At 45.2% G+C, this 144,179-nt stretch overlaps 1 protein-coding gene and 1 pseudogene across 2 annotated transcripts; one reads left to right on the forward strand and one right to left on the reverse strand.

Moving 5' to 3' along the window:
* The first annotated feature begins 22,829 nt into the window (after positions 1-22,829).
* Positions 22,830-81,527, forward strand: SOCS2 (suppressor of cytokine signaling 2). 2 transcript variants are annotated; one of them, XM_069764354.1, is made up of 3 exons: positions 22,830-22,975; positions 26,358-26,589; positions 80,381-81,527. In XM_069764354.1, exons 2-3 carry the CDS (start codon positions 26,442-26,444, stop codon positions 80,836-80,838), a joined length of 606 nt encoding a protein of 201 aa, XP_069620455.1. In that variant the 5' UTR covers positions 22,830-22,975; positions 26,358-26,441; the 3' UTR covers positions 80,839-81,527. The 2 variants fall into 2 exon arrangements, with proteins under 2 accessions (XP_069620455.1, XP_069620453.1); XM_069764352.1 differs by having other exon boundaries at positions 22,860-22,986.
* A 26,071-nt stretch (positions 81,528-107,598) lies between these two features.
* Positions 107,599-108,639, reverse strand: LOC138674479 (uncharacterized; annotated as a pseudogene).
* Between the last annotated feature and the right edge of the window lie 35,540 nt (positions 108,640-144,179).

A 144,179-nucleotide genomic window follows, 5' to 3' on the forward strand; every position in this document is an offset into this window, starting at 1 on the left:
TGCCATGTAAACGAACCACATGCTGGAAAAACAATGGCACCAAATCAGAGGAGGAAGGCAATTTAGACAAGGGTACCAAATGGACCATCTTAGAGAAGCGATCAAAAACCACCCAAATGACCCACATCTTTTGAGAGACGGGGAGATCCGAAATAAAATCCATAGAGATATGTGTCCAGGGCCTCTTCGGGACCGGCAAGGGCAAAAGCAACCCACTGGCACGAGAACAGCAGGGCTTAGCCCGAGCACAAATCCCACAGAACTGCACAAACGAATGCACATCCCGCGACAGAGACGGCCACCAAAAGGATCTAGCCACCACATCTCTGGTACCAAACATTCCAGGATGACCAGCCAACACCGAACAATGAACCTCAGAGATAACTCTACTCGTCCATTTATCAGGGACAAACAGTTTCTCCGCTGGGCAACGGTCAGGTCTATTAGCCTGAAATTTTTGCAGCACCCGCCGCAAATCAGGGGAGATGGCAGACAAAATTACCCCCTCTTTGAGAATACCCGCCGGCTCAGGCAAACCCGGAGAGTCGGGCACAAAACTCCTAGACAGGGCATCCGCCTTCACATTTTTAGAGCCCGGAAGGTACGAAACCACAAAGTCAAAACGAGAGAAAAACAGCGACCAACGAGCCTGTCTAGGATTCAACCGTTTGGCAGACTCGAGATACGTCAAGTTCTTGTGATCAGTCAAGACCACCACGCGATGCTTAGCTCCTTCAAGCCAATGACACCACTCCTCCAATGCCCACTTCATGGCCAGCAACTCTCGATTGCCAACATCATAATTACGCTCAGCAGGCGAAAACTTCCTGGAAAAGAAGGCACATGGTTTTATCACCGAGCCATCAGAACTTCTTTGCGACAAAACAGCCCCTGCTCCAATCTCAGAAGCATCAACCTCAACCTGGAACGGGAGCGAAACATCTGGTTGGCACAACACAGGGGCAGAAGAAAAACGACGCTTCAACTCCTGAAAAGCTTCCACAGCAGCAGAAGACCAATTGACCACATCAGCACCCTTCTTGGTTAAATCAGTCAACGGTTTAGCAATACTAGAAAAATTATTGATGAAGCAACGATAAAAATTAGCAAAGCCCAGGAACTTTTGCAGACTATTCAGAGATGTCGGCTGAGTCCAATCATAAATGGCCTGAACTTTAACAGGGTCCATCTCGATAGTAGAAGGGGAAAAAATGAAACCCAAAAATGAAACCTTCTGAACACCAAAGAGACACTTTGACCCCTTCACAAACAAAGAATTTGCACGCAAGACCTGGAACACCATTCTAACCTGCTTCACGTGACTCTCCCAATCATCCGAGAAGACCAAAATATCATCCAAGTATACAATCAGGAATTTATCCAGGTACTCTCGGAAGATGTCATGCATAAAGGACTGAAATACTGATGGAGCATTAGAAAGCCCGAATGGCATAACCAGGCACTCAAAATGGCCCTCGGGCGTATTAAATGTCGTTTTCCATTCATCGCCCTGTTTAATACGCACAAGACTATACGCACCACGAAGATCTATCTTGGTGAACCAACAAGCCCCCTTTATCCGAGCAAACAAATCAGACAGCAGCGGCAAGGGGTACTGAAACTTGACTGTGATTTTATTTAGAAGGCGGTAATCAATACAAGGTCTCAGCGAACCATCCTTCTTGGCCACAAAAAAGAACCCTGCTCCCAATGGCGACGACGACGGGCGAATATGACCCTTCTCCAAGGATTCCTTTACGTAACTCCGCATAGTGGCGTGCTCAGGCACAGATAAATTAAACAGTCGACCTTTAGGAAACTTACTACCAGGAATCAAATCGATAGCACAATCGCAATCCCTATGCGGAGGTAGGGCACTGGACTTGGGCTCATCAAATACATCCCGGTAATCCGACAAGAACTCTGGGACCTCAGAAGGGGTGGATGATGAAATAGACAGAAATGGAACATCACCATGTACCCCCTGACAACCCCAGCTGGACACAGACATAGATTTCCAATCCAATACTGGGTTATGGACTTGTAGCCATGGCAACCCCAACACGACCACATCATGCAGATTATGCAACACCAAAAAGCGAATATCCTCCTGGTGCGCAGGAGCCATGCACATGGTCAGTTGGGTCCAGTACTGAGGCTTATTCTTGGCCAAAGGCGTAGCATCAATTCCTCTCAGTGGAATAGGATACTGCAAGGGCTCCAAGAAAAACCCACAGTGCCTAGCATACTCCAAGTCCATCAAATTCAGGGCAGCGCCTGAATCCACAAATGCCATGACAGAATAGGATGACAAAGAGCAGATCAAAGTAACGGACAAAAGAAATTTCGACTGTACCGTACCAATGGTGGCAGACCTAGCGAACCGCTTAGTGCGCTTAGGACAATCGGAGATAGCATGAGTGGAATCACCACAGTAAAAACACAGCCCATTCCGAAGTCTGTGTTCTTGCCGTTCAGGTCTGGTCAAATTCCTATCACATTGCATAGGCTCAGGTTTATGCTCAGATAATACCGCCAAATGGTGCACAGTTTTACGCTCACGCAAGCGTCGATCGATCTGAATGGCCAAAGACATAGACTCATTCAGACCAGCAGGCATAGGAAATTGTTATGGCTGGCAATCAGGCAACACAGCGTGCAGTAATCAGCGCACATACAGAGATCTGGCAATAACCAAAAACAATAGGACGAGCTCTGAGACGTGGAATCTCTGTAGACTGCAGTACCTGATCTATCCTCACACAACTATAAGCAGCAGTGGATTGCGCCTAACAACTACCTATGCAACTCGGCACTGCCTGAGGAGCTGACTAGCCTGAAGATAGAAATACAAGCCTGACTTACCTCAGAGAAATACCCCAAAGGAATAGGCAGCCCCCCACATATAATGACTGTTAGCAAGATGAAAAGACAAACGTAGGAATGAAATAGATTCAGCAAAGTGAGGCCCGATATTCTAGACAGAGCGAGGATAGCAAAGAGAACTATGCAGTCTACAAAAAACCCTAAAACGAAAACCACGCAAAGGGGCAAAAAGACCCACCGTGCCGAACTAACAGCACGGCGGTGCACCCCTCTGCTTCTCAGAGCTTCCAGCAAAAGACAATAGCAAGCTGGACAGAAAAAAACAGAAAACAAACTAGAAGCACTTATCTAGCAGAGCAGCAGGCCCAAGGAAAGATGCAGTAGCTCAGATCCAACACTGGAACATTGACAAGGAGCAAGGAAGACAGACTCAGGTGGAGCTAAATAGCAAGGCAGCCAACGAGCTCACCAAAACACCTGAGGGAGGAAGCCCAGAGACTGCAATACCACTTGTGACCACAGAAGTGAACTCAGCCACAGAATTCACAACAGTACCCCCCCCTTGAGGAGGGGTCACCGAACCCTCACCAGAACCCCCAGGCCGACCAGGATGAGCCACATGAAAGGCACGAACAAGATCTGGGGCATGGACATCAGAGGCAAAAACCCAGGAATTATCTTCCTGAGCATAACCCTTCCATTTGACCAGATACTGGAGTTTCCGTCTAGAGACACGAGAATCCAAAATCTTCTCCACAATATACTCCAATTCCCCCTCCACCAAAACAGGGGCAGGAGGCTCCACAGATGGAACCATAGGTGCCACGTATCTCCTCAACAACGACCTATGGAATACATTATGTATGGAAAAGGAGTCTGGGAGGGTCAGACGAAAAGACACCGGATTGAGAATCTCAGAAATCCTATACGGACCAATAAAACGAGGTTTAAATTTAGGAGAGGAAACCTTCATAGGAATATGACGAGAAGATAACCAAACCAAATCCCCAACACGAAGTCGGGGTCCCACACGGCGTCTGCGATTAGCGAAAAGCTGAGCCTTCTCCTGGGACAAGGTCAAATTGTCCACTACCTGAGTCCAGATCTGCTGCAACCTGTCCACCACAGAATCCACACCAGGACAGTCCGAAGACTCAACCTGTCCTGAAGAGAAACGAGGATGGAACCCAGAATTGCAGAAAAATGGAGAGACCAAGGTAGCCGAGCTGGCCCGATTATTAAGGGCGAACTCAGCCAACGGCAAAAATGACACCCAATCATCCTGGTCAGCGGAAACAAAACATCTCAGATATGTTTCCAAGGTCTGATTGGTTCGTTCGGTCTGGCCATTAGTCTGAGGATGGAAGGCCGAGGAGAAAGATAGGTCAATGCCCATCCTACCACAAAAGGCTCGCCAGAACCTCGAGACAAACTGGGAACCTCTGTCAGAAACAATATTCTCAGGAATGCCATGTAAACGAACCACATGCTGGAAGAACAAAGGCACCAAATCAGAGGAGGAAGGCAATTTAACCAAGGGCACCAGATGGACCATTTTAGAAAAGCGATCACAGACCACCCAAATGACCGACATTTTTTGAGAAACGGGAAGGTCAGAAATGAAATCCATCGAAATATGTGTCCAAGGCCTCTTCGGGACCGGCAAGGGCAAAAGCAACCCACTGGCACGTGAACAGCAGGGCTTAGCCCTAGCACAAATTCCACAGGACTGCACAAAAGCACGCACATCCCGTGACAGAGATGGCCACCAGAAGGATCTAGCAACCAACTCCCTGGTACCAAAGATTCCTGGATGACCGGCCAGCACCGAACAATGAAGTTCAGAGATAACTTTACTAGTCCACCTATCAGGGACGAACAGTTTCTCGGCCGGACAACGATCAGGTTTATTAGCCTGAAATTTCTGCAACACTCTCCGCAAATCAGGGGAGATGGCAGACACAATGACTCCTTCCTTGAGGATACTCGCCGGCTCAGATAACCCCGGAGAGTCGGGCACAAAACTCCTAGACAGAGCATCCGCCTTCACATTTTTAGAGCCCGGAAGGTATGAAATCACAAAATCAAAACGAGCAAAAAATAACGACCAACGGGCCTGTCTAGGATTCAAGCGCTTGGCAGACTCGAGATAAGTCAAGTTCTTATGATCAGTCAATACCACCACGCGATGCTTAGCACCCTCAAGCCAATGACGCCACTCCTCGAATGCCCACTTCATGGCCAGCAACTCTCGGTTGCCCACATCATAATTACGCTCAGCAGCAGAAAATTTCCTGGAAAAGAAAGCACATGGTTTGAACACTGAGCAACCAGAACCTCTCTGTGACAAAACCGCCCCTGCACCAATCTCAGAAGCATCAACCTCGACCTGGAACGGAAGAGAAACATCAGGTTGACACAACACAGGGGCACAGCAAAAACGACGCTTCAACTCCTGAAAAGCTTCCACGGCAGCAGAAGACCAATTAACCAAATCAGCACCCTTCTTGGTCAAATCGGTCAATGGTCTGGCAATGCTAGAAAAATTACAGATGAAGCGACGATAAAAATTAGCAAAGCCCAGGAATTTCTGCAGACTTTTTAGAGATGTCGGCTGAGTCCAATCCTGGATGGCCTGAACCTTAACCGGATCCATCTCGATAGTAGAAGGGGAAAAGATGAACCCCAAAAATGAAACTTTCTGCACACCGAAGAGACACTTTGATCCCTTCACGAACAAGGAATTAGCACGCAGTACCTGGAAAACCTTTCTGACTTGCTTCACATGAGACTCCCAATCATCTGAGAAGATCAAAATGTCATCCAAGTAAACAATCAAGAATTTATCCAGATACTCACGGAAAATGTCATGCATAAAAGACTGAAAAACAGATGGAGCATTGGCAAGTCCGAACGGCATCACCAGATACTCAAAATGACCCTCGGGCGTATTAAATGCCGTTTTCCATTCATCTCCCTGCCTGATTCTCACCAGATTATACGCACCACGAAGATCAATCTTAGTAAACCAACTAGCCCCTTTAATCCGAGCAAACAAGTCAGAAATCAATGGCAAGGGATACTGAAACTTAACAGTGATCTTATTAAGAAGGCGGTAATCAATACACGGTCTTAGCGAACCATCCTTCTTGGCTACAAAAAAGAACCCTGCTCCCAATGGTGACGACGATGGGCGAATATGTCCCTTCTCCAGGGACTCCTTCACATAACTGCGCATAGCGGTGTGTTCAGGTACGGACAAATTAAATAAACGACCCTTAGGGAATTTACTACCAGGAATCAAATCGATAGCACAATCACAATTCCTATGCGGAGGTAGGGCATCAGACTTGGACTCTTCAAATACATCCTGAAAGTCCGACAAGAACTCTGGGATGTCAGAAGGAATGGATGACGAAATAGACAAAAATGGAACATCACCATGTACTCCCTGACAACCCCAGCTGGTTACCGACATAGAGTTCCAATCCAATACTGGATTATGGGTTTGTAGCCATGGCAACCCCAACACGACCACATCATGCAAATTATGCAGTACCAGAAAGCGAATAACTTCCTGATGTGCAGGAGCCATGCACATGGTCAGCTGGGCCCAGTACTGAGGCTTATTCTTGGCCAAAGGTGTAGCATCAATTCCTCTCAACGGAATAGGACACCGCAAAGGCTCCAAGAAAAATCCACAACGTTTAGCATAATCCAAATCCATCAGATTCAGGGCAGCGCCTGAATCCACAAACGCCATGACAGAATACGATGACAAAGAGCACATTAAGGTAATGGACAAAAGGAATTTGGACTGTACAGTACCAATAACGGCAGAACTATCGAACCGCCTAGTGCGTTTAGGACAATTAGAAATAGCATGAGTAGAATCACCACAATAGAAACACAGTCTGTTCAGACGTCTGTGTTCTTGCCGTTCTACTTTAGTCATAGTCCTGTCGCACTGCATAGGCTCAGGTTTACTCTCAGGCAGTACCGCCAGATGGTGCACAGATTTACGCTCGCGCAAGCGACGACCGATCTGAATGGCCAAGGACATAGACTCATTCAAACCAGCAGGCATAGGAAATCCCACCATTACATCCTTAAGAGCTTCAGAGAGACCCTTTCTGAACAAAGCCGCTAGTGCAGATTCATTCCACAGAGTGAGTACTGACCATTTCCTAAATTTCTGACAATATACTTCTACATCATCCTGACCCTGGCATAAAGCCAGCAGATTTTTCTCAGCCTGATCCACTGAATTAGGCTCATCGTAAAGCAATCCGAGCGCCAGGAAAAATGCATCAACATTACTCAATGCAGAATCTCCTGGTGCAAGAGAAAACGCCCAGTCCTGTGGGTCGCCGCGCAAAAAAGAAATAATAATCAAAACCTGTTGAATAGGATTACCAGAAGAATGAGGTTTCAAGGCCAAAAATAGCTTACAATTATTTCTGAAGCTCAGGAACTTAGTTCTGTCACCAAAAAACAAATCAGGAATCGGAATTCTTGGTTCTAGCATCGATTTCTGATCAATAGTATCTTGAATCTTTTGTACATTTACAACGAGATTATCCATTGAGGAGCACAGAGCCTGAATATCCATGTCCACAGCTGTGTCCTGAAGCACTCTAATGTCTAGGGGAAAAAAAAGACTGAAGACAGAGCTAAGAAAAAAAAATGATGTCAAGATTTCTTTTTTCCCTCTATTGGGAATCATTGGTGGGGCTCCTTGTACTGTTATGGCTGGCAATCAGGCAACACAGCGTGCAGTAATCAGCGCACATACAGAGATCTGGCAATAACCAAAAACAATAGGACGAGCTCTGAGACGTGGAATCTCTGTAGACTGCAGTACCTGATCTATCCTCACACAACTATAAGCAGCAGTGGATTGCGCCTAACAACTACCTATGCAACTCGGCACTGCCTGAGGAGCTGACTAGCCTGAAGATAGAAATACAAGCCTGACTTACCTCAGAGAAATACCCCAAAGGAATAGGCAGCCCCCCACATATAATGACTGTTAGCAAGATGAAAAGACAAACGTAGGAATGAAATAGATTCAGCAAAGTGAGGCCCGATATTCTAGACAGAGCGAGGATAGCAAAGAGAACTATGCAGTCTACAAAAAACCCTAAAACGAAAACCACGCAAAGGGGCAAAAAGACCCACCGTGCCGAACTAACAGCACGGCGGTGCACCCCTCTGCTTCTCAGAGCTTCCAGCAAAAGACAATAGCAAGCTGGACAGAAAAAAACAGAAAACAAACTAGAAGCACTTATCTAGCAGAGCAGCAGGCCCAAGGAAAGATGCAGTAGCTCAGATCCAACACTGGAACATTGACAAGGAGCAAGGAAGACAGACTCAGGTGGAGCTAAATAGCAAGGCAGCCAACGAGCTCACCAAAACACCTGAGGGAGGAAGCCCAGAGACTGCAATACCACTTGTGACCACAGAAGTGAACTCAGCCACAGAATTCACAACAGGAAATCCCACCATGACATCCTTAAGGGCTTCAGAGAGACCCTTTCTGAAAATTGCTGCCAGCGCACATTCATTCCATTGCGTGAGTACAGACCACTTCCTAAACTTCTGACAATATATCTCTACCTCATCCTGACCCTGACACAGAGCCAGCAAATTTTTCTCTGCCTGATCCACTGAATTAGGTTCATCATAAAGCAAACCGAGCGCCAGAAAAAACGCATCAATATTACATAATGCAGGATCTCCTGGCGCAAGGGAAATTGCCCAGTCTTGAGGGTCGCCACGTAATAAAGAAATAATGATCTTAACTTGTTGAACTGGGTCACCAGAGGAGCGGGGTTTCAAAGCCAGAAACAGTTTACAATTATTTTTAAAACTCAGAAACTTAGCTCTATCTCCAGAAAACAAATCAGGAATAGGAATTCTTGGTTCTAACATAGAATTCTGAACCACAAAGTCTTGAATATTTTGTACTCTTGCAGTGAGATGATCCATACAAGAAGACAGACCTTTAATGTCCATCACTACACCTGTGTCCTGAACCACCCAAATGTCTAGGGGAAAAGAAAGACAAAACACAGTGCAGAGAAAAAAAAATGGTCTCAGAACTTCTCTTTTCCCTCTATTGAGAAGCATTAGTACTTTTGGCCTCCAGTACTGTTATGAACTGGTGATTCAGAACCACAACAGACCTGGTGGTTAAGCGCACACAAAGTGACCTGATAGTTACTAATAACATAGGACGAGCTCTGAGACGTGGGAACTCTGCTGACCGCAATCCCTAATCCTATCACACCACACTAGAGGTAGCCGTGGAGCGCTCCTGACCAGACCTAGGCGCCTCGGGCACAGCCTGAGAAACTAGCTAGCCCTGAAGATAGAAAAATAAGCCTACCTTGCCTCAGAGAAATTCCCCAAAGGAAAAGGCAGCCCCCCACATATAATGACTGTGAGTAAAGATGAAAATACAAACACAGAGATGAAATAGATTTTAGCAAAGTGAGGCCCGACTTACTGAATAGACCGAGGATAGGAAAGATAGCTTTGCGGTCAGCACAAAAACCTACAAACAACCACGCAGAGGGCGCAAAAAGACCCTCCGCACCGACTAACGGTACGGAGGTGCTCCCTCTGCATCCCAGAGCTTCCAGCAAGCAAGAAAAACCAATATAGCAAGCTGGACAGAAAAAATAGCAAACAAAAGTAACACAAGCAGAACTTAGCTTATGCAGAGAAGACAGGCCACAAGAACGATCCAGGAGAGAGCAAGACCAATACTGGAACATTGACTGGAGGCAAGGAACAAAGAACTAGGTGGAGTTAAATAGAGCAGCACCTAACGACTTAACCTCGTCACCTGAGGAAGGAAACTCAGAAGCTGCAGCCCCACTCACATCCACCAAAGGAAGCTCACAGACAGAACCAGCCGCAGTACCACTCATGACCACAGGAGGGAGCTTGACCACAGAATTCACAACAGACATCACTCTTGAAGCCAGAACTGTGCAAACACGTGGACGATTGGATAGCAGATAATGTTTCCAGTATGTTTCCTAGCACCACCCAGTCTCTCTAGCAAATAGTCTGGAATACATAATCCTCACCCTGATCCTCCTTCCTCCCACCATAGCAACTCCAAGAAGACAAGTGATCCCACACTTGGACACTACTAGGAGCTCTAAATATTTACATTTATTGATTCTGGCCCCTCGCCCTGCACATTTCAAGAGGGACATGAGGAACTCTTGTGTAGTGAATCCAAAATATTTGAGCAGCTACGGTCAGAAGAAGATTACAGTGGAAAACGGCAATTAGTATCTCAAGAGGTAGATGATGATGAGACACAGTTGCCAACAAGTGATGTTGTTAAGTCAACAAGTCAGGAGGCCCAGAGTGTGGAAGTGGAAGACGAGGTGGTGGACAATGAAGTCTGCGACCCAAAGTGGGAAGGTGCTATGCAGAGTGAGGACAGCAGCACAGAAGGGAAGGGAACTGCAGCGCTGCATCAGGCAGGAAGAGGCAGTTGGGTGGTCAGAGGGAGAAGGTGGGCGACTGTTCCCCAGATTATGCACACGAATTAAGATCCTAGTCCAATGGTTAGGTGTTCCCCAGTCTGAAATTTTTTTTCAGGTAGTGCAGAAAACACTGCACTACCTGACCAATACCAGCCTGACCACCACCAGCATGCTCAGCCACATGTCTTCCAAAACCCGACTAGGTGGGTTGAACGCCACAGCATTCAAATGTCCCTACCACAGGCCTTGGAACGCAAGTGGAAATACACAGCCACCCACCCACAGATCCAAACACTAAACAGCCACATTTCCAGACAGCTTGCCCTGGAAATGTTGCCATTTAAGCTTGTGGACCATGAGGCTTTCTGCAACTTCGTGGCAGTGGCCATCGCTCGGTACTTGGCTTCCAGCCGCCAGTATTTCTCATGTTGTGTCATCCTTGCCTTACACAAGCATGTGCCCCATAACATTACCCGTGCCCTGACAAATGCATTTACTGGGAAGGTCCATTTAACCACCGACACGTGGACAAGTGTTTGTGGCCATGGAGGCTACATTTCACAGCATACTGCATGAAAAATGTGGAGGCCGGTGACAAACAGCACACCACCGCAAAGTTGTTGAAAGGTCTAACCAACCAGACAGATCTATGGCACTGGCTGCTGAACCTACAACCAGGCATAGTTGTATGTGATAATGGCCGTAACCTGGTGGCAGCTCTGAAGCTTGGCAAGCTCACATATGAACCATGCCTGTCCCATGTGCTTAACATAGTGGTTCTGCGCTTTCTGAAAACCTACCCAGATTTGCCAGAGCTACAGTACAGTTGCTTGCTAAAGTATTTAGCCCACTTGCCATTTTTTGTATTTTGCTATCTCACAACCTGGAATTTCACTGTTTTTTTAGAGCTTGAATATGTTCATGTAAAGAACATGCTTACAATCACGAACATTTGATTTTCTTTTTATTGCGAAGCAAACAACAAATAGGACAAAATAACTGAAAACTTCAGTGTGCATAACTATTCAACCCCCTAAAGTTAGTACTTTGCAGAGCCTCTTTTTGCGGCAATGACAGCTGCAAGTCGTTTGAATAAGTCTCTATGAGCTTTCCACTGGGGATTTTTGCCCATTCTGGAAGGCAAAACTGCTCTAGCTCCTTCAAGTTAGATGGTTTCCTCTGGTGAACAGCCGTCCCAGTCTCAAATCAATGACAGACTGAAAAAGGTTTTGCTCAAGAATGTTCTGGTATTTCGCACCATATATCTCCACCTCAACTCGGACCATTTCCCTGTCCCTGCTGCCAAAAATCATCCCCACAGCATGATGATGTCACCACCATGTTTCATTGTGGGGATAGTCTTCTTGGGGTCATGAGCTGTGTTGGCTTGCTGCCAGACATAGTGCCTACCTCGGTGGCCAAAAAGTTCAATTTTGGTCTCCTCTGACCACTTCACCTTCCTCCATACATTTGGGGAGTCTCCCACATGTCTTTTGGTAATCTCAAAATGAGACTTGCAAATTTTGTGCGCAAGTAAAAGCATTTTTCTGCCCATTAATCCATAAAGGCCACCTCTATGGAGTGTAGAGCGTCTTATGGTTGTATGGAGAGATGCTCCAGGCTCTACAACTCCTTCAGGGTTACCATTGGTCTCTGTGCTGCCTCTCTGATTAATCCCTTTCTGACATCGGGCGTAATGATAAGCCGATGTCGGACACCCTCCCTTTGATGTGGGCTCTGGCAGTGAGCCCACATCTTTTCTGCCATATGTCATCTGTTTTGAACAGCTGACATGTGCCTCTAACAGCCGTGGGAGGAATTGCGATCCTCCCACGGCTGTTAACCAGTTAAAGTCCGTTAAATGCAAAAGTAAAAAAAAAGTTTTTAAACATATAAAAAAAATAAAATATAAAAAGTTCAAATCACCCCCCATTCAAAATATAACTATAAAAATAAAATAAAACACATATTTGGTATCGCCGAGTTCAGAATTGCCTGAAAAAAAGGATTAACCTGATCGCTAAACAGTGTAGCGAGAAAAAGTCAAAATGCCAGAATTACGTTTTTTGGTCACCGCGACATTGCATTAAAATGCAATAACGGGCGATGAAAAGATCGCATCTGCACCAAAATGGTATCATGAAAAACATCAGCTCAGCATGCAAAAAATAAGTCCTCACCCAACCCAATATCACAAAAAATGGAGACGCTAATGGTATCAGAAAATGGTGCCATTTTTATTAACAAAGTTTGTATTTATTTTCACCACTTAAATAAAAAGAACTTAGACATGTTTGGTGTCTATGAACTCATAATGACCTGGAGAATCATAATGGCAGATCAGTTTTAGCATTTAGTGAACCAAGCAAAAAAGCCATACAAAAAACAAGTGTGAGATTGCACTTTTTTTTGCAATTTCACCATACTTGGAATTTTTTTCTCCTTTTTCCAATACATGATGACCAATGGTGTCATTCAAAAGTACAACGCTTCCCACCAAAAACAAGCCCTCGCATGCCCATATTGACCAAAAAATCAAAAAAGATATGTCTCTGGGAATAATGGGAGCAAAAAATGAAAATGCAAAAACGAAAATACCTCAAGGGGTTAATGCCCTCATTGCTGGGGCAGAGAGTAGCTACTCTCTCTAGCACTTCAGTGCCATTCACTTCAGCGTACGGACATGTGATCTCTATTGCTCTCTTTCTTGACCTACTGTGCTGTCTGCAATCAATGAAGACAATAGTTCTGATAAAGGCCTAAGAATTGGATGAAAAGTCAACATTTTTGTCTACAGTGGACATTATTTCATTAATAAAATTTCAATCTTATTTTTTGGATCATACAACTTGGGAGAGCCAAATTTATCTTTGGTTTCACAACCTCAGTCACACTCCAAACTTCACTATGGTAAAAGACCAAAGAGCTGTCGAAGGACACCAGAAACAAAATTGCAGCCCTGCACCAGGCTGGGAAGACTCAATCTGCAATAGGCAAGCAGCTTGGTGTGATGAAATCAACTGTGGGAGCAATAATAAGAAAATGGAATACATACAAGACCACTGAATCTCCCTCGATCTGGGGATCCACACAAGATCTCATCCCGTGGGGTCAAAATGATCACAAGAACGGTAAGAAAAAATCCCAGAACCTCATGGGGGACCTAGTGAATGACCTGCATAGAGCTGGGACCACCGTAACAAAGGCTACCATCAGTAACACACTACGCCGCCAGGGACTCAGATCCAGTGCCAGACGTGTCTCCCTGCGTAACCCCTTTCTGACATTAGACGTACTATCCCGTCGAGGTGGGGTAGGCCCGTATGACCACCGACGGGATAGTACGTCATATGCGATCGGCATCGGCTCACGGGGGGAGCGCGGCCGATTGCGGCCGGGTGTCAGCTATCGCAGCTGACATCCGGCACTATGTGCCAGGAGCAGTCACGGACCGCCCCCGGCACATTAACATTAATCAAACATGATTGCAGTGTTCCGGCGGTATAGGGAAGCATTGCGCAGGGAGGGGGCTCCCTGCGTGCTTCCCTAAGACCCTCGGAGCAACGCGATGTGATCGCGTTGCTGCGAGGGTCTCTTACATCCTCCGTGCAGCAGGCCCGGATCCAAAATGGCCACGGGGCTGCATCCGGGTCCTGCAGGGAGGTGGCTTCACAGCACCTACTCAGAGCAGGTACCGGGAAGCCTCCAGGAGTACACGTCAGATCGCTGATCTGACACAGTGCACAGCAAAGTGTCAGATCAGCGATCTTACAGTATAACATGATGCCCCCCCACCTGGGGCAATGTTATAGTGTAAAAAAAAAAATATTTAAAAAAATTCCTAAAAAAAAACAAAAAAAAACATGGTTCCTATAAATACATGTCCCACTAGTTAACCCCTTCAGTGAACACCGTAAAAAAAAAAGAGGCAAAAAACAACGCTTCATTATCATATCGTCAAACAAAAAGTGAAATAACACGCGATCAAAAAGATGGATATAAATCAGCATGGTACCGCTGAAAACATCATCTTGTCCCGCAAAAAACGAGTCGCCATACAGCGTCATAAAGAAAAAAAAGTTATAGTCCTCAGAATAAAGCGATGCAAAAATAATTATTTTTTCTATAAAATAGTTTTTATCATATAAAAGCGCCAAAACATAAAAAAATTATATAACTGAGGTATCGCTGAAATCGTGCTGACCCGAAGAATAAAACTGCTTTATCCATTTTACCAAACGCGGAATGGTATAAACGCCTGCTCCAAAAGAATTTCATTAATAGCTGGTTTTTGGTCATTCTGCCTCACAAAAATCGGAATAAAAAGTGATCAAAAAATGTCATGTGCCCGAAAATGTTACCAATAAAAATGTCAACTCATCCCGCAAAAAACAAGACCTCACATGACTCTGTGGACCCAAACATGGAAAAATTATAGCTCTCAAAATGTCTTAACGCAAAAAATATTTTTTGCAATAAAAAGCGTCTTTTAGTGTGTGACAGCTGCCAATCATAAAAATCCGCTAAAAAACCCGCTATAATAGTAAATCAAACCCCCCTTCATCACCCCCCTAGTTAGGGAAAAATTAAAAAATGTATTTATTTCCATTTTCCCATTAGGGTTAGGGCTAGGGTTAAGGCTACACTTAGGGTTGGGGTTAAAGATAGGGTTAAGGTTGGGGCTAAAGTTAGGGTTAGGATTACATTTACTGTTAGGAATAGGGTTGGGATTAGGGCTAGGGGTGTGTCAGGGTTAGGGGTGTGGTTAGGGTTACCGTTGGGATTAGGGTTAGGGGTGTGTTTGGATTAGGGTTTCAGTTATAATTGGGGAGTTCCCACTGTTTAGGCACATCAGGGGCTCTCCAAACGCGACATGGCGTCCGATCTCATTTCCAGCCAATTCTGCATTGAAAAAGTAAAACAATGCTCCTTCCCTTCCGAGCTCTCCCGTGTGCCCAATCAGGGGTTTACCCCAACATATTGGGTATTAGCGTACTCAGAACACATTGGACAACAACTTTTGGTGGCCAATTTCTTCTGTTACCCTTGGGAAAATACAAAACTGGGGGCTAAAATATAATTTTTGTGGGAAAAAAAAGATTTTTTATTTTCACGGCTCTGCGTTATAAACTGTAGTGAAACACTTGGGGGTTCAAAGTTCTCACAACACATCTAGATAAGTTCCTTGGGGGTCTAGTTTCCAATATGGGGTCACTTGTGGGGGGTTTCTACTGTTTAGGTACATTAGGGGCTCTGCAAACGCAATGTAACGCCTGCAGACCAATCCATCTAAGTCTGCATTCCAAATGACGCTCCTTCCCTTCCGAGCTCTGCCATGCGCTCAAACGGGGGTTCCATCCCCCATATATGGGGTATCAGCATACTCAGGACAAATTGGACAACAACTTTTGGGGTCCAATTTCAACTGTTACCCTTGGAAAAATACAAAACTGGGGGCTAAAAAATAATTTTTGTGGGAAAAATTTTTTTTTTATTTTCACGGCTCTACGTTATAAACTGTAGTGAAACACTTGGGGGTTCAAAGCTCTCACAACACATCCAGATGAGCTCCTTAGGGGGTCTACTTTCCAAAATGGTGTCACTTGTGGGGGGGTTTCAATGTTTAGGCACATCAGTGGCTCTCCAAACGCAACATAGCGTCCCATCTCAATTCCAGTCAATTTTGCATTGAAAAGTCAAACAGCGCTCCTTCCCTTCCGAGCTCTGCCATGCGCCCAAGCAGTGATTTACCCCCACATATGGGGTACAAGCATACTCAGGACAAATTGTACAACAGCTTTTGTGGTCCAATTTCTTCTCTTAAGGTACCGTCACACTAAGCGACGCTGCAGCGATACCGACAACGATCCGGATCGCTGCAGCGTCGCTGTTTGGTCGCTGGAGAGCTGTCACACAGACAGCTCTCCAGCGACCAACGATGCTGGTAACCAGGGTAAACATCGGGTTACTAAGCGCAGGGCCGCGCTTAGTAACCCGATGTTTACCCTGGTTACCATCGTTAAAGTAAAAAAAACAACCACTACATACTTACCTACCGCTGTCTGTCCCCGGCGCTGTGCTTCTCTGTACTGGCTGTGAGCGCCGGGCAGCCGGAAAGCAGAGCGGTGACGTCACTGCCAAAAAATGGTGTCACTTGTGGGGGGTTCAATGTTTAGGCACATCAGTGGCTCTCCAAACGCAACATAGCGTCCCATCTCAATTCCAGTCAATTTTGCATTGAAAAGTCAAACGGCGCTCCTTCCCTTCCGAGCTCTCCCATGCGCCCATACAGTGGTTTACCCCCACATATGGGGTATTGGCGTACTCAGGACAAACAAATGTACAACAACTTTTGGGGTCCATTTTCTCCCGTTACCCTTGGTAAAATAAAACAAATTGGAGCTGAAGTAAATTTTATGTGAAAAAAAAGTTAAATGTTCATTTTTATTTAAACATTACAAAAATTCCTGTGAAACACCTGAAGGGTTAATAAACTTCTTGAATGTGGTTTTGAGCACCTTGAGGGGTACAGTTTTTAGAATGGTGTCACACTTTGTTATTTTCTATCATATAGACTCCTCAAAATGACTAAAAAATGAGGTCCCTAAAAAAAAATGGTGTTGTAAAAATGAGAAATTGCTGGTCAACTTTTAACTCTTATAACTCCCTAAAAAAAAATTTTTGGTTCCAAAACTGTGCTAAAGTAAAGTAGACATGTGGGAAATGTTACGTATTAAGTATTTTTAGTGACATATGTCTGTGATTTAATTGCATAAAAATTCAAAGTTGGAAAATTGCGAAATTTTGAAAATTTTCACCAAATTTCCATTTTTTTCACAAATAAACGCAGGTAATATCAAAGAAATTTACCACTATCATGAAGTACAATATGTCACGAGAAAACAGTGTCAGAATCACCGGGATCCGTTGAAGCGTTCCAGAGTTATAACCTCATAAAGGGACAGTGGTCAGAATTGTAAAAATTGGTCTGGTCATTAACGTGCAAACCACCCTTGGGGGTAAAGGGGTTAAGCCAGTACATGTCCGGACTCGTCTGAAGTTTGTTAGAGAGCATTTGGATTATCCGGGAGAGTATTGGGAGAATGTGATATGGTCTGATCAAACCAAAGTAGAACTGTTTGGTAGAAACAAAACTCGTCGTGTTTGGAGGAGACAGAATGCAGAATTGCATCCAAAGAACACCATACCTACTGTGAAGCATGAGGGTAGCAACATCATGCTTTGGGGCTTTTTCTCTGCAAACGAACCAGGATGACTGATCCGTGTACAGTACAGACCAAAACACCTCATTTAAAGATTTTTCTGTATTTTCATGACTATGAAAATTGTACATTGACACTGAAGGCATCAAAACTATGAATTAACATATGTGGAATTATATACTTAACAAAAAAGTGTGAAACATGCTTCACGGTGGGAACCAGGCATGTAGAGTCCATCTGTTCACCTTTTCTGCATCGCACAAAGACACGGTGGTTGGAACCAAAGATCTCAAATTTGGACTCTTCAGACCAAAGCACAGATTTCCACTGGTCTAATGTCCATTCCTTGTGTTCTTTAGCCCAAACAAGTCCCTTCTGCTTGTTGCCTGTCCTTAGCAGTAGTTTCCTAGCAGGTATTTTACCATGAAGGCCTGCTGCACAAAGTCTCCTCTTAACAGTTGTTGTAGAGATGTGTCTGCTGCTAGAACTCTGTGTGGCATTGACCGGTCTCTTATCTGAGCTGCTGTTAACCTGCTATTTCTGAGCCTGGTGACTCGGATAAACTTATCCTCAGAAGCAGAGGTGACTCTTGGTCTTCCTTTCCTGGGGCGGTCCTCATGTGAGACAGTTTCTTTGTAGTGGTTTTTGCCACTGCACTTGGGGACACTTTCAAAGTTTGCCCAATTTTAAGGACTGACTGACCTTCATTTCTTAAAGTAATGATGGCCACTCGTTTTTCTTTACTTAGCTGCTTTTTTCTTGCCATAATACAAATTCTAACAGCCTGTTCAGTAGGACTATCAGCTGTGTATCCACCAGACTTCTGCACAACACAATTGATGGTCCCAACCCCATTTATAAGGCAAGAAATCCCACTTATTAAACCTGAGAGGACACACCTGTGAAGTGAAAACCATTCCCAGTGACTAGCTCTTGAAGCTCATCAAGAGAATGCCAAGAGTGTGCAAAGCAGTCATCAAAGCAAAAGGTGGCTACTTTGAAGACCCTAGAATATAAGACATAATTTCAGTTGTTTCACACTTTTTTGTTAAGTACCGTATATACTCGAGTATAAGCCGACCCGAGTATAAGCCGACCCCCCTAATTTTGCCACAAAAAACTGGGAAAACTTATTGACTCGAGTATAAGCCTAGGGTGGAAATGCAGCATCTACCGGTGAATTTCAATAATAAAAATAGATCATTATTTCCCCATAGCTGTGCCATATAGTGCTCTGCGCCGTTCATTATTGCCCTATAGCTCTGCCCCATATAGTGCTCTGTGCCGTTCATTATTGCCCTATAGCTGTGCCCCATATAGTGCTCTGCACCGTTCATTATTGCCCTATAGCTGTGCCCCATATAGTGCTCTTGCACCGTTCATTATTGCCCTATAGCTCTGCCCCATATAGTGCTCTTGTACCGTTCATTATTGCCCTATAGCTCTGCCCCATATAGTGCTCTGCACCGTTCATTATTGCCCTATAGCTCTGCCCCATAGAGTGCTCTTGCACCGTTCATTATTGCCCTATGGCTCTGCCCCATATAGTGCTCTGCACCGTTCATTATTGCCCTATAGCTCTGCCCCATATAGTGCTCTGCACTGTTCATTATTGCCCTATAGCGCTGCCCCATATAGTGCTCTTGCACCGTTCATATTGCCCCATAGAAAGCTCTGCCCCATATAGTGCTCTTGCGCCTTTCATATTGCCCCATAGAAAGCTCTGCCCCATATAGTGCTCTTGCACCGTTCATATTGCCCCATAGAAAGCTCTGCCCCATATAGTGCTCTTGCACCGTTCATATTGCCCCATAGAAAGCTCTGCCCCATATAGTGCTCTTGCACCGTTCATATTGCCCCATAGAAAGCTCTGCCCCATATAGTGCTCTTGCGCCGTTCATATTGCCCCATAGAAAGCTCTGCCCCATATAGTGCTCTGCGCCATTCATATTGCCCCATAGAAAGCTCTGCCATTGTCGCTGCTGCTGCTGCAGTAAAAAAAACAAAAACACATACTCACCTCTCTTGCTTGCAGCTCCCGGCGTCTCGTTCCGGCGTCCGGTCCCGGCGTCTCTCTGCTCTGACTGATCAGGCAGAGGGCGCCGCGCACACTATATGCATTATCGCGCCCTCTGACCTGAACAGTCAGAGCGAAGACGCCGGGAAGATGGAGCGACGCCGGGATGATGGAGCGACACCCGGCGGCTGGAACGCGGACAGGTGAATATGACATACTTACCTGGTCCTGGCGTCCGGCTCCTTCCCCCGAACAGCTGTCTTCTGTGCCGCAGCTTCTTCCTCTATCAGCGGTCACCGTTACCGCTGATTAGAGAAATGAATAGGCGGCTCCACCCCTATGGGAGGTGGAGCCGCCTATTCATTTCTCTAATGAACGGTCCCACGTGACCGCTGATAGAGGAAGAACTGCAGCACCGAAGACCGTGGGACGGCAGGGGGAGCGTCAGGATCGCTGGAAGCAGGTAAGTATGCCTCAGCGCCCTCTCCCTCTCACCCGCCGACCCCACCGTCGACCGTGACTCGAGTATAAGCCGAGAGGGGCACTTTCAGCCCAAAAATTTGGGCTGAAAATCTCAGCTTATACTCGAGTATATACGGTATATAATTCCACATGTGTTAATTCGTAGTTTTGATGCCTTCGGTGTCAATGTACAATTTTCATAGTCATGAAATGAAAATAATGAAAAATCTTTACATGAGAAGGTGTGTCAAAACTTTTGGTCTGTACTGTAAAGGTAATGGTCATCGAAGCCCAAATGATCGAAGGGCTATGGATGGAAAACCAGGCAATTCCTAGAATAACTGAAAATTTGGGAGAGCAAATAAGATGGAAACTAACAACTTCATGATGATTCACTTCAATAGAGATTTCAAGTTCAATTGTCTTGTAAGTGACAGGTCCAGAAGACAGTTTTCATATCGATTGGCATGGATTTAGTCCTACTTGCAATGTTATTATCAAGTGTAAATTGTAAGTCCATAAAATTTCCTCCTGCTCCAGAATAGGTCTTTCAGCATGACAATGAGCCCAAGCACACAGCCAGGGCAATGAAAGAGTGGCTTCGTAAGAAGCATATGAAGGTCCTGGAGTGGCCTAGCCCTTCTCCAGATCTCAAACCCATAGAAAACCTTTGGAAGGAGTTGAAAGTCCGTGTCACTGCTCTAGAGGAGATCTGCATGGAGGAATGGGCCAACATACCACCAACAGTGTGTGGCAACCTTGTGAAGACTTACAGAAAACGTTTGACCTCTGTCATTGCCAACAAAGGATATATAACAAAATATTGAGATGAACTTTTGTTAATGACCAAATACTTATTTTCCACCATAATTTGCAAAATAAATCTTGCCAAATCAGACAAGGTGATTTTCTGGATGTGTTTTCTCATTTTGACTCTGATAGTTGTGGTCTACCAATGATGTCAATTACAGGCCTCTCTCATCTTTTTATATGGGAGAACTTGCACAATTGGTGGCTGACTAAATACTTTTTTCTCCAATTGTATTTCTCAACAACTTTGTCCCTGATTTTTTTGGCATTCTCCTTAGTCTTCATGGTGTTGCTTGATTAGTGGTGCCTCTTGCTTAACCCCTTAACGAACGCAGGTACCCATAAAAATGACGGCTGCTAATGGGCCTTATTCCCTCATCAACGGTTTAAAACGACGATCGGGAAAAAGCCTATAGTGCCCCCCCCAGAATCCGAAAAACTCCAGGGTCTCAGCTACCAGGATTGGAAAGGCAAAGAATCCCACCACTCACGTATTGAGTAGTAGCTGTTTTATTGCAAATCAAAGCAAACCGATTGATGGATTAGCTTTGATTGCAATAAAACAGCTAATACTCAATATGTGAGTGCCGGGATTCTTTGCCTTTCCATTTATACTTCTTCCACAAGCACCACACCGGAACATGGAGTGATGACCACTTTTTGCTTTTTCAGCTACTGGGATTGGCTGAGACAAATATGGCTAGTTTTTCTGGTCCCCGATCATAAGATCTCCATTATTCAAAGAACGGCGATCACGCAAAAAAAGTGTTAGCTATAAAAATAATTTCTCTCTCCTCTGGGATAATATATCAGAAGAGAGCAAAATGATGTTCCCAAGCATCCCTCGGCACATCCACCGTCCCCCAAATCAGGTACACATGGTCACATGAACACCCACTCACACAGAAAATATAAGGAAATAGTGACAGCATACACATCACGTGCGGTCAGTGTCATGGCTCTGTTGTCGGGTGTCCAGGGACCAGGAGCTCATTCCCAGTCCCTAACGCTAGGGGTGCCCTAGCTTGCCCTGTTCCCCAGATTTCTTCTGATGGTGAAGACGCCGGGGCCATGTATCTTGCCTCAGCTCCTGAGTTTGCCCTGAATCTGTACCCTTCCCCCGCCCAGGGAAGAGGGGAGTAGTAATGTAGGTAATAGACCAACCAGACTAACCAGGTAAATACAAACAGGGATAAAGGAAAACAGAGGCAGAGTAACCGGTGATTATTTTTGGGTCAGTTTTCATAAGATAAAGTGCTACATGCTGAACTGTTTTATAGGTTCTAAAAACTGATACAAAACGTGTCGCAGCTGGAGCCCCTAATAATCCATGGCCTCCTTCTGCTACTAACTGCATGCGTTCTGTCACGGATTTATGCACTGCACGTGAGCTTGTGTCTGTTCCTCTGAATTAAGATGTGAACGTGTCCTAAATAAGAGGTACAATGGGGACACATAAGGTGATGAGAGTCAGACATGAAGAATGAAATAAACCGCCTCATACTTACTGATTTGTTCCAAAAAAATCACTAAAAACAACCAAAATTCCTGTGTAGAAAGCCAGGATCACCCACAGTACGCGCTGCTGCCCACTGATCACAGTCATGCACACACCAGGCAATGCCCCATACCACTCCGGTGCCCACCGGCTGCTTTACAGAATTAGCAACAACAAAAAGGTCCTGATTGTCTAGGAAAACACAGGGGTCCTATGGAAGTAGGGGGATTGCGGTCTGTGGGCCCATCATAATCTCCTCGGTACACCCTGTGCCATACAGTGAACCCTCACCGTGTACGTCTCATCACAACGATGGTAATGGATGACGCTGCACCGGCCGCTCACACGACACGCAGGCTGCACTTCTAAGAAAGGCGCGCAGAGGGCAGCAGAGAGCAGCGCTCGTAGACGCTGATCACGTGAGCCGATTCCTGGAAAGTTCCTGGAAAGCAGCCTTTCCATTTCCCAGATATGGGGAGGGAGAGAAAGCGGAGGAGATCACGGACGGGAGGGAGGCGGCTCCGCACATCCACACACTGGGAATGGGGAGGTGAAAGCACTACGCGCACACAAACAAAGCCACGTTATTGCTGCAAGGAGCCATGGAGCCCGGGCACTGAGCGAGGAGGTGCGCTGTGTGTACGTATATCTGCCGGCTGTGGGGAGGGCTTGTGTGAGGACGGACGGCGGCGCCGGTACGCAGGCTGCATGCGGAGGAGTGACAGCCGGGGATGCTGCCAGGTGGCCGGGGAAGCCACGGACTGTGCGCTGGACGAGGACGTGTCTGTGAGCCCGCCGGCATCGGGCATATGGCAGATCGCATGGAACTGCGTGTACCGATGGGATCGGCGGCTCATCTGACACCTGCGATATTAGTCCTTGTTACATGGAGGCTGCAGGACCTGTGTACACGATGCGATATTAGCCCTTGTTACATGGAGGCTGCAGGACCTGTGTACACGATGCGATATTAGTCCTTGTTACATGGAGGCTGCAGGACCTGTGTACACGATGTGATATTAGTCCTCGTTGCATGGAGGCTGCAGGACCTGTGTACACGATGCCATATTAGCCCTTGTTACATGGGAGGCTGCAGGACCTGTGTACACGATGCGATATTAGCCCTTGTTACATGGAGGCTGCAGGACCTGTGTACACGATGCAATATTAGCCCTTGTTATATGGGAGGCTGCAGGACCTGTGTACACGATGCGATATTAGCCCTTGTTACATGGAGGCTGCAGGACCTGTGTACACGATGCCATATTAGCCCTTGTTACATGGAGGCTGCAGGACCTGTGTACACGATGTGATATTAGTCCTCGTTACATGGGAGGCTGCAGGACCTGTGTACACGATGCCATATTAGCCCTTGTTACATGGAGGCTGCAGGACCTGTGTACACGATGCGATATTAGCCCTTGTTACATGGAGGCTGCAGGACCTGTGTACACGATGCAATATTAGCCCTTGTTACATGGAGGCTGCAGGACCTGTGTACACGATGCCATATTAGCCCTTGTTACATGGAGGCTGCAGGACCTGTGTACACGATGCGATATTAGCCCTTGTTACATGGAGGCTGCAGGACCTGTGTACACGATGCCATATTAGCCCTTGTTACATGGAGGCTGCAGGACCTGTGTACACGATGCCATATTAGCCCTTGTTACATGGAGGCTGCAGGACCTGTGTACACGATGCCATATTAGCCCTTGTTACATGGAGGCTGCAGGACCTGTGTACACGATGCCATATTAGCCCTTGTTACATGGAGGCTGCAGGACCTGTGTACACGATGCGATATTAGTCCTTGTTACATGGAGGCTGCAGGACCTGTGTACACGATGCGATATTAGTCCTCGTTACATGGAGGCTGCAGGACCTGTGTACACGATGTGATATTAGCCCTTGTTACATGGAGGCTGCAGGACCTGTGTACACGATGCGATATTAGTCCTTGTTACATGGAGGCTGCAGGACCTGTGTACACGATGCGATATTAGTCCTCGTTACATGGAGGCTGCAGGACCTGTGTACACGATGCCATATTAGCCCTTGTTACATGGAGGCTGCAGGACCTGTGTACACGATGCCATATTAGCCCTTGTTACATGGAGGCTGCAGGACCTGTGTACACGATGCGATATTAGTCCTCGTTACATGGAGGCTGCAGGACCTGTGTACACGATGCGATATTAGTCCTCGTTACATGGGAGGCTGCAGGACCTGTGTACACGATGCGATATTAGTCCTTGTTACATGGGAGGCTGCAGGACCTGTGTACACGATGCCATATTAGTCCTCGTTACATGGGAGGCTGCAGGACCTGTGTACACGATGCGATATTAGCCCTTGTTACATGGAGGCTGCAGGACCTGTGTACACGATGTGATATTAGCCCTTGTTACATGGAGGCTGCAGGACCTGTGTACACGATGCGATATTAGTCCTCGTTACATGGGAGGCTGCAGGACCTGTGTACACGATGCGATATTAGTCCTCGTTACATGGAGGCTGCAGGACCTGTGTACACGATGCGATATTAGTCCTCGTTACATGGAGGCTGCAGGACCTGTGTACACGATGCGATATTAGTCCTCGTTACATGGGAGGCTGCAGGACCTGTGTACACGATGCGATATTAGTCCTCGTTACATGGAGGCTGCAGGACCTGTGTACACGATGCGATATTAGTCCTCGTTACATGGAGGCTGCAGGACCTGTATACACGATGTGATATTCGCCCTCGTTACATGGAGGCTGCAGGACCTGTGTACACGATGCCATATTAGCCCTCGTTACATGGGAGGCTGCAGGACCTGTGTACACGATGCCATATTAGTCCTCGTTACATGGGAGGCTGCAGGACCTGTGTACACGATGCGATTTTAGCCCTTGTTATATGGGAGGCTGCAGGACCTGTGTACACGATGCGATATTAGCCCTTGTTACATGGAGGCTGCAGGACCTGTGTACACGATGCCATATTAGCCCTCGTTACATGGAGCCTGCAGGACATGTGTACACGATGCCATATTAGCCCTCGTTACATGGAGGCTGCAGGACCTGTGTACACGATGCGATATTAGCCCTTGTTACATGGAGCCTGCAGGACATGTGTACACGATGCCATATTAGCCCTTGTTACATGGAGGCTGCAGGACCTGTGTACACGATGCCATGTTAGCCCTTGTTACATGGGAGGCTGCAGGACCTGTGTACACGATGCCATATTAGCCCTTGTTACATGGAGGCTGCAGGACCTGTGTACACGATGCCCTATTAGCCCTTGTTACATGGAGCCTGCAGGACATGTGTACACGATGCCATATTAGCCCTTGTTACATGGGAGGCTGCAGGACCTGTGTACACGATGCCATATTAGCCCTTGTTACATGGAGGCTGCAGGACCTGTGTACACGATGCCCTATTAGCCCTTGTTACATGGAGCCTGCAGGACATGTGTACACGATGCCATATTAGCCCTTGTTACATGGGAGGCTGCAGGACCTGTGTACACGATGCCATATTAGCCCTTGTTACATGGAGGCTGCAGGACCTGTGTACACGATGCCATGTTAGCCCTTGTTACATGGAGGCTGCAGGACCTGTGTACACGATGCGATAGCGGCCATTATTCCGTATGAGAGCAATGCTGGAGTTGTACTTGTGCGATGACCTATGAAGCCATAATGGAAGGAATAGCAGATGCCCAAGCGATCGGCTGTCACATGCGACACATAATGTTAATCTTCCATACGGGAAGTCGCATGCACGGATTGTGAGCTTCATGAAATATGTATGTGCTGCTGTTCACACCTGTCCGCCAGTGCCGTGTACAGTCGGGGCTGCCTGACCCTCCGACATGTCGGCGGCGATGTGGCTGTGCATACAGCAGATCTGCCGCTAGTGGGGGCGGAGTCTGGTACACGAGACGGCGACATAGCTGCATATATCACGACTAGAAACGTGTATAGGGGACTGATCGCTGCTCATCTGCTTCTCAGGGAGGAATCTGCCGCAGACCCCGACTTTCCAGCCGCCGCAGCACCGGGATGAGGATGCGGTGACGGGACCCCGGAATAGCGCCAATGACCCTGAGATCGCCCGACACTGCTGACAGCACCGGTACCATAGACAGCGGAGCCGGGCACCGTGGCACCCCGCCGGGGGACGCTCAGGGGAGCACCGACAAGGACGAGCGTATCGCGATGTCCCTAGGAGAGCTCCGCAGGTCAGGTAGGTCCCTGTATGTGTGGTGACTGAATAACGCTCGGTGTGACCGGGGATGTCGGCGCAGTCAGTCCTGGCGCTTTTGGCTTCAGAGTACAGATAGTTGTGCGCGGGAGAGCGGCCGCCACACTGGAGCGCGGGTCCTCCTCACTGTCCCGACATTACCTCACACTGTACCTGTCCTGCCGCGGCTGAGGCGCCGACATTACCTCACACTGTACCTACCTGTCCTGCCGCGGCTGAGGCGCCGACATTACCTCACACTGTACCTACCTGTCCTGCCGCGGCTGAGGCGCCGACATTACCTCACACTGTACCTGTCCTGCCGCGGCTGAGGCTCCGACATTACCTCACACTGTACCTACCTGTCCTGCCGCGGCTGAGGCGCCGACATTACCTCACACTGTACCTACCTGTCCTGCCGCGGCTGAGGCGCCGACATTACCTCACACTGTACCTGTCCTGCCGCGGCTGAGGCGCCGACATTACCTCACACTGTACCTACCTGTCCTGCTGCGGCTGAGGTGCCTACATTACCTCACACTGTACCTGTCCTGCCGCGGCTGAGGTGCCTACATTACCTCACACCGTGCCTGTCCTGCCGCGGCTGAGGTGCCTACATTACCTCACACCGTGCCTGTCCTGCTGCGGCTGAGGTGCCTACATTACCTCACACCGTGCCTGTCCTGCCGCAGCTGAGGTGCCTACATTACCTCACACCGTGCCTGTCCTGCCGCAGCTGAGGTGCCTACATTACCTCACACTGTACCTGTCCTGCCGCGGCTGAGGCTCCGACATTACCTCACACTGTACCTACCTGTCCTGCCGCGGCTGAGGCTCCGACATTACCTCACACTGTACCTACCTGTCCTGCCGCGGCTGAGGCGCCGACATTACCTCACACTGTACCTACCTGTCCTGCCGCGGCTGAGGCGCCGACATTACCTCACACTGTACCTGTCCTGCCGCGGCTGAGGCGCCGACATTACCTCACACTGTACCTACCTGTCCTGCTGCGGCTGAGGTGCCTACATTACCTCACACTGTACCTGTCCTGCCGCGGCTGAGGTGCCTACATTACCTCACACCGTGCCTGTCCTGCCGCGGCTGAGGTGCCTACATTACCTCACACCGTGCCTGTCCTGCTGCGGCTGAGGTGCCTACATTACCTCACACCGTGCCTGTCCTGCCGCAGCTGAGGTGCCTACATTACCTCACACCGTGCCTGTCCTGCCGCAGCTGAGGTGCCTACATTACCTCACACCGTGCCTGTCCTGCCGCAGCTGAGGTGCCTACATTACCTCACACTGTGCCTGTCCTGCCGCAGCTGAGGTGCCTACATTACCTCACACTGTACCTGTCCTGCCGAGGTTCCGACACTACCTCACACCGTGCCTGTCCTGCTGCGGCTGAGGTGCCTACATTACCTCACACCGTGCCTGTCCTGCCGCAGCTGAGGTGCCTACATTACCTCACACCGTGCCTGTCCTGCCGCAGCTGAGGTGCCTACATTACCTCACACCGTGCCTGTCCTGCTGCAGCTGAGGTGCCTACATTACCTCACACCGTGCCTGTCCTGCCGCAGCTGAGGTGCCTACATTACCTCACACCGTGCCTGTCCTGCCGCAGCTGAGGTGCCTACATTACCTCACACTGTACCTGTCCTGCCGAGGTTCCGACACTACCTCACACCGTGCCTGTCCTGCCAGGGCTCCGCTACACTCCGGACTGCCCACGGCCCGTGCTTTAGCCTCCAATGCTGCCGGCCGTCTGTGTGCGGCAGAGCTGCACGAACAAGGAAAGCTAAACCTCTCATCAGCCCTGTAGACGTATTAGTTCTCTCCTTTTTGTTGTATCAGTATTTTGACTTTATTTTTTTAGTTGTGGTATGAGGTTTTTTATTTAACTCTTTATGGTCACAGATAATTTTAAAGGTTTAAATGCAGTTTTCTTCCAGGAGCCATATTTTGAAGTACTGTAATACCAGCCTGTATGTAGGGAGCAGTTTTTGAAAGATGTCATTAATTTTACCGTATTGCATCTGGTGAAACAATTTATTGAGCTATATGTAATTTTTTTTCTGAATGTTGTGTAACAGTAAAACAGAACCAAGATGTGTCTATTTGTGTAATCACCATTTTCTGAAACATAACGTTTCCTTAATATATTTGTGCACTCAATAGAGTTGTGCGGGGGCTTGTATTGTGTGGTGGGCTAGTGGTTTTATGCCCTTTTTGGGGTACATAAGGTTTTGTTTTACTTGTCTGTTTTTGTTTTGTTTCTTGAGGAGCAATCCTTTGCATTAGGTTTGTGTGTGTCTGTAGACATTGCCATTTGACACCTTCACTTCATGTATCCTACAAACATGCTCCTATATACTAGCGTCCTTATAATGCAGACAGCAGGGTCTGTGCTGGAGGGGTTTTGTTTTTTTATATATACCAAAATTTGCGTGACACCCACCCCAAATTGACTCTTGTGTAAAGGGGAAAAAAAAGTTGTTATCCAGTTGAGAAAATAATGCTCCAGTATGAAAAACAAAATAATCTTGTAGTTATATCTCTTAATGGCTAACAAAAATGTAAATAAGTTGTTACAAAGCAAGCTTTCGGGATTTCTTAGGAATGGACATGCTGTGTAACATTTATCCTTGTTGGCCGTTAATCTTGTAGTTATGAGACTTTTTATCTTGTTTCTCACACTAAGGCTGTGTGCACACTTAGCAGATTTTTCACATTTTTTTCGCTATAAAACCGCGAAAAGAACGCTCACATTAAGCATCCTATTTAATAGAGTGCAATCCGCATTTTTTGTGCACATGCTGCATATTTCCTGAGCAGAATCGCATTCCAGAAAAAAACGCAGCATGTTCATTAAATTTGCAGAATCGTGGGGATTCCGCACACCTAGGAATGCATTGATCTGCTTACTTTCCCATTGGGGCTGTGCACACCATGTGGGAAGTAAGCAGATCATGTGCGGTTGGTACCCAGGGTGGAGGAGAGGAGACTCTCCTCCACGGTCTGGGCACCATATAATTGGTAAAAAAAAAAGAATTAAAATAAAAAATTGTGATATACTCACCTTCTGATGGCCCCAGAGTCCTCCCGCCTCTCAGCGGTGCACGCAGCCGCTTCCGTTCCTATAGATGGTGTGTGTGAAGGACCTGCGATGACGTCATTGAAGGTCCTGCACACACACCATCTATAAGAACGGAAGCCGGTGAGGAGATAGGGACGTCAGAAGGTGAGTATAACCATTTTTAAAATTATTTTTAACATTCTATCTTTTACTATTGATGTTACATAGGCTGCATCAATAGTAAAAAGTTGGTCACACTTGTCAAACACTATGTTTGACAAGGGTGACCTACCTGTCAATCAGTTTTCCAAGCGATGCTACAGATCGCTTGGAAAATGCTAGCATTCTGCAAGCTAATTATGCTTGTAAAACGCTAGTTTTCGGCGGGAATATGCATGCCAATTCCGCAAGCGATATACCCGCGGCAGGAGTTGCAGAATTGCCGCGGAAATTTCCGCAGCAAATCTGCAATGTGTGCACTTAGCCTTAGGCTATGTGCACATGTTGCGGATTAGCCTTAGGAATTTCTGGTGCAGATTCTGCCTCTCCTGGCAGAAAACGCACCTGCGGATTTGTCGCGTTTTTTTTTCTTTTCTTCTGCTGATTTGCTGCTTTTTTTTTTAACCCTGTGGTTTTCTATAATGGAATGGGTTCAAAAAAGTGACATGCTATTTCTTTTAAACCGCGGCGTTTCTGCACCGGATTTTCCACAAAGTGTGCACAGCATTTTCTTTTTTTTTCTCATTGATTTACATTGTACTGTAAATCAATTGCGGATCTGCAGCGTTTCTACACCGCAAAAAACGCTGCGGATCCGCAGAGAATCCGTAACGTGTGCACATAGCCTCAGAGCATTATTCTGCAGAAGTAAACGCAGATTTTACGCTTTTTTTTTTCCAGATTACATGTAATTTGTCCACAATACATTTTTAGTAAAGTTGGTTTTATTTGCCAAAAGCTCTACCAAAAAAAGCTGAATTTATATGCCACAGATTTGGATAACACTGTTGCCCTGCAGCAGCGGAGACCTGGGTTCAAATCCCACAAAGGACAACATCTGCAAGGAGTTTGTATGTTCTCCCTGTGTTTGCGTGGTGCGGATTAGGCTTAGGAATTTCTGGTGCGGATTCTGCCTCTCCAGGCAGAAAACGCAGCTGCGGATTTTGTGCGGATCTGCAGCGTTTTTTTGTGCGTTTTTGCTGCGGTTTTCTTGCGGATTTGCTGCGGTTTTTACCCCTGCGGTTTTCTATAATGGAATGGGTACAAAAACGCTGCAGATTCACAAAAAAGAAGTGACATGCTACTTCTCTTAAACCGCAGCATTTCCGCAGCGGATTTTCCGCAAAAAGTGCACAGCATTTTTTTTCTCATTGATTTACAGTGTACTGTAAATCAATTGCGGATCTGCAGCGTTTCTGCACCTCAAAAAACGCTGCGGATCCGCAGAGAATCCGCAACGTGTGCACATACCCTTAGGCTGCCGTCACACTAACAGTATTTGGTCAGTATTTTACATCAGTATTTGTAAGCCAAAACCAGGAGTGGGTGATAAATGCAGAAGTGGTGACATGTTTCTATTATACGTTTCCTCTAATTGTTCCACTCCTGGTTTTGGCTTACAAATACTGATGTAAAATACTGACCAAATACTGCTAGTGTGACAGCAGCCTAAGAGTTGCAGTTTTCACTGTGAGGAGGAGGGGGCAAGGGAGGCATGTGTTTGAGTTCTGAATTATTAGGCCGTGTTCACACATTATGGCTGTCTCCACATTCAGAATTTCCTGCGCTTTGGACACAGCAGATATCCCATTCTGCCCAAAGCGCTGCCCCCTGTTGTATGCACGGTGATTCCGCATGTGTTCATTGAACACATGCAGAATCACCATGTTGTATTCATAGACTGTGTTATTTATCTTGCGGAAACTGAGTGTCTCTGCAAGATAAATAGACATGCTGCAGTCTATAAAGACGCGCCCCATGTCCGGTTACGCAGTGCCGCCGGATGCAGCCCTGCACACATAGTGGAGACGGGATTTCATAAAATCACCTCCTTTAGGCTATATGCACACGTCAGGATTTCTGGCAGAAATTTTCCTGACAAAAACCTGACATTTCTGCCAGAAATCCTCATGCTTTTCTTGCGCGTTTTAAATGCATTTTTGATGCGTTTTTTTCTTGTGTTTTTTCCAAATGCATAGAATATCGGGAAAAACGTGAAAAAAACGCAAAATTAATGAACATGCTGCTTTTTTTTACCGCGATGTTTTGCGGAAAAAAACGCATCATGTGCACAAAAATTGCAGAATGCATTCTAAATGATAGGATGCATAGGTCTGCAGTTTCTAATGCGGTTTTATCGCGAAAAAAATGCGAAAAAACCTGAACGTGTGCACATACCCTAATGCTGTAACATCTGGACACTGTGGCTGTATGCAGCATCCAATCCGCAGCAAATCTCGAAGGTTTCCTGACCGTGGAGACATAGCCTTAGTGTTTTGAGTTCTTTTACCTCAGTATTTTTAAGCCAAAACCAGGAGTAGTGATAAACACAGAAGTGGTGGAGTGTTTTTATTCTAGTGTTTCCTCTGATTGTTCAGCTCCTGGTTTTTAGCTTACAAACTCTGAGGTAAAATACTGATCGTGGGTTTACAGATCTTGCTGGTACTGTGAAAGGCAAATGATTTGCATAAAGTGTGTGTGTGTGAACATGGACTACGGCTTGTATTTGCCCAAATCATGAGCAAAACGCTTACCGTATATATTCGAGTATAAGCCGAGATTTTCAGCCCACTTTTTTGGGCTGAAAGTCCCCCTCTCGGCTTATACTCGAGTCATATCCATGGGTTAGCAGGGGAGGGGGAGCTGGGGCTGTCTAATTATACTCACCTGCTCCTGGCGCAGTCCCTGCAGGTCCCTGGCTTCCCTGGCGCCGGCAGCTTCTTCCTGTACTGAGCGATCACATGGTACCGCTCATTACAGTAATGAATATGCGGCTCCACCTCCCATAGGGGTGGAGCCGCATATTCATTACTGTAATGAGCGGTAACTGTGACCGCTCAGTACAGGATGAAGCTGCGGGGGAGGGGAGTGCTGCGCGATATTCACCTGCTCCCCGTTACGGGCGCCACTCTGTCTTCAGCAGTGACGCTCAGGTCAGAGGGCGCGATGACGTGGTTAGAGTGCGCCCTCTGCCTGACTGTCGCTGCTGAAGATGGAGTGGCGCCGGAACAAGGAGCAGGTGACTATTGAAAGTGCCGGGGTCCTGAGCGACGGAGAGGTGAGTATGTGATTTATTTTTTTTTTTTTTTTTTATCGCAGCAACAGCAAATGGGGCAAGTGTCTGTATGGAGCATCTATGGGGCCATAACGTTTGTGCAGCACTATATGGGGCAAGTGTCTGTATGGAGCATCTTATGGGGCCATAATCAGCATTTGTGCAGCATTATATGGGGCAAATATCTTTATGGAGCATCTTATGGGGCCATAATCAGCATTTCTGCAGCATTATATTGGGCAAATGTGTCTATGGAGCATCTTATGGGGCCATTATTAACCTTTATGCAGGATTATATGGGGCATATTTTAATATGGAGCATCTTATGGGGCCATCATGAACTGTATGGAGCATTATATGGGGCTCCTGATTCAATATGGATATTCAAAAACACCGGTAGATGCTGCATTTTCCACCCTAGGCTTATACTCGAGTCATTAAGTTTTCCCAGTTTTTTGTGGCAAAATTAGGGGGGTCGGCTTATACTCGAGTATATATGGTATTCTTTGAGTGAAATGACATTTGGATTACATTCAGTGTTTCACTCCTGGTTTTGCTTATAAATAATCAGAGGAAAAGTCACTCGCGGTCCTCCGGGCTGTGATGTAGTGGAATGATACGTGGTGCCAGGCATACAATCAGAAATGGCATCACTGTCCCTGCCTTAGGACAAACTTAACATGAAGAGGAAGTCTGTGCTACAGCTGAACCTTGGCTTCATTTTCAGTCTGTCCAAAGGCAAAGTCAGTGACACCAGCACTGATTGGGCACCAGGTATCACGTGTCATTCCACCGCATCACAGCCCCAGTAGACTGAGTGCCAACACCACAGGAACAGTGCCGAAACGGGAGTAAGTATAGGCTTTGTTTTATCAGGGCTGAACATTTTAGGTTAAGAAGGGGTTGTCCTAGAAGCGGACAATCCCTTTAACACCTTTCCAGCACGTCAGACTCCCCCTGTTTGGTGCAGGCTCTGAGCCTGCATCTTTCTAGGCACATGTCAGCTAATCTATACAGCTGACAGGTGTCTGCAACAGCCGTGGGTGGAATCGCGATGCACCCGCTACTGTTAACTAGTTAAATGCAGCATTTAGTTTGTGCTTACTGGAAGCGCGTCTTAAATCCAAACGATCGCTGACCCCGTCACATGATTGCAAGTTGCCAATGGGTCGACATGACAACCAGAGGTCTGAAGCAGACCTCTATGGTTAGCATTGCCAGATTGCTATGAGTGCCGCCCAGTGGTCGGCACTCATAGTAAATGAGAATTTCTGCTACACACAGGCAATCTGATCATCGGTTGTGTGTAGCAGAGGCGATCAGACAACTGTAGCTTCTAGTCTATGGAGATTATTGAAGCAAGTGAAAAGTGAAAAAAAAAAAAAAAAGTGTTTATTTTCAAATCCCCTTTTTACACCATTCAAAATAAAACAGTTAAAAAAAACCTCAAATATACATATTTGGAGAAGTTAAAATGCTAGAATTACATGGGTGTTTTTTTTTGTTGTTGTTGTCACCACAACAGAGTTAAAATGCAATAACAGATGATCAAAAGATTGTATCTATACCAAAATGGTAACAATAAGGCAGCTAAAACCAATGGCCATATTGACCAAAAATAAGTTATGGCTCTGGGAAGAAAAGCAAAAACTGAAATACTCCTGATCGTTAAGTGGTTAACAAACCTGTTGCTGGCCACGGGCTGCCCTTTCACATTGGGCGAATGACCACACCACACGAAAAAAAACTTGATGGCGTGGCAATTGAGCATGCACATTACCACTCCATTCAGTCTGGAACTGCCAGTAACAGCTAGCTATATCTGGTCCTAGACCATGAATGGGGTGGTTGTACTTGTGCTTCATTATGGCTGGGCAGTGCGGAGCCCCATTCCACAAAACTTGAGCTGGCTAGCTGCAGGATAAAATATCAACCTTCATCCCAAATGTAACTTGCCAAAGGTATGAACTTGCCATGATTCCACAATACTGAACTTGTTGGGAGCAGTTTAACAGGCAGCATCTACCCCAATCTTCATCCCATAATATGGAGCTTAACTGCACTAGTGGGTCCCTACATGGCTGTCATAATACCTGGCTTGTTGATAGTGTGGGCGGATCCCTAACTTCATTTCTGTTTTTACGAATTGTCTTTGTATTTAAATGTAAAATTACATTACGTTATTCCTTGTATATGGGAGGGTTCTTGCCTATATATAAATTGGTCACTAGCCTCTATATATTTGTAGGTTCTTTCAAGGTTGGTTCCATTTCTCAGTTGGAACCCAGCAGGTGAGATTGACACGTGGCTGCAAATCTTTTAACCCCTTCAACCCCACCACCAGCCTGCTTTCACTTTCATGATCGGGCCAAATTTTACAATTCTGACCAGTGTCACTTTGAGGTAATAATTCTGGAATGCTTCAATGGATGCTACAGATTCAAAGACTCTGGTCTTGTTTTGTTTTTCTTGACGTGTTATACTTTGTTGGTGGTAAAATTTCTTTGCTATGACTTGTTTTTTTTTATGGGGGAAAAAGGGAAAATTTGGCAAATTTAGTAATTTGCAAACTTCTGATGTTCGATGCCTCTACTTTAGTGTAACATACCTGAATGAATTAGGCTAGTTTCACACTAGCGTTTGGGAGGGCTGCAGACTTCCTCCGTGAAGCCCTGCCCGCAGCCACGCCTCTTCTTTAACCTCCGCCTATGTCTGCACACGTCCTGCGTCCCCTATCTTTAACATTGGGTAAGCAGGCCGTGCCGATGTATGCGGATGCCTCCGCATGCGTCATTTTCACGCTGCGCCGACGTCCCGCAACAAATTGCAACATGTTGCATTTGGCGCAGGTCAGTGCCGTGTGAAAACGATGCATGCGGAGGCATCCGCATACATCTGCACAGCCTGCATGCCCAATGTTAAAGATGGGGTACGCAGGACATGAAACTAGCCTTACATTTCCTCACGTGTCTACTTTACATCGGCACAATTCTGGAAACCTCAAACCTCATTTCCCGCCCCCCCTCCCCTTCCCCGATAGGGAGACAAAACAAGATGGACCTCCAAAAATTGTTGTGCAATTTCTCCTGAGAACGATGCCCCATATGTGGTCACAAACTACTTTTGGAGGTAGAGTACAAAGGTCAGAATGGAAGAAGTGCCATATTGGAGTTCAGATTTTGCTGGACTGCTTTGAGGGTGACATGTCACATTGGCAGAGCCCTGAGGATCCAGAACAACAGAACCCATGCCATAAGTGACCCCATTTTAGACTGCACTTAATTCGTCTAGAGGTGCAGTTATCATATAGATGCCACAGGTGGGTCACAGTATTTTACTATTGAGCGGTGAAGAAAATTTTGGTGGTAAAAGTGTACCGTAATTTTATCACCAGATGTTACATTTTTACAAATGGAAAATGTCACAAAAATGTGACCCACAATTTCCTGCTGAATGTAGATATGCCCCACATGTGACTGTACAGTACTGCTTAGCCATACAGTAAGATTCAGGAGGATCTGAGCTCTATTTGCCTACTGGAGCACAGATTTTCCTGGAATAGTTTGCAGTCTCCAGATACAGAGCCCCTAAGTGCTAGAAGAGCAGAATTGCTACCCTCCTGCCCCCCCCCCCCCCCCCCACCACCACCTATGACCCAATTTTGGAAATCTAGCACCTTTAGGGAAATCTTTCTACAGGTTTCATGACTATTTTGACTCCATGGTTGTTTTTCAGAAACAAGAAGCAGTGAATGTTGGTGAGTGAAAATTCCAAACAGCCATTGTAGTGACCAGTACATTGTGCCCAGCTCATGCGTTTGGACACATGCACCCATAAATTAGGTGGACTTTAAGCGCTACACTAATACCAAGCATGTGGATGCTAAATGTGTTTTAGACACACTGGGGCTCAGAAGAGAGGGGTCACTTGAATTTGGGTGCTCAGAATTTGCTGAATTTCTTTCGGGGGCGAGGAGCCATTTTGCTTTTCCAGAGCCTTTACTACCAGTAATGTGGAGGCCCCCTATATTTCTGTTAACTGATGATGGATCCGAGTAGGGACTTGAGTGTTTTTTGTTTTTGTTTTGTTTTTTTTTGGATTGCTTATGAAGGTTTTTTTTAACATTTTGGATCACATTTATCCTGTGCTTTACGCTGAGCACTTACTTTAGACTTTCCATCTAAATCTGAGTGACGTGATTCAGATGGAATCCAGAGGTATAAATTTACTGTAATGAGGCAGCAGAGTTACTCTGGACTCCGTCTGGCCTCTGCTCAGTGTTGTCCTTTTAAGAAGCGTACAAAACTGTGGCGGACAATGCTCTTTGTTCTTTGTTTTTGTTTTGTTTTTTTCTCGCCTAAAATGAGAATTTGCATCCACAGTGCCTGAATCTTCCGCCAGGGGTTCTGGTCGAATCACGTGTTTGAGAATTACACGGAAACCCCAGTGTAAGCACTCGGCGTAAAGCCTTGCTGCGATCTCTGGGAGGTAGAATGAACAAATCAACAGCAGGTGAAAAACTGTTTTTTTATTTATTTATTTTTTTGCACCATTCCTCGTGCGGAATAAGTGATTAGACAACTTTATTCTTCGGGTCAATGTGATTACAGCGATACCAGATTTATTTTTTCTCTAGTCATCCTCCACTACAGCACCATAGGAGTATACTCACCTCCCAAATAGCCCCACCCCACAACCTCTCTCCAGTGTTTGATTTATTTATTTATTTTTTTTCTTCCTGGATGACACTTCTGCAGAGTTGGTAAAGATGGCAGCCAGAGCTTGTCTTGTCGAATTCAGCCAGAAGAGCAGTATGGCTGAAGTTAGGGAGCAGAGAAATCGCCTCAAAGGTCAAGCCTTGCTCTATTCCTTTCAAAGGAGAATATATGTTCGGGCAAGCCCTGGATGAATTTAAAAAAACAGACAAAAAAGTACTGCCAGAACCCAAAGTGGCTAAGAAGCGGTCCTTTCCTCTCCCTCAGGATCAACTTTCCTCATATAGGGGAAAGGGGAAGACTAGACGCTGGAGCTATCCCAAGGGAAGTAGAGGCAGAAACTGCTTACTCTCCCAGGGACATCATCAAGAAAAACAATGTCGAATCAGTAAGGAGTCAGAACTCTGGGTTCCTCCCCCAGTGGGAACTTCCTACCTCCAATCAATGGGTAGGAAAGATAAACCGGGGTAAAGAGAAGAGTTCTCCTCCAGATCTCCACTGATATTGAGTAACTTTCCTGCCATCTCAGGAGTTACAAAGCGCCTTAATGACTGTCCTCCAAAACTTTACTCTCCAGCAGGGTGCGTGTGTTCCTAATACAAAAAACAAATGGAACACACAGTATAAATTTAAAACCTCTACATATGCGCATAAAGTGCAAGAAATTCAAGATGGAATAGTTAAAAAGCACCATTCCATTGGTAGGCCAAGATTTTGAAATGGCGACTATAGACCTTTGGGATGCTTGCGATCTCATCCCCATTCACCCACACATCGAAGATATCTGAGGTTTGCAGTAGCTCAGGAATGGCAGGTACATCACTATCAATTCAATGTCCTCATGTTCTGCATTTCTTCAGCACCACGAGTCTCCACCAAAATAGTGGCAGAGATGATAGCGGCTATCCGGAACAGAAATATCTGTATCGTGCCTTAACTAAACAATCTGCCACTCATAGGTCAATCAGAAGTTCTCCTCAACTGCCAAATTCGGGAAATTCTGGATCTTCTAGCATCTTTTAGGATGGTTACCGTAATTATCAAAAATCCAAAGTCGTACCATCCACCAGGTGAATCTTCTTGGGAATAATGTTGGACTCGCAACACCAGATCTCTTGTCTGCCAAAAGAGAAACAAATACTGATTATGGTCCAAGATAATTGCCTTATGGGAGCAGAAAAAAGTATCTCTCAGGTCAGTGCTGGGGTCCATGGCCTCCTGCATTTTCAGTGGTAGCTTGGGCTCAGGCCCACACAAGAAGAATGTGGGACTGCAAGCAATCTTGCTGGGAAGGTGCCCTGGGGTCTCTGAACAAGACTATTCGCCTGCCAGGACGTGTAGGTCTCCCTCAGCTGGTGGCTCAAACTGAAGAATTTGGGCAGGGGAGTGGCTTGAGATCAAACTATCCTATCAACTGTCACAACAGACACGAGTGGAAAAGGATGGGGAGCCACGATCTCCCATGCCACATTACAGGGGATAAGGTACCAAGACGTCAGTCTTCATTCTTCCAACTTAAGGGAGTGCAAGGCAGTAGAACAAGCACTAAAAGCGGTAGTAGACTTGGTAAAAGGGACTCGTATAAAAATATATTCAGACAATATGACCACCGTGGCGCATTTGCGGCACCAAGGGAGCATGAGACACAAAAGCCTGAAGGCAATTTCAACCAGGATGTTTGCTTGGGCGGAAGAACATGTGTTCTCCCTGTCTGCATTCCATCTAAAGGGGTCTGCGAATGTGCAAGCATATTTCCTCAGCAGGAAAATGATACACCCAGGAGAATGGAGCCTAGGTGCCGGAATATTTCAGGATTTAGCAGAAAAATGGTCTCCCAGAGGTAGACCTGTTTGCTACCCGTCTGAATACGAAAGTAAGCAAATACTTTCCTTTAGACCCAAATGATGCATGCATAGTGGTGGATATTTTCGCCCACCGTTGAAACTTCAAGTTGGCATATGCCTTTTCTCAGATTCCTCTCCTATCAAGGATGTTGCAGAAAATCAGGAAGGACAAGACAAAGATCCTTCTAGTAGCACCTCATTGGCCAAAAAGAAGCTGGTTCAGCACTCTGAACAACTTAAAGGTAGATGGCCTGCTAGTTCTCCCACCAACCTCCGCTAGGGATTGATTTGTCGCCCAGATCCTCAAGCCTTACAACTTGCAGCCTGGCTTCTGAATCAATCATCCTAAAGGCTAGATGTCTCTTGGATTAAGTGATAAAAACACTGTCAGGAAGCAGAAAGCCAGTGACCAATTCTATTTACAACAATATATGGAAAACCTTCATATCCTAGTGCGGATCCAACCCACCGACTGTTACATCCAAATGAGCAGGTATAAGAAAGAAATGTGGCACTCACCATCTGTCTTCAGCTAAAAATGTCCTTTATTTAGCACTTAAGCCTTTGCAAACATGATGCGGCATCGGCAGGAGTATACGAGGGAGCGGAGGAGTGACAGGGGAGGACGACGGCCGTTTCGCACACAGGCGCTTCTACGGGTCGATGTAGACCCGTAGAAGCGCCTGTGCGCGAAACGGCCGTCGTCCTCCCCTGTCACTCCCTCGTATACTCCTGCCGATGCCGCATCATGTTTGCGAATTCTTAAGTGCTAAATAAAGGACATTTTTAGCTGAAGACAGACGGTGAGTGCCGCATTTCTTTCTTATACCTGCTCACTTTGATTCCTGGATTCTGTATGCAGAGCACCACCTCGATCTCATCAGAGGCCAGTAGCGTCCACTCCATGTAAGATCACATGTAAAATTGCTTTGATACACAGCTTTTCAGTGCCGGTCACATTTTCTCTCTATCAATTGTTACATCCAAATGTCGTGCAAATCTGTTAAAGAAATAAATAAATAAAAACAGGCTAGAGAAAGGTTTAAAGACCAGTATGTTAAGACCAAGTTGCAGCCCTCAGCTCGTAATTTGATCAGAAGCTAGTTGACCATCGCTGGGTGTGATTTGATTGCAGTCTCTTGTCTACAACCTAGAATTCCTAATTTGGTCCCAGCCTGGCATCTGAATGTGGTTCTCAAAGGCCTCATAATACCTCAAGTTGAACATATACAGTCATGGACAAAAAATTTGAGAATGAGACAAATATTAATTTTTCCAAAGTCTACTGCTTCATTTTTTTCTAATGGCAATTTGCATATACTCCTAAATGTTAGAGTGATCAGCTTAACAGCAATTATTGTACTTGCAAAGTCAATATTTGCCCAGAAAATGAACTTTAACCCCCAAAACACATTTCAACATCATTGCAGTCCTGCCTTAAAAGGAGCAGCTAACATCGTTTTAGTGATTGATCCATTAACACAGGTGTGGGTGTGATGAGGACAGGGCTGGCGATCAATCAGTCATGATTAAGTAAGAATGACATCACTGGGCACTTTAAAAGGAGGCTGGTGCTTGGTATCATTGTTTCTCTTCAGTTAACCATGGTTATCTCTAAAGACACACGTGCAGCCATCATTGCACTGCACAAAAATGGCCTAACAGGGAAGAGTATCGCAGCTACAAAGATTGCACCTCAGTCAACAATCTATCGCATCATCAAGATCTTCAAGGAGAGAGCTTCCATTGTTGTAAAAAATGCTCCAGGGTGCCCAAGAAAGACCAGCAAGCGCCAGGACCGTATCTTAAAACTGTTTTAGCTGCGGGATCGGACTACCAGCAGTGCCGGCTTGCTCAGGAATGGCAGCAGGCTGGTGTGAGTGCTTCTGCACGCACTGTGAGGCGGAGACTCTTTGAGCAAGGCCTGGTTTCAAGGAGGGCAGCAAAGAAGCCACTTCTCTCCAGAAAAAACATCAGGGACCGACTGATATTCTGCAAAAGGTACAGGGAGTGGACTGCTGAGGACTGGGGCAAAGTCATTTTCTCTGATGAATCCCCTTTTCGATTGTTTGGGACATCTGGAAAACAGCTTATTCGGAGAAGAAGAGGTGAGCGCTACCACCAGTCTTGTCTCATGCCAACTGTAAAGCATCCTGAAACCATTCGTGTGGGGTTGCTTCTCAGCCAAGGGAATCGGCTCACTCAGTCTTGCCTAAAAACACAGCCATGAATAAAGAATGGTACCAGAATGTCCTCCAAGAGCAACTTCTCCCAACCGTCCAAGAGCAGTTTGGCGCCCAACAATGCCTTTTCCAGCATGATGGAGCACCTTGCCATAAAGCAAAGGTGATAACTAAATGGCTCATGGAACAAAACAGAGATTTTGGGTCCATGGCCTGCAAAATCCCCAGATCTTAATCCCATTGAGAACTTGTGGTCAATCATCAATAGACGGGTGGACAAACAAAAACCAACAAATTCTGGCAAAATGCAAGCATTGATTATGCAAGAATGGACTGCTATCAGTGAGGATTTGGTCCAGAAGTTGATTGAGAGCATGCCAGGGAGAATTGCAGAGGTCTTGAAGAAGGGTCAACACTGCAAATATTGACTTGCTGCATTAACTCATTCTAACTGTCAATATAACCTATTGGTACTCATAATATGATTGCAATTATATTTCTGTATGTGATATAAACATCAGACAAACACTAATAAAAACCAGAGGGCAGCAGATTATGTGAAAATATAATTTTGGTGTCATTCTCAAAAATTTTGGCCATGACTGTAGATATTAGACTTCGATACATTGTCTGGTAAAGCAGCTTTCCTGGTGACTATCACAACAGCGAGAAGGGTAGGTGAACTACAGGCCCTTACAGAGAACCCTGCTTAAAAACATTAGAGAACAGAATATATCATTTTTTTTTTTTAGTTTTTTTTTTTTTTTTTTTATACAGCTAGGCCTCTTCTGAGTTCCATAGGTCCAAAGAAATCATACTGCCTTCTTTTTTATCAGAACCTGTCCACTGCTAAAGAAACTAAGCTCCATACTCTGGGTGTACGAAGAGCAATCCTTCACTATCGTCAAAGGTCAAACCCTGGAGGAAGGACCAGAATGTCTTCATACATCACTTTGGGGATAAATAAACGAGAGAAAGCTTCCAAAAGCACGATTGAAAATTTGATTAAAAAGGCAATTTGTCGAGCTTATGGAAACCTCCCAGAGAAGTTTACAGCCCACTCCACCAGAGCTTTGTCTATCTGTTTCATGGGCTGAGAGGGAAAGTGCCTCCATCGAGCAGAGCTACCACCTGGTCCTCGGTCCATAGGTTTTCAAAACATTATAGACTTGCTTTGTCTAATGCCGATTTTTGGCCTTTTGGCCCTCATCAATTCTGGCACTTTGCCCCACTCTTCCTGATTGCCCTGGTGCAGTGATAATCAGGCCAATGGTAGTTGGCATTGATGTCAGTTGTAATTTCTCAAAAATCACAGGTGCCTTCAAGCCCTCGGGTTAGTAATGAAGAGGTGTCTGTCGCGCTCATTACGAACCAGGTATTTAACCCCTTCCCGACATGCGCCGCACTAGTACTGCTCTGCGGGAGGTGCATTCCAGCAAACAGTGGCCTCACGCTGAGCGCTCTGGCGATCACGGGCATTTAACCCCTGTCAGTAGGGACAGCAACATAGAGGGTATCGCGCAGGGAGGGGCTCCCTGCACGCTTTCATCAGTACAACGCAATGCGATCGCGTTGTCCTGATGGTCTCCATGGAGTCCCTGGGTTCCAAAATGGCCACAGGGTCGTTACATGTCCTGTAGGGAAGGTGGCTTGTGAGCATCCTTCCCTGCCTGTCAGATCACTGATCGGATACTCTGCAGAGTAGAGTGTCAAATCGGCGATCTGATGTAATCCCGGGACAATGTGTTTAAAAAAAAAAAAAAAAAAAGTTAATTTTTTTTTTAAAATCCTTAACCCCTTCGCACCATGCGCCGTACTAGTACTGCGCTGCCGGCACTGCATTTGTGCCAGCAGCAGTACTAGTACGGCGCACCGATCACCGCGGTCTCGCGCTGAGCGCCGCGGTGATCGGGTGCGGGTGTCAGCTGTATATGACAGCTGACACCCCGCAGCAATGCCCACGATCGGCGCTATCGCCGATCGCGGGCATTTAACCCCTCTGATGCCGCTGTCAGTAGTGACAGCGGCATAGAGGGGGATCGCGCAGGGACGGGGGCTCCCTGCGCTCTCCCACCGGAGCAACGCAATGAGATTGCGTTGCTCCGGTGACCCGGAAGGAGTCCCCGGATCCAAGATGGCCGCCGGACTCCTTCCGGGTCATGAAGTGACCTGGCTAGCCGGCGCCTGCTGAGAGCAGGCACTGGAAAGCCAGCTAAACTGCATGTCAGATCGTTGATCTGACAGTGTGCTATGCACAGTGTCAGATCAACGATCTGATCTAATACAGTGATGTCCCACCCTGGGACAATGGTAGAAAGTAAAAAAAAAATAGAATGTGTAAAAAAAAAAAAAAAATCCCCAAATTAAAAAAAAAAAACATTTCCCAATAAATCCATTTATTTATGTAAAAAAAAAAAAAAAAACAATAATTGTACACATATTTGGTATCGCCGCGTCCGTAACGACCCGCTCTATAAAACTATCCCACTAGTTAACCCCTTCAGTGAACACCGCAAAAAAAAAAAAAAAAAAAAACAAGGCAAAAAACATTGCTTTATTATCATACAGGCGAACAAAGTGGAATAACACGCGATCAAAACGACGGATATAAATAACCATGGTACCGCTGAAAACGTCATCTTGTCCCGCAAAAAATAAGCCGCCATACAGCATCATCAGCAGAAAAATAAAAAAGTTATAGCTCTCAGAATAATGCGATGCAAAAACAATTATTTTTTATATAAAATAGTTTTTATTGTGTAAAAGCGCCAAAACATAAAAAAAATTACATAAATGAGGTATCGCTGTAATCGTACTGACCTGAAGAATAAAACTGCTTTATCCATTTTACCACACGTGGAACGGTATAAACGCCCCCCCCTAAAAGAAATTCAGGAATTGCTGGTTTTTGTTCATTCCGCCTCCCAAAAATCGGAATAAAAAGCGATCAAAAAATGTCATCTGCCCGAAAATGCTACCAATAAAAACGTCAACTCGTCCCGCAAAAAACAAGACCTCATATGACTCTGTGGGCCAAAATATGGATAAATTATAGCTCTCAAAATGTGGTGATGCAAAAACTATTTTTTGCAATAAAAAGCGTCTTTTAGTGTGTGACGGCTGCCGATCATAAAAATCCGACAAAAAAACGCTATAAAAGTAAATCAAACCCCCCTTCATCATCCCCTTAGTTAGGGAAAAACAATAAAATGTAAAAAAATGTATTTATTTCCATTTTCCCATTAGGGCTAGGGCTAGGGTTGGGATTAGGGTTAGGGCTAGGGTTAGGGTTAGGGCTAGGGTTAGGGTTGGGGTTAGGGTTTCAGTTATAATTGGGGGTTTCCACTGTTTAGGCACATCAGGGGCTCTCCAAACGCGACATGGCGTCCGATCTCAATTCCAGCCAATTCTGTTTTGAAAAAGTAAAACAGGGCTCCTTCCCTTCCGAGTTCTCCTGTGTGCCCAAACAGTGGTTCCCCCCAACATATGGGGTATCAGTGTTCTCAGGACAAGTTGGACAACAACTTTTGGGGTCCAATTTGTCCTGTTACCCTTGGGAAAATAAAAACAGGGGATAAAATATCATTTTCGTGGAAAAAAAAATATTTTTTATTTTCACGGCTCTGCGTTATAAACTGTAGTGAAACACTTGTTGGTTCAAAGCTCTCACAACACATCTAGATAAGTTCCTTGGGGGGTCTAGTTTCCAATATGGGGTCACTTGTGGGGGGTTTCTACTGTTTAGGTACATCAGGGGCTCTGCAAATGCAACATGACGCCTGCAGACCAATCCATCTAAGTCTGCATTTCAAATGGCGCTCCTTCCCTTCCGAGCTCTGCCGTGCACCCAAACAGTGGTTTATTTTTTTCTAGAAAATTGTTTAAATACGCCAAAACATTAAATATCGTACTGACCCGAAGAATAAAGCGGTCTTACCAATTTTAACACACGCAGAACGGTATAAAAAAAAATAATAATTCTGAAGTGCTGGTTTTTGTTCATTCTGTCTCCCAAAAATCAGAATAGAAAGCGATCAAAAAAATGTCATGTGCCCAAAAATAGTACCAATAAAAACGTCAGCTCGTCCCGCAAAAAACACGCCCTCACATGACTCGGCAGAAATATGAAAAAATTATAGCGCTCAAAATATGGTGATGCAAAAACTAGTTTTTGCAATAAAGTCTTTTATTGTGACAGCAGCCAAACACAAAAACCCGATATAAATCTGGCATCGCTGTACTCGCACCAACCTGAAGAATAGTCACCTAATTACTTATAACGGCGTAAAAAATAAAACCAATTCTTCACATGCTTTTTTTTTTCCCCTTTATTCTTCCTCCTGCAGATTGCAGTAAGGTTTGGTGCACATTTATCCTGCACTGAGCGCTTACACCGGGGTTTCTGTCTAAATCTCTGAAATAGAAATACGTGATTCAGACAGAACCCCCGGTGGAAAATTCCCTATAATGAGGCAGATGGAGGCACTGTAGACACCAGAGTACCTGTGATCTGGTGGGGTCCGTCTCTTTAGAACTGCATAAAAGTGCCGTCGGCCACGACTTTGTGCACTTCTGAAAAGGACACCGCTGAACAGAGGCCAGAATAACTCTGCTGCCTCATTATAGTGAATGGATCCCTAGGGGGTTTCATTTGTCACATCACTCGGAGATTTAGATGGAAACCCCAAAGTAAGTGGTCGGCATAGAGCGCCAGATACTTGTGATCCCAAACGTTATGTAAAATGTTCCCAATAAAAGCTTCAACTCAATCCACACAAAAAGACTCCACTCAGAACTGTCATCTGCTTACAGAAATATAGGGGACATCCATGTTACTGGTAGTACAAAGGCTCTGGAAAAGTGAAATGGCTCCTCACTCCCCAAAAGAAATTCTGCAAATTCTCTGCATCAAAGTGCCCCTCCTCCCTTCTGAGCCCTAGTGTGCCTAAACCACATTTAGCGCCCGCGTGTTTGGCATTTCTGTAGTGATGGAGTGCCTGCCTGAGTTACAGGTGCATGTCTCCAGAAGCATGAGCTGGGCATAGTGTACTGGTCACTACAACGGCAGTCTGTAATTTTCGCTCTGCAACATCCACTGCTGCCTGTTACTGGAAAATTCCGAAAGGGTTATAATTTTCAAAATGGTGTCCCTTATGGGGGGTTCTGCTGTTCTGGCACCTCAGGGGCCCTGCCAGTGTAACATGGCACCCTCAAACAAATGCAGCAAAATGTAATATGCACTGTAATATGGCGCTACTTCCCTTCTGAGCTTTGCACTGTGCCTCAAAACCCCACATGGGGTTTCAGTGAACTCAGAAGTTGCACAACAAATTTTGGGGTCCATTTTCTCATTTTGCCCTTGTGAAAGTACAAAATTTGCAGCTAAAAAATTTTGGGGGGGAAATGTTTTTTTTTTTTCACGACTTAACGTTCTAAACTTCTGTGAAGCACATGTGGGTTCAGGGTGCTCAATCTACATCTAGATAAGGTCCCAAAGGGGTCTAGTTTCCAAAATGGTGTCACTTATGGGGGGTTTCCACTGTTTAGGCACATCAGGGGCTCTGCAAACGCGACATGGCAACTGCTAATTATTCCAGCATATTTTACATTCATAAAGTCAAATGGCGCTCCTTCCAAGCCCTGTCGTGTCCAAACAGTGATTTCCCCCACATGTGTGGTATTTGCATAGTCCGGAGAAATTGTTCAAGAAAATGTTTACTCCATTTTCTCCTGTTACCCTTGCAAAAGTAAAAATAAAAAAGTCTAGGGGAATTTTTTTTGTGTGTGAAAAAGTAAATGTTTTTTATTCTTCCACATGACAAAGATTCCTGTGAAGCATCTGAAGGGTTAATAAACTTCTTGAATGTGGTTTTGAGTATCTTGAGGGGTGCAGTTTAGAATGGTTTCTTTTTTTTTTTGGTATGTTCTGTCATCTAGGCCCACAAAGGCACTTCAAATGTGATGTGGTCCCTTAATTTGTGTATGTACGGTGTGTGTGTGTGTGTGTGTGTATGTATGTATGTATGTATGTATGTATGTATGTATGTATGTATGTATGTATATATATATATATATATATATATATATATATATATATATATAAATAATAATAATAATAATAATAATAATAATAATAATAATAATAATAATAATAATAATAATAATAATAATAATAATAATAATAATTTTTATTTATATAGCGCCAACATATTCCGCAGCGCTTTACAAATTATAGAGGGGACTTGTACATACAATAGACATTACAGCATAACAGAAATACAGTTCAAAACAGATACCAAGAGGAGTGAGGGCCCTGCTCGTAAGCTTACAAACTATGAGGAAAAGGGGAGACACGAGAGGTGGATGGTAACAATTGCTATAGTTATTCGGACCAGCCATAGTGTAAGGCTTGGGTGTTCATGTAAAGCTGCATGAACCAGTTAATTAATTTTTTTTTTTTTTTTTTTTTTTTAATATAGGCCACACAGGGATCGTTAGGTTAATGCATTGAGGCGGTAGGCCAGTCTGAACAAATGAGTTTTTAGGGCACGCTTAAAACTGTGGGGATTGGGGATTAATCGTATTATCCTAGGTAGTGCATTCCAAAGAATCGGCGCAGCACGTGTAAAGTCTTGGAGACGGGAGTGGGAGGTTCTGATTATTGAGGATGCTAACCTGAGGTCATCAGCGGAGCGGAGGGCACGGGTAGGGTGGTAGACTGAGACCAGAGAGGAGATGTAGGGTGGTGCTGAGCCATGGAGTGCTTTGTGGATGAGGGTAGTAGTTTTGTACTGGATTCTTGAGTGGATGGGTAACCAGTGTAATGACTGGCACAAGGTAGAGGCATCGGTGTAACGGTTGGTGAGGAATATGATCCTGGCAGCAGCATTCAGGACAGATTGGAGCGGGGAGAGTTTGGTAAGAGGGAGGCCGATTAGTAGAGAGTTACAATAGTCCAGACGAGAATGAATAAGTGAAACAGTAAGAGTTTTTGCAGAGTCGAAAGTAAGAAAAGGGCGAATTCTAGAAATGTTTTTGAGATGCAGGTAAGAAGAGCGAGCCAGTGATCGGATGTGGGGGGTGAATGAAAGGTCAGAATCAAGGATGACCCCAAGGCAGCGGGCATGTTGCTTTGGAGTAATGGTGGAACCGCAAACGGAGATGGCAATGTCAGGCAAAGGTAGGTTAGTAGAGGGAGAAAACACGAGGAGTTCAGTTTTTGACAGGTTTAGTTTCAGATAGAGGGAGGACATGATGCTAGAGACAGCGGTAAGACAATCACTGGTGTTTTCTAATAAGGCAGGCGTGAGATCAGGAGAAGAAGTGTATAGTTGGGTGTCGTCAGCATAGAGATGGTACTGGAAGCCAAATCTACTGATTGTTTGTCCAATAGGGGCAGTATACAAAGAGAAGAGGAGGGGGCCTAGGACTGATCCTTGAGGAACCCCAACAGTAAGGGGAAGGTGAGAGGAGGAGGAACCAGCGAAACATACAGTGAAGGATCGGTCAGAGAGATAGGAGGAGAACCAGGAGAGAACGGTGTCCTTGAGGCCGATGGAGCGGAGCATAGTGAGGAGGAGCTGATGATCCACAGTATCAAATGCTGCAGAGAGATCCAAGAGAATTAGCATGGAGTAGTGACCATTAGATTTAGCTGTTAGTAGGTCATTAGAGACTTTAATATATATATTATTTATTTTTATTTTTTTTTTAAATGAGAAATCACTGGTCAACCTTTTAACCCTTATAACTTCCTAACAAAAAAAATTGTTTCCAAAATTGTGCTGACATGTGAGAAATGTTTATTAACTATTTTGGGCAATATGACTGATTTAAGGGCATAAAAATTAAGTTTGAAAGTTGCAAAATTTTCAAAACTTTTGCCAAATATCTGTTTTTCACAGATAAGCACAAGTCATATCAAAGAAATTGTTACCACTATCCTAAAGTACAATGTCACGAGAAGACAATCTCAGAATCGCCGGGATCCGTTGAAACGTTCTAAAGTTATGACCTCAAAGGGAAAGTGGCCAGAATTGTAAAAATTGTGTGACGCCCAGGAGACCGGGATACCCAGCACCGGACCAATGGAGTCTGTCTCTTGAGGGGGATGTCACGGGTGGCTTGACCCGGTGCTGTGGCCTCAGGCAATGCACAGTGTAAGGGGTATCATGAGGGGACAGGCACTTACTTGATCAGCAGCAGGTTCTCCCAGCGGTGACGATCCTGATCCTGGATAGATGGCTATTGTCCAAATGAAAGACTGAGGCACTGAAACGTTTAACCAGTTTACTTTAACATAAAAGGATTTACAACCAGTCCTGTCACTGGAGTCTGTATGGGAACTCTGAGTTACTTTGACCCTGCCGGGGTCTTCGCCTCTTATTGTGCGCAATTTCTGTGTGGCCCTGCTGCTGTATGTGAACTGGCTGCCGGCCCAATCTGTCCCCTCCGGGTCCTGGTTCGACGGGCAACCCGAGTCCTTTTATCGGTTTACCCCCTCTGGGAGTACCGCTGAACTCTGTGTCTGTTGCTGCATCCGACCCTAGTGAAGCTGATATCGCCTCACGTTTTTCCGGTTGCTGTATTATATATAATGAATACAGCCACGGATCCGGTATCCGTCTTTGCGCCTGTTCTGGGTAGTGATTAATGCTACCCGGTTCTCACAATGTCCTTTTTCTCTATCCCTCTTCTCCTCAGGCCGGTGATTTAGGCCTGGTAACAGTCACAGGGCTGTTAGAGATTCAACTGTATGACCTCTCACTATCAGCTCCTTGGCCCAACTGCCATTTCTTCTCTCAGACCAGAATGGATTAAGGGGAGTCTCTGGAGCTCCCCCTTCTGGCCGGAGGTGGTAGTGCAGTCTTGCTATTTTAATATTTGTGTTTAGTGTCAGTAACTATTTTTGTGGCAAATACCCCTAGGGGTGCCACATTCCCCCTTAGTTAAGAACAGTACTCCGGGACTGTGGGACGATAACATTTTGAAATAACAATTAATATGTACAGAGTCTTAAAAATGAAAAGTTACAAAAAACCACTCAAGGAAACAAAAATTGAGTTCTGTAAAAAGTCACTTCAAATAGCGTCCATTAATACAGTTCTACCCTTGAAGGTACTCAATAGAAAGTCTAAAGAAAGGTCAAAAAGAGCAAAAAGCAAAGTCCAAAAAGCAGTCTTTCCGGAGCTTTGATTTAGTGCCTCCGGGCTGATAAAAAGTTCAAGAATATGCAAGAAGTTCATACAGACAAGTCTCTGTAGGTACTGGGCTTAAACGTTGCAGACTGATAACAATGACTATACTACATTTTCTGTTTAACTATATACGGCATAACATATATACAATTCACATTATGAGCTTTATAGTTGGTAATCTGCATACCTGGCCGGTAATTGACCCTGGGTACTACGCTGTGATCTACGTAATAGCGGTGTCTCTTCATGTGGTGTACTACTGTCTACTGCGGATGTAGTATCTGCCCGCTCTGCTAAAGATAATTCCACGACTATGGAGTTGGCAAGTCCACCGTGAATGGGATTACTCTGACCAGGAATCTTTTCTTCCTGGCCTGGAACCTCCTGTAGTACGGGGTCAGCCTCTTCCTGTCTTGGGACTTCTGGTATTGGGTTCGGTGTTGGGTAAAAGGCCACCATGGGAACCACTACTGCACCATGGTATGTTAGTAGGGTTTTGGGAAAGTCTCCTATACAGGTGTGATACACTTCCTCTTCTTTTTCCTTTACTGGTTGAACCTGTATGGGTTGAATAACTTCTGGTTCTGGCTGGACAACGTCTGGCTCTTTCAATGCTTCCGGACATAATTTAAGATTGTCTCTTGACACTAGTACAGATGTTAAGCCTCCGTTTTTGCTAATGAGACACATTTTAGGATTATCCACTCTTGTTGGTAAAACTGTGTAGGGTACGGCTTCCCACTGATTGTCCAGTTTATTGGTTCGACGATTTCTCTTGAGCACTTGGTCACCCGGTCTTAATGGGGTCGCTAGAGCATTCTGGTTGAAAGTTCGCTCTTGTCTTTCTCTAGTTTGCTGAAGGCTTCTTTCCACACTCTCTTGCACTTGGCGATACTGCTTTTGCCGTATGATATCCCAATTGGAGTCTTGAACTTCTGCGTCTGGTTTCAGAATTCCCATTTCTAGATCGATTGGTAATTGGCCGGGTCTTGCACGCATAAGGTAAGCTGGGGTGCAGTTGGTGGAGCTCACCGGGACATGATTATACAGATCCACCAAGTCAGGCAATTTCTCTGGCCATTGATTCCTTTCTGTCTCAGGTAAAGTCTTTAGTAGGTCTATTACAATATGGTTCATCTTCTCGCATAAGCCGTTTGTTTGTGGATGATAGGCCGTCGTCCGGATCTTTTTGCAACCATACATATTACAGAATTCTCTGAAGATCTCTGATTCAAAGGCTGTACCTTGGTCGGTGAGAACCTGTTCCGGATATCCATGGGGTCTACAAAAGTACGTTTGGAACGCTTTGGCTGCTGTTTTTGCTGTCAGATCTTTTACGGGTACTACTACCAAGAAACGTGAATAATGGTCCACGATGGTCAAGGCATAGACATAGCCGGACCGGCTTGGTGTCAACTTCACGTGGTCCATGGCTACAAGTTCAAGTGGTTGTTTGGTGATTATGGGCTGCAGTGGTGCTCTTTGGTTCTTTTGATCGTTTCTTCTGAGGTTACACGGGCCACAATTTCTGCACCACTGTTCGATTGATTTTCTCATCCCGACCCAATAAAATCTTTCTCTTAGAAGTACTTCTAACTTTTTCCAACCGAAGTGACCAGCACCATTATGGTAAGCTTCGAGGACCATCTTCACATCTTGTTTAGGCACAATAATCTGCCAAACCAATTCATGTGTTTTCGGATTGGTGTATCTTCTACAGAGCTTCCCTTGATACAGGAACATTTTGCCTCTCTCTTTCCAGAGTTGATGCGTCTCTTCTGGGGCATCCTCATAGGGATATGCACTTTGCTCAGTCAACAGTTCCTTCACCAACTTCACAGCCGGATTGCTGTCTTGGGTGTCAGCCCATCTATGGTGTGCTAACGGATTAAAATTCACCTCTTGTTGTTTCTGATAGGTACTTGACTGATGATGTTTTGCCTTGGGACGATGGAAGGCTGGTAGTTCAATTTCTTCAAGCTCCCCCGTTTCCTCTTCTACATCTCTCAAGTGTGGCATCCGGGATAGGGCATCGGCATTTCCATTCTTGCGACCTGCTCGATACTTGATTATGAAGTTGTAATTAGATAACCGGGCTATCCATCGCTGTTCTAACGCACCTAATTTGGCTGTGTCCAGGTGGGTCAACGGATTGTTGTCAGTATAGACAATAAATTCTGCAGCGGCCAGATAGTGTTTGAAACGCTCCGTCACAGCCCAAACTACTGCCAGTAGTTCCAATTTGAAGGAGCTGTAATTTTCTGAATTTCTTTCAGTAGGCCGGAGCTTTCTACTTGCAAAGGCGATGACTTTCTCCCGACCTTCTTGCTTTTGTGACAGCACCGCTCCTAGTCCCACATTACTGGCATCGGTGTAGAGGATGAAAGGTTTATGGTAATCTGGGTATGCCAGAACCTCTTCTCCGGTTAGTGCCTTCTTTAGTTGTTCAAAGGAGTCTTCCCTTTCGTCGTTCCACTGAAAAGGAGGGTTTCGGTTTGAAGGTTTCTTCGTCTGCCCTACCAAGGTGTCTTGCAAGGGTGCTGCCAACTTGGTAAATCCTTTTATAAATCTGCGATAGTAACCCACCAATCCCAGGAATTGTCTCACTACTTTTGCGCTGGTAGGTCTTGGCCAATCCCTTATGGCGCTTATTTTCTCGGGATCTGGTGCTACTCCCTCCGAACTCACGATGTGTCCCAGGTACTGTACCTTTGGCTTGAGAAGGTGACATTTGGATGGCTTGACTTTCATGCCATACCTGGATAAGGCTTCGAACACTTCTGCCAGGTCTATTAAGTGTTGTTCGTAAGTCTTTGAGTAGACGATCACATCATCTAGGTACAGGAGGACGGTCTCGAAGTTCTTGTGTCCGAGGCAGCATTCCATCAGCCGCTGGAAGGTACCGGATGCGTTGCAGAGTCCGAACGGCATGCGATTAAATTCACATAGACCCATTGGTGTGGTGAATGCCGTCTTTTCCTTATCTCTCTCAGCCACAGGGACTTGCCAATACCCGCTTGTTAAGTCTAAGGTGGAAAAATAATTAGCAGATTTCAAAGCAGTTAAGGACTCTTCTATCCTAGGCAAGGGGTAGGCGTCTTTATGGGTGATGTTATTAATCTTCCGGTAGTCTACGCACACTCATGGTTCCGTCCTTTTTTTTGACAATCACTAGAGGGGCCGCCCAGGGGCTACAGCTGTCTCTTATTACCCCGGCCTGTTTCATTTCCCTCAGCATATCTTTTGCACATTGATAGTGAGCGGGCGGTATGGGTCTATATCTTTCTTTTATTGGGGGATGGTCACCTGTGGGGATTGTGTGTTCTACCCCTTCTATCCGTCCGAAGTCCAATGGGTGTTTACTGAAGACTTGTTCATATTCCGCCACTAGCCTATACACCCCTTGTTTTTGATGGGTAGGTGTTGAATTTATGCCCACGTGTAGCTGTTGGCACCAATCCTCCATTTCTCCATCTGAGCCATTGCCTTCCACCTGACAGGTTGGTTCTAAGGGCTCAATGGTTGTGATGGCATTGTTGTCAACAGTATATAGCTTTGCCATTGTAGCATACCTTGGCAAAGTGACCTCTTCCTCTCCACAGTTCAAAAGTCATACCGGCACTCGTCCCCGGTGTACCTCGACTATCCCTCGTGCTGTGAGTATAGTGGGCCTGCTGTCGGTGTACACTGGTTCTATTAAGGCTTGATAATCTCGTCCCTTAGTACCAATGGCTGCTCTACACCATACCAGCATTTCTGTTTTTGGTGGGATTACAATAGACGTTGGATCACTTACCCTCACACTGCCGATTTCTCCACCTGCAACTTCTACCTGTTGCCTTAACATCAATACTTTTATTTCCCTCCGGAGAACTCTCTGCTGGCAGGATTGGGCAGTTTCAGCAATTTGCTGTAAGACAGAAATGACTTCGGAAAAGCAGTTCTCTAACACATTCATTCCTATCAATACAGTTGGTTCACAGTTCCGCCGGTCAACATCAACAACAATTATACCCTGTTTCTTCAATTCTACTTTACCAATCTTTATAGTCATCTCCCTGAATCCTAGTTTCGGTACCAACTTACCATTACTGGCCCATATATCTAGTTCAACATCAGAGGGCCCTTTATCAATATCTGCATCAGCCCAGTACCTCTTATAAAGGATATACGGTATAGATGAAATCTGGGAACCTGTGTCCAGCAAAGCGTTGAGGGGAATTCCGTCCAGCACGATAGGGATAATGGGTCGTCCTCCGATGTACCTGTCGTGCCAGGGTGTTGGGCCTTGAAAGTTCATTCCTGCGAAGCGGCCCGCATTCCCAGGGGATTCCCGTTTAAATCACAATCTCGTGCAAAGTGGCCCGGCTGCTGGCAACGGCGGCAAATGGGCTGTCCATCCGGTTGGTAGCGGTCGCGGGGTCGTCCTCTCCATGTCGGGTATCTCCGGGGTCTCATCCATGGAACATCCTCTCTACAGTTTGCCGACTCCATCTTGTGTCCTCTCATCTCCTGCATGGTTTTAGCCATTGAAGCAACAACATCAGCTAAAGAGTCAAGCTTTTGTTGAAGAGCCTCATTAGTACTGGGCCCCAGGGGCTTAGCAATGGCCCCAGACATAGCTGATGTCACTGGCACTCCCTGTTGTTGAGGTGCCTCTGCCATGGGTTGCGCAGGATCCTGATCCCGAGGTGCCTCTGCCAGCTGGAGACGTATAGCGCTCTCCTTTAATTGGGCAAATGTCAATTCAGGGTTCTTAAAAACAAGCATGCTCACATGCCCCCGGTGAGAAGGGGTGTAGAGTCCCTCAATAAATTGATCTCTTAGCAGTTTATCCGCTCCGGTGTTAAAAATGGGTTCAGCCAGTGTAAGTGATTTAAGGGCTTCCTGCAGGTTTAAGGCAAAGTCTCTCACGCCCTCATTAGCTTTTTGTTTGCAACTAAAGAATCGTATTTTAGCTTTGCTGCTGGCCGTGGTTTCAAATGTAGCTTTTAATCCAGCAAATATGCGTTCAACAGTGCCTTTTAGATCAGCTGCCCATGCTGTGACTTCTCGCTTAGCATGGCCACTTAACTGCATCATCAGGAGACTAACACGCTGAACTTCACCCACAGGGAACATGTCAAAATGGGCCAGCATCTTTTCTCTGAAATCGTCAAGGGTATTAGGCTCACCTTCATACATTGGAAGCCATGGGCCACCCGGGGTATATGGCATCAGCACCGGCATGATGGGCGCCACTCCTTGCACCGCTGCGCTGCCGGACTCTCTATTGACACTCTGTCTTTCAGCTGCATTAGCGTTGCCGAGTGCTGCGGCGTCTCCGTGCTGCGACATACTGTGCCCCCTTAGTTAATCCGGACCCTTCCGGTCCTCCGCTTCCGTCGGGATAGTGTAGATTCGTTCCGCTGTGCAGCAGGATCGATTTTCCCCTTGCTCTGATGTCAGAGCGCTCAGCTTGGTGCCGCCCACAATGACACGCTCCCTGCTGCTCCCACCCACCGCGCTCTGTAATGGCGGATTCTGAAGTTTTTCAGTTAGACTGGGGCTCAGGTGATGGCGTAGCTCAATTAACAGTCTCGTGCCTAACGGTTATGAAGTGATTACCTTAGGGGATGGCGGCCATCTTTACTCCATTATAACCAATGGGGAAAAGTCACTTTCAATAGTTTTCAATGGGGAATGGATTTTTCTTTAATAAAGTCAATTTTCAAGATTTTTCATCCCAGTTTTCACAGTTTTGGGCTCCAATCACGGCACACAATACCCGGTATACGGGCTGGCTAGATCCTGTTCGTGACGCCAATTGTGACGCCCAGGAGACCGGGATACCCAGCACCGGACCAATGGAGTCTGTCTCTTGAGGGGGATGTCACGGGTGGCTTGACCCGGTGCTGTGGCCTCAGGCAATGCACAGTGTAATGGGTATCATGAGGGGACAGGCACTTACTTGATCAGCAGCAGGTTCTCCCAGCGGTGACGATCCTGATCCTGGATAGATGGCTATTGTCCAAATGAAAGACTGAGGCACTGAAACGTTTAACCAGTTTACTTTAACATAAAAGGATTTACAACCAGTCCTGTCACCGGAGTCTGTATGGGAACTCTGAGTTACTTTGACCCTGCCGGGGTCTTCGCCTCTTATTGTGCGCAATTTCTGTGTGGCCCTGCTGCTGTATGTGAACTGGCTGCCGGCCCAATCTGTCCCCTCCGGGTCCTGGTTCGACGGGCAACCCGAGTCCTTTTATCGGTTTACCCCCTCTGGGAGTACCGCTGAACTCTGTGTCTGTTGCTGCATCCGACCCTAGTGAAGCTGATATCACCTCACGTTTTTCCGGTTGCTGTATTATATATAATTAATACAGCCACGGATCCGGTATCCGTCTTTGCGCCTGTTCTGGGTAGTGATTAATGCTACCCGGTTCTCACAATGTCCTTTTTCTCTATCCCTCTTCTCCTCAGGCCGGTGATTTAGGCCTGGTAACAGTCACAGGGCTGTTAGAGATTCAGCTGTATGACCTCTCACTATCAGCTCCTTGGCCCAACTGCCATTTCTTCCCTCAGACCAGAATGGATTAAGGGGAGTCTCTGGAGCTCCCCCTTCTGGCCGGAGGTGGTAGTGCAGTCTTGCTATTTTAATATTTGTGTTTAGTGTCAGTAACTATTTTTGTGGCAAATACCCCTAGGGGTGCCACAATTGCAACGGTCAGGAAGGTGAAAACAGGCTTTTGTGTGAAGGGGTTAAAAAAAAAACCCTTATTTGAACACTCTCCCTCATTCACCAATTTATTGAAAAGGAAAAAAAAAATTGCAGGTCTGTAGTAATCCACCAACTCTGATGTAGTCCAGAAATGGATACCTGGAAAGCATGAGTCCCTCATTCACCAATTAATTAGTAAAAATGTCCTCCTGAAGCTCTGCTGTAGTCCTCGTTTCCCAATTTTGACACTAGACTAGATAGCCTTAGAGTGACCATCATTTACAGGTGACGGGTACTGATGTCAATACTCACGGTCGCTGGGTCTCCATTAAATTCATTAATTTCCTTCAGATCTGTGGGCAGTTGGGTTATCTGTATATTAACACTTTTTATTTTCCCTTCTTACGTGGTATTTGAAGCAGATTAAAAACCGCTTGAAATTCATTTTTAATTTTTTTTTTTCCTCTTTAATTTTTAATAGGACACTGCCTTTAGTGCGGTTTTGTTTTTCTGCACGAGCAGGCAATATTTTAATTAAGGTGTTTCTGCATGCAAAATTGCTCTAAATCTGAGTACTGCACAAACCAACGTACTTAACTTTTTTTTTTTAATTGGACAAAGTCGACAATAATATATATTTTTTTTGTTTGTTTGCCAGTGAAATCGATGGGTTGTTTACTCAGAATACACAAAGTTGTATTTTCTGTGGTTCTCGGAGCGAAATCCACTCAAATCTGCTTTAAAATTTCTTCCAGTAACTTGCAATGCTACCTGTTAAATTGACTGTATATAATATAATATATATTTTTCATGTGTATTTTATGATTGAAATTGGTAACAAATATTTACACTTTTGTATTAAATTGACGACTCATGCCGGACATCTGCCACTGAGTCTAAAATGTTGTAAAGAAGTCTTAAAGCAGAAGAAACCATGTTGTTCCAGGTGACATGTAGGACATCTCGCATTGCTCTGCTAACATCTGACAGTAACCAGCCGTCGCTCTAGCATTTCAAAATGAAAGTAAAATGTCTGCAAATTCCTAGAGCGTGTGAGTATGACAACTGGTGACGGGATGAGACGTGTGATTGCTAAATACTAGTTATTGCTCTCTGCATCACATCAGGCATACAAGCTGATTTCCCTTCAGGTTCAGAAAGTTGCTGGTTTCCCCCATGACCCTGCTGCCAAGGTTTCCATAAAACTGTTCACTCCCTACATGGCCCACTTTTATCATTTATGGTCTAATTGTTTAGGAAATGTATAATCCTTTGTGTTGGTCAGTAACCAGATTGTCTTCTGTCTGTCCCACTCTATGCTGCAAATATTCCATGTTTTTAGTTAGTTCATTACTGTAACCATTTGGTTAGTGGCAGCTGCAGATCTCCCAATCCAGCTGAAACAATTGTAGCCCCAGTATTTTTCCTGGGAGTGGTGCATAACATTACGTCGTAAAGTAATTACTGTCAGCTTTAATGCACTTTATGAGAGGTCACGTCTGCCCGGAGAAGAATTAAATGCGTGGAATTGGCTCAAAATGCTTAGTACTCAAAGAACCTTTTTCTTCTTCAGGTGATCTCTTCCCTGTAATGCTTTCTTAGTACAGAGCCTTAGAGCCACTTCTTGGAAGTCTAATGCATCTGTATTGAACGATTCTCGTCTTTTATGGGCAGCGTTGCATTTTGCTGAATAGCAGTGTGAAGTGCAGCAGTTACATCATCATGAAAGTACACATTACTGTAGGGGAAGCGGCTGTAAAGGTACCGTCACACATAACGATATTGTTAACGATATCGTTGCTTTTTTGACGTAGCAACGATATCGTTACCGAAATCGTTATGCGTGACACAAAGCCAGCTTACTTACTTACTTCTCCCACAACTCTCATTCTTTCACATTGATTGCACATCTATGCGTGCATACTTTTCAGTTAGCCATTAAAAGGTATCAACCACTGAGGACTCTCAATTCTAAATATTTTTCTACTTGGCACAGGTAATACTGGCACAATGTACGACTTGAGACTGATTGACAGTCATGGGACATGCAGATGTCTGGTCACATATTTGTGGTTACCTCTACACACACTTGTAGGTGGCACTGAAGGCATGTTCCAAGTTATACTTAAGCTGAATATTCCTTTTATGCTGGCTGGAGAGGGGGGAAATTAGGTGTCGGGGGTCCCCTTCCCACTTTTCTCCCCTCCTCAATTTGTCAAATTAAGGGCTTGTGCAGGAGACAGTATTTTCAGTCCAACAAAATATCTGATCGTACTCTGGCCAATGTTCTATGGATAATTCATCTGTCTGTTGCCTTCCCCCCCCCCCCCCCCCCAAGCACCACTCACCAGGCTGAGAACATGGGGGATGTTAAATGGCAGCATGCACGATTTGCATTCGAGAATCTGCGCACATGCAAGGCAATGGGCCCATCAATATTTATGTAGTTTTATTCCCACGTCTGCGGAATGAGAAAATATGGTAGTGTAACCCTAGCCAAATACTATAGAGGAAAATGGCAAGCGCACATAGGGTCATGCAATATAGGGTAGCAGTTAGGGGGTGCTCACTTGACCAAGTTGTGAATGTCCCAACCCCCATTGTATGCTCATAGAGTATACAGCTGCTGCAGTTATGTCCATGGATAGAAGGAAATTATACAACTGTATATGTAGGCTATACCATTCTGTACAAACTTGAACTATAAGGGTATGTGTCTACGGGCCGGATTACATCCGGATTAGCTGCGGATTGAACGCAGCGTCCAGATGTTACAGCATAGTGGAGGGGATTTTATCAAATCCCGTGTCCACTATGCGTGTGAACATGCATCCGGCGGATCTGCGTTTCTGGACATGCGGCGCTATGTATAGGGTGCGGCGATTCCGGATGTGTGCAATGAACACATCCAGAATCACCGCACGTACAGAAGGGGGCAGCAGAAATAAAAAGTCTGATATTACTCCTAGCCAAATACTCATGGTTTAGCCAACTGCTGCAGTCAATGTAATCTGAGCAATTGAAATAAAGGAATATCGACGTGTGGGCTCTGTCCCCTGCAAAATGTTCCTGTTTTCCTTAAATGGGGGGGAGGGGAGCTGACTACTCTGTAATACAAGAGCATTGCAATTACTGCAGAAGCCATGATAGAGGGGTCTGTGTGTGTGTGTGTGTGTGTGTGTGTGTGTGTGTGTGTGTGTGTGTGTGCGTGTGTGTGAGACAACCCCCTCCCCCGGTTGTCACACACACAATTATTTCATCAGGCTATCTAGTGTTTTTAAAGTGTTAAATCCAATTTAGGATTTTTTTTCTACATTTGCAAAAGGGCCTTGTAATACTACGGTATTTATTTTATTTTTCAAAGGGGTTGACATTGAATTTTATCACTGCTACTTGCAGTAGGTGGCACTAGGGTTCCTCTGCAGAGGTTGTTTGCGTATTTAAAGGAGCATTAAATGGTCTAAGCCTTCCTACACTAACTTGGCACTCTCACAAGGAGCAACATTATGCCGATAGACTATATGAACCAAGTTTCAGGGATGATTTTAGAATAATAAAATGAACTTGTCATCAGTTTTAACCACCATATATGCAGATTGGGTCTCCTACTAGTCTCTTCCAGCAGGGAAGTGATTGGGTGCAACGGTCAAGTGACTAAAACAGGATGTCATTCAAGGCATATGGCTCTCAGAACTTGGTGACACAAAGCAATTGTTACTTTTACATTTTTACAAAATGTAGCACATGAGGACTCTTAAGGCTATATTCACACTTAGCGGTTTTTACCGCGGAACCGCCGCGATTTTGATGCTGCGGGTCCGCAGCAGTTTCCATAGCGTTTACAGTAACATGTAAACCCTATGGAAACCGCAAACCGCTGTGCACATGCTGCGGGAAAAACCGCGCGGGAGCGCAGCGGTTTACAACCCGCAGCATGTCACTTCTTTGTGCAGAATCGCTGCGATTCTGCACCCATAGGAATACATTGAACCGCTTACTTCCCGCATGGGGCTGTGCCCACATTGCGGGAAGTAAGCGGATAATGTGCGGGTGGTACCCGGGGTGGAGGAGAGGAGACTCTCCTCCAGGCCCTGGGAACCATATTTGGGGTTAAAAAATAAAAAATCTGGTTATACTCACCCTCTGATGTCCGGAGCTCCTGGGCGCTGCACGCGGCTGTCCGGTCAGAGTTGCTGTGCGACCAGGACCTGCAGTGACGTCGCGGTCACATGACCGTGACGTCACGAAGGGTCCTTCTCGCACAGCATCTCTGGAACCGGACCGCCGGGTGCAGCGCCGAGGGATCGGGACGTCAGAGGGTGAGTATAACCAATTTTTATTATTTTTAACATTACTATTGATGCTGCATATGCAGCATCAATAGTATAGGCGGAAACCCGCAGCGGAAAACGCGGAACAAACCGCGATAAATCTGCAGGGAGAACCGCAGTTGTTTTGCCCTGCAGATTTATCAAATCCGCTGCGGGAAAACCCGCAGAGGGACGCCGCAAGGTGTGAACATAGCCTAACAGCTTATAAAGTTTGTGTTTAATAGCTGTACTGACCAGCATAAGTGTCTTTTTTTTTTTTACCATACAATGAATATTGTAAAAATTAAACCCGCAAAACAATAATTCTCTCTTCCCCCCCCCCCCCCATGCACGCGAACTTCAATACACTATATTATAGGACGTTAAATAATGCCATTTAAAATGTAAATATTTTGTACTAAAATTTGCAGATTGGCTTTCTGAGACTACCATCTGAATAACGAAGTATGGTTACCCGCCCTCTAAACTTGGCGTAATGATAAACCTGCAAGTTGGTGAGCTTTTAACTTTCAGAATGAGATCTGAAATATAATTGAGGATTTAGTCCTGACTCTGATATGACAATCTTAGTGTCATTCTCCAGTCTTGCACGGCAGTGCCTTAAGGTACCGTTACACTAAACGACTTACCAACGATCACGACCAGCGATACGACCTGGCAGTGATCGTTGGCTAAACAAAGTGGCTAAACAAAGAAAGTGGCTAAACAAAGAAAGTGGCTAAACAAAGTGGCTAAACAAAGAAGTAAGACAGGCAATTAACAGTAAAAAGAAAGCATTTGCACTACTAAAGCAGGATGGCACCATTGAAGCTCTAAAAAACTATAGGGAGAAAAATACTTTATCTAAAAAACTAATTAAAGCTGCCAAAAAGGAAACAGAGAAGCACATTGCTAAGGAGAGTAAAACTAATCCCAAACTGTTCTTCAACTATATCAATAGTAAAAGAATAAAAACTGAAAATGTAGGCCCCTTAAAAAATAGTGAGGAAAGAATGGTTGTAGATGACGAGGAAAAAGCTAACATATTAAACACCTTCTTCTCCACAGTATTCACGGTGGAAAATGAAATGCTAGGTGAAATCCCAAGAAACAATGAAAACCCTATATTAAGGGTCACCAATCTAACCCAAGAAGAGGTGCGAAACCGGCTAAATAAGATTAAAATAGATAAATCTCCGGGTCCGGATGGCATACATCCACGAGTACTAAGAGAACTAAGTAATGTAATAGATGAACCATTATTTCTTATTTTTAGGGACTCTATAGCGACAGGGTCTGTTCCGCAGGATTGGCGCATAGCAAATGTGGTGCCAATATTCAAAAAGGGCTCTAAAAGTGAACCTGGAAATTATAGGCCAGTAAGTCTAACCTCTATTGTTGGTAAAATATTTGAAGGGTTTCTGAGGGATGTTATTCTGGATTATCTCAATGAGAATAACTGTTTAACTCCATATCAGCATGGGTTTATGAGAAATCGCTCCTGTCAAACCAATCTAATCAGTTTTTATGAAGAGGTAAGCTATAGGCTGGACCACGGTGAGTCATTGGACGTGGTATATCTCGATTTTTCCAAAGCGTTTGATACCGTGCCGCACAAGAGGTTGGTACACAAAATGAGAATGCTTGGTCTGGGGGAAAATGTATGTAAATGGGTTAGTAACTGGCTTAGTGATAGAAAGCAGAGGGTGGTTATAAATGGTATAGTCTCTAACTGGGTCGCTGTGACCAGTGGGGTACCGCAGGGGTCAGTATTGGGACCTGTTCTCTTCAACATATTCATTAATGATCTGGTAGAAGGTTTACACAGTAAAATATCGATATTTGCAGATGATACAAAACTATGTAAAGCAGTTAATACAAGAGAAGATAGTATTCTGCTACAGATGGATCTGGATAAGTTGGAAACTTGGGCTGAAAGGTGGCAGATGAGGTTTAACAATGATAAATGTAAGGTTATACACATGGGAAGAAGGAATCAATGTCACTATTACACACTGAATGGGAAACCACTGGGTAAATCTGACAGGGAGAAGGACTTGGGGATCCTAGTTAATGATAAACTTACCTGGAGCAGCCAGTGCCAGGCAGCAGCTGCCAAGGCAAACAGGATCATGGGGTGCATTAAAAGAGGTCTGGATACACATGAGAGCATTATACTGCCTCTGTACAAATCCCTAGTTAGACCGCACATGGAGTACTGTGTCCAGTTTTGGGCACCGGTGCTCAGGAAGGATATAATGGAACTAGAGAGAGTACAAAGGAGGGCAACAAAATTAATAAAGGGGATGGGAGAACTACAATACCCAGATAGATTAGCGAAATTAGGATTATTTAGTCTAGAAAAAAGACGACTGAGGGGCGATCTAATAACCATGTATAAGTATATAAGGGGACAATACAAATATCTCGCTGAGGATCTGTTTATACCAAGGAAGGTGACGGGCACAAGGGGGCATTCTTTGCGTCTGGAGGAGAGAAGGTTTTTCCACCAACATAGAAGAGGATTCTTTACTGTTAGGGCAGTGAGAATCTGGAATTGCTTGCCTGAGGAGGTGGTGATGGCGAACTCAGTCGAGGGGTTCAAGAGAGGCCTGGATGTCTTCCTGGAGCAGAACAATATTGTATCATACAATTAGGTTCTGTAGAAGGACGTAGATCTGGGGATTTATTATGATGGAATATAGGCTGAACTGGATGGACAAATGTCTTTTTTCGGCCTTACTAACTATGTTACTATGTATGTTGGTAAGTCGTTGTGTGGTCGCTGGAGAGCTGTCACACAGGCAGCTCTCTCCAGCGACCAACAATCAGGGGAACGACTTCGGCATCGTTGAAACTGTCTTCAACGATGCAGAAGTCCCCGGGTAACCAGGGTAAACATCGGGTTACTAAGTGCAGGGCCATGCTGTGCTCTGCTTTACGGCCGCCGGCGCTGACAGTCAGTGCAGGGAAGCTGACGGCGGGGGATGTGACAGACATCGGAATGTGAGTATGTAGTGTTTTTTTTTTTGTTTGTTTGTTTTTTTTTTACTTTTACAATGGTAACCAGGGTAAATATCGGGTTACTAAGCGCGGCCCTGCACTTAGTAACCCGATGTTTACCCTGGTTACAAGTGAACACATCGCTGGATCGGCGTCACACACGCCGATCCAGCGATGACAGCGGGTGATCAGCGACAAAAAAAAAAGGTCCTGATCATTCCCCACGACCAACGATCTCCGAGCAGGGGCCTGATCGTTGGTCGCTGTCACACATAACGATATCGTTAGCGAGATGGTTGCTACATCACAAAAAAGCGTGACGTTGCAACGATATCGTTATGTGTGAAGGTACCTTTTATTCTAGTCGGGGAGCTGGCCTGCTACTGCACTTGAAGGCATCTAAATGCTTGATACCCAGCTGCCATAAATGGGCTGTCTAAGGCTACGTAGAATGGTCCTCTGCTTATTTTTCCGCAGCGGATTTCATAGATCCCCAGGGTAAAAACGCAGCATTTTTCCTGCGGATTTACTGCAGTTTGTGTGGATTCCACTGCGGTTTTACACCTGCGGTTTTCTATTATGGAGCAGATGTAAAATCGCTGTGGATTCCGCAAAAAGAATTGACATGCTGCGGAATGTAATCCGCTGCGTTTCCGCGCGTTTTTTCCGCAGCATGGGCACAGCGTTTTCGGTTTCCCATAGGTTCACATTGTACTGTAAACTCATGGGTAACTGCTGCGGACCCGCAGCAAAATCCGCAACGTGTGCACACAGCCTAAGATGTTCCAGAATGCAGGTAAAAACAGGAAATGTGATTGACTGCAGCTATCACGTTCATGATATGCGACATGCTACTGCGAAGGATTAAATTGCGTGAGTAATATTTATTCTATGCCTTAAAATGCCAACGTAGTGGCCTGGCATCACCCGTGTATTAAGGACATTAATCTAAACAAGACAAACATTTAAAAATACTCTAAACTTTTTTTTTTTTTCATAGACCAATGGGTATGAAGAAACTTACCCTGTAGCAGGGGTGCACAATCTGCAGCCTGTGATGCAATTTTGTGTGGCCCCCCAACTCTGGATAGAAAAAAAAAATGCTTGTTGGACAAGTTAATTGAGCTATAGAGTAGTGAAAAGCAGCTCAGCAGAGATTCCTGGAGTGGACATCTCTTGATGCTTCACACTACAAGAGAATTGGGTCTCTTAGCCCAAGGAGCACACCCAATTTTTCAGACTGACTGACCTTCATTTCTTAAAGTAATGATGGCTGCTTTTTTTCTTGCCATAATACAAATTCTAACAGTCTATTCAGTAGAACTATCAGCTGTGTATCCACCAGACTTCTGCTCAACACAACTGATGGTCCCAACCCCATTTATAAGGCAAGAAATTCCACTTCGTAAACCTGACAGGGCACACCTGTGAAGTGAAAACCATTCCCGGTGACTACCTCCTGGAGCTCATGAAGAGAATTATATATATATATTTTGTCTAAGGGTCACTTTCGTCTTTCTGTCTGTCCTTCTGTCTGTCTTTCTGTCACGGATGTTCACTGGTCGCGGCCTCTGTCTGTCATGGAAATCCAAGTCGCTGATTAGTCGCGGCAAAACAGCCGTGACCAATCAGCGACGGGCAGAGTAACATAGTAACATAGTAACATAGTTAGTAAGGCCGAAAAAAGACATTTGTCCATCCAGTTCAGCCTATATTCCATCATAATAAATCCCCAGATCTACGTCCTTCTACAGAACCTAATAATTGTATGATACAATATTGTTCTGCTCCAGGAAGACATCCAGGCCTCTCTTGAACCCCTCGACTGAGTTCGCCATCACCACCTCCTCAGGCAAGCAATTCCAGATTCTCACTGCCCTAACAGTAAAGAATCCTCTTCTATGTTGGTGGAAAAACCTTCTCTCCTCCAGACGCAAAGAATGCCCCCTTGTGCCCGTCACCTTCCTTGGTATAAACAAATCCTCAGCGAGATATTTGTATTGTCCCCTTATATACTTATACATGGTTATTAGATCGCCCCTCAGTCGTCTTTTTTCTAGACTAAATAATCCTAATTTCGCTAATCTATCTAGGTATTGTAGTTCTCCCATCCCCTTTATTAATTTTGTTGCCCTCCTTTGTACTCTCTCTAGTTCCATTATATCCTTCCTGAGCACCGGTGCCCAAAACTGGACACAGTACTCCATGTGCGGTCTAACTAGGGATTTGTACAGAGGCAGTATAATGCTCTCATCATGTGTATCCAGACCTCTTTTAATGCACCCCATGATCCTGTTTGCCTTGGCAGCTGCTGCCTGGCACTGGCTGCTCCAGGTAAGTTTATCATTAACTAGGATCCCCAAGTCCTTCTCCCTGTCAGATTTACCCAGTGGTTTCCCATTCAGTGTGTAATGGTGATATTGATTCCTTCTTCCCTTGTGTATAACCTTACATTTATCATTGTTAAACCTCATCTGCCACCTTTCAGCCCAAGTTTCCAACTTATCCAGATCCATCTGTAGCAGAATACTATCTTCTCTTGTATTAACTGCTTTACATAGTTTTGTATCATCTGCAAATATCGATATTTTACTGTGTAAACCTTCTACCAGATCATTAATGAATATGTTGAAGAGAACAGGTCCCAATACTGACCCCTGCGGTACCCCACTGGTCACAGCGACCCAGTTAGAGACTATACCATTTATAACCACCCTCTGCTTTCTATCACTAAGCCAGTTACTAACCCATTAACACACATTTTCCCCCAGACCAAGCATTCTCATTTTGTGTACCAACCTCTTGTGCGGCACGGTATCAAACGCTTTGGAAGACTAATCCTGTGTGACCAAGTTTTTACTATTGATGTTGCCTATGCGGCATCAATAGTAAAAAGATCTAATGTTAAAAATAATAAAAAAACAAAAAACCTGCTATTCTCACCCTTAGTTGTCCGAAGATTCACTCGCGCCGGCCGCCATCTTCCATTCCCGGCGATGCATTGCGAAATTACCCAGAAGACTTAGTGGTCTCGCGAGACCGCTAAGTCATCTGGGTAATTTCGCAATGCATCCTGGGAACGGAAGATAGCGGCAGCCGCGCGCGTATCGCCGGAGCTTCGGTGGATCTCGCCGGGTGAGTATATAACTATTTTTTATTTTAATTATTTTTTTTAACAGGGATATGGTGCCCACACTGCTGTATACTACGTGGGCTGTGTTAGAAACCACATGGCTGCTCTATACTACATGGGCAGTGTTATATACTGCGTGGGCTGTTATATATTACGTGGCCACTGTTATATACTGCATGGACAGTGTTATATACTACGTGGCTGCTATATACTGAGTGGGCTGTGTTATATATTATGTGGCCAGTGTTATATACTACGTTGCCTGTGTTATATACTACGTCGCCTGTGTTATATACTACGTCGCCTGTGTTATATACTGCGTGGCTGTTATATACTGTGTGGCTGCTATATACTGTGTGGGCTGTGTTATATACTGCGTGGCCACTGTTATATATTGCGTGGCCTGTATTAACGCATCGGGTATTCTACAATATGTATGTATATAGCACAGGCCGCGTAATATTTGTCTGCTATATACTACATGGCTCCTATATACTACATGGCCTGTGCTATATACTATGTGGCTGCTATATACATACATACATACATAAATACATTCTAGAATACGCGATGCCTTAGAATCGGGCCACCATCTAGTGTGTGTGTGTGTGTGTGTACACAATATATATATATATATATATATATATATATATATATATATATATATATATATATATATATATATATATATATATATATATATATATCAAAAGTATGTGGACAGCATGTGTAAGCCTGGATTCACATTACTATATAAGCAGTCCGTTAACGCTGCCATTAAGCCCTATTTCGGGTTCATCGCTAGCGCACACCCAAAATGGCATGAACTAGCGATGTGCCGTCATTGAGTGACGGACCCTGGGACAGGGGCTGCATTGTTTCCAGGTCCGTCACCGCTAGCGCAGATAGAGCATTTGCTAGCTCTATCTGCTCTAGCGCGATGGCATGTCGACGCTTGCGTTAACGCAGCCCATTTAACGCATGTGTTGAACGGGCTACTTTAACGCAATGTGAACCTAGCCTTATAGGGTTATGAAAGAGATTTATCAAACAGTTCTTGGGGTTCAAAGTTGTCACCACACATCTAGATAAGTTTCTTGGGGTGGGGGAGGGGGGGCTAGTTTCCAAAGGGGGGTCACTTGTGGGGGGTTTCAACTGTTTAGGTACATCAGGGGCTTTGCAAATGCAACATAACGCCTGCAGACCATTCTATAAAAGTCTGCATTCCCAAACATTACTACTTCTCTTCCGAGCTCTGCCATGCGCCCAAATGGTGGTTCCCCCCCCCCCCCCCACCATATGAGGTTACAGCGTACTCCGGACAAATTGGACAACAACTTCTGGGGTCCATTTTCTCCTTTTACCCTTGATAAAATAAAAAAAATTGTGCTGCTAAAAGATCATTTTTAATGTTCAGTTAAATGTTCATTTTTTTTCTTCCATATTGCTTCTGCTGCTGTGAAGCACCTGAAGGGTTAATAAACTTCTTGAATGTGGTTTTGAGCACCTTAACCCCTTCCCGACCTGTGACACAGCGTATGCGTCATGAAAGTCGGTGCCAATCCGACCTGTGACGCATATGCTGTGTCACAGAAAGATCGCGTCCCTGCAGATCGGGTGAAAGGGTTAACTCCAATTTCACCCGATCTGCAGGGACAGGGGGAGTGGTAGTTTAGCCCAGGGGGGGTGGCTTCACCCCCTCGTGGCTACGATCGCTCTGATTGGCTGTTGAAAGTGAAACTGCCAATCAGAGCGATTTGTAATATTTCACCTAAAAAAATGGTGAAATATTACAATCCAGCCATGGCCGATGCTGCAATATCATCGGCCATGGCTGGAAATACTAATGTGCCCCCACCCCACCCCTCCGATCGCCCCCCCAGCCCCCCGATCTGTGGCCCGCTCCCCTCCGTCCTGTGCTCCGCTCCCCCGTCCTCCTGTCCGCTCCCCCGTGCTCCAATCACACCCCCCCGTGCTCCAATCAAACCCCCCCGCACTCCGATCCCCCCCCGTGCTCCGAACCACCCCCCCTGCACACCGATTCCCCCCCCCCCCTGCACACCGATCCACCCGCCCGCACACCGATCACTCTCCCCCATGCTCCGATCCCTCCCCCCCCCGTGCTCCGACGCCCCCCCGTGCCCTGATCTCCCCCCCCTGTGCCCTGATCTCCCCCCCTTATACTTACCGATCCTGGCGGGGTCCGTCAGTCTTCTTCCCCGAGCGCCGCCATGTTCCAAAATGGCGGGCGCATGCGCAGTGCGCCCGCCGAATCTGCCGGCCGGCAGATTCGTTCCAATGTGAATTTTGATCACTGTGATATAATCTATCACAGTGGTCAAAATAAAAAAACAGTAAATGACCCCCCCCATTTGTCCCCCATAGATAGGGACAATAATAAAATAAAGAATTTTTTTTTTTTTTCACTAAGGTTGGAGTTAGAACTAGGGTTAGGGTTAGGGTTAGGGGTAGGGGTAGGGTTAGGGGTAGGGTTAGGGTTAGGGGTAGGGTTAGGGTTAGGGGTAGGGTTAGGGTTAGGGGTAGGGTTAGGGGTAGGGTTAGGGTTAGGATTAGGGTTTCGGTATGTGCACACGTATTCTGGTCCTCTGCGGATTTTTCTGCAGCGGATTTGATAAATCCGCAGTGCTAAACCGCTGCGGATTTATGGCAGATTTACCGCGGTTTTTCTGCGCATTTCACTGCGGTTTTACAACTGCGATTTTCTATTGGAGCAGTTGTAAAACCGCTGTGGAATCCGCAGAAAGAAGTGACATGCTGCGGAATGTAAACCGCTGCGTTTCCGTGCAGTTTTTCCGCAGCATGTGTACAGCGATTTTTGTTTCCCATAGGTTTACATTGAAATGTAAACTCATGGGAAACTGCTGCGGATCCGCAGCGTTTTCCGAAGCGTGTGCACATACCTTTAGAATTAGGCTATGTGCACACGGTGCGGATTTGGCTGCGGATCCGCAGCGGATTGGCCGCTGCGGATCCGCAGCAGTGTTCCATCAGGTTTACAGTACCATGTAAACCTATGGAAAACCAAATCCGCTGTGCCCATGGTGCGGAAAATACCGCACGGAAACGCTGCGTTGTATTTTCCGCAGCATGTCAATTCTTTGTGCGGATTCCGCAGCGTTTTACACCTATTCCTCAATAGGAATCCGCAGGTGGAATCCGCAGGTGAAATCCGCAGGTAAAACGCAGTGCCTTTTACCCGCGGATTTTTCAAAAATGGTGCGGAAAAATCTCACACGAATCCGCAACGTGGGTACATAGCCTTAGGGTTAGGGTTGGGTTGGAATTAGGGTTGTGGTTAGGGTTAGGGGTGTGTTGGGGTTAGGGTTGTGGTTAGGGGTGTGTTGCGGTTAGGGTTGTGGTTAGGGTTACGGCTACAGTTGGGATAAGGGTTAGGGGTGTGTTGGCGTAAGAATTGAGGGGTTTCCACTGTTTAGGCACATCAGGGGGTCTCCAAACGCAACATGGCGCCACCATTGATTCCAGCCAATCTTTTATTCAAAAAGTCAAATGGTGCTCCTTCCCTTCCGAGCCCCGACGTGTGCCCAAACAGTGGTTTACCCCCACATATGGGGTATCAGTGTACTCAGGACAAACTGGGCAACAATTACTGGGGTCTAATTTCTCCTGTTACCCTTGAGAAAATAAAAAATTGCTTGCTAAAACATCATTTTTGAGGAAAGAAAAATGATTTTTTATTTTCACGGCTCTGCGTTGTAAACGTCTGTGAAGCACTTGGGGGTTCAAAGTGCTCACCACATATCTAGATAAGTTCCTTGGGGGGTCTAGTTTCCAAAATGGGGTCACTTGTGGGGGGTTTCTACTGTTTAGGCACACCAGGGGCTCTGCAAACGCAACGTGACGCCCGCAGACCATTCCATCAAAGTCTGCATTTCAAAACGTCACTACTTGACTTCCGAGCCCCGACATGTGCCCAAACAGTGGTTTACCCCCACATATGGGGTATCAGCGTACTCAGGACAAACTGGGCAACAATTACTGGGGTCCAATTTCTCCTGTTACCCTTGAGAAAATAAAAAATTGCTTGCTAAAACATCATTTTTGAGGAAAGAAAAATGATTTTTTATTTTCACGGCTCTGCGTTGTAAACGTCTGTGAAGCACTTGGGGGTTCAAAGTGCTCACCACATATCTAGATAAGTTCCTTTCGGGGTCTAGTTTCTAAAATGGGGTCACTTGTGGGGGGTTTCTACTGTTTAGCCACATCAGGGGCTCTGCAAACGCAACGTAACGCCCGCAGAGCATTCCATCAAAGTCTGCATTTCAAAATGTCACTACTTGACTTCCGAGCCCCGACATGTGCCCAAACTGTGGTTTACCCCCACATATGGGGTATCAGCGTACTCAGGAGAAACTGTACAACAACTTTTGGGGTCAAATTTCTCCTGTTACCCTTGGGAAAATAATAAATTGCAGGCTAAAAAATCATTTTAGAGAAAATAAAATTTTTATTTTATTTTCATGGCTCTGCGTTATAAACTTCTGTGAAGCACTTGGAAGTTCAAAGTCCTCACCACACATCTAGATTAGTTCCTTTGGGGGTCTAGTTTCCAAAATGGGGTCATATGTGGGGGATCTCCAATGTTTAGGCACACAGGGGCTCTCCAAACGTGACATGGTGTCCGCTAATGATTGGAGCTAATTTTCCATTTAAAAAGCCAATTGGCGTGCCTTCCCTTCCGAGCCCTGCCGTGCGCCCAAACAGTGGTTTACCCCCACATATGGGGTATCAGCGTACTCAGGACAAACTGGACAACAACATTTGCGGTCCAATTTCTCCTATTACCCTTGGCAAAATAGGAAATTCCAGGCTAAAAATCATTTTTGAGGAAAGAAAAATTATTTTTTATTTTCATGGCTCTGCGTTATAAACTTCTGTGAAGCACCTGGGGGTTTAAAGTGCTCAATATGCATCTAGATAAGTTCCTTGGGGGGTCTAGTTTCCAAAATGGGGTCACTTGTGGGGGAGCTCCAATGCATAGGCACACAGGGGCTCTCTAAACGCGACATGGTGTCCGCTAACAATTGGAGCTAATTTTCCATTCAAAAAGTCAAATGGCGCGCCTTCCCTTCCGAGCCCTGCCGTGTGCCCAAACAGTGGTTTACCCCCACATATGAGGTATCGGCGTACTCGGGAGAAATTGCCCAACAAATTTTAGGATTCATTTTATCCTATTGCCCATGTGAAAATGAAAAACTGAGGCGAAAAGAATTTTTTTGTGAAAAAAAAAGTACTTTTTCATTTTTACAGATCAATTTGTGAAGCACCTGAGGGTTTAAAGTGCTCAATATGCATCTAGATAAGTTCCTTGGGGGGTCTAGTTTCCAAAATGGGGTCATTTGTGGGGGAGCTCCAATGTTTAGGCACACGGGGGCTCTCCAAACACGACATGGTGTCCGCTAACGATGGAGATAATTTTTCATTCAAAGAGTCAAATGGCGCTCCTTCCCTTCCGAACCTTACCATGTGCCCAAACAGTGGTTTACCTCCACATGTGAGGTATCGGTGTACTCATGAGAAATTGCCCAACAAATTTTAGGATCCATTTTATCCTGTTGCCCATGTGAAAATGAAAAAAATTGAGGCTAAAAGAATTTTTTTGTGAAAAAAAAGTACTTTTTCATTTTTACGGATCAATTTGTGAAGCCCCCGGGGGTTCAAAGTTCTCACTATGCATCTAGATAAGTTCCTTGGGGCGTCTAGTTTCCAAAATGGGGTCACGTGTGGGGGAGCTCCAATTTTTAGGCACACGGGGGCTCTCCAAACGTGACATGGTGTCCGCTAAAGAGTGGAGCCAATTTTTCATTCAAAAAGTCAAATGGCGCTCCTTCCCTTCCAAGCCCTGCCGTGCGCCCAAACAGTGGTTTACCCCCACATATGAGGTATCAGCGTACTCAGGACAAATTGGACAACAACTTTCGTGGTTCAGTTTCTCCTTGTACCATTGGGAAAATAAAAAAAATGTTGCTAAAAGATAATTTTTGTGACTAAAAAGTTAAATGTTCATTTTTTCCTTCCATGTTGCTTCTGCTGCTGTGAAGCACCTGAAGGGTTAAAAAACTTCTTGAATGTGGTTTTGAGCACCTTGAGGGGTGCATTTTTTAGAATGGTGTCACTTTTGGGTATTTTCATCCATATAGACCCCTCAAACTGACTTCAAATGTGAGGTGGTCCCTAAAAAAAATGGTTTTGTAAATTTCGTTGTAAAAATGAGAAATCGCTGGTCAAATTTTAACTCTTATAACTTCCTAGCAAAAAAAAATGTTGTTTCCAAAATTGTGCTGGTGTAAAGTAGACATGTGGGAAATGTTATTTATTAACTATTTTGTGTCACATAACTCTCTGGTTTAACAGAATAAAAATTCAAAATGTGAAAATTGCGAAATTTTCAAAATTTTCGCCAAATTTCCGTTTTTATCACAAATAAACGCAGAATTTATTGACCTAAATTTACCACTAACATGAAGCCCAATATGTCACGAAAAAACAATCTCAGAACCGCTAGGATCCGTTGAAGCGTTCCTGAGTTATTACCTCATAAAGGGACACTGGTCAGAATTGCAAAAAACGGCAAGGTCTTTAAGGTCAAAATAGGCTGGGTCATGAAGGGGTTAAGGGGTGCAGTTTTTAGAATAGTGTCACTTTTGGGCATTTTAAGCCATATAGACCCCTGAAACTGACTTAAAATGTTAGGTGGTCCCAAAACAAATTGTTTTGTAAATTTTATTGTAAAAATGAGAAATCGCTGGTCAACTTTTAACTCTTAACTTCCTAACAAAAAAAAATGTTTCCAAAATTGTGCTGATGTAAAGTAGACATGTGGGAAATGTTATTTATTATCTATTTTGTGTCACATAACTCTCTGGTTTAACAGAATAAAAATTCAAAATAAATGAAAAGCTATTTTCTGTCCACCTACTTTTGGACATGTATATATGTGTGTCATAATTTTTGTACCTAATGCGGGTGGTGGTTCTTACCTTGCGGGCTTACATTCTACAGGACAATGAGGAAGGGGACAGTGTGTTAGCGGGAGCGCTGGTTTTGGTGGTGCTGGGGTGACAGCGTGTTCATTTCAGGTTTAAAGCCTTCTCGAAGAGATGGTTTTCAAGTTCTGTCTTAAAATTCCAAATTTGGTGTATGTGTTGGGTACAGAATTCCAGAGGATTGGGGGGGGATACTTGGGAGAAGTCTTGCGAGGCGATTGGCTGAGGAGTGTATATGTGGAGGAGAGGAGGTGGTCTTTAGAGGATCGGAGGTTACATGGTTGACGATATCAGGAGATTCATTCAGAGATATACGGATGAGAGATTATGGACTGCATTTTAGGTCAGGGTTGGTTATTTTAAATTGGATAAGTTGTGGAATTGGGAGCCTATTAAGGGATTTGCTGAGTAAAGGTACCGTCACATTAAGCGACGCTGCAGCGATCTAGACAACGATCCCGATCGCTGCAGCGTCGCTGTTTGGCCGCTGGAGAGCTGTCGCACAGACAGCTCTCCAGCAACCAACGATCTCGAAGTCCCCGGGTAACCAGGGTAAACATCGGGTTACTAAGCGCAGGGCCGCACTTAGTAACCCGATATTTACCCTGGTTACCATTGTAAAAGTAAAAAAAAAAAAAACACTACATACTTACATTCCTGTCGCGTCCCCCGGCATCAGCTTCCCTGCTCTGTGTAAGCGCGCTGGCCGGAAAGCAGAGCGGTGACGTCACCGCTGTGCTTTGCTTTACGGCCGGCCGGCGCTGACACTGGGGGACGCAGGGAAGCTGACGCTGAGGGACGTGACAGCAATGTAAGTATGTAGTGTTTTGTTTTTTTTTACATTTACAATGGTAACCAGGGTAAACATCGGGTTACTAAGCGCGGCCCTGCGCTTAGTAACCCGATGTTGACCCTGATTACCAGTGAAGACATCGCTGAATCGGCGTCACACACGCCGATTCAGCGATGTCAGCGGGAGATCCAGCGACGAAATAAAGTCCTGGACTTTCCCCAGCGACCAACGATCTCCCAGCAGGGGCCTGATCGTTGGTCGCTGTCACACATAACGATTTCGTTAACGATATCGTTGCTACGTCACAAAAAGCAACGATATCGTTAACGATATCGTTATGTGTGACGGTACCTTAATGGGGAGGAGAGGTGGATTAGTCATGCAGAAGAACTAAAGATGGACTGGATAGGCGAGAGTTAGCTGGAAGGCCACAGAGGAGGATTAAGAGCTCATGTTTCATTACAGAAGATGGCTTCTTAACCCCTTTCTGAGATCGGACGTACTATCCCGTCCATGTGGGGTGGGCCCCTATGACCATGGACGGGATAGTACGTCCAGCGCGATCGGCGGCGCTCACGGGGGGAGCGCCGCCGATCGCGGCCGGGTGTCAGCTGCCTATCGCAGCTGACATCCGGCACTATGTGCCAGGAGCGGTCACGGACCGCCCCCGGCACATTAACCACTGGCACACCACGATCAAAGATGATCGCGATGTGCCGGCGGTGCAGGGAAGCATCGCGCAGGGAGGGGGATCCCTGCGGGCTTCCCTGAGCCCCCCACAGCAACGCGATGTGATCGCGTTGCTGCGAGGGTCTTACCTCCCTCTCTGCCTGTTCCAGACCCGGATCCAAGATGGCCGCGGATCCGGGTCCTGCAGGGAGGGAGGTGGCTTCACAGAGCCTGCTCAGAGCAGGCACTGTGAAGGCTGCAGCGCTGCATGTCAGATCAGTGATCTGACAGAGTGCTGTGCAAACTGTCAGATCACCAATCTGTGATGTCCCCCCCTGGAACAAAGTAAAAAAGTAAAAAAAAATTTTTCAAATGTATAAAAAAAAAATATTCCAAAATAATGAAAAAAAAAAAATTATTCCCATAAATACATTTCTTTATCTAAATAAAAAAAACAAAACAATAAAAGTACACATATTTAGTATCGCCGCGTCCGTAACGGCCCGACCTATAAAACTGGCCCACTAGTTAACCCCTTCAGTAAACACCGTAAGAAAAAAAAAAAAGAGGCAAAAAACAACGCTTTATTATCATACCGCCGAACAAAAAGTGGAATAACACGCGATCAAAAAGACAGATATAAATAACCATGGTACCGCTGAAATCGTCATCTTGTCCCGCAAAAAACGAGCCGCCATACAGCATCATCAGCAAAAAAATAAAAAAGTTATAGTCCTGAGAATAAAGCGATGCAAAAATAATTATTTTTTCTATAAAATCGTTATCGTATAAAAGCGCCAAAACATAAAAAAATGATATAAATGAGGTGTCGCTGTAATCGTACTGACCCGAAGAATAAAACTGCTTTATCAATTTTACCAAACACGGAACGGTATAAACGCCTCCCCCAAAAGAAATTCATGAATAGCTGGTTTTTGGTCATTCTGCCTCACAAAAATCGGAATAAAAAGCGATCAAAAAATGTCACGTGCCCGAAAATGTTACCAATAAAAATGTCAACTCGTCCCGCAAAAAACAAGACCTCACATGACTCTGTGGACCAAAATATGGAAAAATTATAGCTCTCAAAATGTGGTAACGCAAAAAATATTTTTTGCAATAAGAAGCGTCTTTCAGTGTGTGACGGCTGCCAATCATAAAAATCCGCTAAATAACCCACTATAAAAGTAAATCAAACCCCCCTTCATCACCCCCTTAGTTAGGGAAAAATTAAAAAAATGTATTTATTTCCATTTTCCCATTAGGGCTAGGGTTAGGGCTAGGGCTAGAGTTAGGGCTACAGTTTGGGTTGGGGCTAAAGTTAGGGTTCGGGTTGGGGCTAAAGTTACAGTTAGGGTTTAGATTACATTTACAGTTGGGAATAGGTTTGGGATTAGGGTTAGGGGTGTGTCAGGGTTAGAGGTGTGGTTAGGGTTACTGTTGGGATTAGGGTTAGGGATGTGTTTGGATTAGGGTTTCGGTTATAATTGTGGGGTTTCCACTGTTTAGGCACATCTGGGGCTCTCCAAACGCGACATGGCGTCCGATCTCAACTCCAGCCAATTCTACGTTGAAAAAGTAAAACAGTGCTTCTTCCCTTCCGAGCTCTCCCGTGTGCCCAAACAGGGGTTTACCCCAACATATGGGGTATCAGCGTACTCAGGACAAATAGGACAACAACGTTTGGGGTCCAATTTCTCCTGTTACCCTTGGGAAAATACAAAACTGGGGGCTAAAAAATATTTTTTGTGGGAAAAAAAAGATTTTTTATTTTCACGGCTCTGCGTTATAAACTGTAGTGAAACACTTGGGGGTTCAAAGTTCTCACAACACATCTAGATTAGTTCCTGGGGGGTCTAGTTTCCAATATGGGGTCACTTGTGGGGGGTTTCTACTGTTTAGTTACATTAGGGGTTCTGCAAACGCAATGTGACGTCTGCAGACCATTCCATCTAAGTCTGCATTCAAAATGGAGCTCCTTCCCTTCCGAGCCCTCCCATGCGCCCAAACAGTGGTCCCCCCCCACATATGGGTTATCAGCGCACTCAGGACAAATTGGACAACAAATTGTGGGGTCGAATTTCTCCTGTTACCCTCGGGAAAATACAAAACTGGGGGCTAAAAAATAATTTTTGTGGGAAAAAGATTTTTTATTTTTACGGCTCTCCATTATAAACTTCTGTGAAGCCCTTGGTGGGTCAAAGCGCTCAGCACACATCTAGATAAGTTCCTTAGGGGGTCTACTTTCCAAAATGGTGTCACTTGTGGGGGGTTTCTACTGTTTAGGTACATTAGGGGCTCTGCAAACGCAATGTGACACCTGCAGACCATTCCATCCAAGTCTGCATTCAAATGGCACTCCTTCCCTTCCGAGCCCTCCCATGTGCCCAAACAGTGGTTCCCCCCACATATGGTGTATCATCGCACTCAGGACAAATTGGGCAACAAATTTTGGGGTCCAATTTCTCCTGTTACCCTCGGGAAAATACAAAACTGGGGGCTAAAAAAAATAATTTTTGTGGGAAAAAATTTTTGTTTTATTTTTACGGCTCTGCATTATAAACTTCTGTGAAGCACTTGGTGGGTCAAAGTGCTCACCACACCTCTAGATAAGTTCCTTAGGGGGTCTACTTTCCAAAATGGTGTCACTTGTAGGGGGGTTTCAATGTTTAGGCACATCAGTGGCTCTCCAAACGAAACATGGCGTCCCATCTCAATTCCTGTCAATTTTGCATTGAAAAGTCAAATGGCGCTCCTTCGCTTCCGAGCTCTGCCATGCGCCCAAACAGTGGTTTACCCCCACATATGGGCTATCAGCGTACTCAGGACAAATTGTACAACAATGTTTGGGGTCCATTTTCTCCTGTTACCCTTGGTAAAATAAAACAAATTGGAGCTGAATTAAATTTTTTGTGAAAAAAAAGTTAAATGTTCATTTTTATTTAAACATTCAAAAAATTCCTGTGAAGCACCAGAAGGGTTAATAAACTTCTTGAATATGGTTTTGAGCACCTTGAGGGGTGTAGTTTTTAGAATGGTGTCACACTTGGGTATTTTCTATCATATAGACCCCTCAAAATGACTTCAAATGAGATGTGGTCCCTAAAAAAAAATGGTGTTGTAGAAATGAGAAATTGCTGGTCAACTTTTAACCCTTATAACTCCCTAACAGAAAAAAATTTTGGTTCCAAAATTGTGCTGATGTAAAGTAGACATGTGGGAAATGTTACTTATTAAGTATTTTTTGTGACATATCTCTGTGATTTAATTGCATAAAAATTCAAAGTTGGAAAATTGCGAAATTTTCATAATTTTCGCCAAATTTCCGTTTTTTTCACAAATAAACACAGGTACTATCAAAGAATTTTTACCATTGTCATGAAGTACAATATGTCACGAGAAAACAATGTTAGAATCACTGGGATCCGTTGAAGCGTTCCAGAGTTATAACCTCATAAAGGGACAGTGGTCAGAATTGTAAAAATTGGCCCGGTCAGTAACGTGCAAACCACCCTTGGGGGTAAAGGGGTTAAGGTGCCAGAATAGCAGCGCTTTACAGTTTGTACACATTATCATCGCTGTCCCCAATGGGGCTCACAATCTAAATTCCCTATCCGTATGTCTTTGTAATTTTGAGAGGAAACCGGAGAACATACAAACTCCTTGCAGATGTTCTCCGTGTTGTCCTATGTTGGACTGTCGTTTGTTTGCTACATGTGCAAGGCCACAAACTTCATGTAATCTAGCAGTTGAGTTCACAGTAAACTTGATATTCATAGGTTATTAATTTTGGGATAAGTTCTGTGTAGTCTAATGCTACATTTCTACTTATGGTTCAGTAATTCTATTTTTTTTTTTTTTTTTTGACAGGCTGGTATTGGGGCCACATGACGGTCAACGAAGCCAAGGAGAAATTGCAAGATGCTTCTGAAGGCACTTTTCTGGTTCGAGACAGTTCTCATACAGATTACCTCTTGACTATCTCTGTGAAGACTTCAGCAGGACCAACAAATCTGCGCATTGAGTATAGAGAGGGGAAGTTCAGGTTGGACTCTGTCGTATGTATACGCTCCAGACTAAAGCAATTTGATAGCGTCGTCCATCTTATTGAGTATTATGTTCTTCTATCCAAAAACAAGAAAATGGATGCTGAGACACTTCCCAACAGAACAGTGCACCTTTGGCTAGTAAAGCCACTTTACACATCTACCCCATCCTTGCAGCACCTTTGCAGAATGGCTGTTAACAAATGCACAAACAAAATCCATGAACTCCCATTACCCACCAGATTGAAGGAATACATAACAGAATACCGCTACCACGTGTAAATTATTTTTAGTCACAGCTGCGGCATGGGAAATAATATTGTAACTTCCAAATCCAGTGAAATCAGTGGCCAATTCCAAGAAGTTTATCACGTCACTTCATTTCAAACTTTTAGTCATAAGACTAGGAGGTCTTGGATCATTTTTGCTGTATCTTTCTCCACACCTTAGTGATATATTGTGATTCACTATAATGCAAAATGTTCGTCTAGTTCCAAGGGTTAACTTTTTTTTTTTTTTTTGTCCATCTAACGACTTTAGAGTAACTTCCACCTTAATCTAAATCAATAGTACACATGAAAATAAGCAATTCTAGAGAAATCCTGCATCTTCTGGATTGATGTTTGCCCTTTATTTCATGGGTAAAATCTGTGCTCGATGACTACAGGTTTTCCAATAACTTGGGTAGGCAAGTTGGTGCTTATTAAATTCTATTGGGAGGAGCTAGAGGCATTATGCTGCAAGTTCTCCTCAAATGACCGTTGCAGTTCTTCATAGAACTTCACAAGCACCAACTGCCCTGTATCTTAGGAACTGTAGACAGTTTACATTTCAATTCAGAATTTTTGAGAATGAATAAGACCAGAAGAAAGAAGCAGATTTCTCTAATTAAAATATATGCAATTATTTTTATTTTCTCCTTCAAGCGCTACTGATTTATGGAAAAAAAAAATTAAAATAGCAGTAACTTTTCCGGCCTCCTTTCTTTTTCTGTGGTATGTGTTTAAGATCTAAATGTGTTAAGATCGAATTACTCGTATACAGATGTCTTTGCTGGAGACAAACTGACTATCCTGTTGAAAACAGAGGATGTCTAGAAACAAACCTGTCAGACATGAATCAACTTGTCTTTCTCTGACTGCTTACAGCGGGGAAGGGGATGAGCTTGGTGGTCAAGCCATACTCCATCTCAACATGCAGTACAAAGCTGAGAACTTGAATATTTAGTTGGTTAAAAGAAATCCGTCAGCAGGTTTTTTGCTATTTAATTTGAAAGCGGACTTGGTCTGATGCACTGCAGTTGGGTTAGGCTGTGTAAATCTGCCCTCTCTATTGATTGACAAAGCTCAGCATTCTAACCACTCCTCTACAGTGGATAAAACCGATTCTATCAAAACTTTGCTAATTAGTCCAGTGATACATCATTTGAAATAGGTTCTCTTGCCTTACATTATGCTGCTGCAAGATTAAATGGCAGAAACCTGCAGTAGTTCCTTTTTTTTTTTTTTTTATAAAGCAAATACTAAACAGTAACTTTACTCTTGCAGAACTGAACGGTGTATGTTTATTCATTTTACTTTAGCAATGTGGTCCTGGCCTGCATATAAGATTCCACTGGAATGTGTTCTACACAAATATGATGGAAATGCAGACCTTTTGTTAAAATCAATATTTATATTGTAGCAGTATTGAAAGTAATTGGCACTCTCCAGGATCTATTTAGTGTTTTTTTGTTTTTTGTTTTTTCAAGCCTTCCCAGTATTTAAAAAAAAATAAATAACAATTATGTTATAGTATGATGTGAAAGGCATATACCATATTTGTTCTGCACAGTGAAACTTCTTTGCAGACTAGAAAATTGTCAGATTTGGCAAACCATATGGTGGGGTTCCCTCTTCAGAAGGAATGCTGGAGCACTTCTGTCACTGCATCTAAATCCAGGTGCATGATGGTCTTAGAAATTGTAAGCCAGCAATTTCCATATGGTCTCTGCTGCCCAATATGAGAATAGTCTTGTGTAAAGGAAATCACTTGTAATGAATTAAAAAGAAAAAAATCGCTCCAACTTCTTCAGCGATGACTTGTATTGATCTGTGGAACACTAGAATGAGACCTCTCTAAATGATGCAGCTGGAAGTATATATGGTGAAGACACAAAAACGCACAGAGAGGTCAAAAATACTCTGTTGTAAAAAAGTCACAGTAAATAAGCAAGTGCTAGCCAAAAAATGAAAAAAATACAGGGTATTTAGTTAATACGTTTTTTTGCAAAAAAATGTATGTTAAGCTGCTCCACCAATCGCCAAGGTATACCCATAATAGAGCAGTCCTATCTAATGTATATAATCCCTATCTGATGTATTTAAAAACCTGATCATCTGTATAGTACCTGTATAAGCAGGGTTCAGAGAGAAAAAATATACATGTGGACATGCAAGATGGAACAGCTACAATGCAAATGACCCACAGAGAAGTGGGAGTGTTTTTGGAAGTATATATGGTCTAGTTTGTTTCCTGTGGAGGGACCATTATATTAACAGCACAAGTTATACATTTCCTTTTATCCCCAGGTAAAACGCCCAACGTGCAAATGCCTACCATATTCTAAATACAGCCAAATGTAAAGCAAATCCTTGGAAGTATGCAGGAATTTCTAACTTGGCCAAAGTTGCTGTGCCAATGACTGGAAAGCTCCATCTTGGAATAATTGGCGTTTATATGGGATCAAATTGAGCTAGGGATCAAGACTGAGAAATTTTCGGGAACTATTGCTTATGTAGAACACACAAAAAAGCCATGTAGTTTCTAACAGAGGAAGCTACCTCTGTTGTACCCAGCGCTGGTCACTTACTGCTCCTGCCAGAGCAGCAGTTTCTCTTCCTGTTGACAGGGGGGGACTACGGGTGTCATGCTGATTGACAGTCGGCTTCCCCTGTGTAATTGGGGGAAGTCGGCTGTCAATCAGCATGACACCCGTAGTCCCCCCCTGTCAACAGGAAGAGGAACTGCTGCTCTGACAGAGTAGCTGAATCTCTGGCAGGAGCAGTAAGTGACCGTCGCTGGGTACAACAGACAGGTAGTTTCCTCTGTTAGAAACTACATGGCTTTTTTTTTTTTGTCCCGGATACTCCCTTTAAAGATGGTAGCTCTTTATAACTCCTTAGACACTGGAACTTTACATGCATGAGGTCTATGAGCAGTTATGGGCATGGACCCCACTGAGGAGGATCAGGTGACTGGGCCCCTGAATCACATTTACAAGGGGGAGAACAGCGACCTCAGTGTCCGAAAGTAGAATCTGTCATGCATGTTGCTCTTGCTGTCATGGATGCCTTCGTTTCCACATATCGGAGTGTCTGACAGTACCACTATAAAATATGTATTTTGTAATGGGTATCTCCACGTTTTATGTCTCCAGGAAATGGCACTTGGCCTCCACACTGTATTATGCAATTAATAGTGCTGTATTTGGGTTGCAATAACCTAAATTGCCTTACAACCAGCCTAATGAGCTGTATGGCTGAGATGGGGCTTGCCATTACAATGACCTCTATATTGCACTAATCCCCTATTAGTCCAAAGTGCCAATGTCCTCTTCTAGGTTTTATTTCGGGTTATCATCTAACTTGCATTTCAAAATTCATACATCTGCTTTTTCTTGTCTGCATTTTTTTTTCTTTCACAGTCCACTAATGCTATAAATTGGAGACTTGCATTTTGGTTGGTATGCAGGGTAAGCAGCCAGAGGATTCCTGATATTTAGCTTCATGTGGGAGGATCTGAGCTAAACGGCATAAATCCATAATCCCAGAAATAGAACGACTCTCCAATCTGTAATTTGCTCAATAGATTTTCTTATCGTACAAGTTTTAGATTTTTTTATTTTAAACAACCAAATTTGTATGGTGGATTAACATGTTGTAAAGTAATTATTAATGCCAGTGTCAATGGAGCCCAAGCAGATTAATTTATTCCATCAGTTGCCTTTTTCTCTAGGCTTATGTTTTTAGGTGGGCCGTAAAGAATAATCTGCTTCACTATTGAATCCATTCTAAAGAACGGAAACCTGGAACACATTACCATCAATGAGATCTAATTAGATCTGCTTATTCTTCCATTTTCTTAGCTTACAAACCGTTCCCTCGTATATATTTTGGTGCTGATTTTGGCCTTGTCCATGTGTGTAACCCAACTAGCGGTGCTACTTGCATTATAGTACAGCCCCCATACACCTCCTACTGGATCACTCACCCTTGTGGATCTGAAAGATGTTTCACCACATCTGCAAATTTTCAATGTTTTGTTTATATTTGCTGGGAATATCAGCAGTTGCATTTACTGTCTACAATGTAGGACATCTTTTTATATGTAAACCAGATTATTTAACAAGTGTGTACTATGTAATGTAACAAAATGGCAAATTAAATAAAAAAATGTATGCAAAAATGTTGTCTTGTTTTCTTCCTTAACAATGACCACACCCTTCCTCCACATCCCAAAAGTGAAGCTAGTTTTGATGGCAATTTACCCCAATCGGCTGTTTCCGGTGCTGGCAGCAGCCATCGGCCGAAAGTACTCGCTTGCCGAGCTGCTCCATCGACTTGTAGTGACTGCCGCAGGGTACTGCACACCCGCCTGCTAGTCAAATCAAGAGCAGACGGATGTGTAGTATCCCGCGGCAGCCAGTACAAGTACAGAGCAGCTTGGCTAGTAAATACAAGCGGACACTGAGAACAGCTGATTGGCTGTGGTGTTGAACCCTGGCCAATCAGGCATTGAATTATCCTAAGGTTGTTCAGTGGTTTTCCCAGGTAGAACACTTACACATTACAGTTTACGGAGCGGTTCATATGTCCGTGGCTTTTTTTTTTTTTTTTTTGGGCGAAAAATCAACATTGTGACCGATTTTTGATCTGAGTCATGAATCAAAATTACCCATACACCTCTGTGGGTCAGTGAATATCACTGATCGCACACGGATGGCATCAATGAGTGAACTGTCTGTGATGCTCATTGCAATGAACAGGAGAAGCTTTTCAGTGAAAAATCATTGATAAAATCACACACATTGACTAAACTGTAACGGCAAAACTGTCCGTGTTTTTCCATATAATAAAATGCGAGATGTTCAAGGCCTAATACAGACCACAGCTGCCCGAAAATGACTAGCAAGGAGTAAGGAAGATCCAGTCAAAAAAAAAAAAAAAAATCTGTTTTGATGCCATTTAAAATCTTAGGGAAATCACTCTGAAAACTACGGTAACTTGCACTAATTCTAGTATGTGATTTTAGTGGCTTTTTTGAATGTGTAATTTTATGTACGTTTTTGAACCTTTATTGGAAGCCTTTACTGATTATATAAAAAAAAAAAAGTAATTGTGCTTTAAAAAATGGCAAATAAGAGGGGGAAAAAAAACTTTTGTACATTGCACTACTTGCTTGTTGTTTTCAATGTTCTAGAAAACCTTGGGTAAGTTTTTTGCTTTCTTTATGCACTGAGCTAAATAACGAGCTGTAGGGCAACCTGCCATTATAAGGGAACCTCACAGCTGATACATGCTGCTAAATCTATGGTCAGTATGTATCAGTCACTGGCCATATGAACACAGCCAGTTATGTTTGACTTTGAAACGCTTAGGTGAAAACATACTTTTTACCCCCTTCCATTTTGGTTTTTTGCTCCCCTTTGCCCCAGAGTCGTATTTTTTTTTTTCCCCCAATCATTATGGCCACATGAGTGCTTGTTTTTGTGGCATGAGTTGTACTTTTGAATGATACCATTTGATTTTTAACATAGCATGCTAAAAAGGAAAAGCGAGAGGACCAAGGTGCAACACTGTCAAGAGCAATACTTTTATTGAATAAATAAAAATCATACAATATAATCAAAGCAGATGCTGAAAATGCAGGTGCAGACAATTGGTGGGTCAACTAGTCGAAAATATCAATATATAAAATATAGCTGTCAAGATATGAATTGCCATAGGAATAGTTCATTAATGCCCGTAGCAATAAATATAGAGCATTTAAGTATAAAGAATTTCTGATGATAATGCAGTGCAGATACCCCAGAATAAGTAAGGCTCAATAGCTCTAAGTAGTGGATCTATACAGGAGATTTCATAAAGTATACTCAGAAGAAATCACAAGTACATGGATAGGATCAGCTCACCCACCAACAGCCCTCGTCAGGGGAAGCTGTTGTGAAACACATGTTGAGTCTGCTGGAGCCATGGGCCGGCGTTCATAGATCTGTAATGACAAGCTCTGGCTGTGATGCCAACCCATCAGTGTCCCATAATCACATGACACGGGTGCCGATGGGCGGGTCTTATGACTCCCTTCCAGCACGCCCCAGTTAAATGCCGCTGTCAGTGATTGATAATGGCATGTAAAACTTTTAACAGCCGCGGGTGGATCGCGATTCCACTTGCTGCTATTAGGGGCACATGTCAGCTGATCAAATTAGCGGTCAGGTACCAGGAAGGATGCAGACTTGGCAGAGCCTGCATAAAAGGGAGGGACACTACCTATGATGTACCTGTTTTGAAGGTGTTAACAGCCACCAGGGAACAAGACTGCGCTGTAGACTAGTCAAAAGGGCAGAACCCCAGTGGCTTCTCCCTGTTTGCACCAAATTAACAGGTCTCTGCCTATGTGCAAAGCCGCTGGGGACCTGCCTGTCTGACTAGTCTACAGCACTGTCTCAATCCACGGAGGCTATTAAAGTATGCTTTGGTTTTTTTTCTGAAATGCCGCAGCTTTTCAGTCAGACCTCCTTGGCTGAGCTCATACAGCCAGTGTCTGCTCCATGCTGCCCACGGATTGGGCAGCATGTATTGGGGGGTGTGAGGATCACTTTAAATACAGACAGCACATAGATTGTACATAGATTGCAATCTAAAAGTATTCTGACAAATAGAATTACAAGGAGTAAAAGAAGTCTTGTCCTAACAATTACAGATAACCCTTCCTAAAAGGGGTTGTCACTGTTCTGTCTAAAGACCACGAAGACCCCTAATTGGCTTCAGCAGTCATGTGACTTGAGCAGCACATCACCAGGGAAACATCAGTTGGTGGCCTGTTTTAGTCACCCGACTGTGGCAGGCAATCACACGCTCAGCGGTCCTGTAACTGACTTGAGTAACCTCACCTGACTCCATGGGATGATGACAGATCTTTATTTCCACCCCACGCATGGTGCCTGTACGCCAACCCCTTTAATATGGTACAGAGGCTCACATGAGCCTTCTCTTTCTGTATGGTAAAGGGGGCTACATTGGAGATGGTGACCAGTATGCAGCATAAATGGATGGGAGGGTTTCCTGATAGATGCTCAGTGGCCAGCAAATGATCGGATTAGGCAATACGCGTACTATGTTGCTTTTCCGCACACTCCTTTCCTTTTTCTGTAGCTGGTGTAGTACATCGGGTGAACATCAGCTGCTGTGATGTTGTCACGTCTAAAATGAATGTTCTGTATATTTTATCTCATTACCTCCACAGAATGTGATTATTTCCAAAGATTTAATCTCTGATGTGACAGCTAGAAATGCACAAATGTACTGTGAACTGAATTCTGTAATCTTTCACGCCCTTCTCTGGTCTACTGAATTCCTAGAAAGAGCTATTTTAGGACTTGCGTAGTTACAGCAATGCTAAACAAAGAGTCGATGAAGAGGTCTCTGCTGGTAAATGCGACACTGCCTGTGTTAGAATGGACTTCCTGGTACGGTTTAATAATTCATTAAAGGTAAAGAAAGCCTGGTTATTTTTAAAGCCACATTGCCTATTTGTAGAAATTTGCGGGTTTCCTTCTATGAAGAACTACAATTTATGATCTTAGTATAAGCGTGGTTTTCATCATTGAATGCTTGTTATAGTAATGAAAAGGTATAGCTACATACATTAGTAAGAATGTAGTATAACAGGCAGGGTGGCCATCAGGGAATTACTGCCCTTACTGGTGTATAGGGCCCGGTGAGGAGGGGGTCCCGGTCCAGACCGACTTCCTCACCGGGCTCCAGGGGCAAGATTCGGCCATACGTTCAGTAGAAATCTATTGCCATGCAGGACCCGCTACCTGCACTGCAATAAGAGTCTCCAGCCAATCGGAGACCATAAGCTGACAGAGTGCATGTCACCGGCGTAGGCTGTTACTATCATATGCCAGCGTGTCCACGCCTCAAATGGTTAAGGGAGAGGATGCTGCTAGATTGCAGTCAGGTAAGGAGAATTTTTTTTTTATTGTACTAAAATCCTCAATATGGGGAGACATATGGAGGGCAGGATGGAAATACGCACGCACGCACGCACGCACGCACACACACGCTTATGTTACATAGTTATTAAGGTTGAAGGAAGACTATAAGTCCATCTAGTTCAACCCATAGCCTAACCTAACTTGCCCTAACTTGTTGATCCAGAGGAAGGCAAAAAAAACCCATGTGGCAAAGAGTAAGCTCCACATTGGGGAAAAAAATTCCTTCCCGACTCCACATACGGCAATCAGACTAGTTCCCTGGATCAACGCCCTATCGAGGAATCTAGTGTATATACCCTGTAACATTATACTTTTCCAGAAATGTATCCAGTCCCCTCTTAAATTTAAGTAATGAATCACTCATTACAACATCATACGGCAGAGAGTTCCATAGTCTCACTGCTCTTACAGTAAAGAATCCACGTCTGTTATTATGCTTAAACCTTTTTTCCTCCAAACGTAGAGGATGCCCCCTTGTACCTGTTTCAGGTCTATGATTAAAAAGATACTGTCCCCTCATATATTTATACATTAACATAAGATCACCCCTTAGTCTTCGTTTTTCCAAACTAAATAGCCCCAAGTGTAATAACCTATCTTGGTATTGCAGACCCCCCAGTCCTCTAATAACCTTGGTCGCTCTTCTCTACACCCGCTCTAGTTCAGCTATGTCTTTCTTATACACCGGAGACCAGAACTGTGCACAGTATTCTAAGTGTGGTTGAACTAGTGACTTGTATAGAGGTAAAATTATGTTCTCCTCATGAGCATCTATGCCTCTTTTAATGCATCCCATTATTTTATTTGCCTTTGTAGCAGCTGCCTGACACTGGCCACTGAATATGAGTTTGTCATCCACCCATACACCCAGGTCTTTTTCATTGACTGTTTGCCCAGAGTTTTAGAATTAAGCACATAGATATATATATATATTATTACTTCTACCCAAGTGCATGACCTTACATATATCCCCATTAAAGCTCATTTGCCATTTATCAGCCCAAGCTTCTAGTTTACATAAATCATCCTGTAATATAAAATTGTCCTCCTCTGTATTGATTACCCTGCAGAGTTTAGTGTCATCTGCAAATATTGAAATTCTACTCTGAATGCCCCCTACAAGGTCATTAATAAATATGTGGGAGCATTAACAATCTACGTATGCTGTAACAAAACGGCAACGGTTATTAGGCTACGTCTCCACGATCAGTAATCGGCAGCGCTTTGGACGCAGCACATGTCCGCTGTGTCCAAAGCACTTCTGGATTTTGAACGCAGGCTTTCATTAAACTGTGCGGAATCACTGCACCCTATCCATTGTATGGGTGATATTTATCTTGCGCCACATGTCCGTCTACGCAGGGAAGCTGCAGGTGCCAGTGCACGCATAGTGGACATGGGATTTCTTGAAATACCATCCACTATGCTGGAACATCTGGACGCTGCGGGTTGGACATTATGGATGTATGCAGCATCCAACCTGCAGCATTTACTGACTGGGAATATACCCTCAGAAATCTGCGTGAAATGCAATATCTGTTTATTTAAAAAAAAAAATTGCGTGGCTCCCGCGTAATTTTAATAACTAGCAGAGGGAAAGACAACTGGTGAGGGCTGATGTTAATATTCTGGGAAGGAGCCAATAGCCATAAAAGTTCCTAGGCTATTAATATCAGCTCACAGCTGTTTGCTTAGCTTTTACTGGCTAGTTTACAGGGGAACCCCAGAAAAAAATTGACATGGGTTCCTCCTATAAAATCAAACCAGCAAAGGCTAGTCAGACAGCTGTGGGCTGATATTAATAGCCTGGGGAAGGGGCCATGGATATTGGCACCCCCCTCCTTCCCCTAGGATAAAAACATCCGCTCTCAGCTGCCCCCGAAAAGAGGTATCTCTAAGAGGTGCCAATTCTGGCACTTAGTCTTGTTCTTCCCACTTGCCCTGTAACTGTGGCAAGTGGGGTTCATATTTATGGGGTTGTCACCTTTGTATTGTCCGGGTGCCATCAAGCCCACAGCTTAGTAATTGAGAGGTGTCTATAAGACACCTATCTATTGCTAATCCTATAGTTACATGGTAAATATGCAGCCATAATAAAGTCCTTTATTCGAAATAATCACACAGACTCCTTTATTCAACCTTAATTTACTATACTTACTGGATGCCTATTCCCCGACGCCCTCATCTCCTACAACAAAAATAAAATAATAAACCAACATATAATACTCCCTGTCTGCCGTAGTCCATTTAATAACGAGTGTCCCACGACTATCTTGTGTGTAAAACAATCACACCGGGAGATGTGACTGCTTGCCTTGGCCTCTGGCGATACACTGACAGGAAGTAATTGCTCCTGCAGTGTATCAATGAGAGTTCACCGGAGTTCATGTTCTCACTTACATCACCGCTGCTCTACCCAGCCTCTGGTGATACACTGCAGGAGGGATTACCTCCTTACAGTGTATGGCCGGCCTCACACTCGGCGTATACAAATACGGTCCATAATTTACGGCCGTAATATACCGAAAATTCCCCAAAATAGTGATCCGTATCTCATCCGTAGGCAGGGTGTGTCAGCGTATTTTGCGCATGGCATCCTCCGTATGTAATCCGTATGGCATCCGTACTGCGAGATTTTCTCGCAGGCTTGCAAAACCGACATGGATCCATGTTCTCAAAAAATCGTAAAAACATATATATATATATATATATATATCAGTAAGACACATCTATAATATAAGGCTGGGAGCGTCACTCTGTCCGAAGCCTTTATAGACTGCACAAGCGCCGGCGCAGTCTGGACCCCACAGGGTGACGCTCCCAGGAGATCGCGGTATGCGTAAGCACTGAATGCACACCGCGATCTCCAACGGAGAAGCAGGGACGTGACAGGAGGGTGAGTATGTTATATTCACCTGTCCCGTTCCAGCGCTGCGCGCCGCTCTCTTCCGGGTCCTCTGCCTGTGACGTTCACAGTTCAGAGGGCACGATGACGCGCTTAATGCGCGCCGCCCTCTGACTGAACAGTCACAGCCAGAGGATCCGGAACACGGAGCGGCACGCAGCACTGGAACGGGACAGGTGAGTATATCAAGTGTCGGGGGCCTGAGCTAGCGGCGACTCCGGCACCTGACCCCCACAGCGTGCCCGTGTCTCCGCCTGCTCAGGCCCCCCAGCACTCGGCGCCCAGCGACGATAGGTGAGTAAGTTTTTTTTTTTTATATATATATTGCAGCAGCATATGGGGCATATAGTACAATGGAGCATCTTATGGGGGCCATCAACATTTATGGAGCAGCATACGGGGCATATAATACAATGGAGCATCTTATGGGGCCATCAACATTTATGGAGCAGTATACGGGGCATATAGTATGGAGCATCTTATGGGGGCTATAAAACTTTATGGAGCAGTGTATGGAGCATCTTATGGGGGCCATAAACCTTTATGGAGCATCTTATGGGGGCCATCAACCATAATGCAGCAGCATACGGGGCATATACTATGGAGCATCTTATGGGGCTATCAACCTTTATGGAGCAGCATATGAGGCATATACTATGGAGCATCTTATGGGGGCCATCAACCATAATGGAGCAGCATATGCGGCATATACTATGGAGCATCTTATAGGGCCATCAACCTTTATGGAGCAGCGTATGGGGCATATGGATGGGAGCAGAACGGTGGCGCAGGATGGGAGCAGCACATGACAGAACGGTGGCGCAGGATGGGAGCAGCACATGACAGAACGGGGGTGCAGGATGGAAGCAGCACATGTCAGAATGGAGGCGCAGGATGGGTGCAGCACATGTGAGAATGGGGGCGCAGGATGGGAGCAGCACATGACAGAACGGGGGTGCAGGATGGAAGCAGCACATGTCAGAATGGAGGCGCAGGATGGGTGCAGCACATGTCAGAATGGGGGCGCAGGATGGGAGCAGCACATGACAGAATGGGGGTGCAGGATGGGAGCAGCACATGACAGGATGGGGGCGCAGGATGGGTGCAGCACATGACAGGATGGGGACGCAGGATGGAGCAGCACATGACAGGATGGGGACGCAGGATGGAGCAGCACATGACAGGATGAGGGCGCATGATGGAGCAGCATATGACAGGATGGGGACGCATGATGGAGCAGCACATGACAGGATGGGGACGCAGGATGGGTGCAGCACATGTGAGAATGGAGGCGCAGGATGGGTGCAGCACATGACAGGATGGGGACGCAGGATGGAGCAGCACATGACAGGATGGGGACGCAGGATGGAGCAGCACATGACAGGATGAGGGCGCATGATGGAGCAGCATATGACAGGATGGGGACGCAGGATGGAGCAGCACATGACAGGATGGGAACGCAGGATGGAGCAGCACATGACAGGATGAGGGCGCATGATGGAGCAGCACATGACAGGATGGGGACGCAGGATGGAGCAGCACATGACAGGATGGGGACGCAGGATGGAGCAGCACATGACAGGATGGGGACGCAGAATGGAGCAGCACATACCAGGATGGGGACGCAGGATGGAGCAGCACATACCAGGATGGAGGCCATATACCAATATAAATGCTCGCCACCCGGGCGTAGAATGGGTTCAATAGCTAGTGTGTGTGTGTGTGTATATATATATCCAAAAATAACATGGGGCACTTCATAAACACTATAACACAAAATCCCATATAGATATCAATGGGACCAAGAATAGGTCCCACAAATAAGGTATAAAATCATTTTTATTATAAATAAATGTAAAACAAAACAATTGATAAATCCAAAAAATACCGTACTAAGGGACGCCACAAAACAAAGTGAGTATAGGTATATATACATATACAGCAACCATCTGCATATAACACCTGCTAGTGGTTGACACAATATTCCTATGTCAAAGAAATGCTGACACTATACCAACTCAATGTATTAAGAAGATGGGCAACATATATGGATCAATACCCAGGACCCTTTAACATAGGGACCCTAACACAATATTTAACCTCCCCAGATTATATCTGAATGCCACAACAATGGGCCAGTATAAAGGGCATAACCGCCTCAATAAATACGGGGGAGATAAAGTAAGAAAAAACCGGGTATATGTTACCTGCCGCAGAGCTTCACCAAGGCTTCCCTTCACCCCGACGCACGTTTCACCGCCAGCTTCTTCCGGGGGAGTGCCGGGGTGAAGGAGAGCCAAGCTTTTAAACCGGAGATGTCCAATAGCCGGCCAGCAGTGTTAGTCCAACAGCTGATGACGTTGACGCATCGCGCGTCTGCCCTCCTCCGAAAAACCTCAATTCCTGCCGCCGCTCAATGACACGCAAGTCCGAAGGCTGCGTGTCAGTGTGTGAGCGTCATAGGAAGCGACGGAGGATCGGGACGGCGCACATGCGCACTATCGGCACAAGACTCCACTGCCTCTCAAGCCATGACTACATGCATGGGAGATATGAACCTATAATATGATGAATACATAAAAGGGGACAACGAACAGCAGAGCAAGCAGACTAAGGGAACAAAGGGGCAGCAACCACATTAACATGAAGACAATTATGATTATAATGGTGCCCATATATATATATATATATATATAAATAATATAATAAAGTGCATAGCCGCTGAATGAATACATACATATGTCTAATATACAAATTTCATAGTGATGACTCTTATTAAAGTGCATAATGATAATTGCATTATGATACAGGTGAATTTTTTGCATATTACACACTACTAATGTTAGTAGTGTGTATGTGCAAAATTTGGGTGCTCTAGCTATTAAAGGGTTAAATCGCGGAAAAAATTGGCGTGGGCTCCCGTGCAATTTTCTCCGCCAGAATGGTAAAGCCAGTGACTGAGGGCAGATGTTAATAGCCTGGAGAGGGTCCATGGTTATTGCCCCCCCCCTGGCTAAAAACATCAGCCACTCCAGAAAAAAAAAGGGATATGAGATGGTTTACTGTATGTAAGCCATGTCTCATATCATGTCGGGTTTGGGAAGGAGATAGCAAAAGCCGGCAATTGAATTACCGGCTTTTAAGCTATCTAGCGCTGTATGAAATGTTAATATATATACATATATGTGTCTCACTGATATATATATATATATATATATATAGATTCAATATTCAATATATATATATATATATATATACCCCTATACTATGTGTAGACATTTATTTTAGCTATTCTATTCTATCCTGTCAGTGTGATTTTACTGTACACCGCACTGAATTGCTAACTTTTCTATAGAACACTGCTGCGTATTTATCACAAGTCACACTGCTGGTCCGTGTGTAATCCGTATTTTTCTGGCCCCCATAGACTTTCATTGGCATATTTTTTGCGCAATACGGTGACAAACGCAGCATGCTGCGATTTTCTACGGCCGTAGAACACCGTATAATACGGATCAGTAAAATACAGCTGATAGGAGCTGGGGCATAGAGAAGCATTGTACCGTATGCAATCCGTATTTTCAGCACCCCTCTTACATCCGTAAAACACGGTAGTGTGACGCCGTCCTATCACTGCGTTGCCATGAGAGTTTGCCGTAGTTAATCTGCTCCGGTGCTTTCACTTACGGCACCGCTGAGTGTGAAAGTGCTCACACAGCGGTAGTGCCATAAGTGATTGTTCTACATGTGAGATCACCGTGGGACACCTGGACTACGGTGGACAGGGAGTATATGTTGGTTTACATTATTTCTAGGAGATGAGGGCGTTGGGGATTTGGTGTGAGGTATAATAGGTTTTTATTTTTATGTGAATATATATGTAATTTAACTTTTTTTCTTATTATAGAACTGTGAGCACAGGCGCCAGAAGATGATACTATTTTCCCATCATAGCACCTTCTGTCACTGTTATCAGTGACAGCAGACATAGCCAGAGGGGAGCAGTAGTCTCATCGGTGCACACTTTTTTTTTTACCACTGGTCACCTCTGTGGGTTGCAGTCAGCTGTGAAATCACACTGACATCTGTCAGCATGACCCCGCAGCACTTTGACAGACAGTACTAGCGCTAGCGTTAAAACACACACACGCACACACACATTCTCCACCCACACTTCCTCCTTCTGACCATTTCCTTTTCTGCAGCGTTTTTGCCAGCACATCTGCTGCAAATCCACAAACCTTTTTACACCTGCGGATTTGCCTGATTCTGGAAGTCAATGGGTGCAGAAACGCTGCAGATACGCAAAAAGAACTGACATGCTGTGTAGAATAAGAATGGAAATTTCCGCAGCATGTGCACAACAATTCAGGAATGCCATTGATTAACATTGCTTTAATAATCCAGTGCGGATTTATAGCATTTCCGTGTGGGGAAAAACGCTGCGGAAAAGCAACAAATCCGCAATGTGTGCACGTAGCCTTAATGTTCATCGCCTTCAAACAGTCCCTTCAAACAGACTACTTTGAAGGCAACACTCGCTGCAGCAAAACAAACATACTTCTCATATCCTCCATGTCTCACAACCCTAAACAGTTATTCAACACTTTCAATTCTCTCCTCTGTCCCCAGCACCTCTTCCCTCTCCACTCATCTCAGCCGAAGACTTTGCCTCATTTTCAAGCAGAAGATTGATAACATCAAAGACGGTTTTGGTTGACAACCCCCAGAGCCCTTCCTCCTAACTGCTCAGCCCTCCTCCTCCAAAACCAACTTCTCCACCATTACAGAAGATTGACTCTCCACTCTACTCTCAAGATCACATCTCACCACCTGTGCACTTGACCCGATCCCATCCCACTTCATCCCAAACCTCACCAGTCTTTATCCCAATCCTAACACATCTCTTCAACCTATCACTAACAACTGGTGTTTTCCCCTCAAGCTTTAAACATGCCTCAATCACACCTATCCTCAAAAAGCGCTTTCTTTACCCATCCTCTGTATCTAGTTATCACCCAATATCACTTCTCCCCATGCGTCAAAACTACTGGAACAATATAAAATAAACCCGGCACTCAACTTATGGTGAATCTCTTGGGATTTATTAACAAGAGAGAAGATAAACGTGGCTTGCTCACAGGGTCCGACCAAAACAGGGTCGTGGGTGGCCTGAGAGGAGCTGTAGAACAGATTAGTCCATGTGACGCGGTGTCCACCGCTTGTCTGCCAAAGGCAAGCGGTGGACACCGCGTCGCATGGACTAATCTGTTCTACAGCTCCTCTCAGGCCACCCACGCTATTCCAGACCCTGTTTGGTCGGACCCTGTGAGCCTGCTTCTATCTACTTCCTGAACTCACATCACTGGCAGAATTTCACTGCCTCACCTTCCACCGCTCCTATTGACAGTACGTTACTGAGGAAGGCCAATATTGGCCGAAACGTTTATCTTCTCTCTTGTTAATAAATCCCAAGAGATTCACCATAAGTTGAGTGCCGGGTTTATTTTATATTGATATATGGTGTGGGATCCTACCCGGGCACCTTCACAGGGTAGTGCTTACGGTTCTTTTTCCCAAAACTACTGGAACAACACATCTATCTTGAAATGTCCTCCCACATCTCTTCTTGCTCCCTGGCTTCCGGCCGCATCACTCCCCTGAAACTGCCCTAACTAAAGTCATCAATGACCTATTAACCACCCAAGCCAAGCAACACTACTCTGTCCTCTTCCTCCTGGACCGGTCTTCTGTCTTTGACACAGTGGTCCATTCCCTATTACTAGAGACTCTCTCATCCCATGGCATCACTGACTTGGCCCTATCTTGGATCTCATCAGACCTAACAGACCGGATGTTCAGTGTCTCCCACTCACACATCACCTCCTCACCTCACCCCCTTTCTGCCGGAGTCCTGCAAGGTTTAGTCCTAAGGCCCTGCTCTTCTCCATTTACACCTTTGGTTTGGGACAGCTCATAGAATCTCATGGCTTTCAGTATCCCCTCCGTGGTGATGACACACAGATCTACGTCTCTGGATCAGATATCACCTCCCTACTAACGAGCGTCCCACAATGTCTGTCTGCTATTTCATCCTTCGCCGCTAGATTTCTAAAACTTAACATGGACAAAACAAAATTCATAATCTTTCCCCAATCTCACTCGACTTCCCCCCAACGGACCTATCCATTTAAGTAAATGGCTGCTCACTCTTCCATGTCACACAAGCTCGCTGCCTTAGGGTAATCCTTAACACTGATCTCTTCTTCAAACCACATATCCAAGCCCTTTCCACTTCCTGCCGACTTCAACTCAAAAATATTTCCCCGATCCGTACATTCCTCAACTAAGAATCTGCAAAAACTCTAGTCCATGCCCTCATCATCTCCCGCCTTGAGTACTGCAACCTCCTGCACTCTTGCACCCCTCCAAACTATTCAAAACTCTGCTGCCCCCGCCCCTCCCCCTCCCCCGGCCTATCCCCTCTGTCAATCCCTGCACTGGCTCCCCATTACCCAGAGGCTCCAGTTCAAAACCCTAACCATGGCATGCAAAGCCATCCACAACCTGGGTCCTTCATAAATCTGTGACCTCGTCTCCTGGTACTTACCTGCATGCAACCTCCGATCCTCACAAGATCACCTTCTCTACTCCCCTTCCCATAATTGCATACAAGATTTCTCCAGCGCATCCCCCCTACTCTGGAACTCTCTACCCCAACATATCAGACTCTAGTCTACTGTGGAAACCATCAAAAGGAACCTGATGACTCACCTCTTCCGACGAGCCTACAACCTGCAGTAACCACCGATCCACCAAACCACTGCACGAGCAGCTCTGCCCTCGCCTATTGTATCCTCATCCATCCCCAGTAAATTGTGAGCCCTCGTGGTCAGGCTCCTCTCTCCTCCTGTACCAGTCGTGACTTGTATTGTTTAAGATTACTGTACTTGTTTTAATCATGTACACCCCTTCTCACATGTAAAGCACCATGGAATAAATGGCGCTATAATAATAATAATAATGTGTGAATGGTGAGGATGTGGTGCAGAAGCTGAGTTTTTCCCTACAGTTAGGGGTGGGACTGTGGAATGTTTAAGGAGTGAAGTCTGCGCAGAGTCTCAAGGGGGTTGAAAATTGTGTCAGTGTGGGGCCCTGAAGTTCCTGGTGGCAACCCTGATAACAAGCTGTCTGTGGAATACAGGGACTTTATAGCAGCCATTATGGATGACAATGTAATACAGGAACTCTGCAGCTTCTCTCTTTGGCTTATAAAGAAGGGATGATATTGAATGTTGTTGCTTGGATGAGATTACCTTCAATTTGATATAAAGGTTGCAATACATAATTCAGCTAAGGAAACACAACCAGTGAATCACGACAGAGTGAGGGGATGTGCACGCACAACTTATTTTTTAGGCGGATTCCGCCTCCTGAAAAAGTACTGCAAAAGATGAACATATGCACAGTAAAAAAGAACATTGCTTTGCACATGTTCAGTCTTTTGCTATTTCTTTTAACAGCTTTAGAGTTCGGAAACCATGAGGCCGTTAAAAGAAGTAGCGTATTCATTCCTTGGATAGTTTCCAATTGGATGGGGGCAACAAATCCTCCACAAAACCGCCAATGAAGCCACCTCCGGAAAAAAACCAGGAGATGCTTCTCCTAGGAAAACATGGCCTGGTCCACTGGCATACTAAAGACATCTTATACACATACCCTCACACTGAATGCCGCGGCAATATTGGGTGCAGGTGTTGGCTGTATGTCCCACAGCAATGCCCACGATCGGTGCTAGCAAGCTCATCAAGAGAATGCCAAGAGTGTGCAAAGCAGTCATCAAAGCAAAAGGTGGCTACTTTGAAGAACCTAGAATATAAGACATATTTTCAGTTGTTTCACACTTTTTTGTTAAGTATATAATTCCACATGTGTTAATTCATAGTTTTGATGCCTTCAGTGTGAATTTACAATTTTCATAGTCTTGAAAATACAGAAAAATCTTTAATGTGAGAAGGTGTGTCCAAACTTTTGGTCTGTAATGTATATTGCTCAAAAAAATAAAGGGAACACTAAAATTCCGCATCCTAGATATCACTGAATGAAATATTCCAGTTGTAAATCTTTATTCATTACATAGTGGAATGTGTTGAGAACAGTAAAACCTAAAAACTATCAACGTATATCACAACTAATATCCCATGGAGGTCTGGAGTTGGAATGATGCGGAAGTGGAAAATGAAGTTATAGGCTGATCCAACTTCAGTGGAAATGCCTCAAGATAAGGAAATGATGCTCAGTAGTGTGTGTGACCTCCACGTGCCTGTATGACCTCCCTACAACGTCTGGCATACTCCTGATGAGGCGGCAGATGGTCTCCTGAGGGATCTCCTCTCAGACCTGGACTAAAGCATCCGCCAACTCCTGGACAGTCTGTGGTGCAACGTGATGTTGGTGGATGGTGTGAGACATGATGTCCCAGATGTGTTTAATCGGTTTCAGGTGTGGGGAACGGGCGGGCCAGTCCATAGCTTCAATGCCTTCATCTTGCAGGAACTGCTGACACACTCCAACCACATGAGGTCTGGCATTGTCCTGCATTAGGAGGAACACAGGGCCAACCACAGCAGCATATGGTCCCACAAGGGGTCTGAGGATCTCATCTCTGTACCTAATGGTAGTCAGGCTACCTCTGGCGAGCACATGGAGGGCTGTGCAGCCCTGCAAAAAACCACCCCACACCATTACTGACCCACTGCCAAAGCGGTCATGCTGAAGGATGTTACAGGCAGCAGATCGCTCTCCACGGCGTCTCCAGACTCTGTCACGTCTGTCACATGTGCTCAGTGTGAACCTGCTTTCATCTGTGAAGAGCGCAGGGTGCCAATGGTGAATTTGCCAATCCTGGTGTTCTGTGGCAAATGCCAAGTGTCCTGCACGGTGTTGGGTTGTGAGTACAACCCCCATCTGTGGACATTGAGCAATCAGACCATCCTCATGGAGTCGGTTTCTAACCAATTGTGCAGACACATTCACATTTGTGGCCTGCTGGAGGTCAATTTGTATGGCTCTGGCAGTGCTCCTCCTGTTCCTCCTTGAACAAAGGCTGAGGTAGCGGTCCTGCTGCTGGGTTGTTGCCCTCCTACAGCCCCCTCCACATCTCCTGATGTACTGGCCTGTCTCCTGGTAGCGCCTCCAGCCTCTGGACACTACGCTGACAAACAGCAAAACTTCTTGCCACAGTTCGCATTGATGTGCCATCCTGGATGAGCTGCACTACCTGAGCCACTTGTGTGGGTTGAAGAGTCCATCTCATACTACCAAGAGTGTGAAAGCACAACCAACATTCAAAAGTGACCAAAACATCAGCCATAAAGCATTGGTACTGAGATGTTGTCTGTGGTCCCCACCTGCAGAACTACTCCTTTATTGATTGTGTCTTGATGGATTAATTTCCATCTGTTGTCTATTCCATTTGCACAACAGCATGTGAAATTGATTGTCAAAGAGTGTTGCTTCCTAAGTGGATAGTTTGATTTCACAGAAGTTTGATTTGATTGCATATAATATATACACACACAGTCACACCCATATAGAGTACCTAGCCCTGACAAAGCTGCCATGTGACAATGTACATTGGGTATTGCCCGATACCCCACCACTTGTCAGGTTGTTTTGTATGCATTTTTTCTCTTTCATTCACTTTCTGATTTGCTGCTACTCTATTGGTGAGTTTTCCCTGCTTGGTCTGTCTGTCAGATTATGACCATTGTGACGGATCCCTTCTCCGTGGTGTCACTAATTCGTCACGTGCCCGCTCTCAGCACGTGACTTGGGTTGTGCCTGCAAGGGTTAATCTATCTCCCCACTCTCAGACCAGCATTCAACTTTTGTCCTATGCTGTAATGGGAGCATAAATCACACACCTGCTCATACACGCTGCCACCACTCACCAAATACACGGGCAATGAGTCCCGGAAATATTAATACTAATAATGTCTACCACTCATAAGGCTCACACACCTTAGGCTATGGATTCTTTTAGAACATTCAAGGTTCAACTTGTTAAAGTTTTATACTTTAGTACAAAAAGTTCAATGCTTACAATAAGAAAAAGGTATAAAAATATCATAATAAAAAGACATACAACTTATGCAAAGCAGTATAAAATAACAGGAGAAAACTTACAGAAATAATCTAACTGGTAGTTTGCTTTCTACTCCCTGAGGGAAGGGGGGTGAATGGAGTTGGTGGAACACATCAGCTTTGGCTGCCCTCACATGTGAACACGATTCTCCGAATACTGGTCTAATTTATAACTTTGGTCTGGAGGTCAGGTTTCTAGACCAGCCCCTCAGGTTAATATCATAACTGCTTGTTTTTTGATTGGACCACGGCCACGCCCCCCAATGAATATATTATTTTCTCTTGAGATCCTTTGTGTAACAGCTCTCCCAGAGATACTATCAGGCCGTAATTAACATCTCTCTTCCAAGAGCTAGGAGGTGCCAAATGTTACCTTCTTGGCTTTCAGCAGGACCCCTTGGTGAAATTGGAGACAGAATTCTACTTGTCTAAGTACATATTAACACCTGGGTGCGACATACTGCTTTTCAAGACAGATGTTACATTATTGCCAGTGACACAATAAATCTATACATAGTCCACTGCACACATATATATATATATATATATATATATATATATATATATATAAAATCCTTAATCAAATCAAGTGGCCCCCTGACCCTCCTCCCATAAACCAGTTCAAAGGAGGAGAATCCAATAGACGCCTGGGGTACCTCTCTATAGGCAAACAACAAATGGGGGAGGTACCGTCCCCGGGCTCTCCCTTCAGTTTCCTCCAGCATTTTGAGCATTTGCTTTAATGTTCCGTTAAAACGCTCGCAGAGTCCGTTGGTTTGGGGATGATAGGCGCTGGCCACAAAATTCTGTACTTGTATTCTTTCACAGGCTTTCCATCAGATCAGACATGAACTGGGTTCCCTGATCGGTTAACATTTCCCTGGGGAAACCCACACGAGAGAACACAGTCAGTAAAGCATCCGCCACTTTGTCTGCTCGGATGGAGGACAGTGCCACAGCTTTCGAGTATCGTGTAGCATAGTCCACCACTGTGAGGATGTACTTTTTGCCAGAGCTGCTAGGGATTGAAGGAGACGTCGGTCAATGCCCTACTGCATTCCACTTCAGCACATACTAGGTCTACTATACGTGCCATACCAATAGGCCAGTTTTTGAGAATGAAAAGGATTTGTTCCACGGATGGGGTCTTCGAGTGTCAGGCCCGGGACCTCACCAATCGTTTCCAGGATTGGGGCTACAGCAGGAGAGTCATCAAAAAGGGCTATCTTCATGCCAGGAGGACTCCCAGAGACCAATTGCTCTGCATGCTTTCCGGGTCTACCCCCACTAAGAACTAAGAGAGATCAAGAGATCAGCCACTCAGATTTATTTCCACATTCAAAAATAGGTGGAATGACATTCGGGAGGTCCTGCAGAGACACTGGTCGGTGTTAAAAAGAGAACCCACCCTAAATAAAATTTTGCCTGACCGACCCCTCCTTACAGCTAGAAGGGGGAGGAGTCTTAAAGATCAGTTGGTAAGGAGCCATTATGTCCCAGTTCTCCCCAGAATTTTTGGATCGGGACTACAGAGGTAGGGCTGTTTTCCATGTGGCTCTTGCAAAGCATGTAGAAATATTCTTAGGGCTACTACTTTTTCGGCGGCAGGAGGGGGTAGGAAGTACCGGATCACAAGCTACATTTCATGTAGTACTGCTTATGTAGTATATTATGCTACTTGTACCTGCAATTTGATTTATATTGGCCTCACTTCTCGTGAACTTCGTGTCAGGGTCCGAGAACATGTTAGAGATATTGTAGCTGCAAGGGACATTGTTAACGTCTCGGAAATTAAGACCATTCTGAGACATTTCAGACTACACCATGACTGTAACCCGGATGCACTTAAGATACGGGGGATCGATCAGGTCCGCTCCGGCATCAGGGGTGGGGACCTTAAACGCACACTGGCACAAATAGAATGCCTGTGGATCGTGTCATTGGGGACTATGGCCCCAAATGGCCTTAACCCCTTCACGACATGCGCCGTACATCTACTGCGCATGCCGTGAATCCCCCTTTGATGTGGGCTCCGGCGGTGAGCCCACATCAAAGTCGCGACATGTCAGCTGTTTTGTACAGCTGACATGTGCGCGCAATAGCGGCGGGTGAAATCGCTATTCACCCGCCGCTATTAACCTGTTAAATGCCGCTGTCAAACACAGACAGCGGCATTTAACTACCGCATCCGGCCGGGCGGCCGGATATGACGTCATCGCCGACCCCCGTCACATGATCGGGGGTCGGCGATGCATCAGGAAGGTAACCATAGAGGTCCTTGAGACCTCTATGGTTACTGATGCAGGTCTGCTGTGAGCGCCCCCCTGTGGTCGGCGCTCACAGCACACCTGCATTTCTGCTACATAGCAGCGATCTGATGATCGCTGCTATGTGGCAGAGCCGATCAGGCTATGCCAGCTTCTAGCCTCCCATGGAGGCTATTGAAGCATGGCACAAGTAAAAAAAAAATGTTTTTAAAAATATGAAAAAAATATAAAAAATATAAAAGTTTAAATCACCCCCCTTTCGCCCCATCCTAAATAAAACAATTAAAAAAAACCCAAACCTACACGTATTTGGTATCACCGTGTTCAGAATCGCCCGATCTATCAATCAAAAAAAAGCATTAACCTGATCGCTAAACGGCGTAGCGAGAAAAAAATCCGAAACACCAGAATTACGGTTTTTTGGTCGCCGCAACATTGCATTAAAATGCAATAACGGGCGATCAAAAGAACGTATCTGCGCAAAAATGGTATCATTAAAAACATCAGCTCGGCACGCAAAAAATAAGCCCTCACCCGACCCCAGATCACGAAAAATGGAGACGCTACGGGTATCGGAAAATGGCACTTTTTTTTTTTTTTTTTAGCAAAGTTTGGAATTTTTTTCACCACTTAGATAAAAAATAACCTAGTCATGTTAGGTGTCTATGAACTCGTAATGACCTAGAGAATCATAATGGCAGGCTAGTTTTAGCATTTAGTGAACCTAGCAAAAAAGCCAAACAAAAAACAAGTGTGGGATTGCACTTTTTTTGCAATTTCACCGCACTTGGAATTTTTTTCCCGTTTTCTAGTAAAAGTCATGGTAAAACCAATGGTGTCGTTCAAAAGTACAACTTGTCCCGCAAAAAATAAGCCCTCACATGACCATATTGACGGAAAAATAAAAAAGTTATGGCTCTGGGAAGGAGGGAAGTGAAAAACGAACACGCAAAAATGAAAAAGGGCCGCGACTTGAAGGGGTTAATGAGAAATTATCCTTTGTTCCATTTCTATAGACGTGGTTTGGTATCAATTATTTCCCTTTGTTTTTCACTTTCTAATTAATTATTATTGTGGTTTTAATAATTTGTCTTGTCTTTTTTGGTTTCAGTTGTTTTATCTCGTGCCTACATTTACCCTGCGGTGACGAAATCGCACTTACATTTACTCAGAATAGACATTTTTGCTGCTTGGACGTTTTTGGATTGCGTAATCAATGAAAAAAGATGTGGCATTAATTGTCATCACAGTGATTTTGACACTACTGCGGTGATACATACATGAAGATACGGACTCCATTAAGATACTGCACGTTGCACCTTGTTGATATTTTGTGGTGCTGGGAACAAATATTTGTACTTTCTGTATATTTTTGATGAGTTTCGCGTATAACTTTATTTTTATAACGCTTCTTTGACATACGTTACCTGCAGGTTTGTTTTGCCAGCATCTCTTCCCTGGTCCAAAATGGCTGCCGTAGTAGTGCGCATGCGTGATGGACTCCCTGCTAAACCGCGCCCCCAAAGGCATCTGTAAACAGCGACGCCCAGACTTCTGACGTCACGGGAGCTTTTCTCCCTCTCTGTACATCGCTGTGAAGGCCGGAGGAGCGCGGCACCGGCAGGATGATCCGCCTTCATGCGCCGCATGACTTGTGCGGTAATCAGCAGCAGCTGTAGTATTGATATATAAAACCCCTCTTTACCGCTATCCACACAGCCCCCCGAGGAAGCTCAGAACGCGAAACGCACGTCGGGGCTATCTGTTTGACACTTCAAGCAAGAGACTACAGACATGGGTAAGCGCAACACATGATATGTTACTTAGTCAGATTTCCACTTTATGGGCATGTTGCAATATGGGTGGATTTAGGAGGGACATGGCAGAGCTTTGCTCATGGGTCACTGGCTATTTAGCCTAAGATTATTGTATTCCCTCCCACAACCCTTGCACTGTTGGTGCTTTATTAGATTATTTCATATATTGCTTGTGTTGGCACCCTCCCAATGTGTAATGTGTGCATCTCCATGTCGGTGTGTCTTTCAGTCATTTACCTTATCCTCATTACTGGTATTATCTGTTTATTTATACCTTTTATCTTTGTACTATGTTAATAAAATTTACTTGTTTCATATGAAACTATTGATGTTATGAATTTTTCTGGGGCATTATGCTCTTGGTTGTTTATAGGTTCATAGGGATTGCAAGTGGCCCTATGATATCCACTGCCATTCGCTGGAAAGGCTCATCGATCACAGGCAGTGGTATCAATGGAGCTTTCTGTATATTCCCAGACTTTCCAACTCTCTGACAAAGTACACATGATCGACAGTAATTGGCAATATCTGTCCCCATCTTGGGCCAATAGAAGTTATGTGTCATGCAAGCTTTAGTCTTTTGCATTCCGAGGTTTCCGGCCAAAGGAATTTCATGGGCAATTCTCAATAATTGTTCCCTAAATGGATAAGGGACGATCAGTGGCCTTTCATAGTCCCAAGATTCTGTAGTATCTGTGGGGATAGTCTCTGTATACAGTCTGCCCTGGTCCCATTATATTCTGTCTTTGCCAGAAACAGCAGGGGGTTTGTCTGCAAGACATCTGAGCCCCTCCAGACTGACATCTATACGCAGGGCCTCCTGGAAGCTCTATCAGCTTGCATGCCCTGGCCTAGTGTGACTGCCAGGCGCTGGTCTGAGGCTGAGTCTTCAGTGTCTGTTATCAGGGACCTTGGTGGGCCTGCCATGTATGGAGGCTCCGGAACTACAGTATGGGCCTCCTGTTCTGGCATTTCTGTCTGAGACTCATCCTCTAATCTCTGGGCCTGAGTCTGAGCCGCAGCCTGACTCCGGGTCACAGCTGCCACATATTTACAGTCCTGTGCATTGGGACATTTTCCCTCCTCGCATGTGATCTGAGGTGGGTCACTTTCTTCCACCTTCTCTGTATCATTTACTTGCAAGGGAGGAACATAGTGGGACACCATCCTCCCCAGGTCCGTACCTAGCAACACATTGGTAGGAATAGCCTCTGATACTCCCACTTCTCTCAATCCTTTCCCTGCTCCCCAGTCCAGGTACACACAGGCCATGGGCACGGCAGAGCTGACCCCTCCAATCTCGGTTATAGACATAGCCTTTCCTGGTATGATATCGGCAGGGGTTATCATGGCTGGACGCACCAGGGTCCCCTCTGCCCCAGTGTCCCTGAGACCAATGGTGACTTTATTGCCAACAGTGACAGATTGACAATTCTCATTAGCCCTCGCATTAGAGCCAGCCACAAAGAGGACAGATGGTGGGAGCACAGACGGCTTTGTGGTTGTGGTTGGGCGTTTCTCCCTATCAGGGCAGACAGCGCTAACATGTCCCACTTTGTTGCAGGAGAAGCCCCGGCATGCATTGCCTAGAGAATGTCTATTCCCCGGGGCCCCATAGAAGGTGGGCTTGGACAGCTCTGGTGATCAGCCGGCAGAGGGAGAAGGGTCCCCATTTGGCTTACCTCCCCTCCAGCTGAATCCCGATGGCTTCCGCACCTCAGGCATCCTTTTAGCCACATAGCAGTCCGCAATCCTTGCAGCCTGATCCGCAGTTTGTGGCTCCCGATCACACACAAATTGTTGTACATCTGTGGGGGACATGTGAAGAAATTGATCCTTGACCATACGATCCATTAAGTCCTCAAAACTGTTAACAGAAAGTCCCCTGAGCCATTGGTGGAACGTGGTCCACAAGGTGATCACAACATCTGCATAGCTGTCAGTTGATCCACGTTGTAGGGTCTGAAACTTCCTCCGATACACTTCTGGTGTTAGGTTGTATTTCCTGATCAGGGCCTCTTTTATGGCCTCATAGTTCCCATCTAGCTCTGGTGGGAGGCCAGCAAAAACTTCCAGGGCTTTGCCTCTCAACCCCGGTGTTAGATACTGCGGCCACTGCTCACGGGGTAGATGGTATTGCCTGCAGGTTTTTTCAAACCCCCGAACGAAAGTATCTAGGTCCGTATCCTTCTCCATCACAGGGAAGTTTTCCAGACGTGGTCTCCTTGGATTTATGTCCTGGGAGGGGATTATCTGAGGACTGATACCCCGCTCTATTTGAGCCATCTGAAGCTGGAAAGTTCTGTCCTCCCGGCGTTCTGCAGCCTCTCTCTTGGCCAGGTTCCGGCGTTCTGCAGCAGCAGCCTGTCGGTGCTGTAAAATAAACTGCATGCGCAGATTGGGATCACTTGTTCCCAGCCGTTGTAAGTCCATTTGTAAAGTACAGTACATAGGCTCCTCAGCACTGGCATTTCCATCAGGTATCTCCGGTGCAAGAGCTGGCATTGCTGGGTCTCTGTGAGGTGAACTCTCTCCTTGGCCAGATGCTTCAGCACTTTGCTCCATGTCCTGCTTGACCAAGGCACATATCAGCCGCTCCCTGGATCTGTTGGCTGTCTCTATTCCTCTCTGCTAACAGAGGCCGGTCAGAGCCTCTTTGCTCAGCTTCTTGTACTGGGCTGCCATATCGATGAACAGCCTTTGCCAAATAAAAGACAGAAAAGAAAAACGGGGAATGGGAAACTGTTTGCAAGTATGTCTAAGTAAGCACTGAGTTGAACCTTGTAGAACTGGTGCACTCCTCGCAAGGATACCAATTCTTTAGTACAGGGAATAATTGCTTAAACCATGCCCTAATGCTCTAATAGAAATAATTCTATCCCACCGCTCTGCCACCAATTGTCACGGATCCCTTCTCCGTTGTGTCACTAATTTGTCACGTGCCTGCTCTCAGCACGTGACTTGGGTTGTGCCTCAAAGGGTTAATCTATCTCCCCACTCTCAGTTCAGCATTCAACCTCTGTCCTATGCCGTAATGGGAGCATAAATCACACACCGAACCAGGCCACACACCCACTCATACACGTTGCCACCACTCACTGAATATACGGGTGATGAGTCCCGGAAATATTAATACTAATAATGTCTACCACTCATAAGGCTCACACACCTTAGGCTACGGATTCTTTTACCAGACAACGGCCAGAAATATATAGCTCTATCACGTCATATACAATATGTTTCCCAAAGCAAAAAAAGTGAATCACAGAACGAAATATAATAAAATGTATTATTTTTATTAAGAATTAGTACAAATAGTAACCATTAAAATTTATAACAAAGGAAAAATAACAGGAGTAGTGACACCTACGTGCTATGCCCTGCAAGGATATATAATACAGTACAAGTATAAGGAGGTATACACAAAATATATAATCAAACAGATAAGCCCAAAAAGCAGGGGGGAACAAAATGTAGTATATGCAAGGGTTAATGTCATGGCCTATATGAATATGCAAGTGCACAACCACTATGGGTAGCTGGTTATCGTATATTGCGTCAATCAATACGCTCTTAATATGTAAAACCAACACACAATACAACCATATTATAAATAGATAGAGTTATCATTAATAAATAGAAGTCCCCAACACCCACAATGGGTGTGTCAGCGAATGTTGCATAGTAGTAGAGGTAATACCAACCTAAATGCCAGACATAGAAGAGGCCCCGACGCACGTTTCGCTATCAATGCTTCCTCGGGGGGCGTGGATATACGAAATATATAGAAATATGATACTAAATAGACATGCAACTTATACAAAACAGTATAAAATAACAGGAGAAAACTTACAGAAATCGTCTAATTGGTAGTTTGCTTTCTGCTCCGTGAGAGAGGGTGAATGGAGTTGGTGGAACACATCAGCTTCAGCTGCCCTCACATGTGAACACGATTCTCTGAATACAGGTCTAATTTATAACCTTGGTCTGGAGGTCAGGTTTCTAGACCAGCCCCTCAGGTTAATATCATAACTGCTTGTTTTTTGATTGGACCACGGCCACGCCCCCCAATGAATATATTATTTTCTCTTGAGATCCTTTGTGTAACAGCTCTCCCAGAGATACTATCAGGCCATAATTAACATCTCTCTTCCAAGAGCTAGTAGGTGCCAAATGATACCTTTCTTCTCGGATTCCAGCAGGACCCCTTGGTGAGATTGGAGACAGAATTCTACTTGTCCCAGGAAAATATATATTAACACCTGGGTGTATATATACAGTATAGACCAAAAGTTTGGACACACCTTATCATTTAAAGATTTTTCAGTATTTTCATGACCATGAAAATTGTACATTCACACTGAAGGCATCAAAACTATGAATTAACACATGTGGAATTATATACTTAACAAAAAAGTGTGAAACAACTGAAAATATGTCTTATATTCTAGGTTCTTCAAAGTAGCCACCTTTTGCTTTGATGACTGCTTTGCACACTCTTGGCATTCTCTTGATGAGCTTCAAGACGTAGTCACCGGAAATGGTCCTCCAACAATCTTGAAGGAGTTCCCAGAGATGCTTAGCACTTGTTGACCCTTTTTCCTTCACTCTGCAGTCCAGCTCACCCCAAACCATCTCGATTGGGTTCAGGTCTGGTGACTGTGGAGGCCAGGTCATCTGGCGTAGCACCCCAGCACAATCCTTCTTGGTCAAATAGCCCTTACACAGCCTGGAGGTGTGTTTGGGTTCATTGTCCTGTTGAAAAATAAATGATGGTTCAACTGAACACAAACCAGATGGAAGAGCATGCCGCTGCAAGATGCAGTGGCAGCCATGCTGGTTCAGAATGCCTTCAATTTTGAATAAATCCCCAACAGTATCACCAGCAAAGCACCACCACACCATCACACCTTCTCCTCCATGCTTCACGGTGGGAACCAGGCATGTAGAGTCCATCCGTTCACCTTTTCTGCATGCCTCAAAGACACGGTGGTTGGAACCAAAGATCTCAAATTTGGACTCATCAGACCAAATAACAGTTTTCCAGTGGTCCAATGTTCATTCCTTGTGTTCTTTAGCCCAAACAAGTCTCTTCTGCTTGTTGCCTGTCCTTAGCAGTTGTTTCCTAGCAGCTATTTTACCATGAAGGCCTGCTGCACAAAGTATCCTCTTAACAGTTGTTGTAGAGATGTGTCTGCTGCTAGAACTCTGTGTGGCATTGACCTGGTCTCTAATCTGAGCTGCTGTTAACCTACGATTTCTGAGGCTGGTGACTCGGATAAACTTATCCTCAGAAGCAGAGATGACTCTTGGTCTTCCTTTCCTGGGGCGGTCCTCATGTGAGACAGTTTTTTTGTAGCGCTTGATGGTTTTTGCAACGGCACTTGGGGACACTTTCAAAGTTTTCCCAATTTTTCGGACTGACTGACCTTCATTTCTTAAAGTAATGATGGCCACTCATTTTCTTTACTTAGCTGCTTTTTTCTTGCCATAATACAAATTCTGACAGTCTATTTAGTAGGACTATCAGCTGTGTATGCACCAGACTTCTGCACAACACAACTGATGGTCCCAACCCCATTTATAAGGCAAGAAATCCCACTTATTAAACATGACAGGGCACACCTGTGAAGAGAAAACCATTTCCGGTGACTACCTTTTAAAGCTCATCAAGAGAATGCCAAGAGTGTGCAAAGCAGTCATCAAAGCAAAAGGTGGCTACTTTAAAGAACCTAGAATATAAGACATATAGTGTCAGTTGTTTCAAACCTTTTTGTTAAGTATATAATTCCGCATGTGTTAATTCATAGGTTTGATGCCTTCAGTGTGAATGTACAATTTTCATAGTCATGAAAATACAGAAAAATCTTTAAATGAGAAGGTGTATCCAAACTTTTGGTCTGTACTGTATATATATGTATATATACACATAGTTTCACCACAACCATATCTTTTGTTTTTAAATTTCGTTGATGTTGATGTGGTAGGCAACCTTTATTAACTGTTATTTGCGTATTTGTATGGTATCTTTATATATGTATATGTATGGGTAGCCCTATGTCTACTATATTCAAAGCCCTATGTCTACTATATTCAATAGGGGTTCCTGGTAATGCGCACACAGTCATGCCCAAAAATGTTGGCACCCTTGAAATTGTTCTAGAAAATGAAGTATTTCTCCCAGAAAATGACTGCAAATACACGTTTTGTTATACACACTTTTTTTTTATTTTGTGTGCATTGAAAGAACAAAAAAAAAAAAAACACAGGAAAAAGGATGCACATTGGAAATAATGTTACACAAAACCCCAAAAAGGGCCTGACAAATTGTTGGCACCTTTCCAAAATTGTGGGTAAGCAACTTTGTTTCAAGCATGTGATGCTCCTTTCAAACTCACCTGTGGCAAGTTACAAGTGTGGGCAATATGCAAATGACACCTGCACCTGAAACGAAATTGACTCAGTCTTTGCATTGTGTGTCTATGTGTGACACATTAAGCATGGAATAAAAGAAAAACGAATGGAACTTATGCTTATTTCGCTGCTGAGATGGACTATCCTTAGAATAAAAACATTAGAACAGGTTAAAAGTCAACGCGTTTGAAGGTCACGCAGGACCTCTTCATCAGGACAAACCTGGTTGAATTTTAACCTGTTCTAGTAAATGTTTTTATTCTAAGGCTATTCCATCTCAGAAGCGCATAAGTGAAATCTCCGTTCGTATTCTTTTATTGCTGTGGTCATCCTCTCGACCGATATCTGTGCAGCAGCTGTTATATACCATTTGTGTTGCCAATTAGCAACTCAGCAAGGTGAATGTATCTTCCCTTTTTCCTGACACCCCATTGTCATTGGAAAAGACCTTATTGCACTTTTTCTTTCCCAGTTTTTATTCGTATTACACTAAGCATGGAGAACAGAAACAGTAGAAGATAACTGTCTGATGACTTGAGAATCAAATTGTTAAAAAAAAATCAACAATCTCAAGGTTACAATTCCATCTCCACAGATCTTGCTGTTCCTTTGTCCACTGTGTGCAACATAATCAAGACTATTACAACCCATGGCACTGTAACTAATCACCGTGGACGGCAGAGAAAAGTTGCATAGCAGGATAGCCTAGGTGTTGGATAAGCAACCCTAATCAAGTTCCAAAGAAATTCAAGCTGTCTTGCAGGCTTAGTGAATGCTGAAACTGATGCATCCTATCTGTCGACATTTGAACGAAATTAAATGCTGTGGCAGGGGACCCAGGTCCACTGGTGCCACAGAGACATAAAAATCTAGACTGCAGTTTGCCAAAATGTATGTGAGTAAGCCAAAAATCCTTCTGGGAAAGCGTCTTGTGGACAAATGAGACCAAGATAGAGCTTTTTGGAAAAGCATATCATTCTACTGTTTACCAAGAACAGAATGAGGTCTATAAAGAACAGAATACAGTACCTACCGTCAAGTATGGTGGAGATTCAAAGATGTTATGGGGTTGCTTTGCTGCCTCTGGCACTGGATGCCTTGACTGTGTGCAAGGCATTATGAAATCTGAAGATTACCAAAGGATTTTTGGTCGCAAAGTAGTGCCCAGCAGTGTCAGAAAGCTGGGTTTGTGTCCTAGGTCATGGGTCTTTCTGCAGGACAATGACCCTAAGCATATTTTAACAAGCACCTAGAAATGGATGAAAATAAAGTACTGGAGAGTTCTAAAGTGGCCAGCAATGAGTCTGAATCTGTATCCCATTGAACAACTGTGGAGAGATCTTTAAATTGTAGTTGGGAGAAGGCACCCTTCAAATATGAGAGACCAGGAGCAGTTTGCAAAAGAAGAATGGTCTAAAATTCCAGTTGATAGATGTAAGAAGCTGGTTGTTAGTTACAGGCATACCAAAAATTAATTGAAAATCCAAAGAGAATGTTGGAAGCGGCACCAGTGTACTCTTGATTCAATCCCAGTAACAGAGGGTGGTTCCCTGTTTGGAGCTTTTTCAGCTTAAACGCTTGGATTCAAGGTGCTCTGCATATATACAAACAGTTCCAAAGCAATAAAAAAAGTATCCGGCAATCACCATTGCGTTCATAGAAAGAGTCCTGTATTCCATTAAACGGTTATAGGTCTGGGCCTGTTGAAGCATTGACACGCAAAACAGCCGTCGTCCACTCCACTTTCCGCGTGCCTCCGTACCCCGCACACCACAGTTAATTTTCTGTAACCGTTTAATGGAATGAAGGACTCTTTCTATGAACACAATGGTGACTGCCGCATACGTTTTCTATTGCTTTGATACCAAATATTAAGTTGAAGGTGCCAACAATTTTGTCTGGATCATTTTGGGGCTTTGTGTGAAATTCTATACAATTTTCCTTTTTTTCTCAGTTTTTTTTTGTGTTATTCCAATACACACAAAGGAAATAAACATGTGTATAACAAAATGTGTAATTGCAATCATTTTTTGGGAAAAATACTTAATTTTCTGGAAAAATTTCAAGGGTGCCAACACTTTTGGCTTTGACTATATTTGTGTGATTTTTAACCCCTTTCTGACATCGGACGTACTATCCCGTCGAGGTGGGGTGGGCCCCTATGACCACGGACGGGATAGTACGTCCAGGGCGATCAGCGGCGCTCACGGGGGGAGCGTGGCCGATCGCGGCCGGGTGTCAGCTGCCTATCGCAGCTGACATCCGGCACTATGTGCCAGGAGCGGTCACGGACCGCTCCCGACACATTAACCCCCGGCACACCGCAATCAAACATGATCGCGATGTGCCGGTGGTGCAGGGAAGCATTGCGCAGGGAGGGGGCTCCCTGCGGGCTTCCCTGAGCCCCCCGCAGCAACGCGATGTGATCGCGTAGCTGCGAGGGTCTTACCTCCCTCCATGCTTGTTCCAGGCCCGGATCCAAAATGGCCGCGGATCCGGGTCCTGCAGGGAGGGAGGTGGCTTCACAGAGCCTGCTCAGAGCAGGCACTGTGAAGCAGCCTGTACTGCTCTCAGATCGGTGATCTGACAGAGTGCTGTGCACACTGTCAGATCACTGATCTGTGATGTCCCCCCCCTGGGACAATGTAAAAAAGTAAAAAAAAAAATTTCAAAATGTGTAAAAAAAAAAAAAAATATTCCTAAATAATGAAAAAAAAAAAATATTATTCCCCTAAATACATTTCTTTATCTAAATTTAAAAAAAAACAATAAAAGTACACATATTTAGTATCGCCGCGTCCGTAACGGCCCGACCTATAAAACTGGCCCACTAGTTAACCCCTTCAGTAAAGAAAGAAAAAAAAAAAAAAAGAGGCAAAAAACAATGCTTTATTATCATACCGCCGAACAAAAAGTGGAATAACACGCGATCAAAATGAAAAAAATAAATAACCATGATAACGCTGAAAGTGTCATCTTGTCCCGCAAAAAACGAGCCGCAATACAGCATCATCAGCAAAAAAAAAAAAGTTATAGTCCTGAGAATAAAGCGATGCAAAAATAATTATTTTTTCTATAAAATAGTTTTTATCGTATAAAAGCTCCAAAACATAAAAAAATGATATAAATGAGGTGTCGCTGTAATCGTACTGACCCGAAGAATAAAACTGAATTATCAATTTTACCAAACGCGGGACGGTATAAAAGCCTCCCCCAAAAGAAATTCATGAATAGCTGGTTTTTGGTCATTCTGCCTCACAAAAATCGAAATAAAAAGCGATCAAAAAATGTAACGTGCCCGAAAATGTTACCAATAAAAACGTCAACTCGTCCCGCAAAAAACAAGACCTCACATGACTCTGTGAACCAAAATATGGAAAAATTATAGCTCTCAAAATGTGGTAACGCAAAAAATATTTTTTGCAATAAAAAGCGTCTTTCAGTGTGTGACGGCTGCCAATCATAAAAATCAGCTAAAAAACCCACTATAAAAGTAAATCAAACCCCCCTTCATCACCCCCTTAGTTAGGGAAAAATTAAAAAAATTTATTTATTTCCATTTTTCCATTAGGGCTAGGGTTAGGGTTAGGGCTAGGGCTAGGGTTAGGGCTAGGGTTAGGGCTAGGGTTAGGGCTAGGGTTAGGGTTAGGGCTAGGGTTAGGGCTAGGGTTAGGGCTAGGGTTAGGGTTAGGGCTAGGGTTAGGGCTAGGGTTAGGGCTAGGGTTAAGGCTACAGTTAGGGTTGGGGCTAAAGTTACGGTTAGGGTTTAGATTACATTTACAGTTGGGAATAGGGTTGGGATTAGGGTTAGGGGTGTGTCAGGGTTAGAGGTGTTGTTAGGGTTACTGTTGGGATTAGGGTTAGGGGTGTGTTTGGATTAGGGTTTCAGTTATAATTGGGGGGTTTCCACTGTTTAGGCACATCAGGGGCTCTCCAAACGCGACATGGCGTCCGATCTCAATTTCAGCCAATTCTGCGTTGAAAACGTAAAACAGTGCTTCTTCCCTTCCGAGCTCTCCCGTGTGCCCAAACAGGGGTTTACCCCAACATATGGGGTATCAGTGTACTCAGAACAAATAGGACAACAACTTTTGGGGTCCAATTTCTCCTGTTACCCTTGGGAAAATACAAAACTGGGGGCTAAAAAATAATTTTTGTGGGAAAAAAAAGATTTTTTATTTTCACGGCTCTGCATTATAAACTGTAGTGAAACACTTGGGGGTTCAAAGTTCTCACAACACATATAGAAAAGTTCCATGGGAGGTCTAGTTTCCAATATGGGGTCACTTGTGGGGGATTTCTACTGTTTAGGTACATTAGGGGTTCTGCAAACGCAATGTGACGCCTGCAGACCATTCCATCTAAGTCTGCATTCCAAATGGAACTCCTTCCCTTCCGAGCCCTCCCATGCGCCCAAACAGTGGTTCCCCCCAACATATGGGGTATCAGCGTACTCAGGACAAATTGGACAACAACTTTTGGGGTCAAATTTCTCCTCTTACCCTCGGGAAAATACAAAACTGGGGGATAAAAAATAATTTGGGGGGGAAAGATTTTTTTTTTTAATTTTCACGGCTCTGCGTTACAAACTGTAGTGAAACACTTGGGGGTTCAAAGCTCTCACAACACATCTAGATGAGTTTCTTAGGGGGTCTAGTTTCCAAAATGGTGTCACTTGTGGGGGGTTTCTACTGTTTCGGTACATTAGGGGCTCTGCAAATGCAATGTGACACCTGCAGACCATTCCATCTAAGTCTGCATTCCAAATGGAGCTCCTTCCCTTCCGAGCCCTCCCATGCGCCCAAACAGTGGTTCCCCCCCACATATGGGGTATCAGCGCACTCAGGACAAATTGGACAACAAATTTTGGGGTCCAATTTCTCCTGTTACCCTCGGGAAAATACGAAACTGGGGGCTAAAAAATAATTTTTGTGGGAAAAAATTTTTGTTTTATTTTTACGGCTCTCCATTATAAACTTCTGTGAAGCCCTTGGTGGGTCAAAGTGCTCACGACACATGTAGATAAGTTCCTTAGGGGGTCTACTTTCCAAAATGGTGTCACTTGTGGGGGGGTTTCTACTGTTTAGGTACATTAGGGGCTCTGCAAACGCAATGTGACACCTGCAGACCATTCCATCTAAGTCTGCATTCAAATGGCACTCCTTCCCTTCCGAACCCTCCCATGCGCCCAAACAGTGGTTCCCCCCACATATGGTGTATCATCGCACTCAGGACAAATTGGGCACAAATTTTGGGGTCCACTTTCTCCTGTTACCCTCGGGAAAATACAAAACTGGGGGCTAAAAAAATAATTTTTGTGGGAAAAATTTTTTGTTTTATTTTTACGGCTCTGCATTATAAACTTCTGTGAAGCCCTTGGTGGGTCAAAGTTCTCACCACACCTCTAGATAAGTTCCTTAGGGGGTCTACTTTCCAAAATGGTGTCACTTGTGGGGGGGTTCAATGTTTAGGCACATCAGTGGCTCTCCAAACGCAACATGGCGTCCCATCTCAATTCCTGTCAATTTTGCATTGAAAAGTCAAACGGCGCTCCTTCCCTTCCGAGCTCTCCCATCCGCCCAAACAGTGGTTTACCCCCACATATGGGGCATCAGCGTACTCAGGACAAATTGTACAACAACTTTTGGGGTCCAATTTCTTCTCTTACCCTTGGGAAAATAAAAAATTGGGGGCGAAAAGATAATTTTTGTGAAAAAATATGATTTTTCATTTTTACGGTTCTACATTATAAACTTCTGTGAAGCACTTGGTGGGTCAAAGTGCTCACCACACCTCTAGATAAGTTCCTTAGGGGGTCTACTTTCCAAAATGGTGTCACTTGTGGGGGTTTCAATGTTTAGGCACATCAGGGGCTCTCCAAACGCAACATGGCGTCCCATCTCAATTCCTGTCAATTTTGCATTGAAAAGTCAAACGGCGCTCCTTCCCTTCCGAGCTCTCCCATCCGCCCAAACAGTGGCTTACCCCCACATATGGGGTATCAGCGTACTCAGGACAAATTGTACAACAACTTTTGGGGTCAAATTTCTTCTCTTACCCTTGGGAAAATAAAAAATTGGGGGCGGAAAGTTAATTTTTGTGAAAAAATATGATTTTTTATTTTTACGGTTCTACATTATAAACTTCTGTGAAGCACTTGGTGGGTCAAAGTGCTCACCACACCTCTAGATAAGTTCCTTAGGGGGTCTACTTTCCAAAATGGTGTCACTTGTGGGGGGTTTCAATATTTAGGCACATCAGGGGCTCTCCAAACGAAACATGGCATCCCTGTTGTGAATTCTGTGGTCAAGCTCCCTCCTGTGGTCATGAGTGGTACTTCGGCTGGTTCTGTCCTTGAGCTTCCTTTGGTGGATGTGAGTGGGGCTGCGGCTTCTGAGTTTCCTTCCTCAGGTGACGAGGTTAAGTCGTTAGGTGCTGCTCTATTTAACTCCACCTAGTTCTTTGTTCCTGGCCTCCAGTCAATGTTCCAGTATTGGTCTTGCTCTCTCCTGGATCGCTCTTGTGGCTTGTCTGCCCTGCATAAGCTAAGTTCTGCTTGTGTTACTTTTGTTTGCTATTTTTTCTGTCCAGGTTGCTATTTTGGTTTGTCTTGCTTGCTGGAAGCTCTGGGACGCAGAGGAAGCACCTCCGTACCGTTAGTCGGTGCGGAGGGTCTTTTTGCGCCCTCTGCGTGGTTGTTTGTAGGTTTTTGTGCTGACTGCAAAGCTATCTTTCCTATCCTCGGTCTATTCAGTAAGTCGGGCCTCACTTTGCTAAAATCTATTTCATCTCTGTGTTTGTATTTTCATCTTTACTCACAGTCATTATATGTGGGGGGCTGCCTTTTCCTTTGGGGAATTTCTCTGAGGCAAGGTAGGCTTATTTTTCTATCTTCAGGGCTAGGTAGTTTCTCAGGCTGTGCCCGAGGCGCCTAGGTCTGGTCAGGAGCGCTCCACGGCTACCTCTAGTGTGGTGTGATAGGATTAGGGATTGCGGTCAGCAGAGTTCCCACGTCTCAGAGCTCGTCCTATGTGATTAGTAACTTTCAGGTCATTTTCTGTGCTCGTAACCACCAGGTCCATTGTGGTTCTGAATCACCAGTTCATAACAGTACTGGAGGCCCAAAGTACTAATGCTTCTCAATAGAGGGAAAAGAGAAGTTCTGAGACCATTTTTTTTTCTTTGCACTGTGTTTTGTCTTTCTTTTCCCCTTTACATCAGGGTGGTTCAGAACACAGGTGTAGACATGGACATTCAAGGTCTGTCCTCTTTGATGGATAATCTCGCTATAAGTGTACAGAACATTCAAGATTTAGTGGTTCAGAATCCTATGTTAGAACCTAAAATTCCTATTCCTGAGTTATTTTCTGGAGATAGAGCTAAGTTTCTGAATTTTAAAAATAATTGTAAACTATTTCTGGCTTTGAAACCCCGCTCCTCTGGTGACCCAGTTCAACAAGTAAAGATCATTATTTCTTTATTACGTGGCGACCCTCAAGACTGGGCATTTTCCCTTGCGCCAGGAGATCCTGCATTATGTGATATTGATGCGTTTTTTCTGGCGCTCGGGTTGCTTTATGATGAACCTAATTCAGTGGATCAGGCAGAGAAAATCTTGCTGGCTCTGTGTCAGGGTCAGGATGAGGTAGAGATATATTGTCAGAAGTTTAGGAAGTGGTCTGTGCTCACTCAATGGAATGAATGTGCTCTGGCAGCAATTTTCAGAAAGGGTCTCTCTGAAGCCCTTAAGGATGTCATGGTGGGATTTCCTATGCCTGCTGGTCTGAATGAGTCTATGTCTTTGGCCATTCAGATCGATCGACGTTTACGTGAGCGTAAAACTGTGCACCATTTGGCGGTATTATCTGAGCATAAACCTGAGCCTATGCAATGTGATAGGACTTTGACCAGAGCTGAACGGCAAGAACACAGACGTCGGAATGGGCTGTGTTTTTACTGTGGTGATTCCACTCATGCTATCTCCGATTGTCCTAAGCGCACTAAGCGTTTCGCTAGGTCTGCCACCATTGGTACGGTACAGTCGAAATTTCTTTTGTCCGTTACTTTGATCTGCTCGTTGTCATCCTATTCTGTCATGGCATTTGTGGATTCAGGCGCTGCCCTGAATTTGATGGACTTGGAGTTTGCTAGGCGCTGTGGGTTTTTCTTGGAGCCCTTGCAGCATCCTATTCCATTGAGAGGAATTGATGCTACGCCTTTGGCCAAGAATAAGCCTCAGTATTGGACCCAACTGACCATGTGCATGGCTCCTTCGCATCAGGAGGATATTCGCTTTTTGGTGTTGCAGAATCTGCATGATGTGGTCGTGTTGGGGTTGCCATGGCTACAAGTCCATAACCCAGTATTGAATTGGAAATCTATGTCTGTGTCCAGCTGGGGTTGTCAGGGGGTACATGGTGATGTTCCATTTCTGTCTATTTCATCATCCACCCCTTCTGAGGTCCCAGAGTTCTTGTCAGATTACCGGGATGTATTTGATGAGCCCAAGTCCAGTGGCCTACCTCCGCATAGGGATTGCGATTGTGCTATCGATTTGATTCCTGGTAGTAAGTTTCCTAAAGGTCGACTGTTTAATTTGTCTGTACCTGAGCATGCCGCTATGCGGAGTTACGTAAAGGAATCCTTGGAGAAGGGTCATATTCGCCCGTCGTCGTCGCCATTGGGGGCAGGGTTCTTTTTTGTGGCCAAGAAGGATGGTTTGTTGAGACCTTGTATTGATTACCGCCTTCTAAATAAAATCACAGTCAAATTTCAGTACCCCTTGCCGCTGCAGTCTGATTTGTTTGCTCGGATTAAGGGGGCTAGTTGGTTCACCAGGATGGATCTTCGTGGTGCGTATAATCTTGTGCGTATTAAACAGGGCGATGAATGGAAAACAGCATTTAATACGCCCGAGGGCCATTTTGAGTACCTGGTTATGCCATTTGGGCTTTCCAATGCTCCATCAGTATTTCAGTCCTTTATGCATGACATCTTCCGAGAGTACCTGGATAAATTCCTGATTGTATACTTGGATGATATTTTGGTCTTCTTGGATGATTGGGAGTCGCATGTGAAACAGGTTAGAATGGTGTTCCAGGTCCTGCGTGCGAATTCTTTGTTTGTGAAGGGGTCAAAGTGTCTCTTTGGTGTTCAGAAGGTTTCATTTTTGGGTTTCATTTTTTCCCCTTCTACTATCGAGATGGACACTGTTAAAATTCAGGCCATTTATGATTGGACTCAGCCGACATCTCTGAAGAGTCTGCAAAAGTTCCTGGGCTTTGCTAATTTTTATCGTCGCTTCATCAATAATTTTTCTAGTATTGCTAAACCGTTGACTGATTTAACCAAGAAGGGTGCTGATGTGGTCAATTGGTCTTCTGCTGCTGTGGAAGCTTTTCAGGAGTTGAAGCGTCGTTTTTCCTCTGCCCCTGTGTTGTGCCAGCCAGATGTTTCGCTCCCGTTCCAGGTCGAGGTTGATGCTTCTGAGATTGGAGCAGGGGCTGTTTTGTCGCAAAGAAGTTCTGATGGCTCGGTGATGAAACCATGTGCCTTCTTTTCCAGGAAGTTTTCGCCTGCTGAGTGTAATTATGATGTTGGCAATCAAGAGTTGCTGGCCATGAAGTGGGTATTCGAGGAGTGGCGTCATTGGCTTGAAGGAGCTAAGCATCGCGTGGTGGTCTTGACTGATCACAAGAACTTGACTTATCTCGAGTCTGCCAAACGGTTGAATCCTAGACAGGCTCGTTGGTCGCTGTTTTTCTCCCGTTTTGACTTTGTGGTTTCGTACCTTCCGGGCTCTAAAAATGTGAAGGCGGATGCCCTGTCTAGGAGTTTTGTGCCCGACTCTCCGGGTTTGCCTGAGCCGGCGGGTATTCTCAAGGAGGGGGTGATTTTGTCTGCCATCTCCCCTGATTTGCGGCGGGTGCTGCAAAAATTTCAGGCTAATAGACCTGACCGTTGCCCAATGGAGAAACTGTCCCTGATAAATGGACGAGTAGAGTTATCTCTGAGGTTCATTGTTCGGTGTTGGCTGGTCATCCTGGAATCTTTGGTACCAGAGATTTGGTGGCTAGATCCTTTTGGTGGCCGTCTCTGTCGCGGGATGTGCGTTCATTTGTGCAGTCCTGTGGGATTTGTGCTCGGGCTAAGCCCTGCTGTTCTCGTGCCAGTGGGTTGCTTTTGCCCTTGCCGGTCCCGAAGAGGCCCTGGACACATATCTCTATGGATTTTATTTCGGATCTCCCCATCTCTGAAAAGATGTTGGTCATTTGGGTGGTTTGTGATCGCTTCTCTAAGATGGTCCATTTGGTACCCTTGTCTAAATTGCCCTCCTCCTCTGATTTGGTGCCATTGTTTTTCCAGCATGTGGTTCATTTACATGGCATTCCGGAGAACATCGTTTCTGACAGAGGTTCCCAGTTTGTTTCGAGGTTTTGGCGAGCCTTTTGTGCTAGGATGGGCATTGATTTGTCTTTTTCCTCGGCTTTCCATCCTCAGACAAATGGCCAAACTGAACGAACCAATCAGACCTTGGAAGCATATCTGAGATGTCTTGTTTCTGCTGATCAGGAAGATTGGGTGTCCTTTTTGCCTTTGGCTGAGTTCGCCCTCAATAATCGGGCCAGCTCGGCTACTTTGGTTTCGCCGTTTTTCTGCAATTCTGGTTTCCATCCTCGTTTCTCTTCAGGGCAGGTTGAGTCTTTGGACTGTCCTGGTGTGGATACTGTGGTGGATAGGTTGCAGCAGATTTGGACTCATGTAGTGGACAATTTGACATTGTCCCAGGAGAAGGCTCAACGTTTCGCTAACCGCAGGCGCTGTGTGGGTCCCCGACTTCGTGTTGGGGATTTGGTTTGGTTGTCGTCTCGTTATATTCCTATGAAAGTTTCCTCTCCTAAGTTTAAGCCTCGTTTCATTGGTCCGTATAGGATTTCTGAGGTTCTTAATCCTGTGTCTTTTCGTTTGACCCTTCCAGCTTCTTTTTCCATCCATGATGTATTCCATAGGTCATTGTTGCGGAGATACGTGGCACCTGTGGTTCCATCCGTTGATCCTCCTGCCCCGGTTTTGGTTGAGGGGGAGTTGGAGTATATAGTGGAGAAGATTTTGTATTCTCGTATTTCGAGACGGAAACTCCAGTACCTGGTTAAGTGGAAGGGTTATGGTCAGGAAGATAATTCCTGGGTCTTTGCCTCTGATGTTCATGCTGCCGATCTGGTTCGTGCCTTTCATTTGGCTCATCCTGGTCGGCCTGGGGGCTCTGGTGAGGGTTCGGTGACCCCTCCTCAAGGGGGGGGGTACTGTTGTGAATTCTGTGGTCAAGCTCCCTCCTGTGGTCATGAGTGGTACTTCGGCTGGTTCTGTCCTTGAGCTTCCTTTGGTGGATGTGAGTGGGGCTGCGGCTTCTGAGTTTCCTTCCTCAGGTGACGAGGTTAAGTCGTTAGGTGCTGCTCTATTTAACTCCACCTAGTTCTTTGTTCCTGGCCTCCAGTCAATGTTCCAGTATTGGTCTTGCTCTCTCCTGGATCGCTCTTGTGGCCTGTCTGCCCTGCATAAGCTAAGTTCTGCTTGTGTTACTTTTGTTTGCTATTTTTTCTGTCCAGCTTGCTATTTTGGTTTGTCTTGCTTGCTGGAAGCTCTGGGACGCAGAGGAAGCACCTCCGTACCGTTAGTCGGTGCGAAGGGTCTTTTTGCACCCTCTGCGTGGTTGTTTGTAGGTTTTTGTGCTGACTGCAAAGCTATCTTTCCTAACCTCGGTCTATTCAGTAAGTCGGGCCTCACTTTGCTAAAATCTATTTAATCTCTGTGTTTGTATTTTCATCTTTACTCACAGTCATTATATGTGGGGGGCTGCCTTTTCCTTTGGGGAATTTCTCTGAGGCAAGGTAGGCTTATTTTTCTATCTTCAGGGCTAGCTAGTTTCTCAGGCTGTGCCCGAGGCGCCTAGGTCTGGTCAGGAGCGCTCCACGGCTACCTCTAGTGTGGTGTGATAGGATTAGGGATTGCGGTCAGCAGAGTTCCCATGTCTCAGAGCTCGTCCTATGTGATTAGTAACTTTCAGGTCATTTTCTGTGCTCGTAACCACCAGGTCCATTGTGGTTCTGAATCACCAGTTCATAACACATCCCATCTCAATTCCAGTCAATTTTGCATTGAAAAGTCAAATGGCGCTCCTTCGCTTCCGAGCTCTGCCATGCGCCCAAACAGTGGTTTACCCCCACATGTGGGGTATTGTCGTACTCAGGACAAATTGTACAACAATATTTGTGGGCATTTTCTCCTGTTACCCTTGGTAAAATAAAACAAATTGGAGCTGAATTAAATTTTTTGTGAAAAAAAGTTAAATGTTCATTTTTATTTAAACATTCAAAAAATTCCTGTGAAGCACCAGAAGGGTTAATAAACTTCTTGAATATGGTTTTGAGCACCTTGAGGGGTGTAATTTTTAGAATGGTGTCACACTTGGGTATTTTCTATCATATAGACCCCTCAAAATGACTTCAAATGAGATGTGGTCCCTAAAAAAAATGGTGTTGTAGAAATGAGAAATTGCTGGTCAACTTTTAACCCTTATAACTCCCTAACAAAAAATAATTTTGGTTCCAAAATTGTGCTTATGTAAAGTAGACATGTGGAAAATGTTACTTATTAAGTATTTTGTGTGACATATCTCTGTGATTTAATTGCATAAAAATTCAAAGTTGGAAAATTGCGAAATTTTCATAATTTTCGCCAAATTTCCGTTTTTTTCACAAATAAACGCAGGTACTGTCAAAGAATTGTTACTATTGTCATGAAGTACAATATGTCACGAGAAAACAATGTCAGAATCACTGGGATCCGTTGAAGCGTTCCAGAGTTATAACCTCACAAAGGGACAGTGGTCAGAATTGTAAAAATTGGCCCGGTCATTAACGTGCAAACCACCCTTGGGGGTAAAGGGGTTAAATATTCTTATGTTGTTTATGGTATGTGCTGTTTTCTGCATATGATATAAATATAGTGATTTTTGTTTCTATCCTGGAAGTGCAGTCTTCTTTTCATGTCTGTTACTTTTTTGTTGTGTTAATGACAAGGCCTAATACTAGAATCATACTTCCTGTTCTATACAGTGGACAATTCAGCAAGACTTACAAACTAAAGTAGCACCTATATTTACTATATAGTAGATAACACAGGATCCACCATTCCCAAAAGGTGATGTTAATGCTTCCAATGACCTTTCAGATCAAAGCATGCCCAGTTTATACTTCTAGACAAAGAAATAGGGTCTGAGTCAGTCTATTGCCACTTATATCAATCTGAAGAAGTCTAATATAAGTAGTAGTAGCAGTGTAAAATCTGTAAGATATTTTTCAATGTAGTGATATGAAATATAAAAAAACTCTAAATTAAGAAAAGAAAATCACTTTTCACATAAAAATCTGATTTGAACAATAGGTTATTTTTCATGACCTACATACCAGCCCAACAGCTGCACATTTTATAGGGGAAAAAGTCTCAGGAACCATATGGCAGAATTTATAAAATAAAATTGTCATATTTGGTGGAGCAACGTGTGACGGGGTGTACAACAGAGCAAGAAGGGACAACAGGCCGAGGGATGATTCAACAGATTTATTATCAAGAACGCTGGAACAACACATGCAGGTAGATCTACAGAGTCCACAATTACCGTATATACTCGAGTATAAGCCGAGATTTTCAGCCCAAATTTTTGGGCTGAAAGTGCCCCCCTCGGCTTATACTCGAGTCACGGTAGTGGTGGGGTCGGCGGGTGAGGGGGAGAGGGCGCTGAGGTATACTTACCTAGTCCCAGCGATCCTCGCGCTGTCCCTGCCTTCCTCCCCGTCTTCTGTGCTGCAGCGTCTTCCCCTCTTCAGCGGTCACGTGGGACCGCTCATTAGAGATATGAATAAGCGGCTCCACCTCCCATAGGGGCGGAGCCGCCTATTCATTTCTCTAATCAGCGGTGCCGGTGACCGCTGACAGGAAGATGCTGCAGCACAGAAGACGGGGAGGAAGGCAGGGACAGCGCGAGGATCGCTGGGACTAGGTAAGTATGTTATATTCACCTGTCCGCGTTCCAGCCGCCGGGCGTCGCTCCATCTTCCCGGCGCCTCCATCTTCCCGGCGTCTGCGCTCTGACTGTTCAGGCAGAGGGCGCGATGACGCATATAGTGTGCGCGGCGCCCTCTGCCTGATCAGTCAGAGCAGAGACGCCGGGAAGATGGAGGCGCCGGGACCGGACGCTGGGAGCTGCAATCAAGGGAGGTGAGTATGTGGTTTTTTTTTTTTATTGCAGCAGCAGCGGCAGCACAGATTTATGTGCAGCATCTATGGGGGCAGTATGAACGGCACACAGCACTATATGGGGGCAGTATGAACAGCACACAGCACTATATGGGGGCAGTATGAACGGCACACAGCACTATATGGGGGCAGTATGAACGGCACACAGCACTATATGGGGGCAGTATGAACGGCACACAGCACTATATGGGGGCAGTATGAACGGCACACAGCACTATATGGGGGCAGTATGAACGGCACACAGCACTATATGGGGGCAGTATGAACGGCACACAGCACTATATGGGGGCAGTATGAACGGCACACAGCACTATATGGGGGCAGTATGAACGGCACACAGCACTATATGGGGGCAGTATGAACGGCACACAGCACTATATGGGGGCAGTATGAACGGCACACAGCACTATATGGAGGCAGTATGAACGGCACACAGCACTATATGGGGGCAGTATGAACGGCACACAGCACTATATGGGGGCAGTATGAACGGCACACAGCACTATATGGGGGCAGTATGAACGGCACACAGCACTATATGGGGGCAGTATGAACGGCACACAGCACTATATGGGGGCAGTATGAACGGCACACAGCACTATATGGGGGCAGTATGAACGGCACACAGCACTATATGGGGGCAGTATGAACGGCACACAGCACTATATGGGGGCAGTATGAACGGCACACAGCACTATATGGGGGCAGTATGAACGGCACACAGCACTATATGGGGGCAGTATGAACGGCACACAGCACTATATGAGGCATCTGTGCAGCATCTATGGGGGCAGTATGAACGGCACACAGCACTATATGGGGGCAGTATGAACGGCACACAGCACTATATGGGGCATCTGTGCAGCATCTATGGGGCAGTATGAACGGCACACAGCACTATATGGGGCATCTGTGCAGCATCTATGGGGCAATATGAACGGTGCAGAGCACTATATGGCACAGCTATGGGGAAATAATGATCTATTTTTATTTTTGAAATTCACCGGTAAATGCTACATTTCCACCCTAGGCTTATACTCGAGTCAATAAGTTTTCCCAGTTTTTTGTGGCAAAATTAGGGGGGTCGGCTTATACTCGGGTCGGCTTATACTCGAGTATATACGGTAGTCCAACGGAACAGATTCGGGGGCACCTCCCGATAATCCTTGTGCCAGCTAACTAAGCAATAGTCCACACGAGTCCAAGGGATCCCAAAACAATCTCACGAACGACGAGATATGTCTTCAGCTCAAGTCTCGCCCCGTTCACTTCCGCAGTCCCAGATGGGCGTGGGGTCTTGCCTCAGCTAAGAATCCCCACTCCTTCTCCTTCAAGGATCAACTCACATCTGATCTCAAAATAAGAATGGATTGTCTGAGCTCCTGGGATCCGCCCATGAAGGGGGGTAGGGGTCACACCTTCTATTCAATGGTTGGGTCCACCAGAAGATTCTAGACTGGTGGGCTCCACTTAGTCTATGTAGTATGCACATTTGACTAGCCACCTGCTGTGAGGAAGAATGGCTAGTCTTTCACTAGTTGTGTTGACAAAGCTTAATTACATTATAGCTCAGGGCTGCAAGTATTGGGGGAAGGAGACATATTGTTACAGGTGAACTCCCAGCACAAGAAAATACATAAATTACAGCTAATAGAAACCAGAGAACAGTTACATACATCAAATGGCATATTATTCAAATACAGGACAGGGCAAAAGTACATATCATGACAATCCCTTCCCCTCCCAATTTGTGTACGTACTAGGGACCTCTACAGGTCGCTGGTTAAGTACACACAGGCAGAGCGTAACTTACATGTGGCTTCATGCAGCCACGAATTGGCATCGTAGCTCTCCCACATCATTGCCCAGGAGAATATCTGCAGGCAGACCACCCATCACCCCAACCACACATCGCCTGACCCCAAAACCAAAGTTCAGATCCACAGTGGCTGTGGGAATAGTCCTCCATTGTCCACCAGCCAGTTCAATGACAATCCCAGGTCCTCGATGGATTGCCTCAGGCCGAACCACTCGGGGATCAGCCAGTGTGAGGAAAGCCCCTGAGTCACAAAATCCAATAAGTCTCTGTCCATCCAGCACGACCTCCTGCAAGTGCTTACCTCGATGAGCAGAAGTCGTCATAGCTGCGGGTCGCACACCATAAACTCCTAGTGGTGCAACATGGGTGGGTGAGGCACTAGGCCAGTCCTCACGTAGTGGTGACACGTCATCCTCAATGGCACTTGGCTGTACATAATTAATAATACGACTGGGTACAGGATTAATCTTCATTTGAACAGCTGGGCAGGAGGCTTGCAGATGCCCCGGCTGTCCACATCGATAGCATCTGTGCTGGGTCTCACTCCATCCAAGGCGTCCTCTTGGGCGAGGGGTAAGGGAACCTTGAGGTCGGCCCCCACCTGAAGGTGCTGTAGGGTTTTGAGGATGACTCCTCCATGGGCTGGCTGGGCATGAGGCCTGCAGATGCCCCGGATGCCCACAACCATAACACCTGCGCTCTGCTACTTCCTCTCCTCTTCGTATTCCAGAAAACGCAGTAGAAGCAACTGAAGGCACATTTACACGGGTATCAGCATGAGGTGGTGGCTTAGAGGAACGGGGAACAATGGGGACAGAAGAACAGGTGGCCACCGGTGTTGTGGAGCTGGTAGGCCTCTCTCCATCCTCCAACAGAACCCTCCACTGAGGCTTGATGGTGAGAGCCTCATCAGCTAGAGTTGCAGCTTCCTCCACAGTGGCTGGTCTCCTCTCACGCACCCATTCCCGGATCTCAGCAGGGCACTTGAAGTAAAACTGCTCTTTTAGGATAACCTGGAGGAAGGTCTCCCAGGTTAAGGCCCCCTCTGCCTCCAGGCAGCGATGACATATTTGTTTGAGTCTGTGGGCATACATCTTGAAAGACACTTCCTCATCACAGGCTAAAGTACGGAACTGAGTCCTGTAAGTGTCTGGGGTAACAGCATAATGTTCTAGAATAGTCCGTTTAATCTCCGCATACTCACAGTTCCCCCGAGGGTCCATAGCTCTATAGGCTGCGGCAGCTCCACCCTCTAAGAGCCCCACCAGACTCGCTCCCTTTCCGGGACTTCCATTAATCGACACTGATGCTCAAAGTCCTGGAAGAAGCCCTCAATGTCGCCTGCAGCCTCATTAAAGGGCTTGAAGTCTTTGCGGGACACTCTGGGGAGTTCCCTCATAGTGGGTGCTGGGGTTAGAGTCTGGAGCTTCTAGCTGCTTCCAAAGCGATCTGCCTCTCCAGCAATGCCATCTCCTGAGCTCTGTGATCGGCCTCCCTCTCCTCGGCTCTGTGAATGGCCTCCCTCTCCTCGGCTCTGTGAATGGCCTCCCTCTCCTGAGCTCTGTGAATGGCCTCCCTCTTGTCGTCTATGGTGGCCTCTTCTCACAGCAATACCAACTCCTCCTTGTACCACACAACCCCCTGACTTTTTGGGGTATTTACCTCCGGCTGCAGTCTTTCCTCCATTTGCTGTGAGGATCCTTCCTCAGCGTCATCTTGCAGGCGAACTCCTTCCAAAGCCTCAATTAGCTGCTCCTTGGAGAGTCCTTTAAAACGGACTCCTACTTCACGGGCCTTTGATTGTAGGCTCCCCAAAGTCCAGTTCTTGTACTCTGCGGTGTTGGTTCCCGGTGTTGGGCCATTGTCCTCCATTCCTTCTGCTCTGATCCCACCGCTGCCACCAGTTTGTGACGGGGTGTACAGCAGAGCAAGAAGGGACAACAGGCCGAGGGATGATTCAACAGATTTATTATCAAGAACGCTGGAACAACACATGCAGGTAGATCTACAGAGTCCACAATTAGTCCAACGAAACAGATTCGGGGGCACCTCCCGATAGTCCTTGTGCCAGCTAACAAAGCAATAGTCCACACGAGTCCAAGGGATCCCAAAACAATCTCACGAATGACTAGATATGTCCTCAGCTCAAGTCTCGCCCCGTTCACTTCCGCAGTCCCAGATGGGCGTGGGGTCTTGCCTCAGCTAAGAATCCCCACTCCTTCTTCTTCAAGGATCAAGTCACATCTGATCTCAAAATAAAAATGGATTGTCTGAGCTCCTGGGATCTGCCCATGAAGGGGGGTAGGGGTCACACCTTCTATTCAATGGTTGGGTCCACCAGAAGATTCTAGACTGGTGGGCTCCGCTTAGTCTATGTAGTATGTACATTTGACTAGCCACCTGCTGTGAGGAAGAATGGCTATTCTTTAACTAGTGGTGTTGACAAAGCTTAATTACATTATAGCTCAGGGCTGCAAGTATTGGGGGAAGGAGACATATTGTTACAGGTGAACTCCCAGCACAAGAAAATACATAAATTACAGCGAATAGAATCCAGAGAACAGTTACATACATCAAATGGCATATTATTCAAATACAGGACAGGGCAAAAGTACATATCATGACACAACGGGACTAAAATAAGTGCAAGCAAATGGCCACTTGACCTGGCAACGGGTCCTTTTTAGGTTATGGAAAGATGATGATGTGGAATGCCAAATGGCATCCTGTTGTATTCTCAGGAGCACAGCTGCCTTTGGGTGAGGTGCAATGCTGAGGTAGGACAACCTTCTTCAATGCCCCATTGTGAAGCCCAAAAGCTGCCATACCCTGTTCTCATGCGGCTCAGCTCAACATTGTGTTCTGCCTTCATGAATTGAAAAACTTACATAAACTAAAATAGAAAGAGCTGCATGTTGGTCTCTTCTTTTCGGAAGTGCAAGTGGAAAAGGAAGGGATTCATGCCCTGCTAGAAATGAAAGCTCTATGGAATGTACATGTTTATATGATTAATATTTGCCACCGGACATTGGGTTGCCATTCCCGCGGCCCATTTCATTTACTATGAGGTCATTTACATTGAGTTCTGCACTCGTTCCGGGCACTGCCTAACATATCCCCATAAGTCTTTGGCTAAGCGACAGCTGCATGTAAACAGCAGCCCACAGTCTTTGCTCTTCTAGGAACTCACGCCCATCTAATTAAGCCATATGTTGGCCAGATCCGTGGGCAGCCGTATGATAACATCAGTTATTCTGAGCACTGAATTAGCAGAATGAATAAATATGACTTACCGTGTTAATACAAATGTTTTCTTTCTAAGAAATGCTTGTTGCTGTTGGGAAAGTGCCACCCCTGAAAAAACCCAGCAAGGACATTTCTATGAATAATTTAAAGAAGTGCTAAACCGAAACTATGCATCTTATAAAAGCATGGTTTATAAAAAGAGCTGATATCACTAACGAAAATGGATGCAAATCTTTCCAGTTCTAGAATGGGAGTTTTGTGAGATAAAGTAGGGATCAACAATTTTAGCAGCCTTTCTCTCTGGGTAATAGAGGCCTCAAAGTGACACCCTTTTATAACTTCCATATTTCCTATTAGGAAATATTGATAGTAGTTGCCCACAGATGTCAAGAGATAGTGAATATTTCTTAACCCCTTCAAGACCCAGCCTATTTTGACCTTAAAGACCTTGCCGTTTTTTGCAATTCTGACCAGTGTCCCTTTATGAGGTAATAACTCAGGAACGCTTCAACGGATCCTAGCGGTTCTGAGATTGTTTTTTCGTGACATATTGGGCTTCATGTTAGTGGTAAATTTAGGTCAATAAATTCTGCATTTATTTGTGATAAACACGGAAATTTGGCGAAAATTTTGAAAATTTCGCAATTTTCACATTTTGAATTTTTATTCTGTTAAACCAGAGAGATATGTGACACAAAATAGTTAATAAATAACATTTCCCACATGTTTACTTTACATCAGCACAATTTTGGAAACAAAATTTTTTTTTGTTAGGAAGTTATAAGGGTTAAAATTCGACCAGCGATTTGTCATTTTTACAACGAAATTTACAAAACCATTTTTTTTAGGGACCACCTCACATTTGAAGTCAGTTTGAGGGGTCTATTTGGCTGAAAATACCCAAAAGTGACACCATTCTAAAAACTGCACCCCTCAAGGTACTCAAAACCACATTCAAGAAGTTTATTAACCCTTCAGGTGCTTCACAGCAGCAGAAGCAACATGGAAGGAAAAAATGAACATTTAACTTTTTAGTCACAAAAATTATCTTTTAGCAACAATTTTTTTATTTTCCCAATGGTAAAAGGAGAAACTGAACCACGAAAGTTGTTGTCCAATTTGTCCTGAGTACGCTGATACCTCATATGTGGGGGTAAACCACTGTTTTGGCGCACGGCAGGGCTTGGAAGGGAAGGAGCGCCATTTGACTTTTTGAATCAAAAATTGGCTCCACTCTTTAGCGGACACCATGTCACGTTTGGAGAGCCCCCGTGTGCCTAAAAATTGGAGCTCCCCCACAAGTGACCCCATTTTGGAAACTAGACGCCCCAAGGAACTTATCTAGATGCATAGTGAGCACTTTGAACCCCCAGGTGCTTCACAAATTGATCCGTAAAAATGAAAAAGTACTTTTTTTTCACAAAAAAATTCTTTTAGCCTCAATTTTTTCATTTTCTCATGGGCAACAGGATAAAATGGATCCTAAAATGTGTTGGGCAATTTCTCCTGAGTACACCAATACCTCACATGTGGAGGTAAACCACTGTTTGGGCACATGGTAAGCCTCGGAAGGGAAGGAGCGCCATTTGACTTTTTGAATGAAAAATTATTTCCATCGTTAGCGGACACCATGTCGCGTTTGGATAGCTCCTGTGTGCCTAAACATTGGCGCTCCCCCACAAGTGACCCCATTTTGGAAACTAGACCCCCCAAGGAACTAATTTAGATGCCTAGTGAGCACTTTAAACCCTCAGGTGCTTCACAAATTGATCTGTAAAAATGAAAAAGTAATTTTTTTTCACAAAAAAATTCTTTTCGCCTCAATTTTTTCATTTTCACATGGGCAGTAGGATAAAATGGATCATAAAATTTGTTGGGCAATTTCTCCCGAGTACGCCGATACCTCATATGTGGGGGTAAACCACTGTTTGGGCACTCGGCAGGGCTCGGAAGAGAAGGCGCGCCATTTGACTTTTTGAATGGAAAATTAGCTCCAATTGTTAGCGGACACCATGTCGCGTTTGGAGAGCCCCTGTGTGCCTAAACATTGGAGCTCCCGCACAAGTGACCCCATTTTGGAAACTAGACCCCCCAGGGAACTTATCTAGATGCATATTGAGCACTTTAAACCCCCAGGTGCTTCACAGAAGTTTATAACGCAGAGCCATGAAAATAAAAAATAATTTTTCTTTCCTCAAAAATGATTTTTTAGCCTGGAATTTCCTATTTTGCCAAGGATAATAGGAGAAATTGGACCCCAAATATTGTTGTCCAGTTTGTCCTGAGTACGCTGATACCCCATATGTGGGGGTAAACCACTGTTTGGGCGCACGGCAGGGCTCGGAAGGGATGGCACGCCATTTGGCTTTTTAAATGGAAAATTAGCTCCAATCATTAGCGGACACCATGTCACGTTTGGAGAGCCCCTGTGTGCCTAAACATTGGAGATCCCCCAGAAATGACACCATTTTAGAAACTAGACCCCCAAAGGAACTAATCTAGATGTGTGGTGAGGACTTTGAACCCCCAAGTGCTTCACAGAAGTTTATAACGCAGAGCCATGAAAATAAAAAAAAAAAATTATTTTCTCAAAAATGATCTTTTAGCCTGCAATTTTTTATTTTCCCAAGGGTAACAGGAGAAATTTGACCCCAAAAGTTGTTGTCCAGTTTCTCCTGAGTACGCTGATACCCCATATGTGGGGGTAAATCACTGTTTGGGCACATGCCGGGGCTCGGAAGTGAAGTAGTGACGTTTTGAAATGCAGACTTTGATGGAATGCTCTGTGGACGTCACGTTGCGTTTGCAGAGCCCCTGATGTGGCTTAACAGTAGAAACCCCCCACAAGTGACCCCATTTTGGAAACTAGACCCCCAAAGGAACTTATCTAGATGTGTGGTGAGCACTTTGAACCCCCAAGTGCTTCATAGAAGTTTATAATGCAGAGCCGTGAAAATAATAAATACGTTTTCTTTCCTCAAAAATAATTATTTAGCCCAGAATTTTTTAATTTTCCCAAGGGTAACAGGAGAAATTTGACCCCAATATTTGTTGTCCAGTTTCTCCTGAGTACGGTGATACCCCATATGTGGGGGTAAACTACTGTTTGGGCACATGCCGGGGCTTGGAATTGAAGTAGTGACGTTTTGAAATGCAGACTTTGATGGAATGCTCTGCGGGCGTCACGTTGCGTTTGCAGAGCCCCTGATGTGCCTAAACAGTAGAAACCCCCCACAAGTGACCCCATTTTGGAAACTAGACCCTGAAAGGAACTTATCTAGATGTGTGGTGAGCACTTTGAACCCCCAAGTGCTTCATAGAAGTTTATAATGCAGAGCCGTGAAAATAATAAATACGTTTTCTTTCCTCAAAAATAATTATTTAGCCCAGAATTTTTTATTTTCCCAAGGGTTACAGGAGAAATTGGACCCCAAAAGTTGTTGTCCAGTTTCTCCTGAGTACGCTGATACCCCATATGTGGGGGTAAACCACTGTTTGGGCACACGTCGGGGTTCAGAAGGGAAGTAGTGACTTTTGAAATGCAGACTTTGATGGAATGGTCTGCGGGTGTCACGTTGCGTTTGCAGAGCCCCTGGTGTGCCTAAACAGTAGAAACCCCCCACAAGTGACCCCATTTTAGAAACTAGACCCCCTAAGGAACTTATCTAGATATGTGGTGAGCACTTTGAACCCCCAAGTGCTTCACAGACGTTTACAACGCAGAGCCGTGAAAATAAAAAATCATTTTTCTTTCCTCAAAAATTATGTTTTAGCAAGCATTTTTTTAGATTCACAAGGGTAACAGGAGAAATTGGACCCCAGTAATTGTTGCGCAGTTTGTCCTGAGTATGCTGGTACCCCATATGTGGGGGTAAACCACTGTTTGGGCACACGTCAGGGCTCGGAAGTGAGGGAGCACCATTTGACTTTTTGAATACGAGATTGGCTGGAATCAATGGTGGCGCCATGTTGCGTTTGGAGACCCCTGATGTGCCTAAACAGTGGTAACCCCTCAATTCTAACTCCAACACTAACCCCAACACACCCCTAACCCTAATCCCAACTGTAGCCATAATCCTAATCACAACCCTAACCCCAACACACCCCTAACCACAACACTAACCCCAACACACCCCTAACCCTAACCACAACCCTAATTCCAACCCTAACCCTAACCCTAAGGCTATGTGCCCACGTTGCGGATTCGTGTGAGATATTTCCGCACCATTTTTGAAAAATCTGCGGGTAAAAGGCACTGTGTTTTACCTGCGGATTTTCCGCGGATTTCCAGTGTTTTTTGTGCGGATTTCACCTGCGGATTCCTATTGAGGAACAGGTGTAAAACGCCGCGGAATCCGCACAAAGAATTGACATGCTGCGGAAAATACAACGCAGCGTTCCCGCGCGGTATTTTCCGCACCATGGGCACAGCGGATTTGGTTTTTCATATGTTTACATGGTACTGTAAACCTGATGGAACACTGCTGCGAATCCGCAGCCAAATCCGCACCGTGTGCACATAGCCTAATTCTAAAGGTATGTGCACACGCTGCGGAAAACGCTGCGGATCCGCAGCAGTTTCCCATGAGTGTACAGTTCAATGTAAACCTATGGGAAACAAAAATCGCTGTACACATGCTGCGGAAAAACTGCACGGAAACGCAGCGGTTTACATTCCGCAGCATGTCACTTCTTTGTGCGGATTCCGCAGCGGTTTTACAACTGCTCCAATAGAAAATCGCAATTGTAAAACCGCAGTGAAATGCGCAGAAAAAAACGCGGTAAATCCGCCATAAATCCGCAGCGGTTTAGCACTGCGGATTTATCAAATCCGCAGCGGAAAAATCCGCAGAGGACCAGAATACGTGTGCACATTCCTAACCCTAACCCTAACCCTAGCCCTAACCCTACCCCTAACCCTACCCCTAACCCTAACCCTACCCCTAACCCTACCCCTAACCCTAACCCTAGCCCTACCCCTAACCCTACCCCTAACCCTACCCCTAACCCTACCCCTAACCCTAACCCTACCCCTAACCCTAACCCTATTCTAACATTAGTGGAAAAAAAAAATTTCTTTATTTTTTTATTGTCCCTACCTATGGGGGTGACAAAGGGGGGGGGTCATTTATTATTTTTTTTATTTTGATCACTGAGATAGATTATATCTCCGTGATCAAAATGCACTTTGGAACGAATCTGCCGGCCGGCAGATTCGGCGGGCGCACTGCGCATGCGCCCGCCATTTTGGAAGATGGCGGCGCCCGGGAGAAGACGGACGGGACCACGGCTGGATCGGTAAGTATGATAGGGTGGGGGGGGACCACGGGGGGGGGGATCGGAGCACGGGGGGGGGAATCGGAGCGCGGGAGGGGTGGAACGGAGCGCGGGGGGCGTGGAACGGAGCACGGGGGGGCTGGAATGGAGCACGGGGGGTGGAACGGAGCACGGGGGGGGGTGGATCGGAGTGCAGGGGGGGTGATTGGAGCACGGGGGGGTGATTGGAGCACGGGGGGAGCGGACACGAGCACGGGGGGGAGCGGAGCACTGGACGGAGGGGAGCCGGAGCAGTGTACCGGCCAGATCGGGGGGGTGGGGGGGCGATCGGAGGGGTGGGGTGGGGGCACACTAGTATTTCCAGCCATGGCCGATGATATTGCAGCATCGGCCATGGCTGGATTGTAATATTTCACCCGTTATAATGGGTGAAATATTACAAATCGCTCCGATTGGCAGTTTCACTTTCAACAGCCAATCAGAGCGATCGTAGCCACGAGGGGGTGAAGCCACCCCCCCTGGGCTAAACTACCACTCCCCCTGTCCCTGCAGATCGGGTGAAATGGGAGTTAACCCTTTCACCCGGCCTGCAGGGACGCGATCTTTCTATGACGCCGCATAGGCGTCATGGGTCGGATTGGCACCGACTTTCATGACGCCTACGTGGCGTCAAAGGTCGGGAAGGGGTTAAGATCTGCGTGATGTTTGACTGGTGAGGTTTTCCATAATCACTGCACTACCTAACACACAAAAATGAAAATGCAACAGTGATTACTACACCTTAGGGTAGTTTCACATTTGCGGTTGAGTCTGCAGTGTCTTGTCCGCAAACGCATGCAAAAAGGCATGCAAACGCATGATAACGCAGCGTTTTTTATCTGCTTCAGCTTACGCAAGACGGAAAAAACCTGCTGCGTTTGTATGCGTTTTAGCATGCTTTGCTGTTTTTATTCGCATGTGTTCGATAGGAAAAAGATTTTCCAGGAGAATTTCCTTGACACAAGCCACGCCAAATGGGCGTGTCTCATTGAATTTCTTGTTTTCTCAGAAAACACATGCGTACGCAAACACAAGCGAACGCATGTACTTGCGTTTCTACGTGTTCCCATAGACTGTAATGCGTTGTTTTGACAGACTCCTTCTGCAAGCATCTGCATGCGTATGGCGGCGGAAATTTGCCGCCTCAAAAATGCAAAATGCTGCCTTAGTCGCGCCCAGCCGCACACCGCGAAACGACGCACGCCTAAGCGAACGCAGGCAAACGCATGTACCTGCATCCACAATGTGAAAGATATGAAATCAAGAAGCTTGCGGTGTATGCGTCAGAAACGCTGCGGACAACTGCAAATGTGAAACCGACCTTATGTGTTTAAAGTTTCAAATGTCTGCCAAAGATGCCTCTTGTCAGCCATACTAACTGCTATGTGGTTGCTATCTCTGCCAACTGATCTGTCCAACTTTATGACCTTTCCGTGGTAACTGATCCCTCTGGGAAATCCTCTCCATCCCACTACAGTGGAGAAAAAAAGTATTTAGTCAGCCACCAATTGTGTCTCTCACTTAAAAAGATGAGAGAGGCCTGTAACTGACATCATAGGTAGACCACAACTGAGAGTCAAAATGAGAAAACAAATCCAGAAAATCACCTTATCTGATTTGGCAAGATTTATTTTGCAAATTATGGTGGAAAATAAGTATTATGGTCATTAACAAAAGTTCATCTCAATATTTTGTTATATATCCTTTGTTGGCAATGACAGTGGTCAATCGTTTTCTGTAAGTGTTCACAAGGTTGACACACACTGTTGGTGGTATGTTGGCCCATTCCTCCATGCAGGTCTTCTCTAGAGCAGTGATCTCTAGTGCAGTGATGTTTTGGGACTGTCGCTGGGAAACACGGACTTTCAACTCGCTCCAGAGGTTTTCTATGGGGTTGAGACCTGGAGACTGGCTAGGCCACTCCAAGACATTGATATGCTTCTTATGAAGCCACTCATCATTAGCATGCTGAAAGATCCATCCACGTTTCATCTTCAATGCCCTTGCTGATGGAGGGAGGTTTGCACTCAAAATCTCACGATACATTGCCCCATTCATTCTTTTGTGCACATGGATCAGTCGTCCTGGTCCCTTTGCAGAGAAACAGCCCAAAATTTTATGTTGCCACCCCCATGCTTCACAGTACGTATGGTGTTCTTTGGATGAAAATCTGCATTCTGTCTCCTTCAAACACAAACAGTTCTATTTTTGGTTTCAGCAGACCATATGACATTCTTTCAATACTCTTCTGGAGAATCCAAATGCTCTCTAGCAAACTTCAGATGGGCCCAGACATGTACTGGCTTAAGCAGTGGGACACATCTGCCACTGCAGGATCTGGGTCCCTGACGGCATAGTGTGTTACTGACAGTAGCCTTTGTTACGGTGGTGCCAGCTCTATGGAGGTCATTCAATAGGTCCCCCCATGTGTTCTGGTATTTTTGCTCACCGTTCTTGTGATCATTTTGACCCCACAGGGTGAGATCTTGCGAGGAGCCCCAGATCGAGGGAGATTAACAGTGGTCTTATATGTCTTCCATTTTCTTATTATTTCTCCCACAGTTGATTTAATCACACCAAGCTGCTTGCCTATTGCAAATTCAGTCTTGCCAGCCTGCTGCAGGGCTACAATTTTGTTTCTGGTGTCCTTCGACAGCTCTTTGGTCTTCACCATAGTGGAGTTTGGAATGTGACTGTTTGAGGTTGTGGGCAGGTGTCTTTTATACTGATAACAAGTTCAAACAAGTGCCATTACGACAGGTAGTGAGGGGAGGACAGAGGAGCCTCTTTAAGAAAAAGTTCCAGGTCTGTGAGAGCCAGAAATCTATCATGTTTTTAGGTGACCAAATACTTATTTTCCACCAAAATTTTCAAAATACGGTAAATCTTGCCAAATCAGACAAGGTGATTTTCTGGATTTGTTTTCTCATTTTGACTCTCATAGTTGCAATCCATCTATGATGTCAGTTACAGGCCTCTCTCATCTCTTTAAGTGGGAGAAATTGCACAATTGGTGGCTGACTAAATACATTTTTTCTTCACTTTATACTACACCTTTACATTTTAATACTCATAGTGTTGGTCTGAAGTATGTGCCAAGCATAAACCTCCTTTTACAAAATGCAATGCAGTGTGTAGTTTGGGGTTTCAGATCTCTGGTAGCCACCTGGATATGCACACAGGGATTTTATATCAAAACAGCATAAGGTTTAATGTCAATCATAAATTTTATAGCCCTAAATTGAAAACAACCTTCCTTCAGTACAAATGTATAACATACCGTATTTTGCGGTTTATAAGGCGCACCCCAAATTTTGTGGAGAAAAATAGGAAAAATTTTTTTAAAATAAAATATTGGTGCTTCTTATAGTCCATGCGTCTTATTGCTTCCTGTGGGTGGTGACTGCGGTGAAGCAAGGTTCCAGGGTCGCTGCTGGCAGAGGCAGGAGTGGAGCGATGCTACTGACACCAGGCTGGAAGGAAGGGGTGTTCGGAAGCGTGACGATGTGGGAGTTCAGTGGTGCAACATTTTGAGAAAGCCCTGGATACGAGCTTTTGGCACCGAGATCTCGATCTCCACATGCACCGCCCCCTGGTGGCCATTTTCATGACGTCCACCGCAATGTAAACCATGGAAGTGCGGGGTCTTCAGGCTTTCACAAAATGTCGGTGGAGCCCCTGCACTCACTGATCACCCGCAGAGTCACACTTCTGAACACCCCCCTTCCCAGCCTTAGGCATGCAGCATCGCGCCACTCTTGCCTCTGCCAGCAGCAACCCTCGGACACCACTCCACCGCAGTCGGCAAGGTATATTCTAATTATAAGACTCAACCCCATTCCCCCCCCCCAAGAAAAAAATTGGGGGGGAAAAATTACATCTTATAATCTGAAAAATACGGTAAATAGTCCTTTCTTCAGGTACAATGGACAAAGTAAATGTAGTGGCCTGACCAATCTCAGTTTCCCAGGCAGAATTAGCCCAAGTAGTATTAAAAGCATTCACCAAACAAACACCTATGTTCAGCTCCAGCACAAGTCCACTCTGCTGAATTAACCCAGCTACTGTTATTAGGCCTTTAAGCACTGGGCTGGATTATGGGAATAGCCTTTTTCACTCAGACTCTTTTGGTTGCTCCTAAATCCTGGACTCCCAATCCAGTCAATAACGTAATGTAACTGGTACAGATTTTTACATTACCTAGGCCAACCACCTTGGTTGCACATATCTGCCATGCAGAACATTACCTCCTGCTTTCTTACAGTACATTATTTGCAGCTTGGCGCGTGACAACTAGAATGATAAAACAATTATTAAGATTCATTACAGTTGTATTAGCCACAAGAAAAGTTTACAATGCAGTTTTATTAAATGGAACTTACCAGCTGAATCTGTGTCTGACTGTTTTTTTGCTGACGTGTATGCTTTATTCCCAATCGCTGCTTTGTTTCAGAGAAAACTTACTTTAAAGGGAATCTGTCAGCAAGATTCCCGCCACCTACCTCCCCCCAAACTATTTTTATGTGCATGTAACTCTTTCAAAGACAAGTGCAACCTTTCAATGGCCAGTCCATTCCGCCATTACTGAGAAATCAGTCTTAATTGTTTGCAAAGAAGGCTTTAGATCTGAAGCCTCTGTAACTCTAGCTCTACTCCCCACCGAGCACCGGATCCTCCTGCATGACAGACAACCCTTTTGTTGTATGACTTCAGGAAAACGGACTGTCAGTCAACCAGGAGGAGGCATCGCAGGGTGGGTGATAGAGTTGGAGTGACAGAGGCTTCAGATCTACAATAGCCCTTCAATAGAATTTCAATTCAAACACTGATTTCTCAGTAGCTGGGGGGACTGGACTGGCAATGTAAAGGTATTGCTGTATTTGTCACTGAAAGAGGTACATATGTGGCGCCCCAGGGTCCTGGTCGTCACAGTGGTATTGATCTCCTCTCGGGGAGAGTGATGCTGTGTTTGGAGGCAAAGAAGGATAACTGCATCCAGGTATCACAAACATGCAACATGTTCACACTCCAGACCAGTAGGGGTAGCTCTAAGCCTGTTTTAGGTGAACTCCCCTCTAAGAACATCCTGATCTGGAGGGAAAGGGTTCAGTTCCTGTCAGAAAGACAGAGGGATAGGAAGCAAAGGAGCCGTGTAGCCTGAAGTGCTAAAGCTCCTGGGAAGAGACATTCAGAAGGCAGAACTATATTGCAGTGAGTGTGAAGGAAGTCAGAGCAAAGGAGAGGATACCAGAGGGGACCAGCCCTGCACAGGCTGCCTCCTTCTGAGGCAAAGAATCCTGGTAGCCGGAACATAGAGGGAGTAAGGAACTTTTTGCTTTACTCCAGAGACTGGCAGGACAGCTAATTGCAAGTTACCTGTCTGCACCTACACCCAGGAGGCACGGTGGCTTCCCTCAGAGGCCGGGGCATGCTAGAGTCCCTACAAACAGCCTCAAGCTGCCAGTCATACGGGTATTGTCCTATCCGACTACGGGGGACAGAGAAAGAGACACCACGTCTGTGAGACCCTTATGTGAAGCCATAGGCAGTAAGGGACTACACCACTACAGCGCATGGGAAGGCTATTGATTTCCACCTGGACAAGGGGACTCTGAATTTGCCTCCAAACCGGCCGGACTCTGCCGGCCCTGTGATCTGGTGCCCTGTACTGTGGATGCTGAAGTCTTCAGTAAAGGTAAAGAGACTGCAACCTTGTGTCCTCATTCTTCTCTGCACCTCTCACCATCCACCATCTACACACCAGGAAGCCCTGGGGATATACTTCACCTGTGGGAAGGTATACCATCTAGCTGCCATAATATCATCCCAGCGAACCCCTTAAAGCAGCGTCGGTCACCCTGACCGAATACCACAGGTGGCGTCACAAGCACAAACTTTATCCCTTTAAAGACCTTTCCTTTTTACATGAATGTCCCAGGGCCACAGACCGGGTCAGCCACCGTGACATCCCCCTGTAAACCGCAGGACTCGGTACCGAGTACCCCACGGCCCCATAGGGGCGATCCAACTTTGTCGTCATGAACAGGATCTACTAAACACCGTGAATTGGGCCATGTGCACCTAGAGACTGTGCCAGAACTGTGCCTAACTGTGATTTGTGCTAAAAGACTGTAACTAATGAACTGTGATTTGCCGCCAAAAATTGCCACCAAAACCACTGCCATTACAGCACCACGAGGAGTGCTGGAGAAGAAGGGCATGCCATCGTGGGTGGGAATTAACTGAGAAGCGTGAAAAATAATGGCCGCCCACTCCAAGTACTACTGTACCATGCGGACATGTCCATCAGCAACTGAGATCCGCCTCTTGATCCTGAATGGTGGAAGAAAGAGAAAGAAGAAGCTCCGCCCCCCACTGAGAGAGAGGGAAAGCGATGAGGACCCAGCAGGAAGGAACAGGACTCCCCCAGCTACCAGGATGGAAGCCACAGCGCGCCGTCACAGAGGTCCTGGAGTTCCTGAAAGTGGAGGTGGAAGAGCTCAGCGACCCACTCCTGCGGACGCAACTGAGCACCGTGGCCGGGTGGAAGGAGGCCTTCATCGCGAGCCTTACCCGACGTCCGTCGGCAGCATCGTCTGGTCCGGAGCGAGAAAGAAGATCCGGCGCCATGGAGCCAGAAACAGCGGCACTGCTGAAAAAGACCTGCAGCCCGCACCTTTGACCCCAGCGGAGCCGGAAAGTGAGACGCCGTTGAAGAAGATGACAACGCCGCGGTCTGACCAGCGACCAGCGACTGCAGCTTCCGCAGAGGAGCAGACAGGCACCGGAGAGACCGCATCTGAAGCAGGTATGAAAAACGACCCTGCTCCAGCGACTGCTCGTGCCACAGCTATTGACCTTACCGTGGCCACCGACTGTGCCACACCGCAGGCCGACGAGTCACTGGTCAATCCGCTCCCAGCATAAGGGAAAATAAAAATGACTGTAAATAGTTACATGCTCATCTTTTGCTGCAAGTTTGAAATGACTATTGCTGTTTAACAGTTCATAAACCCGACTAGGGTTTCTTCTTAAAGGGGTCCCCTGTTTAAAGGGATCCTATGTTTGTACAAGTTATCTTCTGGATTAAAGAACTGTGAATCATGAACTGTGC

Source organism: Ranitomeya imitator, chromosome 4 (assembly GCF_032444005.1).
Source record: "Ranitomeya imitator isolate aRanImi1 chromosome 4, aRanImi1.pri, whole genome shotgun sequence".
NCBI classification, from domain to species: domain Eukaryota; kingdom Metazoa; phylum Chordata; class Amphibia; order Anura; family Dendrobatidae; genus Ranitomeya; species Ranitomeya imitator.

What these genes read in the sequence shown, in the direction of transcription:
- SOCS2 (XM_069764354.1), top strand. Translation starts at nt 26,442, where the DNA reads ATGACCCTGAGATCGCCCGACACTGCTGACAGCACCGGTACCATAGAC. An exon ending in AGGAGAGCTCCGCAGGTCAG is followed by an intron (nt 26,590 to 80,380) that starts GTAGGTCCCTGT and finishes TTTTTTTGACAG; the next exon opens with GCTGGTATTGGGGCCACATG.